The sequence below is a fragment of the Phoxinus phoxinus genome, assembly GCF_949152265.1.
Source record: "Phoxinus phoxinus genome assembly, chromosome: 20".
Classification (NCBI taxonomy): domain Eukaryota; kingdom Metazoa; phylum Chordata; class Actinopteri; order Cypriniformes; family Leuciscidae; genus Phoxinus; species Phoxinus phoxinus.
The window spans coordinates 12,166,924-12,311,102 of NC_136895.1; the positions used below are offsets into that span (position 1 = coordinate 12,166,924).

At 39.8% G+C, this 144,179-nt stretch overlaps 4 protein-coding genes, 1 long non-coding RNA gene and 1 pseudogene across 10 annotated transcripts in view; 4 read left to right on the forward strand and 2 right to left on the reverse strand.

Annotated features, from left to right (window-relative positions):
* Positions 1-880: 880 nt before the first annotated feature.
* On the forward strand, positions 881-6,915 carry b3galt10.1 (beta-1,3-galactosyltransferase 10, tandem duplicate 1). The gene is made up of 2 exons (XM_079593587.1): positions 881-933; positions 5,619-6,915. Exons 1-2 carry the CDS (start codon positions 896-898, stop codon positions 6,748-6,750), a joined length of 1,170 nt encoding a protein of 389 aa, XP_079449713.1. The 5' UTR covers positions 881-895; the 3' UTR covers positions 6,751-6,915.
* Positions 6,916-15,262: 8,347 nt separating this feature from the next.
* Positions 15,263-17,025, forward strand: LOC306988532 (beta-1,3-galactosyltransferase 2-like). The gene is made up of 2 exons (XM_079593588.1): positions 15,263-15,458; positions 16,004-17,025. The coding sequence occupies exon 2, from the start codon at positions 16,014-16,016 to the stop codon at positions 16,962-16,964; it is 951 nt and encodes a 316-aa protein (XP_079449714.1). The 5' UTR covers positions 15,263-15,458; positions 16,004-16,013; the 3' UTR covers positions 16,965-17,025.
* A 1,502-nt stretch (positions 17,026-18,527) lies between these two features.
* LOC306988210 lies at positions 18,528-41,206 on the forward strand (annotated as a pseudogene). The gene is made up of 4 exons (XR_013800722.1): positions 18,528-18,874; positions 22,114-22,226; positions 29,554-30,684; positions 40,242-41,206. The product of XR_013800722.1 is annotated as an uncharacterized misc_RNA (transcript).
* A 4,765-nt stretch (positions 41,207-45,971) lies between these two features.
* LOC306987777 (beta-1,3-galactosyltransferase 2-like) lies at positions 45,972-55,295 on the forward strand. 4 transcript variants are annotated; one of them, XM_079592320.1, is made up of 3 exons: positions 45,972-46,176; positions 50,364-50,476; positions 52,287-55,294. In XM_079592320.1, the coding sequence occupies exons 2-3, from the start codon at positions 50,469-50,471 to the stop codon at positions 53,275-53,277; spliced, it is 999 nt and encodes a 332-aa protein (XP_079448446.1). In that variant the 5' UTR covers positions 45,972-46,176; positions 50,364-50,468; the 3' UTR covers positions 53,278-55,294. The 4 variants fall into 4 exon arrangements, with proteins under 4 accessions (XP_079448446.1, XP_079448445.1, XP_079448448.1 ...); XM_079592319.1 differs by lacking the exon at positions 45,972-46,176 and adding an exon at positions 49,081-49,534; XM_079592321.1 differs by lacking the exon at positions 45,972-46,176 and adding an exon at positions 49,187-49,479.
* An 8,506-nt stretch (positions 55,296-63,801) lies between these two features.
* Positions 63,802-65,890, reverse strand: LOC306988048. 2 transcript variants are annotated; one of them, XR_013795311.1, is made up of 4 exons: positions 65,810-65,890; positions 64,996-65,155; positions 64,133-64,798; positions 63,802-63,923 (listed from the first exon to the last, which is right to left on the reverse strand). It is a non-coding gene; the product is annotated as an uncharacterized lncRNA (long non-coding RNA). The 2 variants fall into 2 exon arrangements; XR_013795312.1 differs by having other exon boundaries at positions 64,133-65,155.
* Positions 65,891-87,115: 21,225 nt separating this feature from the next.
* Positions 87,116-144,179, reverse strand: part of capn2l (calpain 2, (m/II) large subunit, like) — a 62,703-nt gene continuing 5,639 nt past the window's right edge. The window contains exons 2-21 of the mRNA XM_079592374.1: positions 130,556-130,625; positions 129,542-129,660; positions 129,056-129,189; positions 127,976-128,144; positions 127,759-127,842; positions 127,592-127,677; positions 126,534-126,608; positions 126,253-126,413; positions 125,255-125,424; positions 125,088-125,099; positions 124,746-124,957; positions 124,619-124,655; positions 124,471-124,536; positions 124,323-124,380; positions 123,981-124,045; positions 123,775-123,843; positions 123,552-123,630; positions 123,355-123,471; positions 123,214-123,272; positions 87,116-87,644 (exon numbers count right to left, since the gene is read on the reverse strand). Of these exons, the coding sequence (XP_079448500.1) occupies positions 87,621-87,644; positions 123,214-123,272; positions 123,355-123,471; positions 123,552-123,630; positions 123,775-123,843; positions 123,981-124,045; positions 124,323-124,380; positions 124,471-124,536; positions 124,619-124,655; positions 124,746-124,957; positions 125,088-125,099; positions 125,255-125,424; positions 126,253-126,413; positions 126,534-126,608; positions 127,592-127,677; positions 127,759-127,842; positions 127,976-128,144; positions 129,056-129,189; positions 129,542-129,660; positions 130,556-130,625 (1,866 nt within the window). The 3' untranslated portion in view covers positions 87,116-87,620. The remainder of the gene's footprint in view (positions 87,645-123,213; positions 123,273-123,354; positions 123,472-123,551; positions 123,631-123,774; positions 123,844-123,980; positions 124,046-124,322; positions 124,381-124,470; positions 124,537-124,618; positions 124,656-124,745; positions 124,958-125,087; positions 125,100-125,254; positions 125,425-126,252; positions 126,414-126,533; positions 126,609-127,591; positions 127,678-127,758; positions 127,843-127,975; positions 128,145-129,055; positions 129,190-129,541; positions 129,661-130,555; positions 130,626-144,179) is intronic.

A 144,179-nucleotide genomic window follows, 5' to 3' on the forward strand; every position in this document is an offset into this window, starting at 1 on the left:
CGTTTTGTACGTTTTCGAAGACGAGACATTGACTGTGTCAAAACTGTGTCATGTGATGACATGAGTCCACTTGGACTCCACAATTTTTTATCCATTATTAAGTTCTGTGGCTAGCAGATTGCTAAACCTTTATGCATGGCTGACCTTTCTCACTGGTTTTGCACCAGGAATCCCATATGTAATGATGATGTATCGCTCTGATTTGATATCTGCCATGCACAATGGATAAATGCTAAGACTATGGCCTGTCACGGCCAGCGCGAGTATTGTAATGAAATGTATTTGCACAGGATATTTTATTGAACATATTTTTACCAGTACCAAGTGCCTTCTATTGTAAGGTCGTTATTGACGAAATACAATGTATTAAATACATTTGGATGTATATTGTGAGTGTATTTTACCAGATTTAGGACTTCTATCGTAAATGTTTTCTTGACGTTGAGGCTAATGTCTCATGAAGTCTTATACCACAGGACGTCTGTCAATGTGACCGGAATGAGATATTTTAAATCGAGGACTATGACGCATAAGTCTAATAAAGAGTGCAATGATCAAAGTACAGTGTTGTTTTATCTATAGTGATTAAAGGCTTTTACATTTATTGTCTAAAGGGTAAATGTTTGGTTAGTTTAAAGTGAGGTTTATACATATAATCAGCGGAAGCATATTTTGTTTTATTTGTATTACAACTGAAAAGGAAGTGCGTATGGTAAATGTGTGGTCTACTAACCATAAAACACTGGCCCACTAGCCCAACCCTCTTCCTCAGTGAACACCTGTATGATGTGTGGGGGGGTGGAGCCACCTGTAATTCGTAGGCAGCTTTAACTCTCAGGTTTTCAGCTAAATGGGCCATTTATTTCCTTGAATCCAGAAGCACACACACCAAGACATGGAGGTGAAACTCTTCAAAGGATATGGCTGGAAGAGGTGAGCTCTTGAATTTGTCTTTTGTTTAAAGCATGAGCTTGTGTCTATAAATTAATATTGTGGGCACCGTTTATGGTCACATGGTATTTTAAGAATGCACTGGTTTGGTAATTTTGCATGGATATGGCAAATATGCTGGATTGAAGAAAACTTCTAACTACACTCATTCAGGGACAACTTTTCAGGATCCGTAAAAAACACAAGTACATCTCGGAGATGTCTATTTGATGTCTGCAGTTTTTTAGAGTGTTTGCTCATCTGCAATATGTCTCCAGGACGTTTCCTGTTTGATGTCATATAGACATTAAGAAGATGTCTTTAAGATGTTTAACAATGTATGTAAAATTGCTTTTTCTTATTTATTTACAGAGCTTTCCAGATTAACAGATCTTTAGCAGACATCTTACAGACGTATCTGTGCTATCTACTTCGTTTAGAAAATTAATTTAGAAATTTAGAAACATTTGAATCTTGATGCACAATGTAAAAGACTACATTAAAATGGAATAATTCCAGTTAATAAAAGTTCTTGTAGCTCCTGGAGATGATGCTACCATTGATTTAATGTTTAGCCTACCTTAAATTGAAGTTACTTGGACAAAATTGGGTAAACGTGTAAATGTAATTACGCTAAATCACAATGGATGGGCTATGGTAACAGTGTTGGAAAGTGACTGACTAAACATTAAAAATAAAGGTTCCAATAGGTTACATAGTAGAACCATTGTTTGTTCCTCGAAGAACATTTCAGTGAACAGTTTTTAAAATAACCATTTTTCACCTTAAGTGTGAAGAACACAATTATATAAAGAACCTTTTTTACTCTAAAGAACCATTTGTGCAATGGAAAGGATTCATAAATGTTAAATGTTCTTCACGAAACCATTTATGCCATCAAAGAACCCTTTTTAAGAGTGTCGACACTACATGACAGAGATAACATTACCAAAATGTAATTAAAATTGCAAGGCAAAAAGGTGGATTGTTTATTGTGAATATGATGTAAGAAGAACAGCTAACACAGAAGTCACTTTAAAACCCAAGTTGCCCAACTTGCTTGTCAACTCTACAAATTATGTTTCCCTCACGAGAAATTCCCAATTGCATGATTCCCTTTAAAATGACTAGATTCCGAACGTGAAAATTCCGTGAACATCGAACAACGGTAAATGTGTCCGCACCAGCGCACCTAAACAAACAAAAGGTCCCTTACTGCTATGTAATTATTTAAATTTCTTCTATGTAAAGCACTTTGAATTACCACTGTGTATGAAATGTGCTATATAAATAAACTTGCCTTGCCTTGCCTAGAGGGAACGAGAGGAGGGCGAGGAGGATTCAGTCTCCTCGCTCCTCTCAGGAACCTGATGACCAGGTCGTGCTTTCCCACGGACTTACCTTCGACTGCGTCGTGATGTGCGGCGATAGCGGCAACATACACTTTCAGGGTGGGGGGAGACAGCCTTCGCTTCAACCTTTCTTGCAGAAAGGAAAGCACGACACTGATCGGGCATGCATAGACATGTCTCGTGGACGATGCTCTAGCGGAAGTGATGGTAGGGTACTCAAACCTGCCTCGTCCCGTCCAGGAGCCACACGTGGAGGTTTCAAAGATCGGGACGAGGGTGCCATAGGGTGCCCGGTCTCTGAGAAAGGATGTCCTTCCTTAGAGGAATTGGTGCTGTCGCAAGTAGTACAAATTCGGCGCAACCAATATGATCTGCTCCTTGTCCTCCCTGATCTTGCACAGGGTCTGTGCAAGAAGGCTCACTGGGGGAAACGCATACTTGCGGAGGCCCCGCGGCCAGCTGTGCGCCAGTGCGTCCGTGCGGAGCGTGCCCTCGGACAGGGAGTAAATCAGGTCACAATGGGAAGAATCGTGGGTGGCAAACAGGTCTACCTGCGCGTCCCCGAACTGATCCCAGATCAGCTGAACCCACTGGTGACGGAGTCTCCATTCTCCAGGAAGAGGCTAAAGCCGTGAGAGCTCGTCGGCTGCACAGTTCAGGTCTCCCGGGATATAAATGGCTCAAAGCGACCTCAGATGCTTATGACTCCATAGGAGGGGCGAGTTGCGACATACGGCAGGAGCGTAGACCATCTTGTTGGTTGATGTACACTACTGTCGCGGTATTGTCTGATCAGACTAGTACGTGCTGGTTCTTGAGCAACGCATGGAAGCGGTGCAGAGAAAGACGTACTGCCAGCAACTTGAGGCAATTGACATGCCAAAGGCGCTGGGGTCCTGTCCAGGAGCCCGTGGCAGCATGTCCATTGCACATGGCGCCCCAGCCCGTGGTAGAGCCATTTGTTCGTCCACGGGGTGAAGGTCTGATGGCAGGTCGGAGTAACTGGTACTTGGAGCGTGCCTTGTTGCCATGCCCACCTCGGGACTCGATCGCAAAGCCAGAGCTGAAGCGGTCTCATATGAAGCAATCAGAGCGGCGTTGCTGCAGCTGCGGATGCCATATGCCCCAGAAGCCTCTGAAATAGTTTCAATGGAACTGCACTCTTGCCCTCGAACTGTCTCAGCCAAATCAGCAGTGATGGCGCACGCTTGCTCGTAAGCTGCGAGCACATGGCGACCGAGTCGATTTCCATACTGAGAAGAGAGATCCTCTGCACGGAGCAAAGTTTGCTCTTCTCCCAGTGCACCGAGCTAGGTGCCGGAGCACTAGGTCCCTGTATTCGCAGACCTGGTCTCGAGTGTGAGCTAGGATCAGCCAGTCGTCGAGATAGTTCAGGATGCATGTCCCTGAGCATCTGGGCCTGGTAGACCTGCAGAGTGGCCATGGCATGCAAAGAGGCGGCTGCTTGCCCCGCGGCTCTATAGGATTAGGTAGACGAGGGTAGACGAAAACCTACAGGCTTTAGAGGGGTGCTTAGGGTCGCCACGGGAGGAAGCGTTCTGTGGACACAGCTGCATCGCAACAGAACATTCCACCTGAGGAACCCCAGTGTACCCTTTAACAGCGGCCTGCAAGGGGGGAGGAAAGACGGAGAAGGTCGCCGAACGATCACGGGAAGACAAGGGTGCCTTCCAGGACCTCGTGACCTCCTCATGCACATCCGGGAAGAAAGGTACTGGGCTCGGGATCGGGATCTGACTCGGGCAATGCTGGCACACCCGAAGGTGGCAGCACAGCCGAATCATCATCTCCAGAGGACTCCTGCCCGCCTTGTGAGGGAGCAATCGACATAGTAGATTGGGGTGTGGATGAGGGGACTCTCCCTCTTTCGAGGTCATTGAGTCTCGACCGAATTGTTGCGATGGTCATGTTCCCGCAGTGAGAACATGGGTCATCCATAAACGCTGCCTCAGCGCGATCTACGCCCATACACACAAGACAGCGATTGTGCCCATCAAACTCTGAAACCTGACGACCGCAACCAGAAGTGCACGGGCGAGACATCTTAAAAAATGTGCCACGTGCAAGCTCTTTTGTGAAAGGAAAGGTCTCTGCAGAGAGTTGAAGCGACCAGGGAGAGAACACACACACACTGGCAGATCACTGCTCAGATCAGCAGGGAATGTGCACTCGCTGGAACTCGCCGTCACACCAACACCTGGAGAGAAGCTCATCTCGAAGAGAGTAGAGATGAATCGTCGATCCCAGGATGGCTTGTGGAGTGAAGTGGCTCCGAAGCAAAAACATATCTGCTTGTTGCCAGTGTACCTTATATACCCATGAGGTCGAGCGGAGTTACGGCATGCAAATTCCGCAGACCCATGGCATTTATTTGCCATTGGCTCGGTTTATTTCGCCAGGATGAGAGGCTTACTAAGCGAAACCCCATTCGTCGTCAAGACGTAACTCGTAGTGACTACGAAAGAGAACGCAGATTACATCGTCATTTTTATTCAAGTTGCTTCATCCTGACGTAAACGGTCCTCTGTTTTATTTGTTGCGTTGAAAAGACTAATTGTGATTCTGTTCGTTCGGACGATTTATGTAAATAACAGTTTAAAAACGATTCACCAATTCGAATTCCTGTTATGTTCTTGACTCGGTTCATTTGGGTGTGTTTTTTAATACGTTGTAGGCTATAAATACAGTAGCTGTCAAATGTTGGGATGGGAACATTTTTTTTTTGTGTTTTTGAAAGAAGTCTCTTATGCTAAGTGTAATGCTAAGTGCTAAGTGATACGTGTAATTTATTCCAGTGAGAATTTTCCGCATAATTACTACAGTACTACACATAATGTTTCATAAATTATAATGTTTCATTATGTACAGTCTTCAGAAATGTTTCTTGAGTAGCAAATCAGCATATTATAATGATTTCTGAAGGATCATGTGACACTGAAGACTGGAGTAATGATGCTGAAAATTTGCCTTGGCAATCAGAGGAATAAAGAAGTTCTTTAAATAGGCTAGTTATTTTAATTTTCTAATTATATTTTGCTATATTACTGTTTTTACTGTATTTTTATGAAATAAATGCAGTTTCTGCAAGCATAAGAGATCTTATTTCACAAATTGATCAAAAATGGTCATGTTTCCAAACGTTCGACAGGTACTGAATGTGTTCAAGTTTGATACTGACTCTTTAATTGTCTGTTCATTCATTCAAATTTCCTCACGCTTGTTGTGCCAATATGCTTCTAATAAAATTATAAGCCTAAATTATATCAATGGAATGGTCTTCATTTAATACCTTTACTGTTGTTTTGTCTCTCTTAGATGCATTTCGGCTCAGGATAGAGCTCCACGCAGGTGCCACATTAAAAAAGGATTCATTCTGCTGCTCACATTGACATTCTTATTGTCTGCTATCATTTACTTCTCTGATTTCTCTCTCAAGACCACTGTACCTCCTGGCACCTTGTATAAAAATGTGGTAAATCAGATACGCTCCTATTACATGGTTATTAAGTTCCCTTCTGGCCGTGATAATCAAACAATATTTTTGGCACATGCACCCAAAGCTGATCAACAAGTCCAAGAAAGAACTACACACATTTCTACACAAACCACAGACATTTCAGTGCATTATCATGTAGCTCATCCAAGCAACTATCATTACATTCTGGATGAACCTGATAAATGTCAGCAGAATCCGTTCCTGGTCTTGATGGTCCCTGTGGCGCCCCATCAGTTAGAAGCTCGTAACGCCATCAGGAGCACGTGGGGGAATGAGAGCACAGTCCAGGGAAAAGCAGTGATGACTCTGTTCTTGGTGGGTTTGACTGGAGGATCCGACTCTGAAAAAGCTCAACAGCAGCTGGAGGAAGAGAGCCGACAACACAGAGACTTAGTGCAGAGCAACTTTGTGGACTCGTACTTCAACCTGACCATAAAGACGATGGTGATCATGGACTGGTTGGCCACTCGTTGCCCTCAAGCCAATTTCAGTATGAAGGTCGATTCTGACATGTACTTAAACATGGACAACTTGATGACGCTCCTACTGGCACCCAACACACCCAGACAGAACTACATCACTGGAGTGGTGATGCGGGACCGATCCGTTATCAGAAACAAAAACTCAAAATGGTACGTGTCGGAGGAGCTGTACCCCGAACCGAAATACCCCACTTACCTGCTGGGAATGGCATATGTTTTCTCCAATGACCTGCCAGAAAAAATTGTTGAGGCTTCCAAGGAAGTAAAGGCCTTCAACATAGAAGACGCATATGTGGGCGCTTGTCTGAAACATTTGGGCATTGCCCCCTCATCCCCCCCAGTCCCTTCACAGTTTAGAGTCTACATGGGACAATATAATCGAGAGGGTTTTCTAAGGGTCATTACAACAATCCTGGGATCCCCACAGCAGCTAATAGACATCTGGAAGGACGTAAAGAGTTCCACATAAAAGGGACCAAATTCGAGTGTTTAGTGGTTGCCTGAATTTGATTTACATAAGATGCAAGAATGTGATGATGCGCAATTTTTTGAAGAAAAAAAAATGCATAATTTTTTTGAGGATATTTTTTGTAACATTGGTTTTTGTGGCAGGCACAGTCAGTTAACAATTTTTTTTTTTTAAAGACTACTTGTATGTACAGGTCATTAAGTAAATTGTTATTTATAAATGTATATTTTAACTTTTTCTTTTTAGATTGTCTTAATTTATTTTGTCTTTTAGATTATTTATTTCTAGATTATATATAATAAATATTATATATAATATTTATAAAGTGTGTGTGTGTGTGTGTGTGTGCGCGTGCGTGCGTGCGTGCGTGCGTTCGTGCCATAGACAGTATGGTTCGTGCATCTCTTGAAAGAGTAATAATTGGAAAAAAAAGTTACATTCTAGAATCTTTTATATTTTGCAGACATATATCAAATAATGCTCAACTTTGTCATGGCATTCAGGTACAAAATTGTGTTTAAAGTAATGTTAATACAACTTAACAGAGGCTGTCATTCCAATTGTAAATTTAGATTTATTAGAAGACAGATACAAACACTAAATTTTAGTGGAGAAATTCACAGATACCTCAAAAAATGTAAAGGGATACTTCAGGATTTAGCATTAAGCTTTGTATCAGTAGAAAACCTGTAGTATTTTCAAATTACCGGGCTTCCCTCCCTCATATCCCCCTGGGACGAGAGATGTATGTATTTTTTTTCTGTAAAAAATCCTTAGATGACGCAAAAATCGTCATTTTGCGTCATCTGAGGATTTTTTGGCCAGAGGCTAAAAACTACAGCCAGTAGAAGGCGCTAGATCCACATGTTTAAACCCTTAGGATTAAACGATTTTCGACCAATAGCACTCACATCTCTAGTGATGAAATCTTTTGAGCGTTTAGTAAAAAAGCACATTGTATCTAAAACAGAGCATCTTATAGATCCCCTGCAATTTGCATATCAAGCCTCTAGGGGAGTAGAGGATGCGATTGTAACTACATCTGTTGTATTCACATTTAGAAAAACCAAAAACTCATGCTAAAATTGTGGATTTCTCATCAGCTTTGAACTGTATCTCTCCAAAAACATTAGGAGACACACTGGCAAAATAATTCTCATTAGATAATAGGATGCTTACATGGGTGATTGATTTTCTTAGTTGTAGAAGCCAGCAGGTTAAGTTAGGAGGGTCTATCTCGGATAAAATTATTACTTCGGTTGGATCACCTCAGGGATGTGTCGTATCTCCATTATTATTTATTTTATACACTAACTCTTGTGCTAGTGCTTTTAAAAATAGATTCATTATCAAGTATGCAGATGATACTGCCATAGTGAGCCTTTTACATGATGGAGAGGAAGAGCATGGTCCCGTGTTGAATTTCTTCTTGAACTGGGCCTGTTTCAGAAAGGAGGTTAAGTGAAAACTGAGTATGTTAACCTTGAAATAAGGGAAACTCTGGGTTTTCCGTTTCAGAATGGGAGGTATATCAAACCTGAGATAGCAAAGTAAGTCAAGCCCGTTTCTGAAAGAGAGGTCACTTATACTCAGAGTCAGTTACCATGATAGGGGGGAGATACGAATGTCTGTTTAAACTTAGAAATAAACTTAGATTCCACAGGCTACTCCACATAAAAATGTGAATGTGTAGATTGTCTGATGTGTAGACACATACTATTATTAACTTTACCTCTGTAGGCCTCTCTGTGGCAGCAGAAACTGTTTCTTCATCCCCATCATCCGGTGAAGATGAGCATTTGGTCGAGTACACTTTATAATAGGCCTGCTATTTGTCATCATTTCTGGTGTATTGAGTAGTGCTACTTACAACTGCCTGGGGTTCTGTTGGGACAGGAGGCTCCAAAAGACAGATATTACCATCAGAATCTGTTGGGACCAATGAAAAACCCAACCCAAAGTAAAATAAATGGAAATATCAAAAATACCCTATATAAAAAATAACACATATATAGACCTCTTACATTTTATGAAGGCCATTGGATCTTCAGGAGATACTGGCTCTGATGAAGGAATTCCCTCAGCCAAAACTGCTGCACTAGACACTGGATGCTATTTAGTTATTTAATATGTCAAATATTTGTAAAGTCAGGTTGCCTACACCCATGATATGCTCAAGCCTTATCTGATTGAATTATGTTTTTATATTTCATTTTCAGCTGCTGCCACATTCTTTTAATGCCTGCAGGATTGCACCTAGCCTACATGAAAATTAAAATTAGGTTGGATAACATATACTGTTCTTCCAGTTTCACCTGTAATTAGATTAATGTAATAATTACTATCTTTAGAAAGTATTGGTCTTATTACTAATGACTAAATCCCATTGCAACCTCAACCGCTTGAACAATACAAGCGGAGACAAGAAACTGCACTTTAAATGCTTTCAAATTAACAATATACAATTGCATGAATTATTCATAAATACCAAAGTGTGTAGAGGGAGAAGGTTACATTAAAAATAAACCTTTTAAAAATGTATGTTAATTCCACTATTGTTTTGTACAGAATTGTTCTATGGTCTATGTAGCCTATTTAATGTAATTATAATACATCAGATTTTATTTTAAAAGAAGAATAAAAAATAATCCCTTTAATTAAATTACAATATTTAGATTACTTGGTAATTAATTACACCCAACACTGTATAACAGTAATTACTCTTTTTGTCTGGCGCTGTTGCCATGGTGACTCGTAGTATCTGCGCTCCATTGATAATGGCTTTTTATAGTTGTGGTGCACGCGCTCAACTCAGAGTCAGTCAACTTAGAGTTGATTGAACTATCTCCTTTCAGCTGATCTGTAACCGAAAACTCAGAGTTTCCCATCTCAGGGTAAGTCAATTCAGAGTTCAAGTTTTAGGAGTTGGTTGAACCTCCTTATTGAAACAGGACCCTGGTGTGAGAAATCAGGCCCAAAAAGGGAAGAGACTAAATGTTTAGATCAGCTGCGAAACTTCCAGCAAGAGGTCAGTCCTGTTTTCTGTATTTGTTAGATTACTGAAAACTGGCTCTTGGAGCTCCGGTTTCCTGAATCCTGCCAGTCCTGTTCTCGCGTCTCAGCGTTTGAATAGTTATGATGATTGGATCTAGGGGAGGTTCCAAAACCTGTAATACTGCATTTCTCATCACAATGTAAATCCCTGCCTCTAAATGTATATAACTTGCAAATGTATAGCCTACTGTTACAGTTCAGACCGTTATTGGATGACAACAGCAACGCACAAGCGAAGTCCTCAATAAAGAATAACTTCTGCTTGAAAGATATCCCAACGCCTCCTGAGGGTTGTTCCATAAAATAAGATTAGAATACAAGCCAGGCTTATTTTGGTTAGTCAGACTTATTGTCGGTTGATTCTGTTTCATAAAGCAAACTTAAAATAGTTCAAACTCAGTTACTCTGGCAACTTATGCTGGGAAACAAGCCTGGTCCAGGGCAGGCTAACTGTCAGGCTAAGCCTCAGTTGTTGCACAGATCCTCTAACAATGACAAATAAGAACACAATGACTGATACTCTTTCATACAATTATTGGACTTTATTAACCACTATCAGTCCAAAAATAAATATACAAGAAAATCAACTTAAATAAGGCTACAATGATAAATGAGACACTATAGGCCTACAAATGTGTTAAATTGTATACGAAATGTTTATGTTAACGTTGTTGTTATATATATATCCTACAGGTTTTCTTTTCTTACTGGTTGAATGTTTTGTGCCCAAGATTTAATTAGATAGGGCTCCAGACTAACTTTTTTCCCTAGGAGCACAGTGGCCCCTAACTGAAAATTTTAGGAGCACAACCAGGAAATTTAGGAGCACACACTGTAAATCAACATACTAACCAAATATTCACATTTCTAGTCATTTCCAGTGTATTACTAATAAATACTTTGATAATAGATGCAGAAATTACAATGCCTTTGCGCTCTGATTTAACGTTACAGCCTCTTGTCTTCTAAAAGCAACCGGCAGTTGATTTATTAACACCGCATACTCTATGCTTGAGGATAAGATTGTTATTAAATAGAGTATTGTGTTTAAACTGTGAAGTGCCTGCAATGTCGGCAAACTTCGTGTTCCCCGCAGTTGGGGTAGCGACTGCAACATTCGCAGTTCATGGAATTCGTCTCCTTACAGTACTACCTCAACCAGCTGAGTTCTCGCAGCCCGAAAATGGTGGGTTCGGCCTTTTTCACCACTAAAACCTCTCACTCTGAATCATCATCCGACTGTGACACTGTAGGCTACTAGGGCTGCAACATTTCAAATAGCTCACAGTTCAGTTTGTATCACGGTTTTAGGTTCACGGTTTCGGTATGATTCGGTATGTGTTATGTTCAGGGGGAAAAAAGACTAGGCCTACTGTCAAAAAAATTCAGAAGTAATCTAACCACAAGCAAAAGCACAAATAAATACAATAGAGCAAAGATAGCCTACTAATAAAATAAACTATGCTTTTCAGGTAGGTCTAACATTAGTTTTCAGGTACAGAAATTGAATAAAATAATCAAATGTAAAATAACATTGCATATTTGACTGTATAAATTAAAGATGAATCCTTATTAAAGTTACAAAAGCTATTTAATTCAGAGCTGATTCAGTAGGCCTACTACACCGATACTGTGAGTGTCTTTCTTCATACATGTTCACTTAAGGCATAACAGATAGGCTACTCTGTCTGCTAGGATACGAGCTCATCAAGACGGACATGTTGACATACTTTTTGTGTGAATTTGTCCATTCAAGAGCAAGACTTGAAAGATAACCTTAAAGATAATATTTGCGCGCTGTCCGAGATGAGTAGGCTAACCTACGCATACACAGACACGCGCGCGCGCGCGCACACACACACACACGCGCGCACAAATCTAGACGCGAGTTCTCTTTCGCGTCTTGCTCTTGAATGTTTGCATTGGCAAAATAAATGAGTTTAGTTTAAACACCGATGGTAACATCTGCAGTTCATGAAGGTCTCGCCTGCGCTCGTGCGCTATCAACTCCCGGGTGATGACGGCGTGACATGTTCGAGCAGGCACTCACATTGTACAATGCACAAAGAGTAATCGTTTTCTTCACGTTTTTTTATTATTATCGCTGTTGTAATGTTTTATTTGAGAAGCCAGCAAGTGAATTTAACTGGCATACTAGCCGCAGATCGGAAGAACGAGTCAATAGTTCGCTTGCTCGTTGTTCAGACGCACATAGCAGGTTGTGATATTTGTCTCCGTCTCCTTCCCACAGACGTTTAAACGCGCGCTCGATTATCTCTAGGACCCTCCCCCTCCACACATTAGCCACTTACAGTGGCCATTCCCTATTCTTCTCGCACTGCCACACATTCCGGATTCATTGATAAGCCCCTTCCACGTTTAACGTGTAAAAAAAAAAAAAAAAAAAAAAAAACGGACAAATTTACTGGTCGCACATGTGCGACTGGATGTAAAATTCAGTCGCACACTCTCAAATTTTGGTCGCAAAATGCGACCATTTGGTCGCAGTCTGGAGCCCTTAAAGATTTATGAATACATTTCTCTCTGGTTTTATTTGGCAGCTGTAGTAAATTTTTATGGTTATTAGAAGAACATTAGAACATTACAATCTAAAATAGAATAAAAAAGCTTATTAAAGCAGAAGTTAAAATCACAAAATTTTAAATAAATAATTACAAAAGCACAGATAACATTTTAACTGGTAATATGAATCTGAACTTAGTAATTGGATATATCAGACTTGATTTACCCCATTACAATAGTCCCTTTACAGTTATTTCTATCTAAAAAATACACTTATTTGTAGGTTTAAAATTCTAAATAAGGCACATCTAACGTCCAACAACAAATGTTTTAGCATATATATATATATATATATATATATATATATATATATATATATATATATATATATATATATATATATATATATATATATAAATAAATAATATGTACTTTATTATGTCTTTCAATTCAAACACATTTAGTTATTTTAAAGGCATAGGCTAATATTTTCCCCCAATAAATCTTTTCCTTCTACTTTTTTTCTATTGTGATAATACCCACCAACACATAAAAAAACACATAATTGGAACAATAACCAATAAGTAGTTAGACACTTTTACATATGAAAAAAAGGGGAAAAATTCAACATTCACATATTTATATCAAACTCTTATAATGACACATAATTCCTAATAAGTTATTCAAGTAATATTATTTAAATATCAAATATTCAATATTAAATAAGTAAAAAAATAAATTAACAAATAACTAGAATTAAAAGGCAGGGAAGGTTATTTAATTATAAGCTAATATGTATTCCTTTATTTTATGGAATATTCTTTGATTTTTGAGTTGCACATATCTTTTCAAAATGTATACTTTTGCTCTTAATTTCATGTTATCCTCTCCATAATGTACTGTATAAACTAAATCTAACCAAACATTCTTGCTTTCTCCAAAAAAACAAAACAATAATTGTTTTAAAACCTGTAATTCTCAGCATTCGAAATAAGTGTGTCATTTTTTTTAAGTAGCTTGGGTCCTAAACCCAAAACTATATTTTGTATCTTTATTATATTTGGTTTCTTAAATTCTTCCCTGAATTACTTCTGTTGAATTAAAATATATATAAGTGTAATAAGCTATAAGTTCACTGCAACTTATCCAACATCCTTGTTAAAAGTATTGCACCCTTATACATTGTATTACGGTATTGACTACCTGTGTAGTTTTATTTGGATGTGGTTTTGTACGTGATGACTTTACGTTTTACGTCATCTCCAAGCCCCTGTCGGTGATTGGTTAGAACACTGTTTATTTTGGTTTTGAGTGGTTGGTTAAACCATTTGTTTTTGTGTGCAGATCTCAGAGCCTAGGATGCCTACAGAGCCTGCTTATGGGCGGGCAGCTAGTGGATTGTTAGGAAAGATTAGATGAATGGGATAATTTATTTTTGGGCCTGAAATCGCTGATACAACCTTTAAGTTCCGGGTCAATTAGACAGCACTCCTGGTTGGATTGGTCTCCGTTAAGAGGGTAGGGGACCTGCAGGCATTTTACGTTAACAAAGCGTGCCTGGAATTCGGGCCGGCCTATTCTCTCATGATCCTGAGACCCCGGCCTGGATATGTGCTCTCATGTACTCCTAACCCTCCTCCAAAAAACGATATGTGCGATATTCTCCCTGAGAAGCCCTGACTTCCTCCAGCACTGTTGACGTCAACACCAGAGTTATGCCACCGGCAGCTTTCGCGATTGGCTAGGTGCCGTCATGTACATGGTTCCCCCTCTGGGCGACCCCCACATGTGTATTTCCACTGTAAGCCTCTCTGAGCATGTGTCTTTCCCTCGGCAAGGCCCATGCCAAGCCTGAGGTTGAAACATTCCACCCTGCGGGCGGGACACCCCAGTGTTTTTCCATATGCACCCCCCCTCCGGATGTTTATTCTGTAAGATAATAATCTGCGATTTACGGCTCTGGCTCAAATGGCACAAAATGATCTTTCAGCCCCTTGCAGTAGCGGGGAAAGTGAAAGGTCATTTAGCTCTGTGTCTCACATTCTGAATGAAAGCAGAAGCAAGCTTGCTAAACATGCAGAGATGCTTTTGTTCCTTAAAAAAAACTTACTTTTGAAAAATAATCCTAATTAACTGACTGCCTTCTTCCAAAACAAAGTGTACAAATGCTGTGAGGAACATCCTTAGCTTATATTTCTTAATTCTTCTAACAGTCTTCCTGCAGTTATAGTGTTGCTCACCAAGATTTAACAGTACACTGTAATATTTCGGCTGTGATTACATTGTTACACAGTGTTATTTTGTTATAAACATTTGTTCTGTGATATTTGTTTGGCACTTTATGACAACTTTGTGACAGTCAGGTAGAAATTACATTTATTATGCACTTTGGAGGTTATTGGACACTGTGAAATTTGTGTTTTGAAAATTTGTGATAAGCACATAAGAATGATTTATTTTTTCATATGTTTGAGTTGAAGTCGTTCATAATAAAGATGCTTTCCTATATTCATTAGTCTCATTGTGTTGTTCTTGGAAAATTGCCACATCACAAAAAAAAAGCACAACAGGCATTGTTATCGGCGAGTACCAGAAAAAAAAAAAAAACAGTATTTGTACTCAATCCTTAAAAAGTGGTATCGGTGCAACCCTACTTTGATCATTGTTGCTTTCAGTACTTTACAACTCGAAAGTTGACAAGGTCACCTTTGAACCTTCATCTTGTATTTTGCATGTCATGCAAATACATTGGTAAGGTGAGGCGGCAGCTTCCAGACTATCATAATGCCTTAGATCATCAAAACATTCAGACATTCAAAGACACTGTATTTAGAACCATCTGAAATATTAGGAGCTATCTAAGGATGCCTATTTGTATTTTTCAGTACCAGTTGGCATCAGAAACACAATGGAAAACCCTTTTCGACAGAGGAAAATGGTTGAGAGACATGTAACATGATACATTTGAGAAGCAAAACTTGGCAAACTCACTGTTACACCCTTGACAGTCTCACCAGGTGGTTTTAAAGGATCCAACAGGTCCGAAAAAAGAACGAGAGGAGGAGCAAACCGGATACAGCGAGTCTGAGGACACATGTCCTGTATCGCTGTTACTCTCAAGACTAGATAAGGTACGTGCGAACACTTTACAGATTTGATTTTGTATTTTGTAATGGCTTTAAGCATTTTAGAGTAAATTGCATCTCAGGTTTTTAGAGACGAGAAAGTACTGAATTTGCATCAGGAAAATGTAATATGATTTTGTTTAAGAGCCTTCAAGCTTCTAAGCGCATCAATGATCCACTTAAAAAAATCTTTACATTGTGTTGTCACATTCTCACCCTCATGTATTTCGAAACTTGTATGACTTTGTCTGAACTATTCCTTTAAAGTTTAAATTCAAATTTATGGAGCCCTTAAAGCGACATGGTGATAAAAAATGATGAGGTGGGAGGAAAAAAGATATGCTTTTGTGTTCGCTCGCAAAACTTTTGTGTTCCCTTTCAAAACCTTTGTGTTCCCCTGAGAAACTTTGCAGAACATTTGCGAGAAAGGCATTGACAAATAATTTTTCCTCCAATTGTTTTCCTTCACCATGTCCATTTAGAGGGACAAAATGGAAATTCAGGCTATAAATAAAACACATTTTTAAACAAAAACTTTATTTTATTTTCAGCCTCGTTCAGATGTTCTGTAAGAGTTGGCTACTGGTCAGTCTCCTCATCCTATTCAATGTTTTATTGCTGTATTTCACTGCTATTACCCTCGAAAGAAGAAACGGGTGGAAGGTGGCGAAGAAAATAGGGAACTACCATGTTGCTTACCCTCAAAATTACAGATTTATCCTCGACCAGCCAGAGAAATGTGAACAACAAAAGCCCTTTGTGGTGGTTATCGTTCCCGTGGCTCCTGAGAACTTTGAGGCACGTAATGCCATCAGGATAACGTGGGGCAGCGAGAAGCTCGTCCGGGACAGAGTGGTGCTGGTTCTGTTTCTTCTGGGCTCGCGAATTGGTAACGAAACACTGCAGGAGCAACTCCAGAATGAGAGCCAGCAGTACCAAGACCTTCTGCAGAGCAACTTCCAGGATTCCTACAGGAATCTGACCATTAAAACCATGCTGATGATGGAATGGCTCAGCGGAAAGTGTCAACAGGCGTCCTACGCGGCAAAAGTGGACTCCGACGTGCTCCTCAACATGAACAACCTAATAAAAATGCTTGTGAGTCTGAAAAAACTACAACACAACTACATTACCGGCCTAGTATTGTCTGGCAACAGTGTCTTGAGAGATCCAACCAACAAGTTTTATGTTCCTCACAATGTGTATCCTAAATCCAGATATCCTCCATATCCTCTGGGTATGTGTTATATCTTTTCTATGGATTTGCCGGAGAAGATCCTACAAGTTTCGAGGCATATCAGACCTATTTTTATCGAGGACGCATATCTGGGCATGTGCTTGAAGCATTTAGGAATTACTCCTAAGAAACCACCAAATATCAGGCAGTTTGTGGTCAACCCGCCGCCATTCAATCGCTGTTACTATTCTGGACTGATAGCAATACTTACAGACAGCCGGACTCAGCTGATTTCCTATTGGATGGATATCCACTCATTCAGAAAACCTTGCTAAGATGGAAAAAAATCTGTAGCTAAAGGTTCAGTTTAATTCATTTTACAAAAGCAAACTATTTGTCTTACCTGATAGCTCTCTCTCTCTCTCTCTCTCTCTCTCTCTCTCTCTCTCTCTCTCTCTCTCTCTCTCTCTCTCTCTCTCTCTCTCTCTCTCTCTCTCTCTCTCTCTCTCTCTCTCTCTCTCTCTCTCTCTCTCTCTATATATATATATATATATATATGTGTGTGTGTGTGTGTGTAAAATGTTATTTTATTTATATCAACATTCTGTTTACACAACTTATTTAAATTTAATTCAGGACTTACACTCTAAAAAATGCTGGGTTGTTTCAACCCAATTTTGGGTAAAATATGGACAAACCCAGCCGTTGGGTTAAATTTTTACATTACATTTTTAACCAAATGTTTGGGTTTGTCCATATTTTACCCAAAATTGGGTTGAAACAACCCATCATTTTTTAGAGTGTAATTTTTTTAAGTGCATAAATATATAAATGTTCGAAATGTAAATATGCCAATTCCTTCAAAGCTGATAAAATATTTCTTCAAAAAACAAAAAAACAAAAAACTGATGTATGTACATAGCATGATGCCTTTCTTGGGGTTGAAAGTGGTAGTTGCTTAGGCTGTCAATGGAGGGACAGAAAGCTAAGAAAAAATCTTAATTTGTGTTCCGATGATGAACAAAGTCTTACGTGTTTGGAATAACATGAGGCTGAGTAATAAAAAACATTTCTGAATTGCTAAAACACATTTCTTGAAACCATCACTCACTTTCTCAAAACCTGAAACCTAAAACCAAAATTGTCAAACCACATTCAGAGAACCTCTGACTCTTCTGGCGAAATCAATCATTTGCTTCAAAAACCATTTTATCTGTGCTCAAAATCAAACAATGCTTTCAGATCATACACACGGCGAGTCAATGATAAACACTACAGATCATTCGTTTGACAATTCATCAAAAAAGTAAACAAATTTTGCTAAAAAAGTATACCAATGACAACTTACAGTAAGATGAATTTTTGCAACTGCTTACACACACTTTCAAAACTTTGTCTCTTTTTTTCAAAACTTTAAACACAAATCCCAAGAATTGCACACACAAAATGCAAATTGCCTCACATCTCTTGCTAAATGAAGCACTGCATTCAAGATTGAAAGTAATTGGCAGAGAGATGTTGAAAAAATCACGGTAAACATGAAAGCAAGAATGAAACCAAACTATTTTTATTTTTTTTACTGAAGGGCATTTGTGGTTGTGAATACAGTATTACACAGTACGAAAAACCTATAACTTGACCTTTGGACTGATAGAGTGGTATTTTCATGGGTTATGTTTTGAAAAGGAAACCCAGATAGTTCCTGTTATATTTTTATGTGTGTTAGACTCGTGGTTTGCATAAATTGTTTTTATGAAATAAAAAGGCCAAGCATTAGTGTATGGTTTAGCAGATATGGTGTGTGGTTCTGGTGTTTGAGGTTCAGGGTTTAGAAATTGTGTGAGAAGTAAGGATTTTGTGTGTAATCATTTAAAAAAAAAAAAAAAAAAAAAAAAAAACGTAAGAGACAGCAAGTGTTTGCACATGTCGATTTTTCCACTGTGTAGGAGTCAATCACATGATATACCATATATGGATATATTTGTAGCGTCACATCCTCATCTATCTCAAATTTGTGGTTTAGCCTACACCGTTTCTTGCACACTATAACCTGAAGGCTCTCAACGAAGACTTGACTTAGAAGCCTTCTGTGATTGCGTCGTTCTTGCTCCCTGATATCAGTGTCACTATGTCTTTAATTTGATAAGGAAGATCCATAATTATGATCTAACAGGTTGGGGGCTCTGTCCGGGATAGTCCAATCGGAACCAGGACCAATTTTGTATATTCAGGAGGCTGATCTTTTGTAAGTGTGTTTTCTTCTCCAAATATTGAAATAACACTTGCCTGACTGTATATATCTTTGTTGAAGTACTCTCACTGTAGTCTGTTCAGCATAAACCCCAAAAGAGAGAAGAATTTATGATATTTTATCATTATAATTTGATGTAGTCTATGACAGACTTGAAGCTGAAAATAATCCATTATTTATCGGCTTTAATATATCTGACAAATTTGAAAATGAATATATATTGTCCGATACCGATATAGTGGCTGATGAATCGTGAATCCCTAGTTTTATCTGTTGATTATCATTTGATTTGTGTGTTTAAATTAATTGCTGGAGTGAGGCAATGCGGTCAGATATTTCGAGACCACTCCCTGGGGAAAGACCAGTGGATTTTATGTAAAGAAATAGTAAAGGTTTCTAGACAGAACATTTTGGTTGGTTGCTGGTTTACCCACGAGATGGATCGTTTGGAGAAACGGCCATGGACTCAGTGGTGCTTGATGGTTGGGGTTGGGAATTAATCTCATGAGGTGTGGAACAAAGATGAAGAAAGTGTGGGACCAGGGACCTGAGTAAAAGCACAAACAAAGAAAAACACATTTCTGTCAAGCCTGCAGCTCTCTGTTGAACCATTGCTAAATTTATGTAATGCCGTTGATGTGTAGCAACAACAGGAAACAGGCATCACGGAAGCGCTACCACAGAAGGGGCCCTAGGTTGAGCAAGTCAACTCAATTCTTTGGTTTAATTTAAAGATGTATGTCAAACAGTACCCATTGTCACCTGTGTATCCAGCCACTGTTGGACAATTTTGTAGCACAGGGTGTAGTCGTGCCAACACACTTACACTTAATCCAGTGGTTAAAGCAGATTGCACTAGCTGGCGACTCACACAAGACCTGCGCGCCATTAACCAATTAATCGTCCCACTTGCCTACTATTATGAATCTATTATGAATTCCATACCATGTACACATGGGGTTCAAAACATCAAAGATTTGAAAGTTTTCTGGGACTCATAAATTAGGTCATGGATACCCGACTGTGCATCGCACGACAAACAGTTGAGACTGTTGATTGACCACACGGCGCCTCCATTTGACAGAAACCACGCAGCACTTTAAGGCTTTAAAGAAAGCAAAAATTATAGCTTCCCGCCAAACAGCCATATGCAGTCTACTTAAAGCGCAACTTACGCAACTTGTGATGTCGGAAAAGCGTTGTGCGTCATGGCGTAGCATAAATATCAGCAGTACGTCGCATTACTCGCATAAGTTGCGCTTTACACTTAAGTCGGATCCGTATGTAGATGGGTCTTGCTTAAAACCTTCTGATGGTGTTTTCCTCTGTGGGTATTCAATCGTAAAACTCGGTGGGACTATCATAGAAGCATACGCTCTATGTCACAATTCGACACAAGCTAATTTAGCTCACATAAGCATGCATACTCACAAAAGATAAAGCAGTAACAATTTACACAGATTCTAAGTATGCTCATGGTGTAGTACACCACTTTACCAAAACATGGGCGCAAAGAAATTTTAAAACTGCAGATGGGAAACCAATATCCCACTCAGAGTTAATAGCAGGCCTTATTGAAGCAGTACAACTAACAGCCGTAGTGAAAGTCAAAGGTCACATGACTGGGGATGGTGAAGACTGCTTTAGGATCTTATAGGCATATTCAGGTGTTTAGGTGACCGAGGGTCTAACAAAGTGAATGATCACTTTCAGGGAAGCAATAGCAGTGTCTGTTGTTCTTCTAGCCCGGCCTTGATCATGAAGGATAAGCTTGCATTAATAGAGGGGTCTGTCCCCCACAAAAACAGCCTTGCAAACTCTGGTAAATCATAAATTATTTAAAGTGGCCAATGTGAAAAGAAAGGTGTTTGACTTTGCTCATATTTTACTCTGTTTCGGAGCAACATACTGTACCTTTAAGAGCCAGAACAGGACCTTGACTTTGGATTTTCTGTCAGCTACTGCTTTAAAGTCACTAGAAGGCAGCAAAGCTCTGCTAAAAAAACAGGACGCTATATAATCTATTTAAGTGGTTGTGGATAATAAAAAATAAATATGACAAAAATATATACATATACAGGTGAAACTAAAAATTTGAATATCGTGCAAAAGTTCATTTATTTCAGTAATTCAACTTAAAAGGTGAACCTAATATTATATAGACTCATTACATGCAAAGTGAGATGTTTCAAGCCTTTATCTGTTATCATTTTGATGATTATGGCTTACAGCTTATGAAAACCCCAAATTCAAAATTAGAATATTGTGAAAAGTTTTCATAGCTGTAAGCCATAATCATCAAAATGTTTCTCGCTGTTCTGAAACTCTGAGGATTCTGTTAATGTAGAGATTGTGTTAATAATTAACGATAATTATCACAATTTGATGCTCAAACATAAATATAATTTCAAATACCATTCAGGTTTAAGTTTTTTTTTTTTTTAACAAATTGAGATGTAGCTAGCCTACCAGCTGTCAAGAAAAAAAAGGAGTTAAATTAAATGTAGGCTAAAAGTTTAATTAGGCCTAATACTTTTTTTAATGTCATCGAAGTGATCGAAGGATATCCCATATTAACTTAATCAGATTCGCTTTTACAATTAAAGGATGTATTTAAAAGATCAAGTCAGGTCAAGTGTCCTAATTTGACATGGAGCTTCTTTCTTTCTCTCTTTCTTTCTTTCATTCTTTCTTTCTTTCATTCTTTCTTTCTTTCTTTCTTTCTTTCTTTCTTTCTTTCTTTCTTTCTTTCTTTCTTTCTTTCTTTCTTTCCGCTGGAATTGTAGCTCAGAATTTTGGTACAAAAGTCTTAGTTCTAGGTAAGTCTACATGGTTAAGTCCATGTGCAATGTGCTCTTAAAATTAGCTTGTACTGCGTGCCTACTGACTGATACTGTAGGAAATTGAAATTGTGTTTTGAGGCTCATATGAACACGTTTTTATATATAAAAAAGAGAGGAACCTGTATGTTGTTGTCAATATATTTTTCTACTTCGAATGCTGTGAGGGATAGACTTACCGTGTTTTCAATGGCATCCGCTGTAAAAAGCTGTATAAAGCAAGCTCCTATCACTTATCATTTTCCACAGCTCATAATATTGTCTGGAGTTTTTTGTCATCTGAAATTTCTTGGAAATATATTTGTGCAGTGTTTCGTCAGAAGAACAATCCAAAAACACATTAAATAACAGTACAACCCACTGAACAGATGTATGTCTGTCTATCCCTCATAGATTCGCCTTCATTCCTGTTAAAAACCAAAGATGGCTCTGCTGTGAAGAAGGTCTATATGTCGTCAAACTCGATATTTCGGAATTGGATTTAAGCCATCATCTCAAATGCAGAAGTAAGTTTACTGTTTTGACTGCAAACACCTTGCAGTCTCATGTCTATTTTCAGATAAAGGTTTGGCAACGTGACAAGGGTGCAGAGGTGGACAAAGTACACAACTTCCTTACTTGAGTGAAAGTACAGATACAAGTTACAAGTAAAAGTTGTAAAGACCGATTTGTACTTAAGTAAACGTACATAATTACTCCTTTTTAAAAGTAGGCCTACTTGAGTATCAAAAGTAAAAAGTACATATCAATGCATTGTTTTATTATTGCTGTATATGATATGTACATGTATATGTACGCTACTTACAGTACCTTATGCCTCTGAATCTATGCCTGCCTTTCCTCATATCAATATCAAATTTATTTTTAGAACACAGTTCCAGTCGTGGGATTGAATGTGAGATTGAATAAGTGCACTCAATACCGTCCACAATGGTTTCGGACACCCAAATGTCTGTTCCCTCAAATAGTGCCCTATTTTAAGTTTTTTGGCTTTTAGTATGAATATGTTAGCCTTACTGTTATCTAGAAGCTAGTGTGCTCCAAAACAATGACAAAATATGCATTTAGAAGACCAAACCCAACGTTGAAAAGGGAAATTAGGTTGATGTCAGAATCCAATGTCAGATTGATGTTAATCTCCAACGTTGGACAGACGTTGTATTGTGGTTGAAAATGAAAATCGTGTTGACGTCCGAAACCAACATGAGTCGGGTTCTGACATCAACCCGACTTTCATTTCCAACCAAAATCCAATGTCTATTCGACGTCGGGTTCTGACGTCAACCCGACTTGCATCTCCAACCAAAATGCAACCCCTGCAACCAAAATCATCCCCTGACTGACGTTACTACTTTCTACTCAAGGACCTTGACATAATTGTTGTAGTGGAGTAAAAAGTATGATATTTGTCTTTCAAATGTAGTGAACTAAAAAGTTTCCAGAAAAAAATAATACTCAAGAAAATGTACTTTGTTACTGTCCACTTCTGCGGTGTGACAAAAAGGTCAGTTAGTTTCTTAAAATAATCAGAAGATAACATCATGTGGTACTTCCCCAAAACGTAAAGGGATTCAAGAATAAAAAGAAAAGAAAAAAATATTTGCAACAAATACTTTTTAGTTTTCAAGGTGCAACATACAAATAATGTCTTAATCTTCAGTTAACACAGCTCATTAATTCCATTCACTCCCACCTAAAAACGGGTGCGTGACTGCGCGCACGTGGGCAGAGCCAGTAATAGCGCCGGTAGTCATGGCGACGGAGAGTGACAGTCGCGCAAGCCAATCACTTGTTTCGTCCTGGTAGGAATTAATGAGCTGTGTTTTTTGAAGATTAAAGGATAATTCCGGTATTTAACACCTTGGGCCCTATCTTGCACCCAGCGCAATTGACTTTTTACACCGACGCAAGTATCATTCCTATTTTGCACCCGCGCACAGCGGACTTTTCCCTCCACAGACGCACGTTGGTAAATTAGGGAATGAACTTGCGCTCGCGGGGGGCGGTTCAGCGCAAAGAGGAGGCGTGTTCCGGCGCAAAACTTCCCTGGTGCTATTTTCCACTATTTTCAAGCAATTGCGCCACTGACCAGGAAAAAAACAGTCTAAAGACAGTGGCGCGTTGCGCGTTAGTGATATGGTATTTTAAGGGCGCGTGCTTGGCCATAATTTAGCGTGTTAACGCGCATTCACTTTGATTCTCTAATAATTATAAACAGACGCAGCAGTTTTCATTTTTGCAAATCATACATTATTACAAGGAAAAATATTAACACACGAGGGAAATCATTGTTGTGTCCGTGAAGATGTGAAAAAGATCTATCTAGATTTAAAAAAAAAAAAATCTAGATTAGGCTACACATTTATCCAAATTATACGCCTGTTTAACCGAAGCTAATTTGGGCCAGTAAATTAATTAAGACCAATGTCACTTCTCTGTGTTTTACGGCCCTGACGAGAACGTCGGTCTCCTCAGCTGTGAACTGCCCCTGGCGTGCGCCTGGCAAACCCGCCGTTATAATAGCGATCCGCCATGGAACAAGCGCGGAAAGGGAATGTGAGAGGACGCTCTGATTGGTTTATTTCACGTTACGCCCAAACCACATCTATGAATAATGAAGCTACTTCAGACCAACCCATTTTAGATTTGCGCCAGGCGCAAGAGTCGTTTATCCCACCGGGAAAATAGCAACAGCGCCGGGATCCGCCCACAAAGTTACTTGCGCTTTGCGCTTTGACACTTGCGTTTCAGATCGTTAAAATAGGGCCCCTTGAGTCTATATTGTAGTTTGTTTTGGATGAACAAGAGTGGTGGACAACATTTTTTTGACAATGGTTCCTCTCTCGAGTTTTTGACTATAAAAGAATTGGCCATGGACCCATTTAACATTGGAGTCAATGGGCATGTCCGAAAATGTAATTAAAACAACCTTTAACATTAGTTTTCAAAACTGTGCAACTCACAGAGTGATTAGTGATGTTAGTTGATGTTCCAGAAACAAAAAGTGTTGCGAAATACAGTTTCTGTCGTGTTTTATTCGTCATTTTGTAAAATCCCATTGACTTCTGTTGAAGGACTGAGTGCTCGTTAATATAAATGCGCTACCGGAAACGGAAAGGGGGCTGTTTACATTTGGTCGATGTAGTCTTTTTGCTCACTTCCGTTTCTCATAAGGCTAGCGAGCAGAGCAACTGTGCTCCGGGAGAGTAAGCGAAATAAACAAACAAAACCTTGAAAATATTGAAAGACGTGACCACTGACCAGTGCAATATGAAGTTGAACTCGACTGTGACCGTGAGTGTCCCGTGAGACATAAACATCGGTTATCGCCATCAAGTGGTCGGTAGTGTGCTAACGCTTCAGATTCAAATATTGAGCGGAACTTACACGGTTGTGAAGTGTCTGAAAAAATAGTTCCACTATAGCAAAATAAACGGATTGGAATCATATATTGCGACGATATATTGTTTATAATCATCAACGAACACCACTTACTACTCGGTGAGTTTAACAGTTTTGTAAACGAACATTATTGGCTGTTTTAATGACATTTTCGGACATGCCCATTGACTCCAATGTTAAATGGGTCCATGGCCAATTCTATTATAGTCAAAAACTCGAGAGAGGAACCATTGTCAAAAAAATGTTGTCCACCACTCTTGTTCATCCAAAACAAACTACAATATAGACTCAAGGTGTTAAATACCGGAATTATCCTTTAAATACACTATAGTCACTCAATTTGTATACTCTCTTTTTCAAAGTACTTACATTTTAATTATGTATTGGTATATAAAGACAGTTTAAGCCAATTTGAAAAAAAGTTCTTTAGACAATTCTTACCTACCCAACCTTTAAGTGTAATGCTAAGTGCTAAGTGATAAGTGTTATTTATTCCAGTGAGAATTTTCAGCATAATTACTACAGTACTACACTGTCACAGTGTCTGGTGGTTCCCTGGGTTTAACACTAGAGGTCTCAGTTTTCACGGTGTCTAGGCATTTTCACTACATTTCCCATAATCCTGTCTGTCACTGATTGTTCATTTCCTTCAGCTGTTTCTCGTCACCTTGTTTGCACTTGTGTATATATACCCTGTCTGTTTCAGTGTTTGTCACGGAGTCCTTGTTTAATGTCCCCACACTTCCGTTCCTGTTAATGTCTTGTGTCTTTGGATTGATTACATGGTATTTGACCCCTGCCTGGACTGATCGTGAATACGGATTCCCCTAATAAATATTGCATTTGGATCTCTCTCTCCTGTGTGTGTTCCATGACAGAAGGACTCCGTCACCTAAGAGATCCAGCATGATGGGGTACCGTATCCTCCCTCCTACCACGGAGAAAGAGAGGATGGGGCGTGTCCAAAATTTGATGAGCTTTCGTCAGCAGGGCCTGCCGGTGGGTTGCATAGCTCAATCATTTTGGACGCTCTCGAGGGGAATGGGATATAATGAGGCAGCATTAAAATGAATTTTTAATACCTGTCTTGATGACCCATTGCCGGGGTGGGAAATGAAGGGTCTGGAAGTCTTGGACTTTTGGGGTTTTACCAGATACCTTGAGCATCGGAGTCAGTGGGATACAGCAGTCACGTCTGGGTCTCCTGAGAAGATGACCAACACACCTGAGCCGGTGAGTGGAACTTCCCCTAGGCGGTGGGCTCGATGCTACCGTCTTGCCATCGTAGGCGGAGAAGGAGGAAGCACGTCACGTCTGCCCAGCCAGAGATGGTTCAAGCCACGTCTGCCCAGTCGGAGACAGATCGGGAGATGCCCATTCTCATGGCCGGGGGGGGGGCACTGATCGGCTATTTAGAGCGTTTAGCTCGGATCCGGGAGACGCCATTCAGACCTTCAGTGTCTGCTGTTCTAGAGCCGGAGCCAGTGTCTACTGTTCCAGAGCCGGAGCCAGTGTCTGTTGTTCCAGAGCCGGAGCCAGTGTCTGTTGTTCCAGAGCCGGAGCCAGTGTCTGTTGTTCCAGAGCCGGAGCCAGTGTCTGTTGTTCCAGAGCCGGAGCCAGTGTCTGCTGTTCCAGAGCCGGAGCCAGGGTCTGCTGTTCCAGAACCGGAGCCAGTGTCTGTTGTTCCAGAGCCGGAGCCAGTGTCTGCTGTTCCAGAGCCGGAGCCAGGCTCTGCTGTTCCAGAACCGGAGCCAGTGTCTGTTGTTCCAGAGCCGGAGCCGGTGTCTGCTGTTCCAGAGCCGGAGCCAGTGTCTGTTCCTGAGTCGGGTCTGGTGGTTCCGATTCCGGTGGTCCGGAGACGGAAGAGGAGAAGGAGAAGGACCTCTTCAACGGACCGTCCGGTGGTTCCTAACCCAGAGACCATCCCAGAGGTGGGCCCTCTGCCGGCCCGGCCCAAGCTGCTCGCCCTGCCGGCCCCGCCCGAGCTGCTCGCCCTGCCGGCCCCGCCCGAGCTGCTCGCCCTGCCGGCCCCGCCCGAGCTGCTCGCCCTGCTCGCCCTGCCGGCCCCGATCCACGTCACGCCCGCCGAGCCTGAGCTTCACATCACGCCTGCCGAGCCTGTTCCTGAGCCGGTGCCCGTGTCTGTTCCTGAGCCGGTGCCCGTGTCTGTTCCTGAGCCGGTGCCCATGTCTGTTCCTGAGCCGGTGCCCGTGTCTGTTCCTGAGCCGGTGCCCGTGTCTGTTCCTGAGCCGGTGCCCGTGTCTGTTCCTGAGCCGGTGCCCGTGTCTGTTCCTGAGCCGGTGCCCGTGTCTGTTCCTGAGCCGGTGCCCGTGTCTGTTCCTGAGCCGGTGCCCGTGTCTGTTCCTGAGCCGGTGCCTGTGTCTGTTCCTGAGCCGGTGCCCGTGGTGTCTGTTGCAGTTCCTGAGCCGGTGCCCGTGGTGTCTGTTGCAGTTCCTGAGCCGGTGCCCGTGGTGTCTGTTGCAGTTCCTGAGCCGGTGCCCGTGGTGTCTGTTGCAGTTCCTGAGCCGGTGCCCGTGGTGTCTGTTGCAGTTCCTGAGCCGGTGCCCGTGGTGTCTGTTGCAGTTCCTGAGCCGGTGCCCGTGGTGTCTGTTGCAGTTCCTGAGCCGGTGCCCGTGGTGTCTGTTGCAGTTCCTGAGCCGGTGCCCGTGGTGTCTGTTGCAGTTCCTGAGCCGGTGCCCGTGGTGTCTGTTGCAGTTCCTGAGCCGGTGCCCGTGGTGTCTGTTGCAGTTCCTGAGCCGGTGCCCGTGGTGTCTGTTGCAGTTCCTGAGCCGGTGCCCGTGGTGTCTGTTGCAGTTCCTGAGCCGGTGCCCGTGGTGTCTGTTGCAGTTCCTGAGCCGGTGCCCGTGGTGTCTGTTGCAGTTCCTGAGCCGGTGCCCGTGGTGTCTGTTGCAGTTCCTGAGCCGGTGGTGTCTGTTGCAGTTCCTGAGCCGGTGGTGTCTGTTCCAGTTCCTGAGCCGGTGGTGTCTGTTCCAGTTCCTGAGCCGGTGGTGTCTGTTCCAGTTCCTGAGCCGGTGGTGTCTGTTCCAGTTCCTGAGCCGGTGGTGTCTGTTCCTGTTCCTGAGCTGGTGGTGTCTGTTCCAGTTCCTGAGCCGGTGGTGTCTGTGACTGTTCCTGAGCCAGGGTCTGTCTCTCTTCCGCCTTGGTCTTCACCGCCATGGCCGCCCGAGTGGTCGGCTTCACCCTGGTCGTCTCCGCCACGGCCTCCCGAGTGGTCGTCTTTACCCTGGTCGTCTCCGCCATGGCCGCCCGAGTGGTCGTCTTCACCCTGGTCGTCTCCGCCGTGGCCGCCCGAGGGGTCTTCACCGCCGTGGCCGCCCGAGGGGTCTTCACCGCCGTGGCCGCCCGAGGGGTCTTCACCGCCGTGGCCGCCCGAGGGGTCTTCACCGCCCTGGCCACCCGATGGACTGTCTGCTTCGCCCTGGCCGCCCGATGGACTGTCTGTTTCGCCCTGGCCGTCGCTTGAGCCGTTCCCCCTTGTTCCTGTTCCCCTCCATGGACCTGGCCCCCCATCCCACCCCCTGATCCTCCACCTTTCCTCCTCCCGCCTGGACTCTTGTTTTGTTTGTTTCTTGTGGTCTTGGAGCGTCTGGTAGCCGCTCCGTAGAGGGGAGGTTATGTCACAGTGTCTGGTGGTTCCCTGGGTTTAACACTAGAGGTCTCAGTTTTCATGGTGTCTAGGCATTTTCACTACATTTCCCATAATCCTGTCTGTCACCTTGTTTGCACTTGTGTATATATACCCTGTCTGTTTCAGTGTTTGTCACGGAGTCCTTGTTTAATGTCCCCACACTTCCGTTCCTGTTAATGTCTTGTGTCTTTGGATTGATTACATGGTATTTGACCCCTGCCTGGACTGATCGTGAGTACGGATTCCCCTAATAAATATTGCATTTGGATCTCTCTCCCCTGTGTGTGTTCCGTGACATACACATAATGTTTCATAAATTATAATGTTTCATTATGTACAGTCTTCAGAAATGTTTCTTGAGTAGCAAATCAGCATATTATAATGATTCCTGAAGGATCATGTGACACTGAAGACAGGAGTAATGATGCTGAAAATTTGCCTTGGCAATCAGAGGAATAAAGAAGTTATTTAAATAGTTATTTTAATTTTCTAATTATATTTTGCTATACTACTGTTTTTACTGTATTTTTATGAAATAAATGCAGTTTCTGCAAGCATAAGAGATCTTATTTCACAAATTGATCAAAAATTGTCATGTTTCCAAACGTTCGACAGGTACTGAATGTGTTCAAGTTTGATACTGACTCTTTAATTGTCTGTTCATTCATTCAAATTTTCTCACGCTTGTTGTGCCAATATGCTTCTAATAAAATTATAAGCCTAAATTATATCAATGAAATGGTCTTCATTTAATACCTTTACTGTTGTTTTGTCTCTCTTAGATGCATTTCGGCTCAGGATAGAGCTCCACGCAGGTGCCACATTAAAAAAGGATTCATTCTGCTGCTCACATTGACATTCTTATTGTCTGCTATCATTTACTTCTCTGATTTGTCTCTCAAGACCACTGTGCCTCCTGGCACCTTCTATAAAAATGTGGTAAATCAGATACGCTCCTATTACATGGTTATTAAGTTCCCTTCTGGCCGTGATAATCAAACAATATTTTTGGCACATGCACCCAAAGCTGATCAACAAGTCCAACAAAAAGCTACACACATTTCTACACAAACCACAGACATTTCAGTGCATCATCATATAGCTCATCCAAGCAACTATCATTACATTCTGGATGAACCTGATAAATGTCAGCAGAATCCGTTCCTGGTCTTGATGGTCCCTGTGGCGCCCCATCAGTTAGAAGCTCGTAACGCCATCCGGAGCACGTGGGGGAATGAGAGCACAGTCCAGGGAAAAGCAGTGATGACTCTGTTCTTGGTTGGTTTGACTGGAGGATCCGACTCTGAAAAAGCTCAACAGCAGCTGGAGGAAGAGAGCCGACAACACAGAGACTTAGTGCAGAGCAACTTTGTGGACTCGTACTTCAACCTGACCATAAAGACGATGGTGATCATGGACTGGTTGGCCACTCGTTGCCCTCAAGCCAATTTCAGTATGAAGGTCGATTCTGACATGTACTTAAACATGGACAACTTGATGACTCTCCTATTGGCACCCAACACACCCAGACAGAACTACATCACTGGAATGGTGATGCGGGACCAATCCGTTATCAGAAACAAAAACTCAAAATGGTACGTGTCGGAGGAGCTGTACCCCGAACCGAAATACCCCACTTACCTGCTGGGAATGGGATATGTTTTCTCCAATGACCTGCCAGAAAAAATAGTTGAGGCTTCCAAGGAAGTAAAGGCCTTCAACATAGAAGACGCATATGTGGGCGCTTGTCTGAAACATTTGGGCATTGCCCCCTCATCCCCCCCAGTCCCTTCACAGTTTAGAATCTACATGGGACAATATAATCGAGAGGGTTTTCTAAGGGTCATTACAACAATCCTGGGATCCCCACAGCAGCTAATAGACATCTGGAAGGACGTAAAGAGGTCCACATAAAAGGGACCAAATTTGAGTGTTTAGTGGTTGCCTGAATTTGATTTGCATAAGATGCAAGAATGTGATGATGCGCAATTTTTTGAAGAAAAAAAAATGCATAATTTTTTTCTGGATATTTTTTGTAACATTGGTTTTTGTGGCAGGCACAGTCAGTTAACAATATATATATTTTTTTAAGACTACTTGTATGTACAGGTCATTAAATAAATTGTTATTTATAGCTACTTTTATATTTTAACTTTTTCTTTTTAGATTATGTCTTAATTTATTTAGTCTTTTAGATGATTTATTTCTAGATTATGTCTAATATTATATATAATATTTATAAAGTGCGTGCGGGCGTGCCGTGCGTGCGTGCGTGCGTATGTGCATCTCTTGAAAGAGTAATAATTGAAAAGAAGTTAAATTCTAGAATCTTTTATATATTGCAGACATATATCAAATAATACTCAAATTTGTCATGGCATTCAGGTACAAAATTGTGTTTAAAGTAATGTTAATACAACAGAGGCTGTCATTCCAATAGTAAATTTAGATTTATTAGAAGACAGATACAAACACTACATTTTTTGAGGTATCTGTGAATTTCTCCACTAAAATTTAAAGGGATACTTCAGGATTTAGCATTAGGCTTTGTATCAGTAGAAAACCTGTATAGTATTTTCAAATTACCGGGCTTCCCTCCCTCATATCCCCCTGAGACGAGAGATTTATGTATTTTTTGTCTGTAAAAAATCCTTAGATGACGCGAAAATCGTCATTTTGCGTCATCGGAGGATTTTTTGGCCAGAGGCTAAAAACTACAGCCAGTAGAAGGCGCTAGATCCGCATGTTTAAACCCTTAGGATTACACGATTTTCGACCAATAGCACTCACATCTCTAGTGATGAAATCTTTTGAGCGTTTAGTAAAAAAGCACATTGTATCTGAAAGAGAGCATCTTATCGATCCCCTGCAATTTGCAGATCAAGCCTCTAGGGGAGTAGAGGATGCAATTGTAACTACATCTGTTGTATTCACATTTAGAAAAACCAAAAACTCATGCTAAAATTGTGGATTTCTCATCAGCTTTGAACTGTATCTCTCCAAAAACATTAGGAGACACACTGGCAAAATAATTCTCATTAGATAATAGGATGCTTACATGGGTGCTTGATTTTCTTAGTTGTAGAAGCCAGCAGGTTAAGTTAGGAGGGTCTATCTCGGATAAAATTATTACTTCGGTTGGATCACCACAGGGATGTGTCTTATCTCCATTATCATTTATTTTATACACTAACTCTTGTGCTAGTGCTTTTAAAAATAGAATCATTATCAAGTATGCAGATGATACTGCCAAAGTGAGCCTTTTACATGATGGAGAGGAAGAGCATGGTCCCGTGTTGAATTTCTTCTTGAACTGGGGCCTGTTTCAGAAAGGAGGTTAAGTGAAAACTGAGTATGTTAACCTTGAAATGAGGGAAACTCTGGGTTTTCCGTTTCAGAATGGGAGGTATATCAAACCCGAGATAGCAAAGTAAGTCAAGCCCGTTTCTGACAGAGAGGTCACTTATACTCAGAGTCAGTTACCATGATAGGGGGGAGATACGAATGTCTGTTTAAACTTGGATTCTATAGGCTACTCCACATAAAAATGTGAATGTGTAGATTGTCTGATGTGTAGACACATACTATTATTAACATTACCCCTGTAGACATCTCTGTGGCAGCAGAAACTGTTTCTTCATCCCCATCATCCGGTGAAGATGAGCATTTGGTCGAGTACACTTTATAATAGGCCTGCTATTTGTCATAACTTCTGGTGTATTGAGTAGGCTACATACAACTGCCTGGGGTTCTGTTGGGACAGGAGGCTCCAAAAGACAGATATTACCATCAGAATCTGTTGGGACCAACGAAAAACTCAACCCAAAGTAAAATAAATGGAAATATCAAAAATACCCTATAGAAAATTTTTAAAAAAATTGTAAAGTCAGGTTGCCTACACCTGTGATATGCTCAAGCCTTATCTGATTGAATTATGTTTTTATATTTCATTTTCAGCTGATGCCACATTCTTTTAATGCCTGCAGGATTGCACCTAGCCACATGAAAATTAAAATTAGGTTGAATAACACACTGTTCTTCCAGTTTCACCTGTAATTAGATTAATGTAATAATTACTATCTTTAGAAAGTATTGGTCTTATAACTAATGACTAAATCCCATTGCAACCTCAACCGCTTGAACAATACAAGCGGAGACAAGAAACTGCACTTTAAATGCTTTCAAATTAACAATATACAATTGCATGAATTATTCATAAATACCAAAGTGTGTAGAGGGAGAAGGTTACATTAAAAATAAACCTTTTAAAAATACGTATGTTAATTCCACTATTGTTTTGTACAGAATTGTTCTATAGTCTATGTATTTAATGTAATTATAATACATCAGATTTTATTTTAAAATACAGAAGAATTAAGAGTAATCCCTTTAATTAAATTACAATATTTAGATTACTTGGTAATTAATTACACCCAACACTGTATAACAGTAATTCCTCTTTTTGTCTGGCGCTGTTGCCATGGTTACTCATAATATCTGCGCTCCATTGATAATGGCTTTCTATAGTTGTGGTGCACGCGCTCAACTCAGAGTCAGTCAACTTAGAGTTGATTGAACTAACTAATTTCAGCTGATCTGTAACCGAAAACTCAGAGTTTCCCATCTCAGGGTAAGTCAACTCAGAGTTCAAGTTTTAGGAGTTGGTTGAACCTTATTGAAACAGGACCCTGGTGTGAGAAATCAGGCCCAAAAAGGGAAGAGACTAAATGTTTAGATCAGCTGCGAAACTTCCAGCAAGAGGTCAGTCCTGTTTTCTGTATTTGTTAGATTACTGAAAACTGGCTCTTGGAGCTCCTGTTTCCTGAATCCTGCCAATCCTGTTCTCGCGTATCAGCGTTTGAATAGTTATGATGATTGGATCTAGGGTAGGTTCCAAAACCTGTAATACTGCATTTCTCATCACAATGTAAATCCCTGCCTCTAAATGTATATAACTTGCAAATGTATAGCCTACTGTTACAGTTCAGACCGTTATTGGATGACAACAGCAACGCACAAGCGAAGTCCTCAATAAAGAATAACTTCTGCTTGAAAGATATCCCAAAGCCTCCTGAGGGTTGTTCCATAAAATAAGATTAGAATACAAGCCAGACTTATTTTGGTTAGTCAGACTTATTGTCGGTTGATTCTGTTTCATAAAGCAAACTTAAAATAGTTCAAACTCAGTTACTCTGGCAACTTATGTTGGGAAACAAGCCTGGTCCAGGGCAGGCTAACTGTCAGGCTAAGCCTCAGTTGTTGCACAGATCCTCTAACAATGACAAATAAGAACACAATGACTGATACTCTCTCATACCATTATAGGACTTTATTAACCACTATCAGTCTAAAACTAAATATACAAGAAAATCAACTTAAATAAGGCTACAATGATAAAATATATATATATATATATATATATATATATATATATATATATATATATATAAATAAATATAGCTGCAAGCAGCGATTACGGGCCCAAGCCGGTGGCACCGCCACCCTGGTGCCTTTAGTTACACTAAAGGCACCGGGCTGGCGCTGCCACCGGCTTGGGCCCTCCATCGCTGCTTGCAGCTATATTTATTTATATATATATATATATATATATATATATATATATATATATAAAGCCGCCACCCCGTTGCCTTTCGGGTTCCTGTGCACGACGGGCAATAACGTAACCCCGCTTTGACTGTCGAGAAGAAGTCTGCTTTAGAGCTTGTATCAGTGTGAGTCTTTCTGCTCCCCTCCAATCAAACACAGAAAAGGGGGGGGGGGGGGGGGGCTGTCTGTGTGTGTGCCCCCCCCCCCCCACACACACACACACACACACACACACACACAGAGAGAATGGCAGGGGGAACTCTGTCAGAGAGAGACAAAACCACATTCAAACCAAAATATCTGACTTCCTGTTGGTCGGAGCTTCTGACTGTAAAAGAGAAAGTTGTCCGGATCGATAAGCATAATATACAGACCGAGTTTTGTGACTGTAGGTAAAAATAACCCCCCCACTTTAGTCAAAAGTATCTTGAAAGTAACACACTTCCTGCTGCCAGTTGGTGGCGCTATAACTTTGACTCACAATAGTCACATCCATGTGATCGCCCCCTTACAACAAACACACTGCTGAAGTTTCATCAAGATCAATAAATGTATGAAGACGTTATAACACATTGTGTTTTTCTTTTCTCGCCATAACTTCGTTTCCTCGCCACGGCCAAACCATTCGAGATATCAAAAATCCGTCCGCAATTTAGCGTCCTCAATGTCTTGACTTCATGCTGACCGAGTTTGGTGAAGATCAAATTAAATTTCTTGGAGGAGTATATAAAATTCCAGGGGCGTGCGTTTTCATACAACCCATAATAGCCGACTTCCTGTTGGGCTGGCGTAAAACTTAGAGCACGAAAGTTGTTCGGCCCGATGAGATCTATATGTGTACCGAGTTTCATACTAATTCATGCAATATTCAGTTTGATATATGGACCAAGTTTTCGGACCCCGTTAAAGGGGGCGCTGTCGAGCCCCCCTGCCACGCCCGGGTACCAGCTTCAGCCCGGCCCTGATGGCCACAGGTTCTGACCTGTGTGCAAAGTTTCAAGAGAGTTTTAAAGATTTATGAATACATTTCTCTCTGGTTTTATTTGGCAGCTGTAGTACATTTTTATGGTTATTAGAAGAACATCAGAACATTACAATCTAAAATAGAATAAAAAAGCTTATTAACCCCTTCCTCAGCACCCCCAATTTTGGCATACATGCATACATGACATACCCAGAATAAAAAGGTTGCAGCTTCTGAAGTCATTCTGAATAGACACATAACCAACATATATTTAGAAAGCCAACCCTTGAGAGTTTACAGTTCAAGACTCAAAATTAACCAGACTGTTATTAATATTGAGATATATAAGCTCAAACATAAAACAAAAACAACAAATATTAAGAATATATTTATTAAATGTATAAAAATATTATGTGAATTTAAGATAGCAACTTATTACCACAACTAAAGTGTAGCCACAACTGTGGTCATGCTTCATTTCAAATCTGAGAATGATATATCTAAAATTATGCATTTTGTGAAGCCTATTGTGAGACCATATCAGGGGAGACTTTGGAGAAGGCTAAAAGATTCTCATCAAATATGTATTGCCTGTAATAAACACTCATTTACAGTCTCTAACTAATGTCTGGCGAGGAGAACTGGCCCCATTCATGTTCTTTTCATTTAAATCGACCAACCTTTCACACCTCTGCCGGTATGAGACTTAATCTTCATTATTCTTTTGTCCTTATTCTTTTGTTTGAATCCAGCCAGATTATAGCCGTTCTTCTGGCATAATGCTTGGCCATTGACACCTAATGTGCACGAATAATCCACCCATTAACTTTACTCTTGTTAGGAAACAAACAACACCAAAAATATATTATTACTTTAAATGCGAATTCTTTAAAAAATATATACATATAAGGAATAGAAAGCTCGTGTAGCAGGTGCAACACAACAAGTAGCTAACGTTAGCCTCCTGCTACATGACACAATTTAATTTATTAATATTACACTTTTATTTAAAGCTCACTTTAAAACACCATCGAGTATTTGTATCATATTCCGGTCGCGGTTTAAAATGGTTTCAAGTCAAAAAAAGATTTTGAAATATGTCATTTTTAGCATTTTATATGAAGCTATGAGCTATGCTTAGCCTCACCTTTATTTTTTATTCATATAAAAATACCCCGAAACGCACGAAAACAACACACAAAACACATATACTTCAATCGTGCATTTAATAGCTTCTTGTTTCGGTGAAGAAATCTCACTTTCGCTTTGTTTATCATGGATATCCAGAATGAGGAAGTATAGACAGGACGCGTCCAGGACGCGTCATGCAGAAGAGGTCAGGTTGAACACGTGGAGATGATTGACAGCTGTTCAGCAAATCATAGCGCTCCGAGGTCAAATCTCACGCGATCCAGGAAGAGGAGACACATATCTAGCTCCGTTCGCTGTTTGGCACTTTAGATCGCTTAAATCACTGGAAACTGAATAGAAATTTGTATTCTGTATGAATAAATAGATTACTAGATTGTGATAATTATTCATTATTTCTCCAAATATGCGCACCATTCTAATAATTGCCCTGGCGGATTCTTTAGATTTTATGTATTTGAACACAAATAAACCGGAGAAAACGAGAATGAATGTTTTATGAGTAATGATTTCTATTCAAAATAACGAACGTTACAGATTAATTATTTTGCACTAGCTGGCATAAATTAAGAAATAATGTCACTGCAAACCAGTTTAATCATAAACAGTGGTCAAATATCGAAACTGGAGTTTTAAACCTTCCTAAAAAAGCTAATATTGTCCAGATTAAGTAAGAGTGTGATGTTTTAACTAGTAATGAAATTAACAAAACACGAATGCAGGATCACCGGTGGTCCCATGCATAAAGCAGAAGTTAAAATCACAAAATTTTAAATAAATAATTACAAAAGCACAGATTACATTTTAACTGGTAATATGAATCTGAATTTAGTAATTGGATATATCAGACTTGATTTACCCCATTACAATAGTCCCTTTACAGTTATTTCTATCTAAAAAATACACTTATTTGTAGGTTTTAAAATTCTAAATAAGGCACATCTAACGTCCAACAACAAATGTTTTAGCGTATATATATATATATGCATCAGCATTCTAAATAAGTGTGTCATTTTTTTTAAGTAGCTTGGGTCCTAAACCCAAAACTATATTTTGTATCTTTATTATATTTGGTTTCTTAAATTCTTCCCTGAATTACTTCTGTTGAATTTTTTTATTATTTTAAGTATAAAATATATATAAGTGTAATGAGCTATAAGTTCACTGCAACTTATCCAACATCCTTGTTAAAAGTATTGCACCCTTACATTGTATTACGGTATTGACTACCTGTGTAGTTTTATTTGGATGTGGTTTTGTACGTGATGACTTTACGTTTTACGTCATCTCCAAGCCCCTGTCGGTGATTGGTTAGAACCCTGTTTATTTTGGTTTTGAGTGGCTGGTTAAACCATTTGTTTTTGTGTGCAGATCTCAGAGCCTAGGATGCCTACAGAGCCTGCTTATGGGCGGGCAGCTAGTGGATTGTTAGGAAAGATTAGATGAATGGGATAATTTATTTTTGGGCCTGAAATCGCTGATACAACTTTTAAGTTCCGGGTCAATTAGACAGCACTCCTGGTTGCATTGGTCTCCGTTAAGAGGGTAGGGGACCTGCAGGCATTTTACGTTAACAAAGCGTGCCTGGAATTCGGGCCGGCCTATTCTCTCATGATCCTGAGACCCCGGCCTGGATATGTGCTCTCATGTACTCCTAACCCTCCTCCAAAAAACGATATGTGCGACATTCTCCCTGAGAAGCCCTGACTTCCTCCAGCACTGTTGACGTCAACACCAGAGTTATGCCACCGGCAACTTTCGCGATTGGCTAGGTGCCGTCATGTACATGGTTCCCCCTCTGGGCGACCCCCACATGTGTATTTCCACTGTAAGCCTCTCTGAGCATGTGTTTTTCCCTCGGCAAGGCCCATGCCAAGCCTGAGGTTGAAACATTCCACCCTGCGGGCGGGACACCCCAGTGTTTTTCCATATGCACCCCCCCTCCGGATGTTTATTCTGTAAGATAATAATCTGCGATTTACGGCTCTGGCTCAAATGGCACAAAATGATCTTTCAGCCCCTTGCAGTAGCGGGGAAAGTGAAAGGTCATTTAGCTCTGTGTCTCACATTCTGAATGAAAGCAGAAGCAAGCTTGCTAAACATGCAGAGATGCTTTTGTTCCTTAAAAAAAAACTTACTTTTGAAAAATAATCCTAATTAACTGACTGCCTTCTTCCAAAACAAAGTGTACAAATGCTGTGAGGAACATCCTTAGCTTATATTTCTTAATTCTTCTAACAGTCTTCCTGCAGTTATAGTGTTGCTCACCAAGATTTAACAGTACACTGTAATATTTCGGCTGTGATTACATTGTTACACAGTGTTATTTTGTTATAAACATTTGTTCTGTGATATTTGTTTGGCACTTTATGACAACTTTGTGACAGGCAGGTAGAAATTACATTTATTATGCACTTTGGAGGTTATTGGACACTGTGAAATTTGTGTTTTGAAAATTTGTGATAAGCACATAAGAATGATTTATTTTTTCATATGTTTGAGTTGAAGTTGTTCATAATAAAGATGCTTTCCTATATTCATTAGTCTCATTGTGTTGTTCTTGGAAAATTGGCACAAAAAAACCAAGAACAAAAATAACAGCACAACAGGCATTCTTATCGGCGAGTACCAGAAAAAAAAAAATCAGTACTTGTACTCAATCCTTAAAAAGTGGTATCGGTGCAACCCTACTTTGATCATTGTTGCTTTCAGTACTTTACAACTCGAAAGTTGACAAGGTCACCTTTGAACCTTCATCTTGTATTTTGCATGTCATGCAAATACATTGGTAAGGTGAGGCGGCAGCTTCCAGACTATCATAATGCCTTAGATCATCAAAACATTTAGACATTCAAAGACACTGTATTTAGAACCATCTGAAATATTAGGAGCTATCTAAGGATTTGTATTTTTCTGTACAAGTTGGCATCAGAAACACAATGGAAAACCCTTTTCGACAGAGGAAAATGGTTGAGAGACATGTAACATGATACATTTGAGAAGCAAAACTTGGCAAACTCACTGTTACACCCTTGACAGTCTCACCAGGTGGTTTTAAAGGATCCAACAGGTCCGAAAAAAGAACGAGAGGAGGAGCAAACCGGATACAGCGAGTCTGAGGACACATTTCCAGTATCGCTGTTACTCTCAAGACTAGATAAGGTATGTGCGAACACTTTACAGATTTGATTTTGTATTTTGTAATGGCTTTAAGCATTTTAGAGTAAATTGCATCTCAGGTTTTTAGAGAGGAGAAAGTACTGAATTTGCATAAGGAAAATGTAATATGATTTTGTTTAAGAGCCTTCAAGCTTCTAAGCGCATCAATGATCCACTTAAAAAAATCTTTACATTGTGTTGTCACATTCTCACCCTCATGTATTTCGAAACTTGTATGACTTTGTCTGAACTATTCCTTTAAAGTTTAAATTCAAATTTATGGAGCCCTTAAAGCGACATGGTGATAAAAAATGATGAGCTGGGAGGAAAAAAGATATGCTTTTGTGTTCGCTCGCAAAACTTTTGTGTTCCCTTTCAAAACCTTTGTGTTCCCCTGAGAAACTTTACGTTTCCTCACAAAACTTTTGCATTCCCTTGAGAAACTTTGCGAAACATTTGCGAGAAAGGCATTGACAAATAATTTTTCCTGCCAAATTGTTTTTCCTTCACCATGTCCATTTAGAGGGACAAAATGGAAATTCAGGCTATAAATAAAACACCATTTTAAACAAAACTCTATTTTTATTTCAGCCTCGTTCAGATGTTCTGTAAGAGTTGGCTACTGGTCAGTCTCCTCATCCTATTCAATGTTTTATTGCTGTATTTCACTGCTACTACCCTCGAAAGAAGAAACGGGTTGAAGGTGGCGAAGAAAATAGGGAACTACCATGTTGCTTACCCTCAAATTACAGATTTATCCTCGACCAGCCAGAGAAATGTGAACAACAAAAGCCCTTTGTGGTGGTTATCGTTCCCGTGGGCTCCTGAGAACTTTGAGGCACGTAATGCCATCAGGATAACGTGGGGCAGCGAGAAGCTCGTCCGGGACAGAGTGGTGCTGGTTCTGTTTCTTCTGGGCTCGCGAATTGAGTAACGAAACACTGCAGGAGCAACTCCAGAATGAGAGCCAGCAGTACCAAGACCTTCTGCAGAGCAACTTCCAGGATTCCTACAGGAATCTGACCATTAAAAACCATTGCTGATGATGGAATGGCTCAGCGGAGAAGTGTCAACAGGCGTCCTACGCGGCAAAAGTGGACTCCGACGTGCTCCTCAACATGAACAACCTAATAAAAATGCTTGTGAGTCTGAAAAAACTACAACACAACTACATTACCGGCCTAGTATTGTCTGGCAACAGTGTCTTGAGAGATCCAACCAACAAGTTTTATGTTCCTCACAATGTGTATCCTAAATCCAGATATCCTCCATATCCTCTGGGTATGTGTTATATCTTTTCTATGGACTTGCGGAGAAGATCCTACAAGTTTCGAGGCATATCAGACCTATTTTTTATCGAGGACGCATATCTGGGCATGTGCTTGAAGCATTTAGGAATTACTCCTAAGAAACCACCAAATATCAGGCAGTTTGTGGTCAACCCGCCGCCATTCAATCGCTGTTACTATTCTGGACTGATAGCAATACTTACAGACAGCCGGACTCAGCTGATTTCCTATTGGATGGATATCCACTCATTCAGAAAACCTTGCTAAGATGGAAAAATTCTGTAGCTAAAGGTTCAGTTTAATTCATTTTACAAAAGCAAACTAGTTGTCTTACCTGATAGCTCGCTCTCTCTCTCTCTCTCTCTCTCTCTCTCTCTCTCTCTCTCTCTCTCTCTCTCTCTCTCTCTCTCTCTCTCTCTCTCTCTCTCTCTCTCTCTCTCTCTCTCTCTCTCTCTCTCTCTCTCTCTCTCTCTCTCTCTCTCTCTCTCTCCTCTCTCTCTCTCTCTCTCTCTCTCTCTCTCTCTCTCTCTCTCTCTCTCTCTCTCTCTCTCTCTCTCTCTCTCTCTCTCTCTCCTCTCTCTCTCTCTCTCTCTCTCTCTCTCTCTCTCTCTCTCTCTCTCTCTCTCTCTCTCTCTCTCTCTCTCTCTCTCTCTCTCTCTCTCTCTCTCTCTCTCTCTCTCTCTCTCTCTCTCTCTCTCTCTCTCTCTCTCTCTATATATATATATATATAATGTGTGTGTGTGTAAAATTTTATTTTATTAATATCAACATTTTGTTCACACGAATTCAATTTAATTCAGGACTTAATTGTTACGTTAGAATTAAGGAAACTGGGTGAGGACTCAAATGCAGAAAGAATAAAGATTTATTGTAAAAAAGGAAACAAAGTAAAGCAAAAACCCACAAGGGGGAAAACCATAATATAAAACATAACCACAACTTCAAAACCAAACATACCAGAGGGTCACGGGAAAAGCAGGAGACGTATACAAGACAACGATCCGACACAGACTGCAAACACAAGGAACTTATAAAAGGGACAAATCAGGCAGGTGATGAGGGAACAACAGGTGGGGCAAATTAAACCAATCATGAGATAACAAGGAGGGTTGGGATCGAGACAGAGACAGGAACACAAAAACCCACAAGTGCTACACGAGACAGGACAGGCATGTGACATTACCCCCTCCCTACGGAGCGGCTACCAGACGCTCCATAAGACCAGGGCGGGACGGGAGGGACAGACCAGGGCGGGACGGGAGGGACAGACCAGGGCGGGACGGGAGGGACAGACCAGGGCGGGACGGGAGGGACAGACCAGGGCGGGACGGAAGGGACAGGCGAAGCGGACAGTTCATCGGGCGGCCAAGGCGAAGCGGACAGTTCATCGGGCGGCCAGGGCGGTGAAGACCCCTCGGGCGGCCAGGGCGGTGAAGACCCCTCGGGCGGCCAGGGCGGTGAAGACCCCTCGGGCGGCCAGGGCGGTGAAGACCCCTCGGGCGGCCAGGGCGGTGAAGACCCCTCGGGCGGCCAGGGCGGTGAAGACCCCTCGGGCGGCCAGGGCGGTGAAGACCCCTCGGGCGGCCAGGGCGGTGAAGACCCCTCGGGCGGCCAGGGCGGTGAAGACCCCTCGGGCGGCCAGGGCGAAGACGACAGTCCATCTGGCGGCCAGGGCGGAGACGAACAGGGTGAAGACGACCACTCGGGCAGCCATGGCGGTGAAGACCCAAGCGGAACAGGAATAGACCCTTGCTCAGGAACAGTCACAGACACCACCGGCTCAGGAACTGCAACAGCAACAGACACCACCGGCTCAGGAACAACAACAGCAACCGGCTCAGGAACAGCAAAAGACACCGGCTCAGGAACTGCAACAGACACCACCGGCTCAGGAACTGGAACAGACACCACCGGCTCAGGAACTGGAACAGACACCACCGGCTCAGGAACAACAACAGCAACCGGCTCAGGAACAGCAAAAGACACCGGCTCAGGAACAGCAACAGGCACCACCGGCTCAGGAACTGCAACAGGCACCACCGGCTCAGGAACTGCAACAGGCACCACCGGCTCAGGAACTGCAACAGGCACCACCGGCTCAGGAACTGCAACAGGCACCACCGGCTCAGGAACTGCAACAGGCACCACCGGCTCAGGAACTGCAACAGGCACCACCTGCTCAGGAACTGCAACAGGCACCACCGGCTCAGGAACTGCAACAGGCACCACCGGCTCAGGAACTGCAACAGGCACCACCGGCTCAGGAACTGCAACAGGCACCACCGGCTCAGGAACTGCAACAGACAGCGGCTCAGACACCGGCTCAGGAACCAGGGCGAGCAACTGGGACGGTCCCGGCAGGGCGAGCAGCCCGGGCGGGGCCGGCAGGGCGAGCAGCTCGGGCGGGGCCGGCAGGGCGAGCAGCTCGGGCGGGGCCGGCAGGGCGAGCAGCTCGGGCGGGGCCGGCAGGGCGAGCAGCTCGGGCGGGGCCGGCAGGGCGAGCAGCTCGGGCGGGGCCGGCAGGGCGAGCAGCTCGGGCGGGGCCGGCAGGGCGAGCAGCTCGGGCGGCACGGCAGGGATGGCAGTTACCTCCGGGCTGGTCTCTGGGTTAGAACCCACCAGACGACCCGATGAAGAGGTTCCTCTCCTTCTCCTCCTCCGTCTCCGGACCACCGAAATCGGAACAGCAGACACTGGCTCCGACTCAGGAACAGCAGACACTGGCTCCGACTCAGGAACAGCAGACACTGGCTCCGACTCAGGAACAGCAGACACTGGCTCCGACTCAGGAACAGCAGACACTGGCTCCGACTCAGGAACAGCAGACACTGGCTCCGACTCAGGAACAGCAGACACTGGCTCCGACTCAGGAACAGCAGACACTGGCTCCGACTCAGGAACAGCAGACACTGGCTCCGACTCAGGAACAGCAGACACTGGCTCCGACTCAGGAACAGCAGACACTGGCTCCGACTCAGGAACAGCAGACACTGGCTCCGACTCAGGAACAGCAGACACTGGCTCCGACTCAGGAACAGCAGACACTGGCTCCGACTCAGGGACCACCTGAACTGGGACCACCGGAACAGGGACCACCGGAAGAAAAACCATCTTCCTGGCCTCTCGCTCCTGCAAGCGAGCGAGACCCTCCACCATCGCCTCAAAGGTACTCCTATCATACACCCTCCTGAGCAACCAGTCCATGGGCTCGTCGAGTGCATAAAAGAAAAGGTCCTTAAGAGACTCTTCATTCAGTCTTAATCCCTCCGCCGCTCTAAGGAATTCGACTGCAAACTTCCTCAAATCAGCCCCTTGTTGGCGGAGGGAACTTAGCGACTGAAAACGAAGAATCCGTTCGTATTGGGGACACGAGACAGAGGGGGCTGGTGGGTGATGTGACATCTTTCGCTGAGTCCTCGACATGGTCGGATCGTTATGTTACGTTAGAATTAAGGAAACTGGGTGAGGACTCAAATGCAGAAAGAATAAAGATTTATTGTAAAAAAGGAAACAAAGTAAAGCAAAAACCCACAAGGGGGAAAACCATAATATAAAACATAACCACAACTTCAAAACCAAACATACCAGAGGGTCACGGGAAAAGCAGGAGACGTATACAAGACAACGATCCGACACAGACTGCAAACACAAGGAACTTATAAAAGGGACAAATCAGGCAGGTGATGAGGGAACAACAGGTGGGGCAAATTAAACCAATCATGAGATAACAAGGAGGGTTGGGATCGAGACAGAGACAGGAACACAAAAACCCACAAGTGCTACACGAGACAGGACAGGCATGTGACATTAATTTTTTTAAGTGCATAAATATATAAATGTTCGAAATGTAAATATGCCAATTCCTTCAAAGCTGATAAAATATTTCTTCAAAAAACAAAAAAACAAAAAACTGATGTATGTACATAGCATGATGCCTTTCTTGGGGTTGAAAGTGGTAGTTGCTTAGGCTGTCAATGGAGGGACAGAAAGCTAAGAAAAAATCTTAATTTGTGTTCCGATGATGAACAAAGTCTTACGTGTTTGGAATAACATGAGGCTGAGTAATAAAAAACATTTCTGAATTGCTAAAACACATTTCTTGAAACCATCACTCACTTTCTCAAAACCTGAAACCTAAAACCAAAATTGTCAAACCACATTCAGAGAACCTCTGACTCTTCTGGCGAAATCAATCATTTGCTTCAAAAACCATTTTATCTGTGCTCAAAATCAAACAATGCTTTCAGATCATACACACGGCGAGTCAATGATAAACACTACAGATCATTCGTTTGACAATTCATCAAAAAAGTAAACAAATTTTGCTAAAAAAGTATACCAATGACAACTTACAGTAAGATGAATTTTTGCAACTGCTTACACACACTTTCAAAACTTTGTCTCTTTTTTTCAAAACTTTAAACACAAATCCCAAGAATTGCACACACAAAATGCAAATTGCCTCACATCTCTTGCTAAATGAAGCACTGCATTCAAGATTGAAAGTAATTGGCAGAGAGATGTTGAAAAAATCACGGTAAACATGAAAGCAAGAATGAAACCAAACTATTTTTATTTTTTTTACTGAAGGGCATTTGTGGTTGTGAATACAGTATTACACAGTACGAAAAACCTATAACTTGACCTTTGGACTGATAGAGTGGTATTTGCATGGGTTATGTTTTGAAAAGGAAACCCAGATAGTTCCTGTTATATTTTTATGTGTGTTAGACTCGTGGTTTGCATAAATTGTTTTTATGAAATAAAAAGCCCAAGCATTAGTGTATGGTTTAGCAGATATGGTGTGTGGTTCTGGTGTTTGAGGTTCAGGGTTTAGAAATTGTGTGAGAAGTAAGGATTTTGTGTGTAATCATTTAAAAAAAAAAAAAACGTAAGAGACAGCAAGTGTTTGCACATGTCGATTTTTCCACTGTGTAGGAGTCAATCACATGATATACCATATATGGATATTTTTGTAGCGTCACATCCTCATCTATCTCAAATTTGTGGTTTAGCCTACACCATTTCTTGCACACTATAACCTGAAGGCTCTCAACGAAGACTTGACTTAGAAGCCTTCTGTGATTGCGTCGTTCTTGCTCCCTGATATCAGTGTCACTATGTCTTTAATTTGATAAGGAAGATCCATAATTATGATCTAACAAGTTGGGGGCTCTGTCCGGGATAGTCCAATCGGAACCAGGACCAATTTTGTATATTCAGGAGGCTGATCTTTTGTAAGTGTGTTTTCTTCTCCAAATATTGAAATAACACTTGCCTGACTGTATACATCTTTGTTGAAGTACTCTCACTGTAGTCTGTTCAGCATAAACCCCAAAAGAGAGAAGAATTTATGATATTTTATCATTATAATTTGATGTAGTCTATATGACAGACTTGCGCCGCACGTTGCACTTAATTGTATTTTCCTTTTTTGAAGTGATTCCAATCAAATTTCTAGACATTTAAAACCATCACGCATTGAACAGTGCGTCTGAAGTGTCTTAGCTGAAGTTGAAGCTGAAAATAATCCATTATTTATCGGCTTTAATATATCTGACAAATTTGAAAATGAATGTATATTGTCCGATACCGATATAGTGGCTGATGAATCGTGAATCCCTAGTTTTATCTGTTGATTATCATTTGATTTGTGTGTTTAAATTAATTGCTGGAGTGAGGCACTGGGGTCAGATATTTCGAGACCACTCCCTGGGGAAAGACCAGTGGATTTTATGTATAGAAATAGTAAAGGTTTCTAGACAGAACATTTTGGTTGGTTGCTGGTTTACCCACGAGATGGATCGTTTGGAGAAACGGCCATGGACTCAATGGTGCTTGATGGTTGGGGTTGGGAATTAATCTCATGAGGTGTGGAATAAAGATGAAGAAAGTGTGGGACCAGGGACCTGAGAAAAAGCACAAACAAAGAAAAACACGTTTCTGTCAAGCCTGCAGCTCTCTGTTGAACCATTGCTAAATTTATGTAATGCCGTTGATGTGTAGCAACAACAGGAAACAGGCATCACGGAAGCGCTACCACAGAAGGGGCCCTAGGTTGAGCAAGTCAACTCAATTCTTTGGTTTAATTTAAAGATGTATGTCAAACAGTACCCATTGTCACCTGTGTATCCAGCCACTGTTGGACAATTTTGTAGCACAGGGTATAGTCGTGCCAACACACTTACACTTAATCCAGTGGTTAAAGCAGATGGCACTATAGCTGGCGACTCACACAAGACCTGCGCGCCATTAACCAATTAATCGTCCCACTTGCCTACTATTATGAATTCCATACCATGTACACACGGGGTTCAAAACATCAAAGATTTCAAAGTTTTCTGGGACTCATAAATTAGGTCATGGATACCCGACTGTGCATCGCACGGCAAACAGTTGAGACTGTTGATTGACCACACGGCGCCTCCATTTGACAGAATAACGTGGACGGAAGAAACCACGCAGCACTTTAAGGCTTCAAAGAAAGCAAAAATTCTAGCTTCCCGCCAAACAGCCATACGCAGTCTACTTAAAGCGCAACTTGTGATGTCGGAAAAGCGTTGTGCGTCATGGCGTAGCATAAATATCAGCAGTACGTCGCATTACTCGCATAAGTTGCGCTTTACACTTAAGTCGGATCCGTATGTTCGTTTGGCCGGAAGCTAGCTATTTGACTCTATAAAGCTTTAAATATTCATATTTTTCTTTTACACAAACTCATCGCTTCAGAAGGCCTTTTTTATTGGATGAGGGGAGAGTATGTATGTAGATGGGTCTTGCTCAAAACCTTCTGATGGTGTTTTCCTCTGTGGGTTTTCAATCGTAAAACTCGGTGGGACTATCAAGCATACACTCTATGTCACAATTCGACACAAGCTAATTTTGCTCACATAAGCTTTAACTTGATCCATTAATACTAACACTTCCTTCTCTATTCTAACTTCTACCTTTATTCTAAAAAAAAAATAAAAAAATTATTGTGTTGGATTGTACTGTGAAGGGTCATAGCACTTACTGTACATACTGTTGTCCTACTGCTAGTTTAATTGCTTCTATTGTTTCTCATTTGTAAGTCGCTTTGGATAAAAGCGTCTGTTAAATGAATAAATGTAAATGTAAAATGTAAACATAAGCATGCATACTCACAAAAGATAAAGCAGTAACAATTTACACAGATTCTAAGTATGCTCATGGTGTAGTACACCACTTTACCAAAACATGGGCGCAAAGAAATTTTAAAACTGCAGATGGGAAACCAATATCCCACTCAGAGTTAATAGCAGGCCTTATTGAAGCAGTACAACTAACAGCCGTAGTGAAAGTCAAAGGTCACATGACTGGGGATGGTGAAGACTGCTTTAGGATCTTATAGGCATATTCAGTAGGTGTTTAGGTGACCGAGGGTCTAACAAAGTGAATGATCACTTTCAGGGAAGCAATAGCAGTGTCTGTTGTTCTTCTAGCCCGGCCTTGATCATGAAGGATAAGCTTACATTAATAAAGGGGTCTGTCCCCCACAAAAACAGCCTTGCAAACTCTGGTAAATCATAAATTATTTAAAGTGGCCAATGTGAAAAGAAAGGTGTTTGACTTTGCTCATATTTTACTCTGTTTCGGAGCAACATACTGTACCTTTAAGAGCCAGAACAGGACCTTGACTTTGGATTTTCTGTCAGCTACTGCTCTAAAGTCACTAGAAGGCAGCAACGCTCTGCTAAAAAAAACAGGACGCTATATAATCTATTTAAGTGGTTGTGGATAATAAAAAATAAATATGACAAAAATATATACATATACAGGTGAAACTAAAAATTTGAATATCGTGCAAAAGTTCATTTATTTCAGTAATTCAACTTAAAGGTGAACCTAATATTATATAGACTCATTACATGCAAAGTGAGATGTTTCAAGCCTTTATCTGTTATCATTTTGATGATTATGGCTTACAGCTTATGAAAACCCCAAATTCAAAATTAGAATATTGTGAAAAGTTTTCATAGCTGTAAGCCATAATCATCATAATGTTTCTTGCTGTTCTGAAACTCTGAGGATTCTGTTAATGAAGAGATTGTGTTAATAATTAACGATAATTATCACAATTTGATGCTCAAACATAAATATAATTTCAAATAGCCTACCATACAGGTTTAAGTTTTTTTTTTTTTTTTAACAAATTGAGATGTAGCTAGCCTACCAGCAGTCAAGAAAAAAAAGAGTTAAATTAAATGTATTAAAGGCCTAATTTTTTTAAAGTCATCGAAGTGATCGAAGGATATCCCATATTAACTTAATCAGATTCGCTTTTACAATTAAATGATGTATTTAAAAGATCAAGTCAGGTCAAGTGTCCTAATTTGACATGGAGCAAAATAGCCTGAAGTGGGCGTGTGTGGCTAGGGGTGAGGGCTCAACTTTTGCTGTGTTTTAAACAGACAGAGGATCATGTTGCTGTCCTCAGAATCGACTGGGATACGTTTTTGAATGTTTGTGTTATTGTTCCGTTTGCTGTCGAAACGGCCGAAGTGAAACGCAGCCATCAGGTAACCCGTTTCAGAGCTAGTCGCCAGGTGTTGCTGCCGTAAACCGCGGACTGATGTAAGCAGATTTATTTACTCATTTCGAGAGTTTTATTTACAATTTTTTGCCGTACTTTACAGTGCGCATTAGTAAGGAAGAAACTGGTCTGGTTTGAGTAGCGAGGTTGTCAAGATTACAGCGTTTTGAACTAATATCGCGAGAAATGTGAGAAAAGGCGTTTTCTTTCTTTCTTTCTTTCTTTCTTTCTTTCTTTCTTTCTTTCTTTCTTTCTTTCTTTCTTTTTTTTTCTTTCTTTCTTTCTCGCTGGAATTGTAGCTCAGAATTTTGGTACAAAAGTCTTAGTTCTAGGTAAGTCTACATGGTTAAGTCCATGTGCAATGTGCTCTTAAAATTATTGTACTGCGTGCCTACTGACTGATACTGTAGGAAATTGAAATTGTGTTTTGAGGCTGATATGAACACGTTTTTATATATAAAAAAAAGAGAGGAACCTGTATTTTGTTGTCAATATATTTTTCTACTTCGAATGGTTTAGTGTGAGGAAGTCATTTGGAACATATTTTAACTAAACCAAAGACAAATTACTGTGTGAGAAAGTGTCAATATTTACCTGTATTCACACTATAGACATTATTCAGAGCAGCACCATGATCGGTATGAAAGCAAGGCTGTGAGGGATAGACCGTGTTTTCAATGGCATCCGCTGTAAAAAGCTGTATAAAGCTCCTATCACTTATCATTTTCTTATCATTATCATTTTCATTTTTGTCATCTGAAATTTCTTGGAAATATATTTGTGCAGTGTTTCGTCAGAAGAACAATCCAAAAACACATTAAATAACAGTACAACCCACTGAACAGATGTATGTCTGTCTATCCCTCATAGATTCGCCTTCATTCCTGTTAAAAACCAAAGATGGCTCTGCTGTGAAGAAGGTCTATATGTCGTCAAACTCGATATTTCGGAATTGGATTTAAGCCATCATCTCAAATGCAGAAGTAAGTTTACTGTTTTGACTGCAAACACTTTGCAGTCTCATGTCTATTTTCAGATAAAGGTTTGGCAACGTGACAAGGGTGCAGAGGTGGACAAAGTACACAACTTCCTTACTTGAGTGAAAGTACAGATACAAGTTACAAGTAAAAGTTGTAAAAGGCCTACTTGAGTATCAAAAGTAAAAAGTACATATCAATGCATTGTTTTATTATTGCTGTATATGATATGTACATGTATATGTACGCTACTTACAGTACCTTATGCCTCTGAATCTATGCCTGCCTTTCCTCATATCAATATCAAATTTATTTTTAGAACAGAGTTCCAGTCGTGGGATTGAATGTGAGATTGAATAAGTGCACTCAATACCGTCCACAATGGTTTCGGACACCCAAATGTCTGTTCCCTCAAATAGTGCCCTATTTAAAGTTTTTTGGCTTTTAGTATGAATATGTTAGCCTTACTGTTATCTAGAAGCTAGTGTGCTCCAAAACAATGACAAAATATGCATTTAGAAGACCAAACCCAACGTTGAAAAGGGAAATTAGGTTGATGTCAGAATCCAATGTCAGATTGATGTTAATCTCCAACGTTGGACAGACGTTGTATTGTGGTTGAAAATGAAAATCATGTTGACGTCCGAAACCAACATGAGTCGGGTTCTGACATCAACCCGACTTTCATTTCCAACCAAAATCCAATGTCTATCCGACGTCGGGTTCTGACGTCAACCCGACTCACATCTCCAACCAAAATGCAACCCCTGCAACCAAAATCATCCCCTGACTGACGTTACTACTTTCTACTCAAGGACCTTGACATAATTGTTGTAGTGGAGTAAAAAGTATGATATTTGTCTTTCAAATGTAGTGAAGTTAAAGTAAAAAGTTTCCAGAAAAAATAATACTGTACTTTGTTACTGTCCACCTTTGCGGTGTGACAAAAAGGTCAGTTAGTTTGTTAAAATTATCAGAAGACTTCCCCAAAACGTAATGGGATTCAAGAATAAAAATCAGCCGTCGCACATACCTGTATTTAGTTCCTGTTTTCGGTCGAAGTCCAAAGTAGTCGATTGTCGAGTTCACGCGCATAGGTTTAGTTACCTATGATCACGAGCGTGAACTCGACAATCGACTTCTTTGGACTTCGACAGAAAACAGGAAGTAAATACAGGTATGTGCGCTGGCTGATATAACATCATTTTTATTCATATCTTTCACATCTACTGCAGTCAGATTCACTCGTGTTCACTCTGAAGGAATCACTCAACATGGCTGGGCACTTGTATGACACATCAAGGATGATAAGAGAAATAAAAGCAGGTTTAAAATTAGACCCCATTCAAGTCAATAGGGTGCAAATTTTAAAAAAAGAGGATAACACAGTGTAGGCAACACTGATTTTTGTCGTTGTTCTCTGTATTGACAGCACTCCAAATTTACTAAAAATTGAGCTCAATGTTAAAATTGACCGGAGTTCTCCTTTAACTGTAATGAAGAAAACAAAGAAAGCTAATCGCGGGCTGAAAGCAAAATGCCCAGAGGACTCGGATCTGTTATTGTGTTACATTAACATACCAGACACCTGTTCAGCCTGTTTTTCTGCGTGCTATTTTGTAGTTGAATAACTTGCCTTTCCAGATTAAATGTCTGTTCTTGATGTTGGATTTTGTGAAATACATTTTTAAGTTAATGCGACTCTTCGTGACACATTTTTTGACTGATGCGACTACTACTCCGGAAAATACGGTAACTTTTCTTTCATTAAATGTAAAAGTTGTCATTGACCTAGTATCTTTTTGTGCTCTTTCAGTTGTGCCTCTTTCACAAAGATGTCCTTAAAGAAGGGGTTACTGCTTTGTCTCCTGGTTTCAGTAACATCTTTACTGCTCTATCTCACTTTGACAAAAAAGTGGCTGCAAAGGACAGAAGAACCAACCAAGGAATATTTTCAGGAAGAAACAGGGATTTATCATGTTGCTTACCCCAGAAAATACAAATTTATCATTGACCAGCCAGATGTATGTGAACAACAAAAGCCCTACCTGGTGGCAATTGTCCCCGTGACCCCTGGGGACGCTGATGCACGCAATGGCATCAGGAAGACTTGGGGTAAACAAAAGGTTTTTGGGGACAAAGTGGTGCTGGTTCTGTTTCTTATAGGCTTACACAGTGGAAACGATGAAGAGATGTTGCAGGAGAAACTCCGGAACGAGAGCCAACAATACAAAGACCTTCTGCAGAGCAACTTCCAGGATTCCTACAGGAATCTGACCATTAAAACCATGGTGATGATGGAATGGCTTTCTGAAAAGTGTCAACAGGCGTCCTACGTGGCAAAAGTGGACGCCGACGTGCTCCTCAACATGAACAACCTAATAAATATGCTTGTTAGTCTGAACACAGTGCAACACAACTATATGACCGGGTTAGTGTGGTATGACAGCCCTGTAATACGAGACCCGTCCAACAGGTTTTTCCTCCCCTACGACGTGTACTCCAGGGACACATTTCCTCCATATCCTCTGGGCATGTGTTACATAATTTCTATGGATCTCCCACAAAAGATACTACTGGAAGCAAAGGAAATTAAGCCCATATATATCGAGGATGCATATCTTGGAATGTGTTTGGAGCGTTTAGGTATCATCCCCACCAAACCGCCAAACATCGAACTGTTTGTGGTGAGACTACTGCAGTACAATCGCTGTTACTATTCTAGACTAATAGCAATACTTACAGAAAACACAAATCAGATGACTTCTTATTGGACAGATATTTATTCATCCAACCAACCATGCTGAGGTGGACATCCCAACTATTAGAATATATGTTACTTTGGTGTACTGGTTCACTTTACTGCAGTTTGCAAAATTAAACTGTGCGTGCGTGCGTGTGTGCAAACATTTTATTTGTTTCTTTTTTTAAGTGAAACCATTTGCATCATGGACACATTCTCAGGACCAATTAAACAAATGTTACATGTAAAAACATATATTTTTTTAATTGTTTTTTTACTTTATGATTTACTGTTTTGTTTGAGAACTGGCGTGAAAAAAATATGCAAATATTACTTTTAATACATCCATTTAATATATATATATATATATATATATATATATATATTGTTATTCCCATAATTCTTTCTGAGTGATAATGTGATTCAATTTGTATTGCTGTAATACAATCATTTTTACTTAAAAAAAAAAAAACTGCACAGTTGTGATAGTCTTTTCTTCCCAATTGTGACGTACATCTGAAACAGCATGTCGAAACAAGAGGCTTGTTTGAGATGCGGCTTGCCTCGCCTGAAATGTAGTCGAGAGTAGGCGGCTGAAGTGAGGGGAGGAGTGAAAAAAGTGCAGGCAAGCCGGACAGTTCTCTCTTCTCCCAGTGGATCAGACACCAACGAGATCAAAGATAGATATCACGGGATTCACGCTCGTGCACAGTGTTGCTAATAAACTGGATGTAATTTAAGTTCTGTTGCTTTTATATGAAAATAAATATAATGAACAAGACACCCAAAGCACTTGTTATTTAATCCCATTCCAAATACGTTTATCAGTCATTTTTTTCTTTAATACAGACGTGTTTTTATATCTATTTCTTTTTTTTTTTTTGATAAATAATTACAAGCATATAATCCATAGAGATCGCACTGTCAGAGAGTTTGGCAATACTCACACATAATTTATACACATAAAAACACGAAATCAGAGTTTTAAATTAAAACATTTTAAAAGGGAACAATACGGTTGTTTAAACCACTGAGCATTAAGCTGTGTTGTCAAGTCGTTTCCCATCGTGCTTTTGATCAGCGCAGTCGGTGGAGAGCAAATGCGCGCAACTGCAGAATCCGACAGGTGTGCCTTGTGATCGCAAGCGTTTTTGGACGCATACGTCAGCATGACATCAGAGCCACTCGGACACTTTTCTAACCGGCATGCATCTCGCGCTGATCACCGGTGATCGGTTCTGCGCAGATTTTGCTCATCTCAAACAAGCCTATTAACAAATGTAGGGCGGGGCTTGATTTTGTCCAAGAATTGATTGGATTGGGTCGGTTTGCTATATGGTCGATCTCATGCGTGACAGGGTTGTCCCACCCTTCTGCCAGTAAACACATCATCAGAGAAGAGATGACTTCAGGGACAGGGACATATATTCATGCACTCTGGCACTGTACTCCTATAAAACAACTCTGGGAAAAGGTTACAGGGATTTTATCTGCTTTCTTTGGCTGTTCCATCCCGTCGTCCCCATCTCTTTGTCTACTTGGAGACATCTCCACAATCAACCTGAATATCATGAATAGTAAAACTACGCTGGTCGCGTTAGCTGTCGCCAAGAAAACTATCTTCATAAATTGGAAAACAAAAAACAAAATTCATATCTCTATTTGGAAAAACCTACTTTTGGATCACATCTCAGTAGAAATATCAAATCACTCCTCTGGAAAAAAATGATTCACCATCCATTTGGCTAGCACTTTCTAAATTCTTAGCTCCGTTGGCCCCCTCTGCCCGAGACTCAGTTTTCGCGATTTCATTTATCACTCATCAATATTAGTAAACTTGCTCTATTGTCGTTTGCCATACCCCTTTACCACTTAGATAACTAATTTCTCACAACATAACATATCTACAGCATTAGGGACAAATCAGCAGGATGGGGATAATTCTTTCACTCTCCACTACAAACCTTAAAACGCCTCCCTATCTTATTTCCAGAATGGCTCACCGCCAACCTGTAATTTCCCTCTGTACGACTTTAGCCTCCAGGGGCATGAGACTGGCTCCCTGGTGGGGGGTTGGGTGGATGGGCTGGGCTGGGCTGGGGGGGTTACCTTGAGGGAGAACATGCCTCACCTCTTACCGCGCCACCACGAACCTCCTCCTCCACTGTAACTGCTGGGGCCGGCTCTACTCTGCACACCTCACTTTTTAATGCTCCTCATTTTAGATGACCAACATTCCCATTCATATTTAAGAACTGGGATGTGCTGTGTGGAGGGCCTGAAGAAGCTCTGCATTGTTGCCCTCCACCTCTTTTTAATGCATCTCATATCACACATTTAATCACACAATCAATCAATAGGTAGGGAAAAGGGTGGTGCTTGGGATGGATCTGAATAAGTTCTACCCCCTGCGCTGCACCTCTTTTAATGCACTTAGACCTCATTTAGACTTAGAAGGCACATAATACAGGGATAGTGGGGTGTGTAAATGAGCTGGCCCGTCAGTGGGACAACAACTGATGATGGGAGCAGGGGAGGGCAGAGGTGGGGAGGGTTTCTGGGTTTCCCCTTTTACACTTTGTTTGGGTTTTGTAGGCTACGTGTGAAGTTTTGCCAATCTAAAAAAAAAGAGAAGAGATGACTTTGCAAGAGGGAGGAGAAGTTATTTTAAATATCAAGAATACGAGGGCACATTAGGCGCGTTTCCATTACAGACGTGTGCAAAACTTTTGCGATTTTTTTTTCTAAATGTCGACAAAACTATTGCGATAAAAATGACCGACGTTAGCTTCAGTAAAGTTAGCTTCATTCATTGAGAGAAAAGGTATGACGTCACATGTGCGCCTTTTGGGTTTGTAGTCTTTGTAATTACGTATTTTCACAGTCTTATACCTCAACAGTTTTACATCAAACTGCGACTTTCTTTACTTTAACATGTATCTTTTAAATTGACAAACATCATGTGTGTAATTCAGGGCACAATTCAAACGAGATCAAAATTGTAAGTCTCTCGCAATTGACCATACAATATTTTTCCGAAATAAGGTCCCATGGTGGTCCACCGGAAGGGGAAGGACTTACTCTCTATTCTGTCCAAACATACCGCGTCATCTACGTCAGGTGACCTGTAAATGCGCAAAAACTGTTTCCATTGCAGTTTTGCGAAATATTCCTTTTTCAAATTGGCTGAAAACCCGAGTGTAAAAACTTTTTTGCGATAAATGGGAGTTTTTGCGAAATTGACATGTTTCCATTGAGCTTATTTTAAATTAGCAATTTCAGTTTGCGCAATTTGAAGGGTAATGGAAACCAAAATTGCACCGATAAATCTTATAAACTGCAATATTTCATAAAAAACGTATACATTTTTGTCATGGTGACTTTAAATATGAAGTGCTAACTAACTAGCATGATAACCTAATCTTTCTGAATAGCCTGCTAATTTGAATATCCTTCAAGTCATTGGTCATATAAACCTACACTCAAAAAAATGAACTAGGAAGGTTGTACACTTTAAATAATATATTTATATTTAGTTTACTTATAATAATTGTGTTTGTTGACTTGACATTTTTTTTTCTATTAAGGTCCACGTAATTATGTCTCATCTTAACCGTACAAAATCCTAACGTGTTGTCTAAACACAAACCATTTATGTTAAGTAAAAAATTCTTACATCCAGAGGGTGGCGGTATAGTGCGACGCCAACTGCCATTTTGCCCTAACTTAATTTGATTGTGTTCAATCTGCTTAAATATAAAATTTAAGTTTACTTAATCCGTTTGTGTTGGATTACATGAATGATTTGTGTTGCATTAACTGAAACTGGGCGGTGCTTGTTAGTTCCCAGCATGCTTTGCATATGGTTAAATTAAGAGAGAATAAATGTTCAAATTAAGTGTTATTTTATGTTTTTTTGAGAAAATTAGAAAAGGGGAAGACTTGATAGTGTGTAATTGTGTTTAATGTTCAATTACATTGGAATTATTAGAACCTTTAAATTACAGTGGGTTACCATTGTGGAGAAGAGTGGAGCATTTTGTTTGGCTGTGACTGATTCGGTTACGTTAAACTGCTTTGGTTGAAGGAGTATGTAAATCTTAGCATTTACTAACATGTGCTACTGCTAGCAAATAGGTAGCTATAGTCTATCGATTTAATTATGTGTCACTAAAATAAATGAAATATTAATGGATGATTGAAAATCAAAAATACTTGAATCATGTAGAATCATGTCAGAAAACCTTAAAATTAGTTGGGCTGACACTATTAAATTAAGCTGTGCCAAACCATAGTAAATAAGTTGAATCAACCTTAATAAATTAAGTTGACCCAACGTAAGTACATTAAATTGGAATAACAGAATTGCATAATGCTGAAATAAAGCAAGTTAATCATGTGGAAATCCTTTCCATGATTTTTTTATGTTCATTCAAAGAGTAATTTTTTTGAGTGTACATGGACACTCCCACGGCATCCCATAACCATATTCATCCACCTAGAACTGTAGCTGACTCTGAAGGATAACTTTGCAGTGCATACTAAACATGTTCACAAAATAATTAAACAATAATTAAACTATTTAAATTACTTTATGGTCGTCATTTAACTGATGAAAAAGGTAAATATTTGCTTACATGAATTAAACTATCTGGACTATTTGATTCTGGTTTGCATGCTAGTTTATAGTTAGTTCAATTATTAATTTGAGTTTGGCCTGACAGTGGAAAAGCAGTTAAAACGTTTAAACATCAACAAGAATGACCTCTTCGTGAGATCAGCCACAAAGCAGCATATGTTTCTATTGCAAATGTAATCAAACTCCTGATTCACACATTAATTATTACTAAGTTTTAGTGAGTTATTTAACCATGGATGTCTTTGGAAGGCTTTTGTCTTTAAAACACATTAAATGTACAAATTCATATCATTTCATTTACATGCAATAGGGATTCCCCAACTTTTTTGTCAGCTTAAATTTATTTGACCTAATGTATTCACTTGAAGTACCCCCTGAGATATTTTTTTTTAATTAGGTTAATAATAAAATTAAGTCAATAAAAATAAAAATAAATAATACAATTAAGTTCACGGCTCTCTGATGTCGGTTAGTGGTCCCATGACAAGCAGCCAGCCAAACCAATAAAATATTTGTAATAGTGTTTTATTTGTATCGTAAAAAAATAATAATGTAATGCACTTCATGTTGTTGATAACAAAGAATGGAATATATTTTCTTTCTCTTTGTATTTTTACATCAATATGGTCCGATATTATTCTATTCAAATCAATGTGATAAATGAGTTAGGTCAAAAGTCATCCAAAAGTAGTCAGATTACCTAAAACGTGTAATAGATTACGGTACTAACTACAATTTTTGTCATGTAATTTGTAATCAGTAACCGATTACAATTTGTAAGTAATTTACACAGCACTGTGTAGGGAGAGCGGGACACACACTTTTGTTTTAAATACTTCCACACATAGCATGACGAAACTGAATTTACTAGTTGCCATATCAACACTATATAGAGAAGAAATTCCGCCAAAATTCAGAAATCTTTGGAAGATATCACTGAACATTTATTTAAACATAGCAAAAGTAAATGTCTTTCTTATGTTCATTTTTTCATCTCTATTTGTAGTGTTTATTTTAAATGAGACAAAGCTGATATTATTTGAATCTCCAATATGTTAACAGTTTATATAGTCCTTTAATGCTTTGCTAACTAAGACACTAGCGGGGTTTAAATCCCAGTTGCACAGTACGTTTTAACACTGCGTTACAATGAGTCCCTATTAGAACAATGTTATTCTATACTTTTATGAATTGTATTGAGACAACATGAGAAAAAGGTGAATAAAGACTGAGAGTGAATGTTAATATTATGTTTTGAACTATGCTACTAGCTGTGTTTTCCGGTGTGTATGTTGTCAAACTGAAAAAATATTTTATTTTTATTATTATAAAATATTTTATAGGAAAAAGTTAATAATTGTATTTTAGTTTGTCTTGTATATATCTTTTTTTATTAGACCAGATACTATTTTAAGCTGTCATGGTCATGTTATAATGTGCCCCTCACATGTTACAATGTACCCCACTTATGGGGCATGTCACATTTCACTTCCATTCTTTTGGGGAATGTCAAGAAAAAAAGTATACACTGTATCAATAAAACAAACCCACATACTTGTACTAGACGTGTGAAATTAATGTGGGGAAAAATAAATACTCTGAACCCTAAGTAGATTTACACAAACTGAGAAAGTCAAGTCTGGTTTCAGCTATAGATTCACCACAGAGCCTTTAATGTTCACATATTTTTCTTGGGTCAAAATTCAAAAGTGTCATGCGACTTGCGCTTCGATACAGCGCAGAGAACTTCAAAAGAGTTAGCCTATCTATTTTTGTCAGCGCTGGGCTGGAGATTCCGGTTTAAATTGACCGCGCCCAATCAACAGTTAGCTTTTGGTGTTTGTTTCCCCACGCCTTCCAGTAAACAGCAGTTTACTGTCAGGGTTCTGCCCAGGAAACCGTCTTGTCTTTGTTTAATGTTTCTATGTTTGTCTTGTGATCTAGGACAGATTGGTGAGTGACATCAAAGTATCGCGAGAGCAGTCGTCTCCGTGCTTTCGAATTGACCTTACAATAGGCTGTCACACACCGATCTGTTCTAAAGCACAAGACAAACATAGAAACATTAAACAAAAGACAAGACAGACACACTTGTCCAGTCCTCGTTTGCCCCGCCTGCGCTTTGTGTGCTTTCCTCACAATTTATTGTTCTCTGCATTTGCTTTTAGTTTTGTTCATTTCTCTTTTGTTCTTGTGTTTTTGTTACCGGAGTCAGTTTGTGCATTCTCTTGCTGCCTATTCTTATTGTGTGGTCCTTGTGGAGGCTTTTCTTTGCAGGGAACGACATATTTTATTATATAAGGGCCCGGCATCTATTAACGGGTATGAACTTGTTTATCTCAAGGGAAAAACCACAGGATTATGTATGACCTTAACTTATGTTGATACACCCATCGTATAGCATAACTAACTGCAATAGCAAATCATCACTCATCTACAAGTCTTGTCTTGTTAAGTCCTGTTCTCTTGTGTTCTCCTGAAATTTATCCTGAGACTTTCCACTGGTTTCTTTTACCTGGCAGCTTTGGTGTCTGACTGTGATCAAGCCTATTTCAGTTATCCGGTTCATTGTGTTCTTGTCTTGGCTTCTGCACAACTATTTGTCTTGTGTTGCCACATCCACTCCAGTTCGTAAGTTCTTTGCAACTGGCCCTAGTTCTCAGTTGTTGCCGTTTGTTTTACGCCACACCTACTTGTATCCTGTCTGCTTATTAATCTACACACGCACGTCCTGCATTTGGTTCCTGTCTCACTCAGATACTGATAGTTTAATATGTTGCATGGTGGTGTTTTGGCGATTGGCCCATCACGGGGGAAAAGATCAGGTTCTCCCAATTGCTTATTTTTCCGTTCATCTAGCCAATTTCGGGTCCACTCCTAGCTTCTGTTGACCCGCCCTGTGTCTGTCAGGAAATACGAGAATTTACTCATTGTGAGAGTCTTGAAAGAAAGACCTGTTACAACAAGTGTGGACACCTGGACACCACAACCATAAGTGCTTGTTTATATTTCATTTCAAACCCACTAGTCAAACCTGTGGTGTGTTTACTGGAGCTCTGAATCTTTTAAACATTACCCACTCATATTTTAGATGACATTGGATGCTGCACTACAGTCTAATTTTAAGTATAGCTAAAAAAAAAAAAAAAAAAAAGTATTCTATTTGTATCAGATCTCCTCTGCTGCCCTCTGCAGGTCATTCGTGACAAAAGAGAAAATATCTGAGTTTGTGTGCATTAAAGGGTTTGAATGAATATTATCCCATCATTTACTCACCCTCAAGCCATCCTAGGTGTATAAGACTTTCTTCTTTACATTGTCCGGGAAGCAGACCCAGATAGCAAACTGACATCGAATCAACATGGAAACGACGTTTCTCGTGACATCGAAACAACGTTGATCTCCGACGTTGATCCGGCATCACTTTGCTCATCGAATTAACGTTGAATCAACGTCAAACATGCCATTCAATCAAAACTAACGGAAAATCAACGCAATTGGTTTGCTTTCCTAACGTTGAAACGATGTTGTTTTCAAGTTGTTGAAATGACGTTATAGAATCAACATAAAATCGATCTAATTGGTTTGCTTACCTAACGTTAAAAGAATGTTGATTTCAATAGTGTAAATTACGTTATAGCTATAGCTACCATTAACACATTTTCTACTTGTTAAAAAAAAAATCTATCACTTATTTAATAAATTAGTCTGTAGGCCTATAGGTAATAATTTATTAAACACACATCACATTCTGTTAACATTGCTTTATTATTTATACAAAAGATACATTTACAAAATAATTTTTTTTTAATCTTCTGTATACAAACCCTATAAGAGTAATAGAAAAAAAAACATTTACACTCAAAATACACGGACATTCCACATTCTTCAGGCAGCCTCAACCAAATGCAATTCAACAATATACGTTATATGACAAATAAACTTAACTCAAAGCAAATTTCACTTAAATGTTAATAGTTTGCATCCCTTAATATTCAGTTGTCTATCTCCCTTTGATATAATTACATACAGTATTAATTACATGAAGTATTATTATAGCAAAACCGTTGACAGTGGAATTTGTAGATAGCCTATATGTGTTAAATAACATTACGGTGTCCAGCAATCGATTTAAATATAGTAGCCTGCATTGGGTTTAATTTGTCGTTTAATGATCTAATAGCCTATGTGTTGTTAGTGCCGAGAAATTTCACGTGAATACTTAGATCCAACTATTGTAGCCTACGTGTGTGGCGTACTTCAATGGTCCAGTGGTATAACATTTGCCAGAGTTTACAAATCCACATTTGTATGTACAACTACTTATCACCATGCATGGACTTCTAAAAAAATATTTATAATATATATATTTTTTTAGAAAATGACCGATCGTTCTCGACTGGGATCGTGTAGAGACTTTTTAAGCATTGAGACTGACATTTGAACGTTCTTTGAACATTTGAATGGTTGTTAGCCTTAAGTCCATTATATGGTGAGAAATCCTGGAATGTTTTCCTCAAAAACCTTGAAAGAAAGACACGGATATCTTGGATGACATGGGGGTGAGTAAATTGTCAGGAATTTTGTATTTGAAAGTGTACTAAACCTTTAATATTAGGGTCTGTTTCGCAAAATCATCGTAAATCAGCGTAGATCTACGAGTGCTCTGGAGTAATCATAATTTTTTTTTTTTTACCTTTATTTAACCAGATAATCTTATTGAGATTTAAAACCTCTTTTGCAAGAGAGACCTGACCATGTAGTGCTTTATATACACTTGTCTTGATTGCTAATCCACATCTGATGACGATTATTAGGTTAACCGTTCACGTTCATGGATACGATTATATTTCAGCACTTCGCAAAATGGACAGCGACTTTAAGTAGCACGTAGCGTTAATGAAACTTTAAAAAAAAACTTTTAAAACGTAATTGACCTTTTCGACGTAATTGCGTATTACGTGACGTCACGAACACGCATCACAGAACAGAGCAAGGCGAGCATTTGTGCTTAAAACTTAAACTTTTTTATTTATTTTTTAAATGAGCTCACGTTTTGCTAGATAAGACCCATATTCATCGTCTGGTGTCGTTTAAAGCCCGTTGAAGCGGCGCTGACACTGTCATTCGGACCTTGAACCGTTTGGACCCCAGTGACATGGAGAAATGTTTTCATCAAAAAAACTTAATTTCTTTTCGACTGAAGAAAGAAAGACATGGACATCTTGGATGACATCGGGGTGAGTAAATTATCAGCAAAAGTTTTTTTTTTAAAGTGAACTAATCCTTTGTGCATTTTTGGGATTTCCGTAACCTTGCACGCCAGATCAGTCAGGCTCAGAAGATTTTGAGAAATGCGATTCAAGTAGGATTAAACCACAAACGGATTTGTAAAAATCGTATTTAATGTGATTTAAACATTAATAATTGTTTTGCAGTTCACACTTGCTAAACCTTTTCGCATTTCAATCGGACATGCAAAAAAAAAGTCGGATTTGGACTGACAGAAAAGCCTTAGTTCTCTATTCTTTATTCTTTGTTTGTATTCCAAGCAATCTATATATGCTACATTTGTCCAAAAAGGTGTAACTTGTGTTGTGGAAGACAAAAAGAGAAAAAAGTTTATAATTCCATAAAAAAACAGGTGCTCAGTTTTGCTATTATAATACCTTAACATGATAGTAATCAGCCATCTGCAAAAGCAGAGAGATTGGTGTGGTGTACAGTACAGTTAGGCTACATCTGTAGTTACAGGTCAGCATCTGATGTCTTGATGTGGAGATCACATTCAGCTGGAGAAAAAAAAAATAGATATAAGTGTCATTGGTTCATTCAGCCCGCGCTCATTTAAGAACGACCAATCAGCGTGTATTTTGTTTTGAATAGCCTACCTCAAGTTCGATTTCCTAGGCTTCCTATGATGCTTTCTACACTTATATACTGTCTATGTTTCTACACTCCTTCAGTTGTCTTTCCACCATCTCGTCTATTCCTACAACCTGCACGGCTGAAATCCAAATCCACTGTTCAAGTGAGTGATGATCTTTCGAGATCTAATCAACCTATAAATCCTGCAAAGTACAAAGACAGTTTTTCCTCACAAAGAAAAAACGGTCAGTTAAAAACGGTTGAAAAGTTTTTTTTCCACAAAGTAACAGTTAGCTAGCTATTGTTTTTGTCGTTATTTATATTTGCTGCAATGCATGTATAATAGGTAGTGGGTTAAAATGAGATTTCTGTAAAATTCAGCATTAATAAGTAAATAAGTATAGATACATACATGCATAAATACCTTTAAGTGGAACGAATAGTGGCTGTATGGTGTTAGTCTCATTGCTGGCAAATACCTCAAAATAGACCTAGAGAAATAAAATGAATAAAAAAATAATATATTGTTGACCACAATATCCTGTTAGCATAATAGTTCAAACAATTATTATAACTACAAGCAATGTAACATTATATGTGTAGCCTACCTCATTTAGTTGATTATTTACCCTTTAGACCTTTTCTCACTGAAACAGCCTGCGTTAAATTCAGTTTTTTTAAACCTTAAATATTTCAGTAAAAAGCCAAGAGTGTTATTACATATAATATTTTTAATATAATTTCAATAAACATATGTATTTACTTATAATTAATTTACCAACTCAAAGTATGCACAATTTATCAGTATTGTAATAATTGAGAAACATGTTGGCCTATACAGATTAGTTATTACAGATATTAGATACATAAATTATTATCTAAACTATAACAATACTACATACTATATAATAATAACTGTAATTAATTTAGATTGACAAGAAAATTTACAATTAAATAACAGATGATCGTCTGCCACTGCCACCATCTCTGTCTGGAGCGTAACGCAACCATTTTTTGACTGCCTCAGAAAAGTCTGCCTTGGATGCCTCTTTACCTTGTGCTGTACTTCTCAATGCACCTGAAACATTATGGAAAAAAAATTAAACTTGCATGCAGAGTAGGGCTTTGACTTTTGCCTTTTCTTTTTGGTGATCAAAGATGAGTTTTAAGAGATAAAATGATTGACTGCAGGGGACTTTCCTAAATGATTTGGCAAAACTGTTAAACAAAGATAGTGTGAAAAGCTCTTTTAGTATTAGTTAGTCTATTACTTACGGAACATTATCTTCGAGAGATTTGAGGTCTCGAAGCTCATCTTTTGTCCACGTCCTGCCCAGTTAAAGGATGAAGCCAGTTTGTTTGTCAAAATGTGGCTCAACATTTTCCTTACTGTGTCTTCCAGTTTATGACCACCCAGAAGTGACAGCTGGTAAATCTAATAAAAAAAGAGATCAGTGTTCACATTAATTCCCAACTAAATGCACACACAAAAAACAAAAACAAAATTCTATTAACCTATAATCTTAAATAGACTTTATCTGAGAGATACATGTTACCATGGACATTTTTTTACCATTCTCTGTGAATCTCTCATCAAAGTATTTCCATCCACAGACTGGACCCTTGTGTGTGTGTGTGTGTGTGTGTGTGTGTGTGTGTGTGTGTGTGTGTGTGTGTGTGTGTGTGTGTGTGTGTGTGTGTGTGTGTGTGTGTGTGTGTGTGTGTGTGTGTGTGTGTGTGTCTTTACAATTTACTCAGATTGGTGCCAACAAATTAAAACATCCAGTGAAGTTCTATAAGTGAGAGATCAACAGAGAATGATTCGTTCAAACTGACAAAGTCTACAGTAACCATATCAGTTTAAATGTTTCTACAGCATTATTTTCAGCATTATGTTTGGTGCATATGTTTGGTACATAGTACAGTCATCTCTAATGGTTTCTGTTTTTATGAAAACTAAATAGGGCAATCGTCTGGAAACAAATATTTTTCAATAATCTTTGTTTTCTTTTTTAAAGACCTGGACATTAAATCAAATTCCATATTTTCCCAAACAGCCTGTTAAGTGTAATTGCATTACAAGATATACCAATCTGTTTTTTTCTGTCTCTTCCAACCTCTCCAAAGCATCAAAATCTTCAAGAGACTGTAAAGGTAAACCCAAGCTGCATCCTATTTATGGTTGAGGAAGAGGGACTCCCTGTAATTTTTGGATCATTGCCCTCTGCTCTTTCAGCTCTGCCTTAATTTCCAGGAGAACTTTTAACACATTCCTCTTGAAAGGAGACAACTCTACAAATAAAGTAAATAAGTAAATACATTTACATTTAGTCATTTAGCAGACGCCTTTATCCAAAGCGACTTACAACTGAGGACTACAGCAAGCGAGTCATCGTGAAGAGGCAAAAAATAACGCAAGAAGTGCTCAAAATACAAAGTTCTGGCATTGCTCAGAGTAGCATAAGCCAAAACAAGGGAGGGTAAAGGAGAGGTTTTTTTTTATTTATTTTTTTATGTCAAGTGCTCACGGAAGAGATGAGTTTTCAGTTGTCTTTTGAATGTGGTCAGGGATTCTGCATTCTGGACGAGGGTAGGGAGATCATTCCACCAGCAAGGAATCGTGAATGAGAATGTTCTGGAGAGTGATTTTGTGGCTCTCTGTGATGGTACCACGAGCCGTCGCTCATTGACCGATCGCAGGCTTCTGGTAGGGATGTAGACTCGTAGGAGCGAAAAGTATAAATTAGTAGAATATCCAGTGTTATGAAAAAAGTAGGTCAACATAACTACAATGCGTTCTTTAATTCACGGTCTTATTCTGCCCTCTAGTGGCATATCGAAATGAATACAAACCTTAACATGTTTACAGACCAAACACAGTAAATAATCATACTAATAGTATAGGCCTATGTACAACAAAATCTGATGAGCTCAGAATATAAACTCAACGCGTTTAATTCCACGTTAAGCAAATTGCCGAATACACTCAAATGAGATCGACTCAGACGTCAATAAATGGACGCGCAAATTATAATCACTAATACAAAATAAAACAAAAATGTATTTTATACAAATTGCTGCCTTTATAAAGGTAAAAAAAGCAATTAGAATAATTTTAAGGTTATTGGTTCAGAATAAATTACGTTTACAACACAAATGTAACACTTTTTTAAAGGAACACTCCGACTTTTTGGGACTTTAGCCTATTCACCTTATCCCCCAGAGTTAGATAAGTCCATACATACCTTTTTCATCTCCGTGCGTGCTATAAGTCTGTTTGACACACCCACCGCTAGCCTAGCTTAGCACAAAGACTGGATGTAAATGGTTGCAGCTAGCATACTAATCCAAATAAGTGACAAAATAACGCAAACATTTTCCTATTTACATGTTGTGATTTGTATAGTCACAGAGTGTACAAAAAACAAAGTCACATGAGACACAGACATATTTTAACCGTATAAATACTGGGAACTATATTCTCTGAAGGCGAAGCACTGCTACTTGGGCGGAGTGATAACCGCAGCACCTGAGACGCGCCGTGGTGAGGAGCAGAGAGTTCGTTCAGAGTTTGGGTAACGGAGTCAGCAATTTATAAATAGTAAAAGCGTAGTTTACAATCATGGATTTTCGCTGTATTGTATAGAACTGTGACAATAAACAGGGGAGACCAGGTAATACCATGATGTTTCATAGAATTCCAACTAAAAACGCTGACCGGATGAAGAAATGGCTACTTGCTCTGGATATTGATCAAAACACACCTAATGAGATTATCAAGGGACATTATGTTTGCTCGGTACATTTCACTGAGGACGACTATTTTCCAAAAATTGAATTTGCCACAAGGACCATGAAACGTGTGCTGAAGGATACAGCCATCCCATCGATCACATACAGGACAAAGTGGAGCGGCTGCGGTAAGTGTTCCGTTATATTTTTTAAATGTTTAGCCTAACGTTACTGTAACAGTGCCATTAGCTAACTTAGATCTAATGTAACGTTAGTGACACTATTATATGAATAGGGTGGTAACTACTATTGCAGTTGTTTACGGGCTCCATGTATCCCCTGTAATGTTACAGTATTGTTGCCTCGAACGCGCTCTGTCGTCCCCCAGTAACACTTGAGCGGAGCTAGAGTCACTCACGTGGTTTTGTTGACAGAAGAAACAACGGGGCGCGTCTCAGGTGCTGCGGTTATCACTCCGCCCAAGTAGCAGTGCTTCGCCTTCAGAGAATATAGTTCCCAGTATTTATACGGTTAAAATATGTCTGTGTCTCATGTGACTTTGATTTTTGTACACTCTGTGACTATACAAATCACAACATGTAAATAGGAAAATGTTTGCGTTATTTTGTCACTTATTTGGATTAGTATGCTAGCTGCAACCATTCACATCCAGTCTTTGTGCTAAGCTAGGCTAGCGGTGGGTGCGTCAAACAGACTTATAGCACGCACGGAGGTGAAAAGGGTATGTATGGACTTATCTAACTCTGGGGGATAAGGTGAATAGGCTAAAGTCCCAAAAAGTCGGAGTGTTCCTTTAAAGTATTTAGTTATTGCACCACCACAGTATATGAAAAGGGTATGATTTTATTATAATATTAGGCCAACATGACTCGCTCTGAGGAAAGTGAGTCGCTGCGTGAGGAAAGTGAGTCGCCCTCTGCGTGAGGAAAGTGAGTCGCTCGGTGTGAGGAAAGTGAGTCGCTCGCTGTGTGAGGAAAGTGAGTCGCTCGGTGTGAGGAAAGTGAGTCGCTCGCTGTGTGAGGAAAGTGAGTCGCCCTCTGCGTGAGGAAAGTGAGTCGCTCGCTGCGTGAGGAAAGTGAGTCGCTCGCTGCGTGAGGAAAGTGAGTCGCTCGCTGTGTGAGGAAAGTGAGTCGCCCTCTGCGTGAGGAAAGTGAGTCGCCCTCTGCGTGAGGAAAGTGAGTCGCCCTCTGCGTGAGGAAAGTGAGTCGCCCTCTGCGTGAGGAAAGTGAGTCGCCCTCTGCGTGAGGAAAGTGAGTCGCCCTCTGCGTGAGGAAAGTGAGTCGCCCTCTGCGTGAGGAAAGTGAGTCGCCCTCTGCGTGAGGAAAGTGAGTCGCTCGCTGCGTGAGGAAAGTGAGTCGCCCTCTGCGTGAGGAAAGTGAGTCGCCCTCTGCGTGAGGAAAGTGAGTCGCTCGCTGCGTGACGAAAGTGAGTCGCTCGCTGCGTGAAGAAAGTGAGTCGCCCTCTGCGTGAGGAAAGTGAGTCGCTCGCTGCGTGAGGAAAGTGAGTCGCCCTCTGCGTGAGGAAAGTGAGTCGCCCTCTGCGTGAGGAAAGTGAGTCGCTCGCTGCGTGAGGAAAGTGAGTCGCTCGCTGCGTGAGGAAAGTGAGTCGCCCTCTGCGTGAGGAAAGTGAGTCGCTCGCTGCGTGAGGAAAGTGAGTCGCTCGCTGCGTGACGAAAGTGAGTCGCTCGCTGTGTATACAGATCCACCGCTGGCCTATCATTGGGAAAGTCGGTAGCTAGTGGCTATAGTAAAGTGACTTCCCACGACAAATCATTAGTCCTATTTTTTACCTTCCGGCCCGCCATAGTACGCTAATATTAGTCTCGTTGTTTATCCCGAGGTTTACCGCAGTCCGCCGGATCCAGGCCGACGACACGACGACAACGCAGTTCTGAAGTGTCAACTAGTCTCTCCCCTGTGAAGGCCTCCTTCCCTTTATTTCTGATTGATAAACCGTTGTCAAAATAATTCCAGTTCACATGGCTACTCGGCTCATTATAAATAGCTAATTCTGTATTATACAATTTTAAGGCCAGACAGTAATTTGTTGAGGTCAATTTGTGAAGAAAGACTACACGCCTGCCCAGTGCCCACATATTCAAACACGCATACCTAGACTAAACACGTAATACGCATGTGCACACTGTCAGCGTTTTCACAGCATTTGCGTTTTTGAAGTTTGCGCAGAGATATTTTATTTTATACATTTTTCAAGGCTTGCACCTTGGAATCTTTTTCAAGGTTTGCATTCTCGAGTCACCAGATACTGTTGTTGTGCGGATGAGCGGGCCGGAGCACGTTAAGGGTTTTCTGTTAGAACGGTGTCGTGTAAGCGGCCCATAAATTAATAACTAATGATCTTTGCAACGGAAGTGAATCATTAAATCAATCAATCAAAAACTAACTTTAGCAGGACAATAACTTTATTCTAGAGCTGCTGTAAAGCCAAAACAATCTCTTAAAATAGCAAGTTAGCCTAATTTCCTATTATCACTGTAAAGCTTTGAAACAGTAGATATTGTTAAAAGCGCTATATAAGGCCCCGTTTACACGATGGGAAAACGCAGATATTTCTCTGCGTTTTGGCCTGTCATTTACACGAAAACGCCGTTTTTATCCCAGAAAACAATTATTTCTAAAAACTCCGGCCAAAGTGGAGATTTCTGAAAACGCCGGTTATATGTTGTCGTGTCAACTGGGAGAAACGGGGTTTTAGGTTCTCTCTTGTCGATTCTGAGGATTCTGATTGGCTTGCATGGCTTTATCCTTCTTCCTACACTGCCGCCCATAGGTTTAGCATAGTTATAAAGGCGCTCGACGGCGTATTTTTTATGCGGGTTGTGTGCACGATGTTATTATTGAAAACGGAGGGGGAGAAATATTCGTTTCTCTAAATACCCGGCTATGTGTAAATGTGGCCTAAATGAAGGTGCCTTGACTTGACTTTCAGCCAAACACAATCGGAGTTATGAGAAAAAAATCTCTGATAGCCGAGGCACTCCTTAATTAAAATGTCTTTATTGTACAAATGACATGTCCTAAATGGACAAATTTAAAATGCCCACGCGTAGCGGCATGGGGCCTTCTTCAGGGCATAGTGAAGCAGATAAAAAACTGATCTTATAATGACAAAGACATACAAATAGAAGCAAACACACAGGTGCTGACAATCAGTATTGAAGGTCTGTAGGTAATTGTTAGGACACGCCTCTCAGTACTAAAGCTATTGGTCACAACAGTAAACAGAAACATGGGCAACAGATAGCATGCATATATATTCATGTACATTGCTAGGGCACGTCTCTCACATGGTTCTCAACACTTAAAATGTTGGTCACAATAATAAACAAAAAAGCAATAGATAGCATACATTCATGCATATATTACTAGGGCACACCTCTCACATGATTCTCAGCAATAAAGCTGTTGGTCACAATGTAAGCAAAAAACAAGCAACATGCATACACATTCATGCATACATATGCATACACATATACATATACAATATGAAAAGTGAGTAGTCACAGGAAAGAACAGTGTTACAAAATCACAGAAAAGGTTTATAATCTATCTCCTCATTTAATCCTGGATAGTCCATTGCTTTGAAACTCCATATCCAGAAGGTTTCACGTTGCAATAACTGTTTTAAAATATCACCTCCACGTATTAATTTTTTAATAATTTCAATGCCCTGAATTCTCAAAGATGAAGGGTCACTATGGTGTATTTCTTTATAGTGTTTGGCCATAGGGTAATCTTCGTTGTTGACTCTAATTGCGTATTTGTGTTCATAAAACCGCTCTTTTAGTTTTCTTTTAGTTCTGCCTACATAGAAACACCCACATGGGCATTGTAGGCGATAGACCACATATTCAGAGTTACAGTTAATGAAACCATTAGTCTTAAATTCTCTCTGCGTTCTCAGATCACAAAAAATCTTACTTTGAATGACACCCTCACAATGGCTGCAAGATCCACACGTATACTTTCCCCACAACCCTTTTTCTAGCCATGTTTTTTGTCTAGGACCTGGAAGGTAACTTCTTACAAGTTTGTCCCTTATGGATGGTGCCTTCATGAACACAGTCATAGGAAAAACGTCTTTCAGAATAGAATCACTTTGAATTAACCCCCAATTGGACTTAATTATTTGTTTCATTTCAGAGGCACTACTACTATATTGGGTAACAAAGACAGGTCTAGAATTGTTTTTAGCCATGTCTTTCCTCCGCTTTTTTCTTCTTCTTTAGTAGATCAGAGCGTGTTGTGGAGCGTGTTTTTATTATTGCTTTTTCTATTGTCAATGGTGAGTAGCCCCTAGCCCTGAACCTTAATGTCATATCTTGAGCCTGCATTTCAAAATCAGAGTCACTGTTGCAGATGCGTCTAAGACGCTGAAATTGTCCAAACGGAATGTTATCTTTCAGGCTCCTTAGACGGAAGCTGCCCTCAATAAAGTGTTTCTGTCTGTGCTTTTCCTATATATTGTTGTTTGCAAAAGACTATTGTCATCTATGGAGATAGTCAAGTCCAAAAAATGTATAGATGTTTTTGAATGTTCAATTGATAGTTTTATATTCGGGTTGCATTGATGTACTCATGAAACTGCAAAAGTTCTTGCTCATTCCCAGACCAAACAAAGAGGATATCATCAATAAAGCGTCCCCAAAATACTATCTTGTCACAGAATTTGTTATTAGATCGATTATATATGTATTGCTCTTCCCAGTGACCTAAAAATAAATTGGCATAATTAGGAGCAAAACATGCACCCATCGCTATGACACTTCCTGCTCAGCTACTGTTCGGACGCTCTTGCTTACTGCTCCGCGCTTTGCTCTATCGCTTTTATATTTTTTATATTTTATCTTCTTTTATCAACTAATTTTAACCTCAGCAAATCAGCACAGTGCTCAAACGCTTGGATTACTACAAAAAAGCTGAATTATTTTATTCGACCAGCCTCCCACTGAAAGCTTACATTCCGGGGAAGAGAAAACACAACTGCATAAGGATAAGAGAAAATGCCTCTTCTGGAATCTACTTGCTGCACTAACTGCCACAGACTTTTGCAAAGGATTGCAGTTCTTGAAACAAAGTTATTTGCGGGACTACCAAACCAGACGGAACACACAACAGAGCTCCGTCATGGACGCCCTCAGCATACAGCAGGTGAGCCCCATGAATCTACTGCTCCTCAACAGGCCATACTGAGTGTAGAGAAACAAACCGATCGACTTACAAATCGATGGCACACACAGGGAGCGAGACCCAAAGGCACTCGAGACATCAGATTGTCACGAGTATCACATATTGCCGCAATAGCATCCTCTACCCCAGATACGGCTCTGACAAGGATTGCAAACACTGGTCTCCTACCACCGCCTATACATCTTGAGAACAGATTTGAAGTATTAATGAATGTAAATGAGGAATCTCCAAACGTGATGAATGTGATCGAACACAGACTGGATAAGCCAGTAGCTAACACTGATGCTAACTTGCGCTCAAGGTCGAGCAGACAGCGGCACAGAGCTCAGAGCCTAGCCGAGCACACGACTCTGATAGTGGGTGATTCAATTATCCGACACACTAGTAGCAGGGATACAACTACGTGCTGCCTTCCGCAAGCAACAACTTCTGATGTAAACAGGGAACTTGAGAACATTCTGATGAAACATAAGACTGCAAATCGACTCATCATTCATGTGGGGAAAAATGATATTCATAAAGAGCAGTCAGAACTCCTTAAGAAGGATTTCAATGAACTTCTTGAAACACTTAAAAGACTGAAAGTACAAACATTCATCAGTGGACCACTCCCAGCAAGAGGAACAAACAGGTTTTCACGGTTGCTTGGGCTTAATACATGGCTCCAAAAAACCTGCAATATAAAAGGAGTGAACTTCATTGACAACTTCAATCTTTTCTGGAGTCAGAGGCAACTGTTCCAACAGGACGGACACCACCCAAACAAACTTGGTTCAAGAGTGCTAAAGGACAATATCTACTTCTCCCTCAATCATCCTTCTGCAGTGTGTGCCAATCCACTCAACCTGAATGGCACACACACACCTGGACACAGTATGAATGACCACAGGACTTCACTCCAGCACCTGAATGGACATGCGGTTGACACGTCACACAAGGACAATGATAACACCACTCAGCCACAACAACTTCTGCTCACGGACACAATCTCAGCTGAGCCCTGCCCACAGACAGACTGTGACATACTAGAACTGCTCCAAGATTCAACACCCAAGGACGACTTCCTGGAAAACAGCCAGGGAAACCAGGACAGCATATTACAGCCTCCGATCACACCAGAACAACAACAGCCCCTCTCACCAGACACGCTATCTCTATCTCCAGCATCTCCACTTCTGTGCTTCTCAGAGAGAATGGAAAAACTGGTCTTTGCTGGAACCAAACTATCCCATTCTTTTGCTAGCCCCCAGATATCAACCAAAAAACGGCAGGCCCCAAAACCACCAAAGCCAGCGGGCCCCGCTCGCCCTCCCCCTCCTCCTGCAAGAGTTCTTCGGGCTCTGCCACAACGACAGGGCTCACACCCTCCTCCTTCTGCTCGAGGTGAACTAAAAACAACTGATACCAGCTCTCATTGATATGTGTCGGGTCCCCGCTATGATAACAGTAACTTTCTCAAATGTTTACAGAACAAGCGGGAACCCTGTGTGCCTGTATCTTTCTCTATTGCTGTTCGATTACATGATAGAAAGTCTAAGGCCTTCAAAAGCCGTACAGCAAACCCATCTAATCTGGTGCCTATTACACGCCAAACTAAGACTGCTGTGCGGACAAAAAGTAAGACTGTTAAGTTAGCACTCTTAAACATCTGCTCACTTAAAAATAAATCACTTCTAGTCAATGACTTAATAACCACATACAACCTGGATTTTATGTTTCTAAATGAAACTTGGCTAGAAGACAACTGCAGTGCAACTGTCCTCAATGAAACATCACCTCCTAACTTCACTTTTATGAGTGTCTGCAGAGCGGATAGGAGAGGTGGGGGAGTAGCTGCTCTTTTTAAAGATGTCTATCCATGTAAGCAAATATCATTTGGTAATTACCCGTCTTTTGAATATCTGGGTATTGTGTTAAAAGGTGCTCCACGCATTTTACTAATCATTGTTTACAGGCCTCCAAAATACTCTTCAGCCTTTGCTGAGGATTTTACAGAACTGTTATCAACCATTTCCTCAGAGTTTGACTGTTTTGCTATTGCCGGAGATTTCAACATCCACATAGACAATGCAGAAAACAATATGGCAAAAGAAATCAAAACTGTTTTAAAAACTTTTGATCTGACTCAGCATGTACATGGACCGACACACAATCGTGGACACACTCTAGATTTACTTATCAGTAAGGGTCTAAACATTTCATCGATTGTTATTAAGGATGTAGCACTGTCTGATCATTTCTGTATTTTCTTTGATATATTGATCTCTCCTGCCATTGAAGCTCGATCTGTGCCTGTCAAAAAGAGATGCTTAAATGAGAACACTAGTGTACTATTTATGAAGGCTATATCTTTAACACCAAGCATATCTGCTGACTCTGTTGATTTTCTCCTTGATTCTTTTAACTCAAAAGTTAAAAGTGTAATTGATGATATTGCTCCTGTGAAGGTCAGGAAGAGTGGTAGACAAAAGGCACCCTGGAGAAACTCAACAGCAGTGCAAAATATGAAAAGACAATGCAGAAAAGCAGAGCGCATGTGGCGGAAGACAAAACTTGTAGTCCATTATAACATCTACAAAGACACCATCCATGCTTTCAATATGGAACTAGGCAAAGCTAGACAGACTTTCTTCTCAAATATTATTAACAGCAACTTAAACAACACACGCACTCTTTTTGCTACTGTAGAAAGATTAACGAACCCCCCGAGCCAGATTCCCAGTGAAATGCTCTCAGACAGCAAGTGCAGTGAGTTTGCTTCTTTCTTCTCTGAGAAAATCAATAATATCAGAAAGGTGATCAGCACATCCTTGAGTTGCACTGGGGTCAGACAGATCAGACCACAACCTGAGAAAGTTACTATGTCTGATTTCAAAGAAATTGATGGCAAAATTTTGGAAGAAACCGTACAGCACCTTAAAACATCAACCTGCGCCCTTGACGCTCTTCCCACATCTTTCTTCAAAAGTGTGTTAAACAGCTTAGAAGCAGATCTCCTAGAAGTGGTAAATGCCTCACTTCTCTCTGGAAGTTTTCCAAACTCCCTGAAAACTGCAGTTGTCAAACCCCTCCTAAAAAAGAGTAATCTTGATAAGACTATATTAAGCAATTATAGACCGATCTCAAATCTTCCTTTCATTGGCAAGATCATTGAAAAAGTTGTTTTCAATCAGCTGAACAAATTCTTAAGCTCGAATGGATACTTTGACAATTTTCAATCTGGTTTCCGATCGCATCACAGCACAGAGACAGCGCTCATAAAGATAATTAACGATATTCGCTTAAATACTGATACAGGCAAATTATCAGTGCTGGTACTACTCGACCTCAGTGCTGCATTTGACACTGTTGATCACAACATACTTCTTGACAGGCTGGAAAACTGGGTGGGTCTTTCTGGGATAGTCCTAAAATGGTTCAGGTCATACTTAGAAGCGAGAGGTTATTATGTGAGTATAGGAGACCATAAGTCTGAGTGGACATCCATGACATGCGGAGTTCCTCAAGGCTCAATTCTTGCGCCACTCCTATTCAACCTGTACATGCTTCCAATGAGCCAAATAATGAGAAAGAACCAAATCTCTTACCACAGCTATGCAGACGACACACAGATCTACTTAGCCCTATCGCCTAACGATTACAGCCCCATTGACTCCCTGTTCCAATGCATTGATGAAGTCAACAGCTGGATGTGCCAAAACTTTCTTCAGTTAAACAAAGACAAAACTGAAGTCATTGCGTTTGGAAACAAAGATGAAGTTCTCAAGGTGAATGCATACCTTCACTCTAGAGGTCAAACAACTAAAAATCAAGTCAGGAATCTTGGTGTGTCTCTAGAGTCAGACCTTAGCTTCAGTAGTCATGTCAAAGCAATAACTAAATCAGCATACTATCATCTGAAAAATATTGCAAGAATTAGATGCTTTGTTTCCAGTCAAGACTTAGAGAAAATTGTGCATGCTTTCATCACCAGCAGGGTGGATTATTGTAATGGACTCCTCACTGGCCTTCCCAAAAAGACCATAAGACAGTTGCAGCTCGTACAGAACGCTGCCGCCAGGATCCTGAGCAGAACCAGAAAATATGAACATATCACACCAGTCCTCAGGTCTTTACACTGGCTCCCAGTCACATTTAGGATTGATTTTAAAGTATTATTACTGGTATATAAATCATTTAATGGCCTAGGACCTCAATACATTGCAGATATGCTCACTGAATATAAACCCAACAGATCACTGAGATCATTAGGATCACATCAACTAGAAATACCAAGGGTTCACTCAAAGCAAGGAGAGTCCGCTTTTAGCTATTATGCCAGCCGTAGCTGGAACCAGCTTCCAGAAGAGATCAGGTGTGCTCCTACAGTAGCCACATTCAAATCCAGACTCAAAACACTTCTGTTTAACATTGCATTTACTGAATGAGCACTGTGCCACTGTTCGTCCGACTGTTTGCACTGTATTTTATTTTATTTTTATTTTTTACTCTAAACTGTTTTAATTATTCTTATTTCTTTTGATTATTTTAATTTCTTCTATGTAAAGCACTTTGAATTACCATTGTGTATGAAATGTGCTATATAAATAAACTTGCCTTGCCTTGCCTTGCCTTGTGCCCTTGAGCTGTCTAAAGAAATCGTCTTGGAAGAGGAACACATTATTGTGTAAAATCCATTCTGTGAGAGAAAGTAAAAAATGGTTGGGTGGTGATGTCTCCGACCTATGTGACAGATAATGTTGTAAGGCTGATAGGCCTTCCTGGTGGTCAATATTGGTATATAGGGAGGCTACATCTAGTCACCAAATAACAATTTTTGACATTTGTAATATTCATAAGTTTACATAGCACATCAGTGGTATCTTCAATGAAAGAAGGGAGATCCCGCACTAGAGGTTTTATAAAAAAGTCCACAAATTGGGAGCAGGGCTCAGTCAAAGATCCATTGCCTGAGATAATGGGTCTACCCTCAGGTTGTTCTATGGATCTTAGGCAACATGTAGAAACATGGCATTTGGGGATTCTCATTCATTAGAAAAGCAAATTCATTGTCTAAGATCCATTTTTGGTCTCTACCAAAGGATAAAATGTCCCTCAGTTCGTTTTTAATTTTTACAATAGGATTTCTCTGCAAGTGTTCATAATAAATATTATTTCCTTCGTTATACAATCATTACAATCGGAGTTACATTAAGAAATATCCTGGCTCTTCTAAGTTTTATAATGGGAGTGAATGGTAACTTAAAGGGGTGGTTAAATGCCCTTTTCACAAGATGTAAAGTGTGTGTGTGTCTGTGTGTGTGTGTGTGTGTGTGTGTGTGTGTGTGTGTGTGTGTGTGTGTGTGTGTTTCAGTGAGACGTGTGTTTTCAGTCAGGGAAGTTTTAGCACAAAATACCCCACAGATATTTTTATATAGCATGTTAAAGTTGTCATTTTTTTTGAGGGTTTACCAAAACGTACCGTTTTGCTTGGCCCTTTAAATGCAAATGAGCTGCTGCAGAGGGCGGGGTTTCAAGAGCTCGCGTGTTACCTCACGATTACCTCACGCAGACACACTAAAATGACAGAAACTGTTCTGCCTTCAAACAGAGTCAGACAAAGATGGAGAGACTCAAGAAGAAGTGAAACATGTAGAATGCAACAGGACGTCTCTGAATGGTTAGTTGATGAATTTATGTTGCTGATGTGGAGTTAACTATCTTCAATTAGGATATTCTGTCATGATAATCTATAAATCGCTCGTATAGGAACTGTTGTGAGATGCACACAGAGTGACTTTCTATTGCATTTGAAAATATGGATGCTAAAGTTTGACTCTGACTCACAAATGTACTATACAACAACTTTTCCTCTTCTCAACATGGACTGCGTGTTCCCGGGGGCGGGGCTTATGTACATTTTAGGGTTGCTGATGTCACTAACCAGGGAGGAATGTCGTGCAGTCCCGCAGTTTGTTGTTGTCCTTTTCTTTAAAAGCAAATATCTTCCTTTGATTTGAACTTTGAGCGTTGTCACTTTGCAAATGTTGTTTATGCTCTAACAGCAACATTTCACACTAACTACAGTTAGAAAAGTGAAATCATACTCAACCACCAGCTCTCCAGCATATTTAGATTTTTTTTGAGAATTAGGCATATCTGAATTTAATACTCTGAGTGCTTTATTCCTTTCTTTCACTACTTTCCCACACTCATCTGTCCACCAAGGAACTGCTTTTCTCTTCATTTTCCCTTTACTTTTACAAAATTGATTCTTTGGCAACTTGTATTGTTGTTTTAAACCTTTTTATCAATCTCCTCTATTTCCTCATTTAGATCTATTTTATCCCTTTCTATCTCACATATATATATAAATCTCTCCCATTTTGCACTACTAAATACCCACTTCCCCACTAATTCCCCTTGCTTCTTATTTTTTCCCAATAAAACTGAACTGGAAAATGATCACTGTCTACCGATGTTTCTTCTGATCTATCCCACTCACATATTCCCGCTAAATTCCTAGAAACTAAAGTTAAATCTAATACAGTCGTGTTCCCTGTATGCACATCTATTCTAGTCCCTCTTCCATCCTTTAAGCAGACCATGTTCCTCTCTTCTAGCAGTTCTTCTATTACCTCACCATTTGCATCTGTTCTTACTCCTCTCCATAACATGCTACGTGCATTAAAATCCCCACATACCACCAACTACCATCCAGCCCTGCCATTTGTGTTAGCCTCCCCACTCCAATTTCCTACAACTATTATAATAGTTTATAATTACAAACTCTCCCTCATTTGTCCATATCTCTACACTAACATAGTCTTGCTCTTTCCCCCGTACACTCACTTCTCTGAAGGAAATATCATTCCCAATAAATGTAGCACATCCTCCCCCTACTCCATCCCCCCTATCACACCTAACAGAGTTGGGTCTCAACCATGTTTCCTGTACACAAATAATATCTGGTTTATTGGGAAGATCATCAATGTACTTTTTAAATTCCTGTCCGTTGGCCAACACACTTCTAGAATTCCATTGTAGCAAGAGAACCATTATTAATACTATCCAACCCATGCTTGCTCCTGGCTTGCTTGACTGCTAAGCTCATTCCTCACCTCCTCCCATGTCAACCCGCTGATATCTAGGAGATGAGATGCTGCCTTTACGATTATTTGTATTTTCTCTGTTTTGGATTTAACCTCCATTGTAGCATTTATCACCATATGAAAGTGACTATCTTCTTTAAATCAACCATTAATATCCCTCCTTTGCCTGGCCTGGTTCTTTTGTGGGTTGTCTTTCAACTCTGTTTCTTTCATCACTCCCCTCCCTCTTACTGGCCATTTTCACAGCCTCTGCATATGTGATCTTATTCTGAATTTTTACTCGCTGTACTTCCATTTCCCTTCTCATCACCTTACATCCCCCATAAGCCACACTGACTTCTCCCACAGTTACAACATTTTGGTTGCTCATGTTTACATTGACCATACTCATGATCTTCTCCACATCTTGCACACCTTCTTCTACCTTGTAATTGCTGTATGTCCAAACCTTTGACAGTTGTAACACCTCATTGGCTTTGGTACATACTCTCTTACACAATAACTCAAAAACCCTAGTGTTATGTTCTTTGGGAGGATTTCCTCCTCAAACTCCAGAACCACATGCCCACTATCCTTCCTCACTCCTTCCCGAGTTACCTGCAACCTTCGAGCGCCTTTTAGATTTCCTCCTTTTAGATTTGATTTGATTTCCTCCATTGTAACTCCGATTGGCACCCCCCAAATCACTCCCTTACTTTCAATTTGACTTGTACTTACTTTGAACCTCCCAATTTCTTTAATCCTGCCAGCCCGCTCCCTCTGTTCTTCGTTTTTACAGTCGATCATTAGATTACCATCTCTCAACACCTTGGCTACTACAATGTCCCCGATCTGGTTTCTCAAGACAGTTGTCAATTTCACCGGACTCATTGACGAAATTCCCCTCTCCTCACCAAATCTCAATATGATTTTAAACTCCAGTCCTTCCTGACCTTTATGCTCTATTCCTTTCCCATAATCTTCATTACTCCTGATCTTCTTTGTACGAGTCCCAGCAAAAGTATTTCCTCTTTTGTCCCTCATTCTTTCACCATCTTGACTTATCTCCATGCTTCCATCACTATCAACTATATCAGGATCTCCCCACTCTGGCCCATTCTCAACAGTTTTCTTCAGCTTCTCCATTCTTTTTAGTTCTCCTCTTTTTGAGCCTCCAACTGCCAAAGTTTCTTTCTCCCAGGATCATCTGTCAGATTTTAACCATTCGCCGTCAACCGATCGCCATTGCGACTCTTTCTCAAGATACTCAGAAAAAGAAATGAAAAACACTGAAAAAGCGAGACAACAACTGAATTCAGTGAATAAACAAATGAGAAAGTTCCTGTTCCTCGGTTTTCTATGCTAGTGTTTGTTAGAGGATCGAAATAAAAAACCAAGCAGCAAGACGCAACCCTTTTCAAATCATAGCAGCTCAACTCCTACTCATCTGCGATGATCTCTGCATATCCCGAAGAAGACCCGCCTCCTCGACTTTGCAAAAGGAGATCTCGGGCTCTGAATGGCCTAGAAGCATGATCGACGTCTCTCTGGGTAGCTGAGAGTCTCAGCTTTTATGACGGTCAGTGGCGTGTGCACGAACTGTGATTGAGTCAGATCTCACACCCCCCTGCGCTGACTGGACCAGAAGAACCAGGAGCGGTGGATTTTTGCAAAACAAATAACAGGCTAGGTGGAGGTAGAATAATGTTACCGGGTCAATATCATTATAAAGACAAGTGCCTTTGGTGTCCTCATCAGAATCGCCCAGTCATCATGAACATAATGCAAAATAATGATATTCTGAGGTTTTATTATAAATGGCCAAACAATTACACACATACAAGTACAATGATACATCTCTTGAAATGTGTTTTTCTGATTTTATACTATTTTCTTTGATTGGATGGTATGTGATTTTGGCTTATCTCCATAATAAGCCAATTATAATAATTAACGTGTATATATAATACTGTAATGCTTCTCCGTGCCAACGGCTCCGCCCACAACGCAGAGGCGAATTGGTAATGAGCTACTGCCGCTCTGCTGAAGCAAAGTCCCAGAAAACGGCACAGGTTTTGAGATTTTGGCTAAAAATGGCATAATCATAATTTAAAGACCACTGGGAATGTTTAAAAATAGCTAAAAATAATGATCGGAGAGGGACTTTAAACAGTGCACAGTCAGCTTCAACAGTGAATCACTTTGCTAATTGCTGTACACCATGTGCTCATTAAATGCTAACTTTAGCCAAAAAATGTGGACATGGTTTATGACAGGGAGGACATTTGTAACTCCTGAAAAACAGCCTGAGCCAGGCCCCTCCTTCTTTATATTTGTTAAGGGTTTCTTGAAGTTCCTGTTGTTTTTCTAATGTTCCCCTAGTTCACCCATTAAAGCATTTGTCCACCCTGTCATGATCAACTTGTCATGATAACAAGTTAACAAGTTTAAAGTTTGACTAAATATCTTTGTTGTTAGATTTTATTTAGAATAGAATGTGGAACTATCGCATATTTTATTGGACAATACGTATTTAGGCAGTAACTTCATTATTATCAAAATAGTTTTACCATTAACTAAAATGTTTTGTTGGCAAAGGGACACATTATCTTTCTGCAGATCTACATTTTATAATCTTTATGCAATGAAAATTTATTTATTCCTATATGAATTTGTCCATGACAGGGTGGACATATTTTATGGTTTGCTCGTGTATTGCAGCCAGCAGCATATCACCCTGTAGCCCAAGACCGGTTTCCCACTGAAGCTAAGCGGGGCTGAGCCTGGGGTGCGTTTCCCGAAAGCATCGTTAGCCAACTATGGTCGCAAGTTCCGTCGTTATCAGCATAGTTCAACGATTTGGTGTTTCCCGAAACCATCGTTGGTTTCAACTTGTGTGGTTGGAACGAGAGCTCTCGAGCTCTGGTTAGAAGCATAGTTTCTAGTTTACATGAGATGTAGACTGAATAAATCCTTATCTTTAGCAAAATAAGCAAGCAGACATTCAGTACAACCCGTGTTTTTTATTTAGAATACATACGGGAAACGCACCCCTGGTTAGTAGTAGTACCTGGATGGGAGACTCCTGGGAAATCCAGGTTGCTGCTGGTAGAGGTGTTAGTGAGGCCAGCAGGGGGCGCTCACCCTGTGGTCTGTGTGGGACCTAACACCCCAGTATAGGGACGTCCCGCGTGACGTCACGCCATTTGGAGCAGCCATTTTGACGGAATAGAAAATGCTAAACCGCTGGTGATACTACAGCTCGTCGCGAAATATTCCTATCATGCCCGAGCGATGCTGTACAGTTGGATCCGATCAGATACGTGATCATACAAAAGGAATATCTTTGTAATGTATCCCAAAAGAAATAAAACGGAGAAACAAGTGGTTGGTGGCAATAAACAGATGATTTTGTTTTGTGTTTTCCCCTGTAAACTCAGTTTAAAGATTATTACAGGTAACGTCACTATAATTTGGTTATAAAAATACATAGACCAACTTTTGCGGTGATGATTGAATAATCCTTCCCCGCTGGCGTCCAAATCAAAGAGTTGCTGACCCATCCGGACTCGTGATACCGATAGCCTGCTAACGTTAAGCTTCTGTATGCTTTTAATGAAGCTCCGGTGTAGCGTTAGCGTGATGGGAAGTGAATAATGTAGCTGTAAATGTCACCGAACTCAATGTCAGGAAGTTGTTCTACACATTTAATGCCTGTAAAAAGAACTTGTGGTGCTTCATATGGATCTATGATTCCTATAATTCTCCTTTTGCAGGAGAGATGCAAGTGGGAAATCCTTATTTACCTTTTGAATGTTGAGCGCCTTATGAACTTTATATAAAAGCTGACGCGGGACAAAATGCCCGGTTTCCCAACACGTTGAACTGACCAAAGCCACTGTGCAATTTTAATAGGTACTTTTAAACGCATATAGCTCAGTAATGTCAGTTTTATGTATTTTCTGAGAGGGGGCGGGCGGGATTTTTGTTGGGAAAGTCCGGGGAGAGACGCACACTTAGACTGGATAAACACATGCAGCATCTTAATTGTTAAGAAAATGAAACGAAATGAATGAATAAATAAATCAAGCCTTTATAACATAACACTAGGCTATATCATAACTTACAACATTCAGAAAAATGCTGCACGCGCACCCCTAGTTCCTACGTCTATGGTCCAATGACGCTACTATGAGCATTTACTAGCTAAATAAATGCGGGTCGGGTACAGAATGTTCTTAACTTATTTTTTGCGGGCGGGTTAGTTGAAAACGTCGGTCGGGTGTAGGGCTGTCAATCTTCCTCTATAATACTATTCGAATTCCATTCCTTATTAATGGTGCTTGCCTATAGGCAAAGCAACATTAGTGTTATCTTGCATACTTATTATTTTTATTCTTCCACACAAAGTTTGGCGCGTAACTCGCCCCGCACCGTTTGTCACAGACCCCTGGGTGAGGTGTCAAATCGACCGGCTCATTGAGGAGAGGTGTGCTATATCTTTTCTAAGCGATCGGGTGTACGATGTTCGCACAGCGGACGAAAAAGCGGCCAAAAAAGTCCCATTGACTTAACATTGCGGAATTTTCAGAAATTCAAATCCCAACTGTCATTTTTCACACACACAGACACAAAGGGCCTGACACCCCTGCATGTCTCCCCCTCTCTCTCCCTCAGAGGATTTATATTATCCAGCAGCCAATAAGTAATGGCCTAAAATCTTCATAGCCACACCATAGCAACCAGTTACAGCACCCTAGCAACCATAGGCTATAGGCACGAGGCCGCAGGCCTCGTGCACTCATTATAATGCACTCGTTTAATAACACAACCACTCAAAATACCTTAGAACTCCCTAGCAACACCCTAGGACTCATTATAATGCACTTGTTTAATAGAGATTTTAAATACTCCGGCCTCGTGCCTAACCTTAGCCCTAATCCCATAGTAACCATCTGTGACAACTACCAACCACCTAGTAACACCATAGCAACCACCAAAAATACCTTAGCAACCGCCCTGAACACCCTAGCAACCGCATAGAAATGTCCTAGCAATCACCCAAATACCCTAACAACCACCCAGAAAACCTTAGCAATTGCCTGAAACCACCCGGAACACCCTAGCAACCACCCAAAATACCATATAACTCCCTAGCAACACCCTAGCAACCACCCAAAATACCTTAGAACTCCCTAGCAACACCATAGCAACCACCCAAAACACCTTAGAACACCCTAGCAACCACCCAAAATACCTCAGAACTCCCTAGCAACCACCCAGAACACCCTAGCAACTGCCTAGAAACCACCCAGAACACTCTAGCAACTGCACAGCAACCACCCAAAATACCTAAGAACTCCCTAGCAACACCATAGCAACCACCCATAACACCCTAGCAACCACCCAAATACCCTAGCAACCACCCAGAAAACCATAGCAACCACCCAGAACACCCTAGCAACCGCCTAGCAACCACCCAGAACACCCTAGCAACCACCTGAACAACATGAATAAGCCATATCTCAGCAGCAGAACATCGTACAGACATGGTTGTTGGCTCGTATGCAATCATGTACCACACTCTAGCAACCGAGTGGTGAGTTTTGCCACTGCAAGCACCATTCACATTTTCTTCTGGAAATGTACGTTCTAGTTTTATTTAATATTCGAATAATATTCGAATATTAAATGCACAAATTCATCCTATTATTAATATTTACGACATTACACAGGGGTAGCATTTGGTTGTTGTTACACGGTCTGTCCACTAGAGGGACAGCTAACATTACAATAAACATTTAGAAACGGGTGATCGCGTTTTTTTATTAACAATAAAACAGCGGAACAAAATGAATGACTTTAATTTGGCAACTTTAATGGACATTTTTCCACTGATCAGTTGTCTGATGTTGTGTCAGAGTTTCACAGCTCTGTCAGTGATTGTTGCGCGGCTAGGAACCGACCATTGGCTCAGGCTCGTGAATAAAATCTTTAGATCCAGATGTTGTGGATGTCATGTGTGATGTTGATCGGTCTCATATCTTTACAGATAAACCGTGTCAGTTTGTCTGTAATCGCCTTTTGGCAGACAGCTGGTAAGCCCCGTGATGAAGAAAGAGGCAGAAAATAAGTAATTCTTGCCTGTTTTAGCGGCGGTTCCTTGGACAGATCGCCTAGCTTGTCAGGGTGTAGCGTTGTCAGATGTGCGTTCACACCGGACGCGAATAGCGCGTCAGGCGCGAGTGATTTCAATGTTAATTCAATGCAAAGACGCGTTCTTGACGCGCGAATGGACACAAAGTGGTCAAGCGTATAACTAGACGCGGCAGGCGCGAATTTGACGCGCTATTTGCGTCCGGTGTGAACGCACAAGGTTGCAAGATGAGGAGTGATATTTCATTCAGATTTAGCATATTCTGCAAATTGCCACTTCTTTATTTGTGATTTTCCCATTTATGGTTTGAAATCCAAACACCTTCCACACATCGCTTCTCAAATTGTCAGGAGTGGTGATCTCCGTTTCCGTGGAGACAATGCTCGCCGCCATTATTGACAGTATTGTTATGATGATGCAGCGTGGATAACGCGCACAATTGTGTTACGATTCAAAAACTGTATTTTTTATCAGACGAAACAAAAGCATTTCATTTTCACATGCGTGTGTAAAGCCAAATTGGCGAGAAAGGCAAGATAGCATATAATAAAATAATAATAAAAACATAAAAAAGCAATATTCGAATAGTAACTTCAGCATTCGAATAGTATTGATTTTTTAAATATTCGAATTATATTCGAATTTCGGAATTCGTTCCAACAGCCCTAGTCGGGTGCGGGTTGTTTGTACATTGACCCGCACATCACTGCACTGAGTAGCTGACGGATGTATTCCGTCAAAATGGCTGACACGCGGCTAGGGGTCACGTGACTGGGAGATCCCTATAGTGACGGGGACATTATACTGTCAAAGAGCACCGTCCTTCGGATGAGACGTTAAACCGGACCTGTTGCTCGCCATGTTACAAGTTCGCTCGCTCCTCTTCTCTCAGACACTGCGCGGCAGCAGCGGGAAAACGTAGTTGGCGTGGTCAACCTGTCACTTCGATCCAGGGTGACCAATAGAAAAGGGCCTTCCATCCTGGTTGGTAGAGACCGCCCACTGAGACACAGCTTTATTCGCAAGCAAAACTTTTCAATTTGCATGCAAAACTTTTCAACTCGCAAGCAAAAGATTTAGACCTGCAAAAAAGACCACAGAAAGGAGAGCAAAATTTGTGCATTTGTTATGAAAAGTGTTCGAAATGAACAAAGAAAAATAAGGTTTTCAAAGATTTACATGCACTGAAAATACTTGACTTTTTTGCAATCCTTTAATTTTTTTAAATTACAAAATAATTCGTTTTACTCTCAAACTCAGTATGTTTGATTGAATAATAAAGACACAAAGGAAACTCCATAGGCGAACTGCCTCTTTTCTCTCAGACATGACACTTGGAATCACACTATAATCTTGTTTCTCACAGTTTTATTTTTTTTATTTTTTCATGATTACATTTTTAGAAACAGAAACATAAAACGGTCGTTTGTATCTAACATATTTTTGTTCATGTATCATCATAGTATTCTTTATAGTATTATTTATCCTTCTGAACTATCCAACAAAACAAGCAATAACTAGCAAGCTGAACCACCATAATATGATTTCCAATAACTGCACAGGAATGACATTGTGTTTCACATTATGACCTAAATAGCGACATCAGTTTTTCTTTTTCCGTTCTGTCTCTTAGTAGATGTCAATGTTAAGTACGATGCATAAGAAACTAGTCAGATCTCCTCCCAGCGGTCCAGAATCTGCACATTTTCCTCAAAGCATGGCAAAACTCAGCCACTAGAGGGAGACAAAATACATTTCAGAGTCAATCGACTGCCAACGATATATTTGGAAAAGCACACCATAAGTTTCTAACTGTTGCTGCAGTATATAGACTGCTGCCTTACATTTTTAAGTGCAACCAACTTGTATGTTTAAGTCATTTCAACATACTGCATCCCACAATGCAATGCGCTCAACTTGACCTTCCATTTCTACACTGGTAAGTCCAATTCACACCAAAAACGATAACTATAACAATAAGTATATTAGCGCCCACACCAGCGGATGATATTGTTCTGTTTATTATAAGTGTGCGCTGCAGATTTGTCGTCTTTCGCTTTAAATGCTCGAGCCCTTAAAGCAGGATGAATTCTGATTGGCTGTCAATGTTATCTGTGCCGTAATCATTATAATAGTGGTGTGAACTCTGCTATTCTTTTATATTTAGAATGATTTGAAGAACTACACCTTTATTGTTATAGTTATCTTCCATAGTGTGAACAGGCTTTTGGAAGAAGGTTCTATATAGAACCTTAAAGAGTTCTGTCAGGCGCTTCATAGAATATTTTAAGGTCCCCATCATGGGATCATTTCATGGATTTAGTTTGAATTATTTAATTTTGTTTTAGTTCATGTTTTATTTCAATGAAATGTAATGAATTAAACCGCTCGTAAACATAGGCTACATTTAAAACTAGAAAGAAATGAAATAACCCATTAAACACAAGACATTTCCCCTTATTTAGGGACCGTTCGGTATTTATGGAATGGGCCACCGGAGGAAAATAGGGGAGGGTCATGCCTTTTTATTCTTTGTTGAGGGGAGGGTCATCCAACTTTTTTTAGTCTAGGGGGAGGGTCACCCAACTTTTGTATTCATGAAAACAACAAACTTTCAAAGTGGCTTGTTTTGTGCATATTTTTCCATGTATCTCTCTCAGTCTCGGTCCCCCCATAGCTAGCAGATGGGTCTGACCCAACAAAAATCAGACGCGAAAGATCAAGTCTAGTTTGGCGCTGTTTGAGACAGTGCGCGCGCGCTCAGAAAAAGTGCATCATGTCAGAACAGAACGCCAATGAAATGTTTACCACGAGCAAATAATAAACTTTTGTGATTGCGAATCACAAGCAGTGTCCTGTGAGTGTGTCCTACGTCGATGTAGCCTACGTCGAGTTTGGGACTGAGGCGCCAGAACTGCAGCTGATAGAATGTGCGCTGTAGTTTGTGTGATAGCGATACTACCACATTTCTTCAAAAGCAGATCGTGGAGATATTAAATCATCCACGATCAAAAATTGTGATATATCGCATAAGGACAAGTATAAAACAACTGTTAGGCTATCATGTCTGAAAACAAACACAAATTAAAGCTGCAAGCAGCATTTGTCGGTGTTCAAGCTTTTAAGGCCTTTAAGGCCTTTAAGCACATTAACGTTAAAAGACATTAAGATTTATTTAGCAAGCATTTAACCACTGACATCATAGATGGAAAAACACCATTTACAGCCAATACAGGCAATTTACCATAGGAAATATATGGTTTAAAAGCTTTTTAACAGTTATAGCGCCACCTATGGTCCGATCTACATAAAATTTTGCATGTTTGTTAATAATGTTATTGCACATATGCTCACCAATTTTTGAGAAGTTTTGAGTTTTTATTTAGGATTTATAGGCTTTTGAGTGTATTTTGACACGCCCCTTTTCTAAATTAGCCTATTTTACCATGCGCAAAATGCAAAAGTTCAACTTTTTTTTAATAATTATTGATCTAGAGAGTCCAGAGAATTGTCCTAGACTGGTCTGGTTCCGATCGGGCAAAAAACCAGGGACTAGTTCGCAAAAGTAGGTTTTTAACGTAATTGCGAATATTTTATGAACAAATCGATTGACAGCATTAGTTCTAGAGGCAAAGTTGTTCAGCATGAGGAGATCTATCAAATGATATGCATATTGTGGGGATTTGTGCAACACCACGTGATTACAGAGCCGTAAAACTCGTTAGCGCCAACTAGTGGCCGATTTCTTTCAAAACTCTTACAGACCTCTTTGGCCACCAGTTGAACATGCCCGACGAGTTTCGTTCCGATTGGCCTCCGTTAACCTTGTCTAATAGGTGCTTAAACTTCATTGGCCAATGGCGGCCATTTTTTTTTTAGATACGCCAATATCCTTCTAGACATACATGGGGCCTTGGGCCAAGACACTGCATACCAAATTTCAAGTCAATCGGACAAACGGTCAGATGTTCATATGTTTTTTTTATGTTATAGCGCCACCATGTGGCCAATCGACTCGTTTTTTTTAACGTGACCTCAAATTGACGCCTTACACATGTGTACCAAGTTTGGTGAAGAAATCACATTTACTTCTCGAATTATAGGCATTTTAGTAAAATAGGCTCCTCCCACAATGTTCATTTAGCGCCCCCTAGCGACCCCGATTTGAAAATTCAACTTTTTTTCGATGATTCTTGATCATCAGACTCCAGAGAACATTTCTGAACTAGTTTGGTTCCGATCGGGCAAAAAACCAGGGACTAGTACGCAAAAGTAGGTTTTTGACAAAATTCAAAATGGCGGAAAATCTATCATGACGGAAAAAAAATCGGAGATATACGTTTTGTTCTCCAGGTGACCAGCTTTCCAATGATATAAGACACTTGAGTCTGCGACATACGGTCTAGGAGTTATGACCACTTTCGCGCAATTGGTTGCTATAGCGCCACCTATGGGCCAATCTGGCTCATAATTTGATAACCTCTCCTCGATTTTTGTACTACCATTTGGCAAAGTTTCAAGTCTCTAGCTCTTACGGTTTGGCCTGCACGATGCGTTTTACAGGAGAATAATAATAATAATTAAAGCTGCAAGCAGCATTTGTCGGTGTTCAAGCTTTTAAGGCCTTTAAGGCCTTTAAGCACATTAACGTTAAAAGACATTAAGATTTATTTAGCAAGCATTTAACCACTGACATCATAGATGGAAAAACACCATTTACAGCCAATACAGACAATTTACCATAGGAAATATATGGTTTAAAAGCTTTTTAACAGTTATAGCGCCACCTATGGTCCGATCTCCATAAAATTTTGCATGCTTGTTAATGATGTTATTGCACATATGCTCACCAATTTTTGTGAAGTTTTGAGTTTTTATTTAGGATTTATAGGCTTTTGAGTGTATTTTGACACGCCCCTTTTCTTAAATTACCCTCTTATAGCCATCCAAATGCAAAAGTTCAACTTTTTTTAATAATTATTGATCTAGAGAGTCCAGAGAATTGTTCTAGACTGGTCTGGTTCCGATCGGGCGAAAAACCAGGGACTAGTTCGCAAAAGTAGGTTTTTAACGTAATTGCGTATAATTAATGAACAATTCGATTGACAGCATTAGTTCTAGAGGGAAAGTTGTTCAGCATGAGGAGATCTATCAAATGATATGCATATTGTGACGATATTTGTAACACCACGTGATTACAGAGCCGTAAAACTCGTTAGCGCCAACTAGTGGCCGATTTCTTTCAAAACTCTTACAGACCTTTAGGGCCATGAGTTGAACATGGCCATCGAGTTTCGTTACGATTGGTTTCCGTTAACCTTGTCTAATGGGTGCTTAAACTTCATTGGCCAATGGCGGCCATTTTTTTTTTAGATACGCCAATATCCTTCTAGACATAGATGGCCCCTTGGGCCAAGACACTGCATACCAAATTTTAAGTCAATCGGACAAACGGTCAGGTGTTTATACGTTTTTTCTTTGTTATAGCGCCACCATGTGGCCAATCGACGCGGTTTTTTAATCGTGACCTCAAATTGACCTCCTACACATGTGTACCAAGTTTGGTGAAGTTATCTCATTTAATACTTGAGTTATAGGCGTTTTAGTAATATAGGCTCCGCCTACAACGTTAATTTTACGCCCCCTAGCGACCGTTAATCGATAATAAAACTTTTTTTCAATAATTATTGATTATCAGACTCCAGAGAACATTTCTGCATTGGTTTGGTTCCGATCGAGCTAAAAACCAGGGACTAGTTTGCAAAAGTAGGTTTTTGACAAAATTCAAAATGGCGGAAAATCTATCATGGCGGAAATTAAATCGGAGATATACGTTTTTTACGTCAGGTGGTCAGCTTTCCAATGATATAAGACACTTGAGTCTACGACATACGGTCTAGGAGTTATGACCAGTTTCGCGCAATTGATCGCTATAGCGCCACCTATGGGCCAATCGGGGTCATAATTTGATAACCTCTCCTCGATTTTTGTACTACCATATGGCAAAGTTTCAAAGCTCCAGCACTTACGGTTTGGGCTGCACGATGCGTTTTACGGCGGAAGAATAATAATAATAATAATTAAAGCTGCAAGCAGCATTTGTCGGTGTTCAAGCTGTTAAGGCCTTTAAGGCCGTTAAGCACATTAACGTTAAAATACATTATGATTTATTTAGCAAGCATTTAACCACTGACATCATAGATGGAAAAACACCATTTACAGCCAATACAGACAATTTACCATAGGAAATATATGGTTTAAAAGCTTTTTAACAGTTATAGCGCCACCTATGGTCCGATCTCCATAAAATGTTGCATGCTTGTTAATGATGTTATTGCACATATGCTCAACAATTTTTGTGAAGTTTTGAGTTTTTATTTAGGATTTATAGGCTTTTAAGTGTATTTTGACACGCCCCTTTTCTTAAATTACCCTCTTATAGCCATCCAAATGCAAAAGTTCAACTTTTTTTAATAATTATTCATCTAGAGAGTCCAGAGAATTGTTCTAGACTGGTCTGGTTCCGATCGGGCGAAAAACCAGGGACTAGTTCGCAAAAGTAGGTTTTTAACGTAATTGCGTATAATTAATGAACAATTCGATTGACAGCATTAGTTCTAGAGGCAAAGTTGTTCAGCATGAGGAGATCTATCAAATGATATGCATATTCTGACGATATTTGTAACACCACGTGATTACAGAGCCGTAAAACTCGTTAGCGCCAACTAGTGGCCGATTTCTTTCAAAACTCTTACAGACCTCTTTGGCCACCAGTTGAACATGCCCGACGAGTTTCGTTCCGATTGGCCTCCGTTAACCTTGTCTAATAGGTGCTTAAACTTCATTGGCCAATGGCGGCCATTTTTTTTTTAGATACGCCAATATCCTTCTAGACATACATGGGGCCTTGGGCCAAGACACTGCATACCAAATTTCAAGTCAATCGGACAAACGGTCAGATGTTCATATGTTTTTTTTATGTTATAGCGCCACCATGTGGCCAATCGACTCGTTTTTTTTAACGTGACCTCAAATTGACGCCTTACACATGTGTACCAAGTTTGGTGAAGAAATCACATTAACTTCTCGAATTATAGGCATTTTAGTAAAATAGGCTCCTCCCACAATGTTCATTTAGCGCCCCCTAGCGACCCCGATTTGAAAATTCAACTTTTTTTCGATGATTCTTGATCATCAGACTCCAGAGAACATTTCTGAACTGGTTTGGTTCCGATCGGGCAAAAAACCAGGGACTAGTACGCAAAAGTAGGTTTTTGACAAAATTCAAAATGGCGGAAAATCTATCATGACGGAAAAAAAATCGGAGATATACGTTTTGTTCTCCAGGTGACCAGCTTTCCAATGATATAAGACACTTGAGTCTGCGACATACGGTCTAGGAGTTATGACCACTTTCGCGCAATTGGTTGCTATAGCGCCACCTATGGGCCAATCTGGCTCATAATTTGATAACCTCTCCTCGATTTTTGTACTACCATTTGGCAAAGTTTCAAGTCTCTAGCTCTTACGGTTTGGGCTGCACGATGCGTTTTACAGGAGAATAATAATAATAATTAAAGCTGCAAGCAGCATTTGTCGGTGTTCAAGCTTTTAAGGCCTTTAGGCACATTAACGTTAAAAGACATTAAGATTTATTTAGCAAGCATTTAACCACTGACATCAAAGATGGAAAAACACCATTTACAGCCAATACAGACAATTTACCATAGGAAATATATGGTTTAAAAGCTTTTTAACAGTTATAGCGCCACCTATGGTCCGATCTCCATAAAATTTTGCATGCTTGTTAATGATGTTATTGCACATATGCTCACCAATTTTTGTGAAGTTTTGAGTTTTTATTTAGGATTTATAGGCTTTTGAGTGTATTTTGACACGCCCCTTTTCTAAATTAGCCTATTTTACCATGCGCAAAATGCAAAAGTTCAACTTTTTTTTAATAATTATTGATCTAGAGAGTCCAGAGAATTGTCCTAGACTAGTCTGGTTCCGATCGGGCGAAAAACCAGGGACTAGTTCGCAAAAGTAGGTTTTTAACGTAATTGCGAATAATTAATGAACGAATCGATTGACAGCATTAGTTTTAGAGGCAAAGTTGTTCAGCATGAGGAGATCTATCAAATGATATGCATATTATGGGGATTTGTGCAACACCACGTGATTACAGAGCCGTAAAACTCGTTAGCGCCAACTAGTGGCCGATTTCTTTCAAAACTCTTACAGACCTCTTTGGCCACGAGTTGAACATGCCCGACGAGTTTCGTTCCGATTGGCCTCCGTTAACCTTGTCTAATAGGTGATTCAACTTCATTGGTCAATGGCGGCCATTTTTTTTTTAGATACGCCAATATCCTTCTAGACATAGATGGCCCCTTGGGCCAAGACACTGCATACCAAATTTTAAGTCAATCGGACAAACGGTCAGATGTTTATACGTTTTTTCTGTGTTATAGCGCCACCATGTGGCCAATCGACGCGGTTTTTTTATCGTGACCTCAAATTGACCGCCAACACATGTCTACCAAGTTTGGTGAAGTTATCTCATTTACTACTTGAGTTATAGGCGTTTTAGTAATATAGGCTCCGCCTACAACGTTAATTTTACGCCCCCTAGCGACCGTTAATCGATAATTGAACTTTTTTTCAATAATTATTCATTATCAGACTCCAGAGAACATTTCTGCATTGGTTTGGTTCCGATCGGGCGAAAAACCAGGGACTAGTTCGCAAAAGTATGTTTTTGATAAAATTCAAAATGGCGGAAAATCTATCATGGCGGAAATTAAATCGGAGATATACGTTTTTTACGTCAGGTGGTCAGCTTTCCAATGATATAAGACACTTGAGTCTGCGACATACGGTCTAGGAGTTATGACCAGTTTCGCGCAATTGGTTGCTATAGCGCCACCTATGGGCCAATCGGGGTCATAATTTGATAACCTCTCCTCGATTTTTGTACTACCATATGGCAAAGTTTCAAAGCTCCAGCACTTACGGTTTGGGCTGCACGATGCGTTTTACGGCAGAAGAAAAATAATAATAATAATAATAATTAAAGCTGCAAGCAGCATTTGTCGGTGTTCAAGCTTTTAACGCCTTTAGGGCCTTTAAACACATTAACGTTAAAAGACATTAAGATTTATTTAGCAAGCATTTAATCACTGACATCATAGATGGAAAAACACCATTTACAGCCAATACAGGCAATTTACCATAGGAAATGTATGGTTTTAAAGCTTTTTAACAGTTATAGCGCCACCTATGGTCCGATCTCCATAAAATTTGGCATGCTTGTTAATGATGTTATTGCACATATGCTCACCAATTTTTGAGAAGTTTTAAGTTTTTAATTAGGATTTATAGGCTTTTAAGTGTATTTTGACACGCCCCTTTTCTTAAATTACCCTCTTATAGCCATCCAAATGCAAAAGTTCAACTTTTTTTAATAATTATTGATCTAGAGAGTCCAGAGAATTGTTCTAGACTGGTCTGGTTCCGATCGGGCGAAAAACCAGGGACTAGTTCGCAAAAGTAGGTTTTTAACGTAATTGCGTATAATTAATGAACAATTCGATTGACAGCATTAATTCTAGAGGCAAAGTTGTTCAGCATGAGGAGATCTATCAAATGATATGCATATTCTGACGATATTTGTAACACCACGTGATTACAGAGCCGTAAAACTCGTTAGCGCCAACTAGTGGCCGATTTCTTTCAAAACTCTTACAGACCTTTAGGGCCATGAGTTGAACATGGCCATCGAGTTTCGTTACGATTGGCCATCGTTAACCTTGTCTTAAACTTAATTGGCCAATGGCGGCCATGTTTTTTTAGATACGCCAATATCCTTCTAGACATAGATGGCCCCTTGGGCCAAGACACTGCATACCAAATTTCAAGTCAATCGGACAAACGGTCAGGTGTTTATACGTTTTTTCTGTGTTATAGCGCCACCATGTGGCCAATCGACGCGTTTTTTTTATCGTGACCTCAAATTGACCTCCTACACATGTGTACCAAGTTTGGTGAAGTTATCTCATTTACTACTTGAGTTATAGGCGTTTTAGTAATATAGGCTCCGCCTACAACGTTAATTTTACGCCCCCTAGCAACCGTTAATCGATAATTGAACTTTTTTTCAATAATTATTGATTATCAGACTCCAGAGAACATTTCTGCATTGGTTTGATTCCGATCGGGCGAAAAACCAGGGACTAGTTCGCAAAAGTAGGTTTTTGACAAAATTCAAAATGGCGGAAAATCTATCATGGCGGAAATTAAATCGGAGATATACGTTTTTTACGTCAGGTGGTCAGCTTTCCAATGATATAAGACACTTGAGTCTAGGACATACGGTCTAGGAGTTATGACCAGTTTCGCGCAATTGATTGCTATAGCGCCACCTATGGGCCAATCTGGCTCATAATTTGATAACCTCTCCTCGATTTTTGTACTACCATATGGCAAAGTTTCAAAGCTCCAGCACTTACGGTTTGGGCTGCACGATGCGTTTTACGGCGGAAGAATAATAATAATAATAATAATAATTAAAGCTGCAAGCAGCATTTGTCGGTGTTCAAGCTTTTAAGGCCTTTAAGGCCTTTAAGCACATTAACGTTAAAAGACATTAAGATTTATTTAGCAAGCATTTAACCACTGACATCATAGATGGAAAAACACCATTTACAGCCAATACAGGCAATTTACCATAGGAAATGTATGGTTTTAAAGCTTTTTAACAGTTATAGCGCCACCTATGGTCCGATCTCCATAAAATTTGGCATGCTTGTTAATGATGTTATTGCACATATGCTCACCAATTTTTGAGAAGTTTTCAGTTTTTATTTAGGATTTATAGGCTTTTGAGTGTATTTTGACACGCCCCTTTTCTAAATTAGCCTATTTTACCATGCGCAAAATGCAAAAGTTCAACTTTTTTTTAATAATTATTGATCTAGAGAGTCCAGAGAATTGTCCTAGACTGGTCTGGTTCCGATCGGGCGAAAAACCAGGGACTAGTTCGCAAAAGTAGGTTTTTAACGTAATTGCGAATAATGAATGAACGAATCTATTTACAGCATTAGTTTTAGAGGCAAAGTTGTTCAGCATGAGGAGATCTATCAAATGATATGCATATTATGGGGATTTGTGCAACACCACGTGATTACAGAGCCGTAAAACTCGTTAGCGCCAACTAGTGGCCGATTTCTTTCAAAACTCTTACAGACCTCTTTGGCCACGAGTTGAACATGCCCAACGAGTTTCGTTCCGATTGGCCTCCGTTAACCTTGTCTAATAGGTGATTCAACTTCATTGGTCAATGACGGCCATTTTTTTTTAGATACGCCAATATCCTTCTAGACATACATGGTGCCTTGGGCCAAGACACTGCATACCAAATTTCAAGTCAATCGGACAAACGGTCAGGTGTGTATACGTTTTTTTTTGTTTATAGCGCCACCGTGTGGTCAATTGACGCTATTTTTTTATCGTGACCAAAGATTAACCTCCTACTCATGTGTACCAAGTTTGGTGAAGTTATCTCATTTACTTCTCGAGTTATAGTCATTTTAGTAAAATAGGCTCCTCCCACAACGTTCATTTTGCGCCCACTAGCGACCGTGAATCGATAATTCAACTTTATTTAGATGATTATTGATCTTCAGACTCCAGAGAACATTTCTGCACTGGTTTGGTTCCGATCGGGCGAAAAACCAGGGACTAGTTTGCAAAAGTCGTTTTTTGACAAAATTCAAAATGGCGGAAAATCTATCATGGCGGAAATAAAATCGGAGATATACGTTTTTTTCATCAGGAGTCCACCTTTCCACTGATATAAGACACTTGAGTCTACGACATACGGTCTAGGAGTTATGACCAATTTAGCGCAATTGGTTGCTATAGCGCCACCTATGGGCCAATCGGGCTCATATTTTGATAACCTCTCCTCGATTTTTGTACTACCTATTGGCAAAGTTTCAAGTCTCTAGCTCTTACGGTTTGGGCTGCACGATGCGTTTTACGGCAGAATAATAATAATAATTAAAGCTGCAAGCAGCATTTGTCGGTGTTCAAGCTTTTAAGGCCTTTAAGCATTTAAGACATTAAATTTTATTTAGCAAGCATTTAACCACTGACATCATAGATGGAAAAGACTACGTTTTAGCATGATTTACCATGATATACCACATTTTAGTGTGATTTTTCATGATTTACCATGTTCCAGTATGATTTACCATGAATCTAGCATGATTTACTATAGTTTACCATGATATACCAAGTTCTAGTATGATTTACCCTGTTTTAGCATGGTTTACAACAATTGAACACATTCTATTATGATTTAATGATTCTAGCATGATTTACCATAGTTTACCATGATTTATCTTAGTTTACCTTGATTTACCATGTTACAGGATGATTTACCATGATATACCACATTCTAGAATGATTTACCAGGATTCTAGCATGATTTACCCTATTTATTATGATTTACCATGTTTCTAGAGTTATTTACCACGATTTACCACGTTGCTAGCAATTATGTGAAGCATCAGAACAAATGAAATGATAAACTCTGACAAAATATGATTGTGTTATAATAGTAATTGTTATAGAAGGGATTTTTTAGTGTCTAAATATATGAATGCAAAAGCACATGTGAAAAGACTATTAATAATTAGTATGGCCAGCAGAGGGCAGTAGAAGACCACTTATTGGCTCACTTTCATTTTGAACTACTTGGTTTCACCAGTAATCTGCATGCTTACAAACACAAACACACACACACAGTTTTCATGCTTCTTTATCATGTTATTTCACATGTTCTGACCTGTTTTTAAGAAGATCTGAGCATTCATTGAAAAGATATAGGCTTTCGGGGACACTTGGTCAAGGCTACATATTGAAGTGACCCTATTATAGCCATCCAAATGCAGGAGTTCAACTTTTTCTGATAATTATTGATCTAGAGAGTCCAGATAATTATTCTGCACGGGTTTTGAACATTATGATATGAACATTATTTGATCATAGATGGAAAACACCATTTACAGCCAATACAGGCAATTTACCATAGGAAATATATGGTTTTTAACTGTTTCTAACTGTTATAGCGCCATCTATAGTCCGATCTCCATATAATTTTGCATGCTTGTTAATGATGTTATTTCACATATGCCCACCAATTTTCGTGAAGTTCTGAGTTTTTTTTTAGGATTTATAGGCTTTTGAGTGTAATTTGCCACGCCCATTTTTTAAAATGACCCTGTTACAGCCACCCAAATGCAAAAATTACACTTTTTTTTAATAATTATTGATCTAGAGAGTCCAGAGAATTGTTCTAGCCTGGTCTGGTTCCGATCGGGCGAAAAACCAGGGACTAGTTCGCAAAAGTAGGTTTTTAACGTAATTGCGAATAATTAATGAACAATTCGATTGACAGCATTAGTTCTAGAGGCAAAGTTGTTCAACATGAGGAGATCTATCTAATGATATGCATATTCTGACGATATTTGTTACACCACGTGATTACAGAGCCGTAAAACTCGTTAGCGCCAACTAGTGGCCGATTTCTTTCAAAACTCTTACAGACCTCTAGGGCCATGAGTTGAACATGTCCACTGAGTTTCGTTCTGATTGGCCATCGTTAACCTTGTCTTAAACTTAATTGGCCAATGGCGGCCATGTTTTTTTAGATACGCCAATATCCTTCTAGACATAGATGGTCCCTAGGGCCAAGACCCTGCATACCAAATTTCAAGTCAATCGGACAAACGGTCAGGTGTTTATAAGTTTTTTCTGTGTTATAGCGCCACCATGTGGCCAATTGACGCGGTTTTTTTATCGTGACTTTAGATTGACCTCCTACACATGTGTACCAAGTTTGGTAAAGTTATCTCATTTACTACTTGAGTTATAGGCATTTTAGTAAAACAGGCTCCGCCCATATTAACGTTTTGACGCCCCCTAGCAACCGTGAATCGAAATTTCAACTTTTTTTCAATAATTATTGATCTTCAGACTCCAGAGAACATTTCTGCACTGGTTTGGTTCCGATCGGGCAAAAAACCAGGGACTAGTTCGCAAAAGTAGGTTTTTGACAAAATTCAAAATGGCGGAAAATCTATCATGGCGGAAAAAAAAAACCTGCGCGATTTTTTGTTCGTCTTGAGCCAAGGATTCCAATGATATAAGACACTTGAGTCTAGGCCAAAGGGTTATTGAGATATAAGCAAAATAGTGATTTTTTTTTGTTTTTTGCGCTATAGCGCCACCTATGGGCCAATCGAGCTCATAATTTGATAACCTCTCCTCGATTTTTGTACTACCTACTGGCAAAGTTTCAAGTCTCTAGCTCTTACGGTTTGGGCTGCACGATGCGTTTTACGGCAGAAGAATAATAATAATAATAAAAATCAGTACAATTACAATAGGTTTTCAGCACTACGTGCTTGAACACCTAATAATAAAAATCAGTACAATTACAATAGGTTTTCAGCACTTCGTGCTTGAACACCTAATAATTAAAGCTGCAAGCAGCATTTGTCGGTGTTCAAGCTTTTAAGGCCTTTAAGGCCTTTAGGCACATTAGCATCAAAAGACATTAAGATTTATTTAGCAAGCATTTAACCACTGACATCATAGATGGAAAAACACCATTTACAGCCAATACAGGCAATTTACCATAGGAAATATATGGTTTAAAAGCTTTTTAACAGTTATAGCGCCACCTGTTGTCCGATCTCCATGAAATTTTGCATGCTTGTTAATGATGTTATTGCACATATGTTCACCAATTTTTGTGAAATTCCGAGTTTTTATTTAGGATTTATAGGCTTTTGAGTGTATTTTGACACACCCCTTTTCTAAACGAGCCAATTATAGCCATGCGCAAAATGCAAAAGTTCAACTTTTTTTTGATAATTATTGATCTAGAGAGTCCAGAGAATTGTCCCAGACTGGTCTGGTTCCGATCGGGCAAAAAACCAGGGACTAGTTCGCAAAAGTAGGTTTTTAACATATTCGTGAATATTTAATGAACGGTTTGATTGACAGCAGTGGTTCTTGAGGCAAAGTTGTTCAGCATGAGGAGATCTATCAAATGATATGCATTTTGTGATGATATCTGTAACACCACGTGATTACAGAGCCGTAAAACTCGTTAGCGCCAACTAGTGGCTGATTTCTTTCAAAACTCTTACAGACCTCTAGGGCCATGAGTTGAACATGCCCACTGAGTTTCGTTCTGATTGGCCTCCGTTAACCTTGTCTAATAGGTGCTTACACTTCATTGGCCAATGGCGGCCATGTTTTTTGAGATACGCCAATATCCTTTTACACATACATGGGGCCTTGGGCCAAGACACTGCATACCAAATTTCAAGTCAATTGGACAAACGGTCAGGTGTGTATACGTTTTTTTTTGTTTATAGCGCCACCATGTGGTCAATCGACGCGGTTTTTTTATCGTGACCTCAGATTGACCTCCTACACATGTGTACCAAGTTTGGTGAAGCTATCTCATTTGCTTCTCGAGTTATAGGCATTTTAGTAAAATAGGCTCCGCCCACATTAACGTTTTGACGCCCCCTAGCGACCGTGAAACGATAATTCAACTTTCTTTCAATAATTATTGATCTTCAGACTCCAGAGAACATTTCTGCACTGGTTTGGTTCCGATCGGGCGAAAAACCAGGGACTAGTTCACAAAAGTAGGTTTTTGACAAAATTCAAAATGGCGGAAAATCTATCATGGCGGAAATGAAATCGGAGATATACGTTTTTTACGACAGGTGGTCAGCTTTCCAATGATATAAGACACTTGCGTCTACGACATACGGTCTAGGAGTTATGACCAGTTTCGCGCAATTGATTGCTATAGCGCCACCTATGGGCCAATCTGGCTCATAATTTGATAACCTCTCCTCGATTTTTGTACTACCATATGGCAAAGTTTCAAAGCTCCAGCACTTACGGTTTGGGCTGCACGATGCGTTTTACGGCGGAAGAATAATAATAATAATAATAATAATAATAAAAATCAGTACAATTACAATAGGTTTTCAGCACTTCGTGCTTGAACACCTAATTAAAGCTGCAAGCAGCATTTATCGGTGTTCAAGCAGTTAAGGCTTTTAAGCACATTAACGTTAAAAGACATTAAGATTTATTTAGCAAGCATTTAACCACTGACATAATAGATGGAAAAACACCATTTACAGCCAATACAGGCAATTTACCATAGGAAATATATGGTTTAAAAGCTTTTTAACAGTTATAGCGCCACCTGTTGTCCGATCTCCATGAAATTTCGCATGCTTGTTAATTATGTTATTGCACATATGCTCACCAATTTTTGTGAAATTCCGAGTTTTTATTTAGGATTTATAGGCTTTTGAGTGTATTTTGACACACCCCTTTTCTAAACGAGCCAATTATAGCCATGCGCAAAATTCAAAAGTTCAACTTTTTTTTGATAATTATTGATCTAGAGAGTCCAGAGAATTGTCCTAGACTGGTCTGGTTCCGATCGGGCGAAAAACCAGGGACTAGTTCGCAAAAGTAGGTTTTTAACGTAATTGCGAATATTTAATGAACGATTCGATTGACAGCATTAGTTCTAGAGGCAAAGTTGTTCAGAATGAGGAGATCTATCAAATGATATGTATATTGTGGGGATGTGTGCAACACCACGTGATTACAGAGCCGTAAAACTCGTTAGCGCCAACTAGTGGCCGATTTCTTTCAAAACTCTTACAGACCTCTTTGGCCACGTGTTGAACATGCCCGACGAGTTTCGTTCCGATTGGCCTTCGTTAACCTTGTCTAATAGGTGCTTAAACTTCATTGGCCAATGGCGGCCATTTTTTTTTTAGATACGCCAATATCCTTCTAGACATACATGGGGCCTTGGGCCAAGACACTGCATACCAAATTTCAAGTCAATCGGACAAACGGTCAGGTGTTTATACGTTTTTTCTGTGTTTTAGCGCCACCATATGGCCAATCGACGCGTTTTTTTTATCGTGACCTCAGATTGACCTCGTACACATGTGTACCAAGTTTGGTGAAGTTATCTCATTTACTACTTGAGTTATAGGCGTTTTAGTAAAATAGGCTCCTCCCACAACGTTCATTTTGCGCCCCCTAGCGACCGTGAATCGATAATTCAACTTTTTTTCGATGATTATTAATCATCAGACTCCAAAGAACATTTCTGCACTGGTTTGGTTCCGATCGGGCAAAAAACCAGGGACTAGTTTGCAAAAGTAGGTTTTTGACAAAATTCAAAATGGCGGAAAATCTATCATGGCGGAAATGAAATCGGAGATATACGTTTTTTTCTTCAGGTGACCAGCTTTCCAATGATATAAGACACTTGAGTCTACGACATACGGTCTAGGAGTTATAAGCAGTTTCGCGCAATTGGTTGCTATAGCGCCACCTATGGGCCAATCGGGGTCATACTTTGATAACCTCTCCTCGATTTTTGTACTACCCACTGGCAAAGTTTCAAGTCTCTAGCACTTACGGTTTGGGCTGCACGATGCGTTTTACGGCGGAAGAATAAGAATAATAATTAAAGCTGCAAGCAGCATTTGTCGGTGTTCAAGCTTTTAAGGCCTTTAAGGCCTTTAAGCACATTAACGTTAAAAGACATTAAGATTTATTTAGCAAGCATTTAACCACTGACATCATAGATGGAAAAACACCATTTACAGCCAATACAGGCAATTTACCATAGGAAATATATGGTTTAAAAGCTTTTTAACAGTTATAGCGCCACCTATGGTCCGATCTCCATAAAATTTTGCATGCTTGTTAATGATGTTATTGCACATATGCTCACCAATTTTTGTGAAGTTTTGAGTTTTTATGTAGGATTTATAGGCTTTTGAGTGTATTTTGACACGCCCCTTTTCTTAAATTACCCTCTTATAGCCATCCAAATGCAAAAGTTCAACTTTTTTTAATAATTATTGATCTAGAGAGTCCAGAGAATTGTTCTAGACTGGTCTGGTTCCGATCGGGCGAAAAACCAGGGACTAGTTCGCAAAAGTAGGTTTTTAATGTAATTGCTTATAATTAATGAACAATTCAATTGACAGCATTAGTTCTAGAGGCAAAGTTGTTCAGCATGAGGAGATCTATCAAATGATATGCATATTCTGACGATATTTGTAACACCACGTGATTACAGAGCCATAAAACTCGTTAGCGCCAACTAGTGGCCGATTTCTTTCAAAACTCTTACAGACCTTTAGGGCCATGAGTTGAACATGCCCATCGAGTTTTGTTACGATTGGCCTCCGTTAACCATGTCTAATGGGTGCTTAAACTTCATTGGCCAATGGCGGCCATTTTTTTTTTAGATACGCCAATATCCTTCTAGACATAGATGGCCCCTTGGGCCAAGACACTGCATACCAAATTTTAAGTCAATCGGACAAACGGTCAGGTGTTTATACGTTTTTTCTGTGTTATAGCGCCACCATGTGGCCAATCGACGCGTTTTTTTTATCGTGACCTCAAATTGACCTCTTACACATGTCTACCAAGTTTGGTGAAGTTATCTCATTTACTATTTGAGTTATAGGCGTTTTAGTAATATAGGCTCCGCCTACAACGTTAATTTTACGCCCCCTAGCGACCGTTAATCGATAATCGAACTTTTTTTCAATAATTATTGATTATCAGACTCCAGAGAACATTTCTGCATTGGTTTGGTTCCGATCGGGCGACAAACCAGGGACTAGTTTGCAAAAGTAGGTTTTTGACAAAATTCAAAATGGCGGAAAATCTATCATGGCGGAAATGAAATCGGAGATATACGTTTTTTACGTCAGATGGTCAGCTTTCCAATGATATAAGACACTTGAGTCTACGACATACGGTCTAGGAGTTATGACCAGTTTCGCGCAATTGATCGCTATAGCGCCACCTATGGGCCAATCGGGGTCATAATTTGATAACCTCTCCTCGATTTTTGTACTACCATATGGCAAAGTTTCAAAGCTCTAGCTCTTACGGTTTGGGCTGCACGATGCGTTTTACGGCAGAATAATAATAATAATTAAAGCTGCAAGCAGCATTTGTCGGTGTTCAAGCTTTTAAGGCCTTTAAGGCCTTTAAGCACATTAACGTTAAAAGACATTAAGATTTATTTAGCAAGCATTTAACCACTGACATCATAGATGGAAAAACACCATTTACAGCCAATACAGGCAATTTACCATAGGAAATATATGGTTTAAAAGCTTTTTAACAGTTATAGCGCCACCTATGGTCCGATCTCCATAAAATTTTGCATGTTTGTTAATGATGTTATTGCACATATGCTCACCAATTTTTGTGAAGTTTTGAGTTTTTATTTAGGATTTATAGCCTTTTGAGTGTATTTTGACACGCCCCTTTTCATAATTTACCCTCTTATAGCCATCCAAATGCAAAAGTTCAACTTTTTTTTAATAATTATTGATCTAGAGAGTCCAGAGAATTGTTCTAGACTGGTCTGGTTCCGATCGGGCGAAAAACCAGGGACTAGTTCGCAAAAGTAGGTTTTTAACATAATTGCGTATAATTAATGAACAATTCGATTGACAGCATTAGTTCTAGAGGCAAAGTTGTTCAGCATGAGGAGATCTATCAAATGATATGCATATTCTGACGATATTTGTAACAACACGTGATTACAGAGCCGTAAAACTCGTTAGCGCCAACTAGTGGCCGATATCTTTCAAAACTCTTACAGACCTTTAGGGCCATGAGTTGAACATTGCCATCGAGTTTCGTTCCGATTAGCCTCCGTTAACCTTGTCTAATGGGTGCTTAAACTTCATTGGCCAATGGCGGCCATTTTTTTTGAGATACGCCAATATCCTTCTAGACATAGATGGCCCCTTGGGCCATGACACTGCATACCAAATTTCAAGTCAATCGGACAAACGGTCAGGTGTTTATACGTTTTTTCTGTGTTATAGCGCCACCATGTGGCCAATCGACGCGTTTTTTTTATCGTTACCTCAAATTGACCTCGTACACATGTGTACCAAGTTTGGTGAAGTTATCTCATTTACTACTTGAGTTATAGGCGTTTAAGTAATATAGGCTCCGCCTACAACGTTAATTTTACGCCCCCTAGCGACCGTTAATCGATAATTGAACTTTTTTTCAATAATTATTGATTATCAGACTCCAGAGAACATTTCTGCATTGGTTTGGTTCCGATCGGGCGAAAAACCAGGGACTAGTTCGCAAAAGTAGGTTTTTGACAAAATTCAAAATGGCGGAAAATCTATCATGGCGGAAATTAAATCGGAGATATACGTTTTTTACGTCAGGTGGTCAGCTTTCCAATGATATAAGACACTTGAGTCTACGACATACGGTCTAGGAGTTATGACCAGTTTCGCGCAATTGATCGCTATAGCGCCACCTATGGGCCAATCGGGGTCATAATTTGATAACCTCTCCTCGATTTTTGTACTACCTACTGGCAAAGTTTCAAAGCTCCAGCTCTTACGGTTTGGGCTGCACGATGCGTTTTACGGCAGAATAATAATAATAATAATAATAATTAAAGCTGCAAGCAGCATTTGTCGGTGTTCAAGCTTTTAAGGCCTTTAAGGCCTTAAAGCACATTAACGTTAAAAGACATTAAGATTTATTTAGCAAGCATTTAACCACTGACATCATAGATGGAAAAACACCATTTACAGCCAATACAGACAATTTACCATAGGAAATATATGGTTTAAAAGCTTTTAAACAGTTATAGCGCCACCTATGGTCCGATCTCCATAAAATTTTGCATGCTTGTTAATGATGTTATTGCACATATGCTCACCAATTTTTGTGAAGTTTTGAGTTTTTATTTAGGATTTATAGGCTTTTGAGTGTATTTTGACACGCCCCTTTTCTTAAATTACCCTCTTATAGCCATCCAAATGCAAAAGTTCAACTTTTTTTAATAATTATTGATCTAGAGAGTCCAGAGAATTGTTCTAGACTGGTCTGGTTCCGATCGGGCGAAAAACCAGGGACTAGTTCGCAAAAGTAGGTTTTTAACGTAATTGCGTATAATTAATGAACAATTCGATTGACAGCATTGGTTCTAGAGGCAAAGTTGTTCAGCATGAGGATATCTATCAAATGATATGCATATTCTGACGATATTTGTAACACCACGTGATTACAGAGCCGTAAAACTCGTTAGCGCCAACTAGTGGCCGATTTCTTTCAAAACTCTTACAGACCTTTAGGGCCATGAGTTGAACATGGCCATCGAGTTTCGTTACGATTGGCCTCCGTTAACCTTGTCTAATGGGTGCTTAAACTTCATTGGCCAATGGCGGCCATTTTTTTTTTAGATACGCCAATATCCTTCTAGACATAGATGGCCCCTTGGGCCAAGACACTGCATACCAAATTTTAAGTCAATCGGACAAACGGTCAGGTGTTTATACGTTTTTTCTGTGTTATAGCGCCACCATGTGGCCAATCGACGCGGTTTTTTTATCGTGACCTCAAATTGACCTCCTACATATGTGTACCAAGTTTGTTGAAGTTATCTCATTTACTACTCGAGTTATAGGCGTTTTAGTAATATAGGCTCCGCCTACAACGTTAATTTTACGCCCCCTAGCAACCGTTAATCGATAATTTTACTTTTTATCAATAATTATTGATTATCAGACTCCAGAGAACATTTCTGCATTGGTTTGGTTCCGATCGGGCGAAAAACCAGGGACTAGTTTGCAAAAGTAGATTTTCGACAAAATTCAAAATGGCGGAAAAATTTGCATACCGGAAATGAAATCGGAGATATACATTTTTTACGTCAGGTGGTCAGCTTTCCAATGATATAAGACACTTGAGTCTACGACATACGGTCTAGGAGTTATGACCAGTTTTGCGCAATTGGTCGCTATAGCGCCACCTATGGGCCAATCGGGGTCATAATTTGATAACCTCTCCTCGATTTTTGTACTACCTTGTGGCAAAGTTTCAAGTCTCTAGCTCTTACGGTTTGGGCTGCACGATGCGTTTTACGGCAGAATAATAATAATAATAATAATAAAAATCAGTACAATTACAATAGGTTTTCAGCACTTCGTGCTTGAACACCTAAAAATCAGTACAATTACAATAGGTTTTCAGCACTTCGTGCTTGAACACCTAATTAAAGCTGCAAGCAGCATTTGTCGGTGTTCAAGCTTTTAAGGCCTTTAAGGCCGTTAAGCACATTAGCATCAAAAGACAATAAGATTTATTTAGCAAGCATTTAACCACTGACATCATAGATGGAAAAACACCATTTACAGCCAATACAGGCAATTAAACCAAGACTCACCGTCTTGAGCCAAGGATTACAGGGATGTGGAAATTGTGAGCCTAGCCCAAAAGACCTGGGAGTTATGAGCAATTTAGTACTTTTGGTTGCTCTAGCGCCACCTATGGGCCAATCTGGCTCATACTTTGATAACCTCTCCTCGATTTTTGTACTACCATCTGGCAAAGTTTCAAAGCTCCAGCTCTTTTGGTTTGGGCTGCACGACGCGTTTTACGGCAGAATAATAATAATAAAAACCGGTACAATTACAATAGGTTTTCAACACTTCGTGCTTGAACACCTAATAATGACGATACCTTTTTGCCAGTTTTAGCGCCACCTAAGGTCCGATCTCCATGAAACTCGGCATGCTTGCTCACCATGTTATGACACATATGCTGATCAATTTTAGTGCAGTTCTGAGTTTTAGTTTAGGATTTGTAGGCTTTTGAGTGTATTTTGACACGCCCCTTTTCTTAAATGACCCACTTATAGCCACCCAAATGCAAAAATTACACTTTTTTTCGATAATTATTGATCAGCAGAGTCCAGAGAATTGTCCTAGACTGGTCTGGTTCAGATCAGCCAAAAAACCAGGGACTAGTTCGCACAAGTAGGTTTTGGACAAAATTCGCCATAACTTTTTTTTTTTTGGTCCAAATCGAATTTGGAGATGTACATATCGACCGTCTTGAGCCAAGGATTACAGGGATGTGGAAATTGTGAGCCTAGCCCAAAAGACCTGGGAGTTATGAGCAATTTAGTACTTTTGGTTGCTCTAGCGCCACCTATGGGCCAATCTGGCTCATACTTTGATAACCTCTCCTCGATTTTTGTACTACCATCTGGCAAAGTTTCAAAGCTCCAGCTCTTTTGGTTTGGGCTGCACGACGCGTTTTACGGCAGAATAATAATAATAAAAACCGGTACAATTACAATAGGTTTTCAACACTTCGTGCTTGAACACCTAATAATGACGATACCTTTTTGCCAGTTTTAGCGCCACCTAAGGTCCGATCTCCATGAAACTCGGCATGCTTGCTCACCATGTTATGACACATATGCTGATCAATTTTAGTGCAGTTCTGAGTTTTAGTTTAGGATTTGTAGGCTTTTGAGTGTATTTTGACACGCCCCTTTTCTTAAATGACCCACTTATAGCCACCCAAATGCAAAAATTACACTTTTTTTCGATAATTATTGATCAGCAGAGTCCAGAGAATTGTCCTAGACTGGTCTGGTTCAGATCAGCCAAAAAACCAGGGACTAGTTCGCACAAGTAGGTTTTGGACAAAATTCGCCATAACTTTTTTTTTTTTGGTCCAAATCGAATTTGGAGATGTACATATCGACCGTCTTGAGCCAAGGATTACAGGGATGTGGAAATTGTGAGCCTAGCCCAAAAGACCTGGGAGTTATGAGCAATTTAGTACTTTTGGTTGCTCTAGCGCCACCTATGGGCCAATCTGGCTCATACTTTGATAACCTCTCCTCGATTTTTGTACTACCATCTGGCAAAGTTTCAAAGCTCCAGCTCTTTTGGTTTGGGCTGCACGACGCGTTTTACGGCAGAATAATAATAATAAAAACCGGTACAATTACAATAGGTTTTCAACACTTCGTGCTTGAACACCTAATAATTAAAGCTGCAAGCAGCATTTGTCGGTGTTCAAGCTTTTAAGGCCTTTAAGGCCTTTAAACACATTAACGTTAAAAGACATTAAGATTTATTTAGCAAGCATTTAACCACTGACATCATAGATGGAAAAACACCATTTACAGCCAATACAGGCAATTTACCATAGGAAATATATGGTTTAAAAGCTTTTTAACAGTTATAGCGCCACCTATTGTCCGATCTCCATAAAAATTTGCATGCTTGTTAATGATGTTATTGCACATATGCTCACCAATTTTTGTGAAGTTTTGAGTTTTTATTTAGGATTTATAGGCTTTTGAGTGTATTTTGACACGCCCCTTTTCTAAATTATCCTATTTTACCATGCGCAAAATGCAAAAGTTCAACTTTTTTTTAATAATTATTGATCTAGAGAGTCCAGAGAATTGTCCTAGACTGGTCTGGTTCCGATCGGGCGAAAAACCAGGGACTAGTTCGCAAAAGTAGGTTTTTAACGTAATTGCGAATAATTAATGAACGAATCGATTGACAGCATTAGTTTTAGAGGCAAAGTTGTTCAGCATGAGGAGATCTATCAAATGATATGCATATTATGGGGATTTGTGCAACACCACGTGATTACAGAGCCGTAAAACTCGTTAGCGCCAACTAGTGGCCGATTTCTTTCAAAACTCTTACAGACCTCTTTGGCCACGAGTTGAACATGCCCGACGAGTTTCGTTCCGATTGGCCTCCGTTAACCTTGTCTAATAGGTGATTCAACTTCATTGGTCAATGGCGGCCATTTTTTTTTAGATACGCCAATATCCTTCTAGACATACATGGGGCCTTGGGCCAAGACACTGCATACCAAATTTCAAGTCAATCGGACAAACGGTCAGGTGTGTATACGTTTTTTTTTGTTTATAGCGCCACCGTGTGGTCAATTGACGCTATTTTTTTATCGTGACCAAAGATTGACCTCCTACTCATGTGTACCAAGTTTGGTGAAGTTATCTCATTTACTTCTCGAGTTATAGTCATTTTAGTAAAATAGGCTCCTCCCACAATGTTCATTTTGCGCCCCCTAGCGACCGTGAATCGATAATTCAACTTTATTTAGATGATTATTGATCTTCAGACTCCAGAGAACATTTCTGCACTGGTTTGGTTCCGATCGGGCGAAAAACCAGGGACTAGTTTGCAAAAGTCGGTTTTTGACAAAATTCAAAATGGCGGAAAATCTATCATGGCGGAAATAAAATCGGAGATATACGTTTTTTTCATCAGGAGTCCACCTTTCCACTGATATAAAACACTTGAGTCTACGACATACGGTCTAGGAGTTATAACCAATTTAGCGCAATTGGTTGCTATAGCGCCACCTATGGGCCAATCTGGCTCATAATTTGATAACCTCTCCTCGATTTTTGTACTACCATTTGGCAAAGTTTCAAGTCTCTAGCTCTTACGGTTTGGGCTGCAGAACGCGTTTTACGGCAGAATAATAATAATAATAAAAATCAGTACAATTACAATAGGTTTTCAGCACTTCGTGCTTGAACACCTAATAAAAATCAGTACAATTACAATAGGTTTTCAGCACTTCGTGCTTGAACACCTAATAAAAATCAGTACAATTACAATAGGTTTTCAGCACTTCGTGCTTGAACACCTAATAATTAAAGCTGCAAGCAGCATTTATCGGTGTTCAAGCTGTTAAGGCCTTTAAGCACATTAACGTTAAAAGACATTAAGATTTATTTAGCAAGCATTTAACCACTGACATCATAGATGGAAAAACACCATTTACAGCCAATACAGGCAATTTACCATAGGAAATATATGGTTTAAAAGCTTTTTAACAGTTATAGCGCCACCTGTTGTCCGATCTCCATGAAATTTTGCATGCTTGTTAATGATGTTATTGCACATATGCTCACCAATTTTTGTGAAATTCCGAGTTTTTATTTAGGATTTATAGGCTTTTGAGTGTATTTTGACACACCCCTTTTCTAAACGAGCCAATTATAGCCATGCGCAAAATGCAAAAGTTCAACTTTTTTTTGATAATTATTGATCTAGAGAGTCCAGAGAATTGTCCCAGACTGGTCTGGTTCCGATCGGGCGAAAAACCAGGGACTAGTTCGCAAAAGTAGGTTTTTAACGTAATTGCGAATATTTAATGAACGATTCGATTGACAGCATTAGTTCTAGAGGCAAAGTTGTTCAGAATGAGGAGATCTATCAAATGATATGCATATTGTGGGGATGTGTGCAACACCACGTGATTACAGAGCCATAAAACTCGTTAGCGCCAACTAGTGGCCGATTTCTTTCAAAACTCTTACAGACCTCTTTGGCCACGAGTTGAACATGCCCGACGAGTTTTGTTCCGATTGGCCTCCGTTAACCTTGTCTAATAGGTGCTTAAACTTCATTGGCCAATGGCGGCCATTTTTTTTTTAGATACGCCAATATCCTTCTAGACATTCATGGGGCCTTGGGCCAAGACACTGGATACCAAATTTCAAGTCAATCGGACAAACGGTCATGTGTGTATTTGTTTTTTCTTGATTACAGCGCCACCATGTGGCCAATCAACGCGGTTTTTGTATCGTGACCTCAGATTGACCTCCTACACACGTGTACCAAGTTTGGTTTAGAAATCTCCGTTACTTCTTGAGTTATAGACATTTTAGAAAAATAGGCTCCTCCCACAACGTTCATTTAGCGCCCCCTAGCGAACGTGAATCAATAATTCAACTTTTTTTCGATAATTAATGATCTTCAGACTCCAGAGAACATTTCTGCACTGGTTTGGTTCCGATCGGGCAAAAAAACAGGGACTAGTTTGCAAAAGTAGGTTTTTGACAAAATTCAAAATGGCGGAAAATCTATCATGGCGGAAATGAAATCGGAGATATACATTTTTTTCGTCAGGTGACCAGCTTTCCAATGATATAAGACACTTGAGTCTGCGACATACGGTCTTGGACTTATGACCAGTTTCGCGCTTTTGGTTGCTATAGCGCCACCTATGGGCCAATCGGGGTCATAATTTGATAACCTCTCCTCGATTTTTGTACTACCATCTGGCAAAGTTTCAAGTCTCTAGCACTTACGGTTTGGGCTGCACGACGCGTTTTATGGCAGAAGAAAAATAATAATAAAAATCAGTACAATTACAATAGGTTTTCAGCACTTCGTGCTTGAACACCTAATTAAAGCTGCAAGCAGCATTTATCGGTGTTCAAGCCTTTAAGGCCTTTGAGCAGATTAAAGCATTTAAAGGGGTCATGACATGAGAAACCAAATTTGCCTTGATCTTTTGGTATATAAGAGGTCTTTGTACCATTAAAACGTCCTGCAAGTTTCATAGCTTAAAACGTCCTCCCCATTATAAACGAATCATTTATTTAATCAAGCTCTAAATACAGCTCGTTCTGGATCCATGGTAAGAAGTGACGTCACGGTACGAAGTGACGTACCAGCGTTTGCATATGACCGCCTCCGTCGCAAGACAACTACGCTTTAAGCGCAAGACAACTACGCTCATTTCGTATCATTGTCGCGCCCGCGCGCCGCGCGCCTCACAAGTGTTCAGTCGACGGACAGCGAGTGGGTCTGTGTGTGTACAGGGAAGTTACGATGCCGGCCGCAGATGTGCGGTTCCTGGCTGTGGACAAACAACATCTGTGAATACGCTGCGAAGGATCCAGTCGTCAGGGAAAAATGGATGCACTTTATTTTTTGCGGACGTCTCAGTCACGGCAGTGTTAGTTTAAGCGTTTGTTCTGTACATTTGAAGGATGACTGTTTTGAGCTTTGCCAGAAAACTGTTGCTCAAAGATAAGTCCGTGCCGTCTATTCTGGGCTCAACATCGACGACGCAAACTGTAAGTAATGTATTTAAAACTTTAAACTACTTTTTAAATACGCTGAAAGATCCAGACGTCAGGGAAAAATGGATGCACTTTATTTTTTGCGGACGTCCCAGTCACGGCAGTGTTCTATACATTTAAGGATGACTGTTTTGAGGAAAAAAATCCCAATATGATGCTTGGCTTTGCCAGAAAACTGTTGCTCAAAGATAAGTCCGTGCCGACTATTCTGGGCTCAACAACGACGACGCAAATTTACTTTTTACCATGGCTAATATAAACACATTTGTATAAGAGAATCTTGAAAATATGTCGCCTTTCTAGTAGGCCTAACGTTACATGTGATTAGTTAAATAATGTTAAACTGTTAGCAAATTAAGCTATAGGATAATTATGCAACAATAATCCGTTTTCAAGTGTCTCGGGTTAATTTTTTTTTATTAATTCAAAATAGTTTCACTTTCCATGTGGACACGGGCTGATCCAGTCTTCGTTGTTGTGGTCATGGTTCATTTTCCTCTGATTCCTCCTCTGATTCCGGCTCAAACATAATAAGGTTTTATCATTGCAAGAGCCATCGCTTCGCATGCATCACCCGCTATTAAACAGTTGCGCCGAATCCGCAAATGTTCTGGCTGGGGCGTTAATAATTGTTGCATAGGCACTGACGTTAGCCTATCATAACAGTGGGCGATAACACTGAACTCTTAAAGGGGAAACACCCCCAAAACAGACTGTTTGAATCAGAGGATGAGAAACAGGGTGGGAAAAGGTCATAAATCACTACATTTTAAAAGTTTTTTGTAAAAAAAACTATAGTAATACTATAATTGCACCTAAGGGAACATAATAATAAAATAAAAAAACCATGTCATGACCCCTTTAAGACATTACGTTGTATTTAGCAAGCTTTTAACCACTGACATAATAGATAGAAAAGTCCATTTGCCATGATTTACAATTTACCATACATTTAGCATGATTTACCATAGTTTACCATGATTTATCAAAGTTTACCATGATTTACCATGTTCTAGGATGATTTATAATGATTTACTATGTTCTAGAATGATTCACCATGATTTACCATGACTTACCATGTTCCAGTATGATTTACCATAGTTTTCCATGATATACCAAGTTCTAGTATGATTCACCATGATTTACCTTGTTCTAGCATGATTTACAACAATTGAATACATTCTAGTTTGATTTAATATGATTCAAGCATGATTTACCATAGTTTACCATGATTTATCTTTGTTTACCTTGATTTACCATGTTACAGGAGGATTAACCATGATACACCACATTCTAGCATGATTTACCCTATTTACTGTGATTTACCATGTTTCTAGTGTTATTTACCATGATTTACCATGTTGCTAGCAATAATGTGAAGCATCAGAACAAATGAAGTGATAAACTCTGACAAAATATGATTGTGTTATAATAGTAATCGTTATGTAAGGGATTTTTTAGTGTCTAAATATATACATGTAAAATGAAAGTGAGCCAATAAGTGGTCTTCTACTGCCCTCTGCTGGACATTCTACTTATTAATAGTCTTTTAACATGTACTTTTACAAGTCTTGATTTTTACCAGTATTTTGCACTAAACCAAACCAGTTTTTCCATGTTAACTCCATTATGCATGCTTACACACATTACACGTCCATCAAAATAACAAAGATATAGCTTTAAGCATTTGTTTGTTAGTCAATGCTGAAAGCTGATAAAAAGATTACAAATATAATCCTGCTGCTCTCTCTAGCGGACAACAGTGTTATTGCAGCCTCCATCTTACAGTTGAAGTGAATGAATGAATGGAAATTTGGTTTTTCACTTTTATTTCGGGAACGAGAAGGCGAAAAAATCTGAAAATCGGAGCATAGATAGTGCTCGAGGGGCCCTGTGTAATGAGACCATCCTGGTGTTGGTGGGCGATTGGGGCCGGGAGTTATTCCCGTTCAAATGCAATCCTTTTTTGGCTTATATCTCGGGAATGCCCGGGCCAAATCGCACCAAAATCGAATCGAAGCTAGGCGGGGACGGGCCCTTTCCATCAAGCTATTCCACAAGGATCGGGGTGGTCTGGTTCGGGAGTTACAGCCGTTCAAATTCGGAGGTCTCGCGAATTCGACATTCGCGGGGGGGCGTTCCTGAGCTCCGCGACAATAGATTTCGATTAAGAGCCTGGAGAGGACCTTACCATCAAAATTTGAGCGCGCAACGACTTTCCGTTTTCGAGTTATGAGTGAATTTGTACTGCGGGGGGCGTGGCCTAAATGGCGGCCTCCGTTTCACTTTCACTTCCACAATTCCCATTTCTCAGTGTGATACAATTGTCAATAGTAATACTCCAATAGATGAATTTTGTCAAAATGTGATTGTAAATGTTAAAATAGTGATTTTATAAAGTCTAAATATGAATTATAGAACAATATTAGTGAGTAGTATGACCAAGTGACCAGAAGGGGGCAGTATTAAACCACTTATGTCAATAAGACTAGTTTGCAAAAGTAGGTTTTTAACATAATAGCAAATATTTAATGAACAATTTTATTGACAGTAGTGGTTCTTGAGGCAAAGTTGTTCAGTATGAGGAGATCTATCAAAATATATGCATATTATGTGGATGTTTTTAACACCACGTGATTACAGAGATGGAAAATACCATTTACAGCCAATACAGGCAAGTCACCATAGGGAATACATGGTTTTCAAAGCTTTTTAACAGTTATAGCGCCACATGTGGTCCGATCTCCATGAAACTCGGCGTGCTTCTTCAGCATGTTATGAAACATATGCCTACCAATTTCTGTGATGTTTTGAGTTTTTGTTTAGGATTTATAGGCTTTTGAGTGTAATTTGCCACGCCCATTTTTTAAAATGACCCTGTTACAGCCACCCAAATGCAAAAGTTCAACTTTTTTTCAATAATTATTGATCTAGAGAGTCCAGAGAATTGTCCTAGACTTGTTTGGTTCTGATTGGGCAAAAAACCAGGGACTAGTTCGCAAAAGTAGGTTTTTAACATATTCGTCAATATTTAATAAACGGTTTGATTGACAGCAGTGGTTCTTGAGGCAAATATGTTCACCATGAGGAGATCTATCAAATGATATGCATATTGTGACGATATTTGTAACATCACGTGATTACAGAGCCATAAAACTCGTTAGCGCCAACTAGTGTCCGATTTCTTTCAAAACTCTTACAGACCTCTGGGGCCATGAGTTGAACACGCCCACCGAGTTTCGTTCTGATTGGCCTCCGTTAACCTTGTCTAATAGGTGATTCAACTTAATTGGCCAATGGCGGCCATGTTTTTTGAGATACGCCAATATCCTTTTACACATACATGGGGCCTTGGGCCAAGACACTGCATACCAAATTTTAAGTCAATCGGACAAACGGTCAGGTGTTTATATGTTTTTTTCTGTGTTATAGCGCCACCATGTGGCCAATCGACGCGTTTTTTTTATCGTGACCTCAGATTGACCTCCTACACATGTGTACCAAGTTTGGTGAAGCTATATCATTTACTTCTCGAGTTATAGGCATTTTAGTCAAATAGGCTCTTCCCACAACGTTCATTTTGCGCCCCCTAGCGAGCCCGATTTAAAAATTCAACTATTTTTCGATCATTATTGATCTTCAGACTCCAGAGAACATTTCTGCACTGGTTTGGTTCCGATCGGGCAAAAAACCAGGGACTAGTTTGCAAAAGTAGATTTTTGACAAAATTCAAAATGGCGGAAAAATTTGCATACCGGAAATGAAATCGGAGATATACATTTTTTACGTCAGGTGGTCAGCTTTCCAATGATATAAGACACTTGAGTCTACGACATACGGTCTAGGAGTTATGAGCAGTTTCGCGCAATTGATTGCTATAGCGCCACCTATAGGCCAATCGGGCTCATAATTTGATAACCTCTCCTCGATTTTTGTACTACCTTGTGGCAAAGTTTCAAGTCTCTAGCACTTACGGTTTGGGCTGCACGATGCGTTTTACAGGAGAATAATAATAATAATAATAATAATTAAAGCTGCTAGCAGCATTTAGCGGTGTTCAAGCTTTTAAGGCAGTCAAGGCAGTTAAGCATCAAAAGACATTACGTTTTATGTAGCAAGCATTTAACCACTGACATCATAGATGGAATAGACCATGTTTTAGCATGATTTACCATGATATACCACATTTTAGTGTGATTTTTCATGATTTACCATGTTCCAGTATGATTTACCATAGTTTACCATGATTTATCTTAGTTTACCTTGATTTACCATGATATACCACATTCTAGAATGATTTACCAGGATTCTAGCATGATTTACCCTATTTACTATGATTTACCATGTTTCTAGCTTTAATAACTATGATTTACCACATTGCTAGCAATTATGTGAAGCATCAGAACAAATGAAGTGATCAACTGACAAAATATGATTGTGTTATAATAGTAATTGTTATATAAGGGATCTAATATATAAGGGATATATTAGTGTCTAAATATATGAATGCAAAAGCACATGTGAAAAGACTATTAATAAGTCGAATGTCCAGCAGAGGGCAGTAGAAGACCACTTATTGGCTCACTTTCATTTTACAAGTCTTGATGTTTACCAGTATTTTGCACTAAAGAAAACCAGTTTTTCCATGTTAACTCCATTATGCATGCTTACACACATTACACGTCCATCAAAATAACAAATATATAGCTTTAAGCATTTGTTTGTTAGCAAATGCTGAAAGCTGATATGAAGATTACAAATATAATCCTGCTGCTCTCTCTAGTGGACAACCGTGGTACAGCCTCCATCTTATAGTTGAAGTGAATGAATGAATGAATGGAAATTTGGTTTTTCACTTATATTTCGGGAACGAGAAGGCGAAAAAATCTGAAACTCGGAGCTTAGATAGTGCTCAATGTGCCCTGTGTAATGAGACCATCCTGGTGTTGGTGGGCGATTGGGGCCGGGAGTAATTCCCGTTCAAATGCAATCCTTTTTTGGCTTATATCTCGGGAATCCCCAGGCCAAATCGCACCAAAATTGAATCGGATCTAGATGAGGACGAGCCCTTTCCAACAAGCTATTGTACAAGAATCGGGGTGGTCTGGTTCGGGAGTTACAGTCGATCAAAGGTCGGAGGTCTCGCGAATTTGACATTCGCGGGGGGGCGTTCCCGAGCTCCGCGAAATAGATTTCGATTAAGAGCCTGAAGAGGACCTTACCATCAAAATTTGAGCGCGCAACGACTTTCCGTTTTCGAGATATGAGTGAATTTGTACTGGGGGGGCGTGGCCACCGTTATAGTTTCGCTTTCAGGCTTCCCATTTCTCAGTGTGACACAATTGTCAATAGTAATACAACAATAGATGAATTTTGATAAAATGTGATTGTAAATGTTAAAATACTGATTTTATAAAGTCTAAATATGAAATATATAACAATATTAGGGAGTAGTATGATGAAATGACAGCAGGGGGGCAGTAGAAGACCACTTATTGGTTTAATATGCTGTTGTTCATATCATTTTCATCTTTTTTAACTGTTATAGAGGCAAATTTCGTCCGATCTCCATGAAACTTTGCATGCTTCCTCACCATGTTAGGACACTTATGCTCGGCAATTTTTGTGAAGTTCTGAGTTTTCTTTTAGGATTTATAGGCTTTTGAGTGCTTTCTGACACACCCATTTTCTAAATGACCCACTTATAGCCAACCAAATGCAAAAATTCAACTTTTTTTCGATAATTATTGATCTAGAGAGTCCAGAGAATTGTCCTAGACTGGTTTGGTTCTGATTGGGCAAAAAACCAGGGACTAGTTCGCAAAAGTAGGTTTTTAACATATTTGTGAATATTTAATAAACGGTTTGATTGACAGCAGTGGTTCTTGAGGCAAATATGTTTAGCATGAGGAGATCTATCAAATGATATACATATTGTGACGATATTTGTGACACCACGTGATTACAGAGCCTTAAAACTCGTTAGCGCCAACTAGAGTCCGATTTCTTTCAAAACTCTTACAGACCTCTAGGGCCACGAGTTGAACATGCCCACTGAGTTTCATTCTGATTGGCCTCCGTTAACCTTGTCTAATAGGTGATTCAACTACATTGGTCAATGGTGGCCATGTTTTTTGAGATACACCAATATCCTTTTACACATACATGGGGCCTTGGGCCAAGACACTGCATACCAAATTTCAAGTCAATCGGACAAACGGTCAGGTGTTTATATGTTTTTTTCTGTATTATAGCGCCACCATGTGGCCAATCGACGCGATTTTTTTTATCGTGACCTCAAATTGACCTCCTACACATGTTTACCAAGTTTGGTGAAGCTATCTCATTTACTTCTCGAGTTATAGGCATTTTAGTAAAATAGGCTCCTCCCACAACGTTAATTTTGCGCCCCTTAGCGACCGTGAATCGAAATTTCAACTTTTTTTCGATCATTATAGATCTTAAGATTCCAGAGAACATTTCTGCACTGGTTTGGTTCCGATCGGGCAAAAAACCATGGACTAGTTAGCAAAAGTAGGTTTTTGACAAAATTCAAAATGGCGGAAAATCTATCATGGCGGAAATTAAATCGGAGATATACGTTTTGTTCTCCAGGTGTCCAGCTTTCCAATGATATAAGACACTTGAGTCTAGGCCATACGGTCTAGGAGTTATGACCAGTTTCGCGCAATTGGTCGCTATAGCGCCACCTATGGGTCAATCGGGTTCATAATTTGATAACCTCTCCTCGATTTTTGTACTACCATCTGGCAAAGTTTCAAGTCTCTAGCACTTACGGTTTGGGCTGCACGATGCGTTTTACAGGAGAATAATAATAATAATAATAATAAAAATCAGTACAATTACAATAGGTTTTCAGCACTTCGTGCTTGAACACCTAATAAAAATCGGTACAATTACAATAGGTTTTCAGCACTTCGTGCTTGAACACCTAATAACGCGTGCTACATTAGGGCTGTTTACACCTGGCCACTTCATGCGTTTTCTCAGATCGGATAGCTATCTGATTTATCAAAACGATTCCATTTACACCTGGTGTGGTCGCATAAATGCGTTTTTGCAAAACGGATTTCAATCCTATCTTCAATTCTTCAAATAGTTTGCACGTTGGCTCATCTGCAGTGATGCGTGTTGCAGTCGCGTCGTCATGTCTGGCTATAACATGACATAAAGCCTATAACACGCTCTCACGTTTATTTTTTATTTTATTGCATTTTTTGGGAGGAGTACAATTAACATATGTGGTTTCCACAACCAGATGCATTTACACATGTCCAGTTTTGTCGGGAATGTGGCCCAGACCTCCTGAAGTGGTTTGAGCGATCGGATTCAAATCCGTCTCGAATGCGTTTCGGAGGGCATTTATACCTGGTCTTTTCTAGGGCTGGGTACCGAGTCTCGATAGTTTTTAGGTATCGACCGAATTGCCTCGATACTATCGAGTAGGCTATCGAAAAATGGCATGTTGTTCGGTTCCAGATTTCGATACCGCGCACATACTCATATGAGACGCGCGCGCACGCACAAACTCGACGCGCATACTTGTATGAGACGCGAGGACACACACACAAACTCTCCGCGCACATATTCATATGAGACGCGAGCACACACACACAAACTCTCCGCGCACATATTAATATGAGACGCGAGGACACACACATAATAGGCTACCTTAAAGATGTGGAAAAGTCGATCAAAAGTGTGGGTACATTTCTCCAGACTCGATGCCAACAGCGCGCGATGCAGTATTTGCGGTAAAATAATTGCTGCAAAGACCGATAAATATGATGAAGACCTTGACAGTGCACGGAGTAAACATAAGAGCAGAAAGTTGCTCCGTCTTCGACTGGTAAATAAAGAGAAACCTTGTTGATCTGACAGTGTTTATATTGCAATAAATAATAACCTACTGAATGTACACTGCCGTTCAAAAATGTGTTGGTTTACTTGGCTAGTCAGATTTTTTTTTCAGTAAGGATGCATTAAAGTTATCAAAGGTGACATTAAAACATGTGTAATGTTGCAAAATATTTCGTTTTTAAATAAATGCTTTTCTTTTGAATTTTTATTCATCAAAAAATCATGAAAAAATTTAGGCCTATCATAGTTTCCAAAATACTTTTGATACTTACTAATTAAATAATGTCAAATATAGTAAATGTATTGTTGCCATATACTAAATATTTGACTAGTCGCACGTTAATTTCTGCTTAAATACTGCATGGGATATAGCCCATTCTGCGCTCAAGCGCATGTATAATCTTGCCGCAAAAACAGACTAATGATAATAAATATGTATTTAAAAAAAACGATGCATTTTAATTGTTTATTAATAAACTCTTTTTTTCTAAATCAGTGTCCGCTGCAAACATGTCTCCATACATCTCCGCTGTAAAGTGCGCCTTTAAGAGAAATGCATACGGATTACATCAGATGATATTTGCTTTCGATTTGATTTTTTTCGTTTTTAAAAGTGGACATATCAAGCTTTATATAGATATTTTTTTCATATATTTGAGGCTAGTATGCTATATAGCCTACGATATGTTTCTGTTTTTTTTTTTGTTTTTTTTTTGACGCGCTACAGTTCACGGAGACCATGAAAGACCCTGATTGTTTTATTTTATTTTACGAAAGCAAAACGTTTTCTTGTTATTGTGAGTTTACACAAATAAAAGTATTGCGACTGATGCATTATTCTTTTCTGTATGGCCATAAAGAGAGTATTTTAAGTTGTTTCCACTGTTGATCGCATCGGCGCCTCCATGTCATGCAGTGCGCGCTACACACTCCGCACACACACTTGGTTATGCGCCTAAGAACAGCGAACAAATATCTAGGTTAATGTTAGAGTGAGCGGCGATGCCAGACGGATAATCCTCATGTTTAACAAATCAAATCAGCGCTGCGCCAGTTTGAAAAAGGCGGGCGTGCAGGAGTCTTTTAATGAACGTTTGGTGTAGGTCTAGGCATAGAGCGCAAACCAGTACAGAAGTAATAATCAATTAATGATCGGGGAGGGTCATGCCTTTTTTCACAATCATTTTGGAGGGTCATAGAAAAATGTATTGCTGGCGAAGGGAGGGTCAAGTCTTTTTTTACTATTGATCTCAAAACTCCTCCGGTGGCCCCATAAATAAATAACGAACAGTCCCTTAGAACCCTTTTGACATAAAGTGTTCTTTACGTCAAAAACCCTAGAACCTTCCTTTCTAAGAGTGTAGAGATGTGAATTAGAATTACAGTCATAAAGTAATAAAACGATAGTCTTTTTTTGGCTCATCATTTGGTTAAAATTCACCAAGATGATAACTGATCAAAAATGTTTTTCTTCACAAACATGCCATGGTTCTAGATCATTCTAGAAGCTTCACTGCGTGTCACATGACTGACAAAGACACCAACCTCCATCATGTTCAGCTCTACTGTGCCATTCTTGTCCTTGTCCAGCATTTTAAATATCTCTGCAAACGAGAATTTAGATATATAAATGCAAAATTTACATATCAGTCTTTATTCAAATGACGCTCTTTATCAGACACTCACTGAACAAGCATTCGAGACGCATAATACAGCCCACGAAGTTGTCAAAGTCGATGGTGAGATTGGATTCGCTGTAGCGCGCCACCAGGATCTGGTGTAGAGGGTTGTTTAGAGAGAAGCCTGTACAAAAAACACACCATTAAATGATAACAGAATTGCCATTTTTGGCTAAACTGTACCTTTAAGACACAAGATCTGACCTGCTTTCTCTACGGCTTCTCTCATCTCCATAGAGCTCATTGTGCCTGACTTGTCTATGTCAATTTTACAGTAAATGTCCTAAAGAAGACAAACACAGGCGGATCGCAATGTTACGACATTTTATATCAATATATATATATTTTTTTTTTTATATATAACTATCTGCCGCTTTCGAAGTTGGATTGTACAACAAATTTAAATGATAGAAGCATGAAAACATACCAGGTACATCTCAATTTTAGTCCAGAGAATTTTAAATTCAACCAAGCCCAGTTTTCCACTGCCGTCTTTCTGAGATATCAATAAAGGAAAGAATAGACTAGAACAGAGTAGAAATACATCAACCAAACGGTCTTTGCGTCATTTCGAATTATTTTAGTAAAACTGATCCGGTCCATCAAATCTTGTGCATTTATTCGAAAGGATACATCCAGTAAGTTGACCATGTTGCGACAAGTGTCCAGACTAAACCCATCAGTTTTAATGTCTTTGCCTTAAAAAGATAAAAAATTGGTCAATAATGTATACACACATATATATATATATATATTCTAACACAGCGTCTAATATATATATACCATGTATATACATTATTGACATTATTAAAATTTGAAAACAAAAATGTATTTATTGTTGTAAACTGTTTATTTATTTGATCGTTTTAAATAAATCACAAATTATCTTAATTCATTATATTACTATATAAATAAATGATTTACTATATATTTAAAAAATGTAATCTCGCCCAAAAACAGTGTCAAAAAGCTTACGTCTAGATATCACTTTGTTCAGGATATTTTGCAGCTCAAATGGTGAGATTTCAGCGTCCTTGTGGAAGGGAAAAATGATTGGATATGGTTTAGAAAAATGAATATGAACCAAAATAGCATAATTAAATCCTTGTCCTGTAATACTCACGGCCCCTGCAAGCTGTCCAAACAGATTCTTGAACCGGCTGTCAATATCACCGTCTTTCACATCAATCTGCACGATTAAAATGGAAATAATGCATGTTTGTGTCATAATGCTCTATTATATTAATTCTGAACATGGTGCAAAAATGTACCTCTGGAACCTTGCACTCGACAGGGTCATCAAGCTCTCTAAAAAACAAACACATTTCAGTGAGGAGACAGAAACTTTCATTTGGACTAATCATCTTATTATGGGCCAGAATGAATCCAGGAACTCACTGGAACTCTGCTTGTTTTTCGGAGAAGACGCGCACGCAGAAGTCTCCATCTTTGTTGGGCTCAAAGGTGGACGGGAGGATGAGATACTCGCCGGGGGGCAGACAGAAGCGAGAGCACACCTCCCGCAAGTTGACGAAGGTCTCAGAACGGGCCGCCGAGGCATGACGCACGAAGAAGTTACGATCCAGGTGGGCGTTCCTCTGCCCGACAAACTACAACACAATGTTTCAAGAAATTGGATTATTGGTGTTCATTTTTGGGTGAACTGTCTCTTTAAGAGGAACTGATGAAGACACTAGTGGAATTTGTACTGTATTTCCGGTTATTTTGTGCAGTCCATACCTCTTGAGGAACCTGTGGACAACAATAAGAGAGATATAGTTATTTATTTTATTTATTTATGTTTGTGAAATAATCAATTCTGACAGTTCTCGGCCAGAATAAGATGGAAAGTGGATCAGACTTGTGTGAGTAAACGTCCAGTGTGTAGACAGTGTTAGGCTGCTCACCTCGTAGATAGCGAAGCCAATGGTGTGCATGTCCTCTCCGGCCTTTCTCATTTTGCGACGGTTCTTCTGGATCAGTCCCACAACGAAGCTGCATCCCACTTCATTATCAGCCGGGTCGTCGTCCTCCTCCTCCAGCTTGATCAAGAACTGAGGGTTCATCCAGAACGAGTCTGCCAGGAACAAAACCAAGGTCAACCACATGGCTTTTGTTGTAATAAATGGTACTTTAAAGTATCAAAAAAAAAAAAAAAAAACTTTTTGCTAAGTATTATTTTGTTTTACATTTTATTGTTTATTTTAAACAATAAAGTTTGTTTATTTACTTTTTTGCTGTTTTTATTGAGTATCCTTTTTTTGTTTATTACATTTTTATTTAGTTGCTGAGTATCTTTTAGTTTTTTCCCCTGTTGATTTTGTTTAGTATTCTTTTTTATGTTTGCTGTTGTTTTTGTTGAATATCCTTAGTTTTGTTTCTCTCTTTTTTTTTTTGCTGTTGTTTTTGTTTAGTATACTTTTGTTTTTGTTATTGTTTTGAGCTGTTTTTATTTTTAGTAATTTTTTTGGGGGCTGTTGTTTTTGTTTGTAATTCTTTTGTTGTTTTTGTTTAGTAGTCTATTTAGCTTAGTTTATGCTGTTGTTTTAGTTGAACATCCTTTTGTTGCTGTTTGTTTAATATTCTTTTCTTTAATTTTCTTTTTGTTTCATTTTTTTGTTTCATTTTGTTTTGGTTTGTTCTTGTTTTCTTTTTAGTTGTTTTTGTTTTGTTTTTTATTTAGTTTGTTGCTGTTGTTTTAGTTGAGTATTTAGTTGAGTTTTTGTTGTTTTTTTGCTGTTGTTTTTTATATTCTTTTGTTTTCTTTTTAGTTGATTTTAAGTATTATTTTGTTTTGCTTTTTGTTGTTTTTAGTATTCTTTTTTAGTATTCTCGGAAAAAGGTTGACTTTAATATAATATAAAATGATATAATGTAATACATCAGGCAGTATTCAGTTCATTACTTGGGAAGTTCCTGCAGCCTCCAGCAGTAGATCCTTTCCTCCAGTTGCTATCAAACTTAGACAGCGCCCACTTATTGACGCTGTCATCTGACAGAGCATCAGGGGTCAGATTACAGATCTCCACTCGCGAGTAAAGACGCAGGAAATCAGAGTACGACATCCTGGAATGCAGAGATATATCTTGTCAATGATCTAAGACAGCAGAACACCTTGACTAAAGTGTAGGAAAAATGCTAAATAAAAATGTAGAAAAATAAATAAATAAAACATTTGCAGATTACCAGAACTCTCCATCTTCTGCTTTGGAGCTCAGTTTCTCACGGTCACTGTCACTGACCTGACGCCATTCTGTCGACCTATAGACCAATCACATGACCTTCAGTGAATTTGCAGGTCATTTTATAGCTAAACTGTTAAAACCAGCTTGAAAAAAAATAAATACTATTTTCTATTTATAGACAATTTCTATATACAATTGTATATATATATGTACTATAATACAATTTCTGTATACACACAGTACTGATCAAAAGATTTTTATATGTTTTTAAAAGAAGTCTCTTATTCTCACCAAGACTGCATTTATTTAATACAAAATACAGTAAAAACAGTAATATTGTGAAATATGATTACAATTTAAAATGACTGTCTTCTATTGTAATATTTTTTAAGATGTCATTTATTCTTGTGATCAAAGCTGAATTTTCAGCATCAAAATTAACAGCAAATTTTCATTTGTCAGTGAACTATCCCTTTAATATTTGAGGGGAAACTATGAAACGTGTTTTTCAGGATGATTTGATGAATAGAAAGATCAAAAAAGCAGCATTTATTTTAATCTTACTGTCAATTGTGATAAATTGAATGCATCTTTGCTTATTAAAATATTAATTTCATTTTATTTTTTTGTATTATACAATATACTGTATAATACAATATATATATATATATATATATATATTATACAAAAATCATTTTAAATTTTGAACGAGTCAAGTGTAAATAGGTTAAGTATGTTATGGTCTGTTGATTTAGTTGTTTAGCTTTATTGAGTGGTTAGGTGTACACTGCGTGACAAGGAGGATGGGCTGCCCTGAACCTGTTCTTCCAACACCTGAGGGCACAAGGGCTTTAAACAGAGTTCCCATAGCAACTCAGGTCTCTCCCATAGTAAACATGTCCAAAAGGAACCACAGGTAGGTGTGGTTACTTTCCGCAACACCAACCTGCATAACCTCTTTTCCTCAGACGGATTCCAGAGTTATAGATTTGTGTGCTAGCTAATCAATTTGCAGACATGTCACATTGTGTGTTTTGAAGCCAACACCGGTTTACACACCCATCACTCCAGGGTCCGGTCCACTCCACCTGCCCCCAGGGGTTCCTGATCCGGACCAGTTTGGTTAACTCGCCACTGTACTCCACCTGTGCAGACACCGGGCAACATTTAATGGTCTATGCAAACCAATGACATAGAAATGCTTAAAAATACTCCTCAACACCGACCTCTTCGGCTCCTGTAAGCGAGTAGGCGTGTCCTTTGACCAGCTTCTGACTAGTAATCGCCTCTGAATCTGCAGAGTCTGTAATCTAAAGTAAACGGAAACAAAACAGAACCGGTTACGCATGATTTTTAGTTACAGTGCACTGACAGTTACATAACAGATCCGGTTACAAACTGCTAATAATTACAAAGGTTACACATAAATATGAAGTTTCTCACATCAATTGAGCAGCCCAGCAGTGAGCCCCAGCTCAAAGCCTTCTGGATGGTTTTGAAGAGATTGGGACTTGCTTTCGCCAGTTCGTGGACCTCAGCGATGCCTCCGGTGAAATCCTCAAATCCCTCTGTGGTGGTGCCACCAGAGAGAGCTTCATAGCTGCCGTTCAGCCTGGGGACAAGGAAGTCATTTTTCGCTATTATTTCTGGGGGAAGTCTACTCCATTTAGTCATGCTACACTCTTAAAAATACCATTACCATTTTTGGTTTCCAAAATAACCTTTCAGTGACAAGTTCTTAAAAAACATTTTTCTAAGGCCCTGTTTGCACTTGGTATTAAGATGCATTTCGGTCGATCGGATCACAAGTAGACGAGGGAGACGCATTCCCGTGAAGTGGTCTCTTTTGTCCACTTCTGTCCTGATTTCTTCGAAGAGAGGGTCTATGGCCGGGTAAATGTATGGGCTTTTTCAGATCTTTCAATCTAATGGACGAAATAAGCTTGCGCAATTCACACATGAACGCAAAAGGAGAAGACGGAAAACATACGGAGCTTTCATTTCGGCTCTGACAGCCGCAAGCCCACGCCGAACGCTGAGTGTGTGTTGTTAGATATCAGGAATGGTGAGAGAACATTGTGCTTGGAACGTTTTTCATCTTCAAACCAAACTTGGGTCTCCAGACGACAAGTTTAAATCCCGTCTGGCTAGCGCGCTTCCCATAATGTTAACGCATTAGGTCAGTAGGAGGTCTTTTGTGGCGTTTTCACTTCCTCTGGAATTGGTTGAAAGTGGACAGAACGTTTTAGACTCCGCTTACACCTGTATTTAGTGTCGTCCATTTGTGATCCGATCGACCAAAATGCATCTTAATACCAGGTGTAAACATGGCCTAAGTACAAAAAATGATTTGAATAGTCTAAAGAACATATTTTCCACTATAAAGAACCTTTTGTGGAATGGAATGGAAAGGTTCCATGGATATTAAAGGTTCTTCATGAAATGAAGAACCTTTATTTTCAAGAGTGTAAATGAGTTTGAGGCTTTGACTTTTAATCTACAGAGCGGTTACAAAACACTCACTTTGCATAGGCCTTTTCCAGCAGAGCGCTCCAAAACTCAGAGCCCTCGGCGGAGTGGACGAACAGCAGCTCTCCTTGTCTTGCAGGCAGACGGTCGTCAATGACCACGTCCACCCATTCACCGTACTGCCAGAACTGAAGAGACAATGGACACACTTGACAAACGTCTTCATGGAATATGTCAGTTAGATATAATGTATGGTAACAAATAACCTCTCTTTTTAAGAGAGAAATGTGTAGCTTAATAAGGAGAGAGCGCAAAATAATGATTAAAAAATACCTTTACTTTAAGATCAGAAGACAATTTCTCATAAATAACAACAATATTAATACTGCAAAGTGAAAATAAATGAATCAATTGGAAAATAAATCATGTACATTATATATTAGGTCAAAAAGGAAACGATAATTAAAAATTGGTTCAGGATGTCAGCTAGACGTAATATTTTTTGGTTTGTTTGCTTTTATGTGACGAGAGGCTATTAACCTGAAAATGAAATATTCCAGCGTAGTCTCCGTCAAAACTCTGGCCAGATGGGACGACGCGGCCGAACACGTCCTGGTTCAGGGTAAGAGAAGCGATGGCAGCTAGAAGCCAACAGTCACCTGGAAAACCAAATGTGATATCATTTTGCGTTCAAAACTAAATGAGTTGAACTAAATGAACTATAGCATGTTATCTGCAATTCACTATTGTAAGCAAAACTTATTTCGACATGCTTCGATATCATTGGTTAACCGTACATTCCTATCGACCGAAGCATTTTGTTGTTCTCCCATGCATCGGGACAACACCCATCCTATTATTCCTGCTCCTCCTACACACTTTGCAAACTCATTTGCATCACAGACGTTTTCTTTATAGCAAGTACGTGGCATAAATTCAGCAAATGCTGCATGATTGCAATTCTTATCAGCGCCAAATATACTGCCAAATCAGTATTTCAGATACAGTGGAAAACTGTAGGGTCATGTTTGTATGTGAGAAAACCGTGGCGTTTGATCCAAGATAGGAAAAAAAAAGCACAAAAGTGTTTGGGTTGTATGGAATGAAGCAGGTTTGACTGGGTGTGTTTATGTGTTTGTTTGGGATTTAGAGTTGCAACCTAGTCAAAAAGGTTTTGCTTTTTCCATATTCTACAATAATAATTATTTTCCCTTCCACATATTCTAATTAGCCTGGTAGTCATTTTCATTTCAGAATAGCTCTTTAGGAAGATATGCGATTAATACAATTCCCAGATATGAGGAAATGGACAATGTAATAATACAAAATACTGTAAAAAAAAAAGGGATCATATTGAATTAGTGTGTTAAAAAAACGGGGTGTTTCCCTGTGCAAATCTGATGATTTTTAAACTCCCCCAACCAGAAATAAAAGCTTTTGTGTCTTCTGATGGCCATTCTAAATGGGCAGTTCTATACATGCTCTTTTGTTATCAACATTTCTAAAGTTTCAGCAGCTCAACAATGGGATAATATTACAGGTAAAGGGACTCACCCAAAGCACCCTGGCAGATGTCAGTTCTGGTCGCTCCTCCACTAATGAACGTTGGGTTGGACGTCAGTTGCTGGATGACAAAACATGCATTCCAAAAACATGAATCACAGGTTTACCTTAACAAGAGATGAGTTAAGTGCTGAATCAACATGATCAAACACATGGCGCTTTCCATACAATAGGATGCAAAATAGGGCCAAGTAATGGGGTTGAAAATGTAGCTTAAATAACATAGAACTCAGAAGGAGCTAGATATTTTGTGGTCATTTTAATATTTGCTTGTAGTGACAGGGTTCAGTCAACTCTGAAATGCATGGAATTGATTTGATCTTCCCGCCCTTGGAAGGGTTCAAAAGATATTTCTTCTTGGGGGTTACAAAGTTTCATTTTCTGTAACAGGGGAAATGCAGGACAGGGTTGAACAATGAGCTTAAATAACACATAACTCAGTAGGAGCTAGAGATTTTGTGGTCATTTTATTGATTTGTAGTTACTGATTAATCTATATTTAACATAAGAAACATGTTTCTGAGTAACAGGGTTGAATGGTTGAGCAGTCAGTCAACACTGAAATTTGTGTAAAATTTGATGATGAAAAATTATTTTATCTTTCCATCATTGGAAGGGTCCAAATGATGTCTTCTTGGGCATTTAAATGTTAAGTTAGATGTTTTATAATGGGAGTAATGCAGTAACAGGGTTGCAAAATGAGCTTATAATTCAGTAGGAGCTAGAGATGGTTATTTTGTTGGTGTGTAGTTATTGATTAACATATATTTACCTTGAAGAAAAATATTTGATTGATATTTTTTTATTACAATAACATGAGTAACAGGGTCAAATTGTTAAGCAGTCAACTCTGAAATTTGTGTAAAAATTGACAATGAAAATTAGATTATTTTGTCCCTTCTGCCAAATGATGTTTCTTATTTTATGATTTCAATAAATGTTACATGTTCTATAATAGGGGGCAAGTCATAACAGGGTTGAAAATGTTGGCTTCAAAAAATTAAATTAGCTTATTATATAAGTTGTTTTCATTTTAATTATCACACATTTGTTACGATTTTTCTTATAACACTGAATATCAGTCCAAAAGTTTCAAAATTATTATATTTTTGTAGGTATGATTTGAATTGTTAGATACCATCAAGGTCAAAGACCTCTGATGGACAAGCTAATTTTCACGCTGGGTTTTATATAAATAATAAATAGTAATACTATTAAATGTAATAGTTTTAACAACACAAATATGGGAGTTTTCTTAAAGGAACACTTCACCCATTTGCATTAGACTTTGTATCTTTAGAAGCCCAGTCACATTTTCGAATGGTCATGGTTTATTCCCTTATTTTCCCCTGAGATGGGAGAAATAAGGATTTAAGTGTTCCACTTCCTGCTTTTTATGACGCAAAAATCGTCATTTTGCGTCATAAAAAGCAGGAAGTCAAATTTCTTTGAATAAGGGTAAGACTACAAACACTAGCTCATCATTTATCCAGTAGAAGGCGCTGTTCCGCATGTTTTCAACCCGCCCATTGAGGGATCTCACTCACAGAATGTACATATAGTGTCAGCCATTCTTTATTTGGAAGCTATAAGCTAACAGATTCTTGTTCTGTGGAGAAAGCTGAGTAGTAGCGGTGACCATCCTCTTTTTTCCGGACATGTCCGGCCGTCGAGATCGTCCAAAATGTCCGGGATTCGGCTTTTGCTTTCTGCAGTCGCATTCATAGTTTACATGCACACCTTTTGTTTCAATCTAACTGAATTCATTCCGATCGGTGAATCTGAATGTAGTGTTTACATGAACGCTAAACAAGTGATCGTTTGATGTGCGTTTTAACATTGCTAGGAAAATTCCCGCTCCTTCATGAGAGATACGAGACCGGTGCATCTCACAGGCGCCGGCGCCGCTCATCAGTAATCACGCCACCGGGCTCGCATCGTTCTCCGCGGCCGTCAGTCTCGTTCCTGCTCGTCACAGTAAACATGAGGAATGGCGACTGAAGAACGCAAAAGCCGAATCCTGGACATTTTGGGCGACATCAAAATACTGGGCAGACTCACGGAGACTCACTAGTAGCATAGCCTTGTTGTTTACTGCGATCTCTTACCGGTAGGCGTGGCCTCCTAGGGCAGCGAAGCAAGTGCATTCTGGGAGTTGTTGTCTTTCATCCCCATAAGCCAAAAATACATTTTCTGGCTTTTCTCAGTCTAGAAGGCTCCAAATTCAAAAATAATTTCACATTTCTTCTACATAAATGACCCATTTTAAATACACATTCATCTCTCCAGAGGTGAAGTGTTCCTTTAAGTAGCCTATATAGACACAAAAGTGTATTTGTGGAAAGTGACAAGTGCATCTTGTTTTCTTTAATAGCCAGAGTGCTCAAGAAATCTCAAAGGTTTTCTAATTTCTCACTCATACCCTACAACAGTATAAGTAATAATAAGTAAATATAGCTGCAAGCAGCAATCACCGGGGCCAAGCGCAAGCAAGACGACAAGACATGCCAAAGTGGCTGGGAGTGTGAGACCCACTGCAGCAAGGAGCAATTGAAGACATTTAAAGATGAATTTTGGCACAATGATTGATACATTAATTATCACTTTCGACCAATAGGTGGCGCAGTTACGAAACTGATGTGATGTGGTCAGAGTGAAGTGACAATGACACATACAAAGTTTGGTGTCAATATGTCAAGGCATTGCAGATATAAAGCCTGAATAGTCATTTTGGCATCATGCCTCAACTTTGCCGCTGCGGTATACGAAAACGGTTTTGTCTATCGACACGCAATCCATAACTTTTACTCGGCACGGTCTGGAGATGACACGATCCGATTTTGGTGAAAATCGGACGTTCGGTCTAGGAGGAGGTTGAAAAAGTAGGTTTTAAAAGAAAATAAAGATGGCGGACAGGAAGTTTGACCGACTATGGCAAAATTGGTATCTATGTTTTCAGCATAACCCAAGGAATCTATTGAGATCAGTGTCATTACTATAGGCAAATTTATTCAAAAGTTATTAGCATTTTTGGAAATTTCATTATAACTTTTGACCAAAAGGTGGCGCTGTCTCATAATCTTTTGAGTACCTTTAGGGCCTTGTACTGATGACCCATACTGAGTTTCGTAACGATACGTTCATGCGTTCATAAAATACAGCATTTTAGCACATAATTCAAAATGGCCGACAGCCAAAATGGCCGATATGGGAAAATTGGATATCACTCAACTCAGCATGACGCCCTGAATCTAACGAGACCACTTTTGTGATTTTTGGACAAACCGTTCAGAAGTTATAAGCAAAAACATCAATTCTTCATATCTCCGGACCAGTAGGTGGCGCTGCGCCGAAACGCAGCTTGTAGCCTCAAGTCATGCTTGTGATGATATGTACCAAATTTGGTCTGAATCCGATAAAGCGTTGTGGAGATACAGCCTTACGTCTGTTTTTGCAAGCGCTACGTAAAATTTATTTGCGCGGTATTCGAGAACGGTTATTCGAATCAACTTGATTTCCATAACTTTTTGTCGACATCGTCTGGAGATGATCTGGTTCAATTTTCGTGAAATTCGGAGCAACGGCCTAGGAGGAGTTTGAAAAAGTAGGTTTTTCGGAAAATTCAAAATGGCGGGAAAACTATTATGACGGAAAATGACGTCATAGGGTGCAGTCGAATCGTCGTGAGCTCAGGAATCAGAGGAAAAAAGAATTTTGTTTCTAGCCCTTGTGGTTCAAAAGTTATTAGCATAAACATGAGTGAAACTTTGGACAGCTGGTGGCGCTAGAGGGAATGAGTTGGAGACTCCAAATTTGCTATGGTGATAGTTCAGGCTGTCCTCTATCACTGTGCCAATTATCATAAGTTTCCCGCGAACGGTTCTATAGGCTGCCATAGACGCCCAGTCGGAAAAAGAAAAAAAAGAAGAAGAACAAGCAGCCATTACGGGGCCAAGCGCAAGCAAGACGACAAGACATGCCAAAGTGGCTGGGAGTGTGAGACCAACTGCAGCAAGGAGCAATTGAAGACATTTAAAGATTAATTTTGGCAAAATGGTTGAAAAATCACATACAATAACTAAAAATATGATTATCACTTTCGACCAATAGGTGGCGCAATTACGAAACTGATGTGATGTGGTCAGAGTGAAGTGACAATGACACATACAAAGTTTGGTGTCAATATGTCAAGGCATTGCAGATATAAAGCCTGAATAGTCATTTTGGCATCATGCCTCAACTTTGCATCTTCGGTATACAAAAACGGTTTTGTCTATCGACACAAAATCCATAACTTTTACTCGGCACGGTCTGGAGATGACACGAACCGATTTTGGTGAAAATCGGACCTGCGGTCTAGGAGGAGTTCGAAAAAGTAGGTTTTAAAAGAAAATAAAGATGGCGGACAGGAAGTTTGACTGACTATGGCAAAATTGGTATCTATGTTTTCAGCATAACCCAAGGAATCTATTGAGGTCAGTGTCATTACTATAGGCAAATTTATTCAAAAGTTATTAGCATTTTTGGAAATTTCATTATAACTTTTGACCAAAAGGTGGCGCTGTCTCATAAATTTTTGAGTACCTTTAGGGCGTTGTACTGATGACCCATACTGAGTTTCGTAACGATACGTTCATGCGTTCATAAAATACAGCATTTTAGCACATAATTCAAAATGGCCGACAGCCAAAATGACCGATATGGGAAAATTGGATATCAGTCAACTCAGCACGATGCCCTGAATCTAACGAGACCACTTTTGTGATTTTTGGACAAACCGTTCAGAAGTTATAAGCAAAAACATAAATTATTCATATCTCCGGACCAGTAGGTGGCGCTGCGCCGAAACGCAGCATGTAGCCTCAGGTCATGCTTGTGATGACATGTACCAAATTTGGCCTGAATCCGATAAAGCGTTGTGGAGATACGGCCTTACGTCTGTTTTCGCAAGCGCTACGTAAAATTTATTTGCGCGGTATACGAGAACGGTAATTCGAATCAACTTGAATTCCATAACTTTTGGTCGTCAAGGTCTGGAGATGATCTGGTTCAATTTTCGTGAAATTCGGAGCAACGGCCTAGGAGGAGTTCGAAAAAGTAGGTTTTTCAGAAAATTCAAAATGGCGGAAAAACTATTATGACGGAAAATGACGTCATAGGGTGCAGTCGAATCGTCATGAGCTCAGGAATCAGAGGAAAAAAGAATTTTGTTTCTAGCCCTTGTGGTTCAAAAGTTATTAGCATAAACATGAGTGAAAATTTGGACAGCTGGTGGCGCTAGAGGGAATGAGTTGGAGACTCCAAATTTGCTATGGTGATAGTTCAGGCTGTCCTCTATCACTGTGCCAATTTTCATAAGTTTCCCGCAAACGGTTCTATAGGCTGCCATAGACGCCCAGTCGGAAAAAGAAAAAGAAAAAGAAATATAGCTGCAAGCAGCCATTACGGGGCCAAGCGCAAAAGCAGACGACGAGATATGCCTACATGGCTGAAAGTGTGAGACAAACTGCAGCTAGGAGCAATTAAAGACATTTGAAGATGAATTTTGGCAAAATGGTTGAAAAATCACATACATTAACTAAAAATATGATTATCACTTTCGACCAGTAGGTGGCGCAGTTACGAAACTGATGTGATGTGGTCAGAGTGAAGTGACAATGACACATACAAAGTTTGGTGTCAATCTGTCAAGGCATTGCAGATATAAAGCCTGAATAGTCATTTTGGCATTCATGCCTCAACTTTGCCACTGCGGTATACAAAAACGGTTTTGTCTATCAACACGAAATCCATAACTTTTTGTCGGTACAGTGTGGAGATGATACGATTCGATTTTGGTGAAAATCGGACAAACGGTCTAGGAGGAGTTCGACAAAGTAGGTTTTGACTGAAAATCAAGATGGCGGACAGGAAGTTCGGCCAAATATGGCAAACTTGGTATCTATGTTCTCAGCGTGACCCAGCGAATCTATTGAGACCAGTGGCATTTCAATAGGCAGATGTATTCAAAGGTTATTAGCCTTTTTGGAAATGTTGTTATAACTTTTGACCACAAGGTGGCGCTGTTTCAAAACTTCTCACACTCCTTCAGGGCATCGTGCTGATGACCCATACCATGTTTCGTAACAATCCATTCATGCGTTCTTAAAATACAGCATTTTAGCACAAAATTCAAAATGGCCGACAGCCAAAATGGCCGACATGGTAAAATTGGATATCAGTCGACTCAGCATGTTGGCCTGAATCTAACGAGACCAATTTGATGATTTTTGGGCAAACTGTTCAGAAGTTATATGGGCTGCCATAGACTCCCAGAGCGGAAGAAGAAGAAGAATTATTTTTGGTACGGGAACAGATACAATAGGTGCCCGCACCTTCAGTGCTTGGCCCCTAATAATAAGGGAACCTTTTTGCCATTTATAGTGCCACCTATGGTCCGATCTGCATGAAACTCGGCACGCTTGTTCACCATGTCATGACACATATGCTCAGCGATTTTCGTGATGTTCTGAGTTTTTGTTTAGGATTTATAGGCTTTTGACTGTATTTTGCCCCGCCCATTTTCCAAATGACCCTGTTATAGCCAACCAAATGCAAAAATTCTACTTTTTTTCAAAAACTATTGATCGAGAGAGTCCAGAGAAATGTCCTAGACTGGTTTGGCTCCGGTCGGGCGAAAAACCAGGGACTAGTTCGCAAAAGTAGGTTTTGGATAAAATTCGACTTAGCAGAAATTTTTTCTGGCCTAAATCGAAATCGGAGATGGCCATTTTGTCCGCCTTGAGCCAAGGATTCCAACGATTTGGGGCACTTGATCCTGGGACAAACGGTCTAAGAGCTATGATCAATTTTGAACTTTTGGTTGCTGTAGCGCCACCTATGGGCCATTCGGGGTCATACTCTGATAGGTTGTCCCCAAATTGAGGCCTACCATCTGGCCAGGTTTCACGTCTCTAGGCCTTACGGTTTGGCCTGCACGATGCGTTTTACGAATCCTTAATTACAATAGGGTTTCAGCATTTCATGCTTGAACCCCTAATAAGATTGAAGGCTTTTTGCCAGTTACAGCGCCACCTATGGTCCGATCTCCATGAAACTCTGCATGCTTCCTCACCATGTTCTGACACATATGCTCATCAATTTTGGTGAAGTTCTGAATTTTCATATGGGATTTATAGGCTTTTTAGTGTATTTTGCCACGCCCCTTTTCTAAATGACCCTGTTACAGCCACCCAAATGCAAAAGTTCAACTTTTTTTTCGATATTTATTGATCTAGAGAGTCCAGAGAAATGTCCTAGACTGGTTTGGTTCCGATCTGGTGAAAAACCTAGGGCTAGTTTGCAAAAGTAGGTTTCGGACAAAATTCGACATAGCAGAAAATTTTTCTGGCCTAAATCGAAATTGGAGATAGCCATTTTGTCCGCCTTGAGCCAGGGATCACAGTGGTGTGAGACACTTGAGTCTAGGACAAACGGACTCTAGGAGTTATGGGCGATGTAGTACTTTTGCACTAAATCTGTAGCTGTAGCACAACGTAAAATTTGTTTGCGCGGTATTTGAGAACGGTTTGACGAATCAACACGAATTCCATAACTTTTTGTCGGTACAGTGTGGAGATGATACGATTCGATTTTGGTGAAAATCGGACAAACGGTCTAGGAGGAGTTCGACAAAGTAGGTTTTGACTGAAAATCAAGATGGCGGACAGGAAGTTCGGCCAAATATGGCAAACTTGGTATCTATGTTCTCAGCGTGACCCAGCGAATCTATTGAGACCAGTGGCATTTCAATAGGCAGATGTATTCAAAGGTTATTAGCCTTTTTGGAAATGTTGTTATAACTTTTGACCACAAGGTGGCGCTGTTTCGAAACTTCTCACGCTCCTTCAGGGCATCGTGCTGATGACCCATACCATGTTTCGTAACAATCCATTCATGCGTTCTTAAAATACAGCATTTTAGCACAAAATTCAAAATGGCCGACAGCCAAAATGGCCGACATGGTAAAATTGGATATCAGTCGACTCAGCATGTTGGCCTGAATCTAACGAGACCAACTTGATGATTTTTGGGCAAACTGTTCAGAAGTTATAAGCAAAAATAGCCATTTTTCATATCTCCGGACCAGTAGGTGGCGCTGCGCCGAAACGCAGCATGTAGCCTCAAGTCATGCTTGTGATGACATGTGGCAAATTTGGTCTGAATCCAACAAAGCGTTGCGGAGATACAGCCTTACGTCTGTTTTCGCAAGCGCTACGTAAAATTTGTTTGTGGGTTTTTTCGAAAATTGCTAAGCGAATCAACTTGAATTCCATAACTTTTTGTCGGCATGGTCTGTAGATGATCTGATTCAATTTTCATGGAAATTGGAGCAACGGCCTAGGAGGAGTTCGAAAAAGTAGTTTTTTCGGAAAATTCAAAATGGCGGAAAACTTTTCATGGCGCAAAATGACGTCATTGGGTGCAATCGAATCGTCACGAGGTCAGGAATCAGAGGAAAAAAGAATTTTGTTTCTAGCCCTTGTGGTTCAAAAGTTATTAGAATAAACATGAGTGAAACTTTGGACAGTTGGTGGCGCTAGAGGGAATGACTTAGACACACCAAAATTGGTGTATTTAATGTTGGGACTGTCCTCTATCCGAATGTCAAACCATTACAACTTTCCCGCGATCGGTTCTATGGGCTGCCATAGACTCCCAGAGCGGAAGAAGAAGAAGAATTATTTTTGGTACGGGAACAGATACAATAGGTGCCCGCACCTTCAGTGCTTGGCCCCTAAATATAGCTGCAAGCAGCAATCACCGGGGCCAAGCGCAAGCAAGACGACAAGACATGCCAAAGTGGCTGGGAGTGTGAGACCCACTGCAGCAAGGAGCAATTGAAGACATTTAAAGATGAATTTTGGCACAATGGTTGATACATTAACTAAAAATATGATTATCACTTTCGACCAATAGGTGGCGCAGTTACGAAACTGATGTGATAATGTCAGAGTGAAGTGACAATGACACATACAAAGTTTGGTGTCAATCTGTCAAGGCATTGCAGATATAAAGCCTGAATAGTCATTTTGGCATCATGCCTCAACTTTGCCACTGCGGTATACAAAAACGGTTTTGTCTATCGACACGAAATCCATAACTTTTACTCGGCACGGTCTGGAGATGACACGATCCGATTTTGGTGAAAATCGGACGTTCGGTCTAGGAGGAGTTCGAAAAAGTAGGTTTTAAAAGAAAATAAAGATGGCGGACAGGAAGTTTGGCTGACTATGGCAAAATTGGTATCTATGATTTCAGCATAACCCAAGGAATCTATTGAGATCAGTGTCATTACTATAGGCAAATTTATTCAAAAGTTATTAGCATTTTTGGAAATTTCATTATAACTTTTGACCAAAAGGTGGCGCTGTCTCATAATCTTTTGAGTACCTTTAGGGCTTTGTACTGATGACCCATACTGAGTTTCGTAACGATACGTTCATGCGTTCATAAAATACAGCATTTTAGCACATAATTCAAAATGGCCGACAGCCAAAATGGCCGATATGGAAAAATTGGATATCAGTCAACTCAACATGACGCCCTGAATCTAACGAGACCACTTTTGTGATTTTTGGACAAACCGTTCAGAAGTTATAAGCAAAAATAGCCTTTTTTCATATCTCCAGACCAGTAGGTGGCGCTGCGCCGAAACGCAGCATGTAGCCTCAAGTCATGCTTGTGATGACATGTAGGAAGTTTGGTTTGAATACGATTAAGCGATGCGGAGATACAGCCTTATGTCTGTTTTCGCAAGCGCTACGTAAAATTTGTTTGCGCGTTTATCGAAAACGGTTTGACGAATCAACTTGAATTCCATAACTTTTTGTCCCCACAGCCTGAAGATGATCTGGTGCAATTTTGGTGCAAATCGGACAAACCGTCTAGGACGAGTTTGCAAAAGAAGGTTTTTTGGACAATTCAAAATGGCGGCCATATTTTTATGACGGAAAATGACGTCATAGGGTCCAGTCGAATCGTCGTGAGCTCAGGAATCAGAGGAAAAAAGAATTTTGTTGATAGGCCTTACGGTTTAAAAGTTATTAGCATAATATAAGTGAAACTTTGGACAGGTGGTGGCGCTAGAGGGAATGAGTTAGAGACACCAAAATTGGTGCAATTACTGTTGGGAATGTCCTCTATCAGAATGTCAAACCGGAACAACTTTCCCGCATACGCTTCTATGGGCTGCCATAGACGCCCAGTCGGAAGAAGCAGAATAATAAATATAGCTGCAAGCAGCAATCACCGGGGCCAAGCGCAAGCAAGACGACAAGACATGCCAAAGTGGCTGGAAGTGTGAGACCAACTGCAGCAAGGAGCAATTGAAGACATTTAAAGATGAATTTTGGCAAAATGGTTGAAAAATCACATACAATAACTAAAAATATGATTATCACTTTCGACCAATAGGTGGCGCAGTTACGAAACTGATGTGATGTGGTCAGAGTGAAGTGACAATGACACTTACAAAGTTTGGTGTCAATATGTCAAGGCATTGCAGATATAAAGCCTGAATAGTGATTTTGGCATCATGCCTCAACTTTGCCACTGCGGTATACAAAAACGGTTTCGTCTATCGACACGAAATCCATAACTTTTACTCGGCACGGTCTGGAGATGACACGATCCGATTTTGGTGAAAATCGGACATTCGGTCTAGGAGGAGTTCGAAAAAGTAGGTTTTAAAAGAAAATAAAGATGGCGGACAGGAAGTTTGGCTGACTATGGCAAAATTGGTATCTATGTTTTCAGCATAACCCAAGGAATCTATTGAGATCAGTGTCATTACTATAGGCAAATTTATTCAAAAGTTATTAGCATTTTTGGAAATTTCATTATAACTTTTGACCAAAAGGTGGCGCTGTCTCATAAATTTTTGAGTACCTTTAGGGCGTTGTACTGATGACCCATACTGAGTTTCGTAACGATACGTTCATGCGTTCATAAAATACAGCATTTTAGCACATAATTCAAAATGGCCGAACGCCAAAATGGCCGATATGGGAAAATTGGATATCAGTCAACTCAGTATGACGCCCTGAATCTAACGAGACCACTTTTGTGATTTTTGGACAAACCGTTCAGAAGTTATAAGCAAAAACATAAATTCTTCATATCTCCGGACCAGTAGGTGGCGCTGCGCCGAAACGCAGCATGTAGCCTCAGGTCATGCTTGTGATGACATGTACCAAATTTGGTCTGAATCCGATAAAGCGTTGTGGAGATACGGCCTTACGTCTGTTTTCGCAAGCGCTACGTAAAATTTATTTGCGCGGTATTCGAGAACGGTAATTCGAATCAACTTGAATTCCATAACTTTTGGTCGTTAAGGTCTGGAGATGATCTGGTTCATTTTTCGTGAAATTCGGAGCAACGGCCTTGGAGGAGTTCGAAAAAGTAGGTTTTTCGGAAAATTCAAAATGGCGGGAAAACTATTATGACGGAAAATGACGTCATAGGGTGCAGTCGAATCGTCATGAGCTCAGGAATCAGAGGAAAAAATAATTTTGTTTCTAGCCCTTGTGGTTCAAAAGTTATTAGCATAAACATGAGTGAAACTTTGGACAGCTGGTGGCGCTAGAGGGAATGAGTTGGAGACTCCAAATTTGCTATGGTGATAGTTCAGGCTGTCCTCTATCACTGTGCCAATTTTCATAAGTTTCCCGCAAACGGTTCTATAGGCTGCCATAGACGCCCAGTCGGAAAAAGAAAAAAAAGGAAGAAGAATAAGAACCGGAACAGATACAATAGGTGCCCGCACCTTCAGTGCTTGGCCCCTAAATATAGCTGCAAGCAGCAATCACCGGGGCCAAGCGCAAGCAAGACGACAAGACATGCCAAAGTGGCTGGGAGTGTGAGACCCACTGCAGCAAGGAGCAATTAAAGACATTTGAAGATGAATTTGGGCAAAATGGTTGAAAAATCACATACAATAACTAAAAATATGATTATCACTTTCGACCAATAGGTGGCGCAGTTACGAAACTGATGTGATGTGGTCAGAGTGAAGTGACAATGACACATACAAAGTTTGGTGTCAATATGTCAAGGCATTGCAGATATAAAGCCTGAATAGTCATTTTGGCATCATGCCTCAACTTTGCCACTGCGGTATACGAAAACGGTTTCGTCTATCGACACGAAATCCATAACTTTTACTCGGCACGGTCTGGAGATGACACGATCCGATTTTGGTGAAAATCGGACGTTCGGTCTAGGAGGAGTTCGAAAAAGTAGGTTTTAAAAGAAAATAAAGATGGCGGACAGGAAGTTTGGCTGACTATGGCAAAATTGGTATCTATGTTTTCAGCATAACCCAAGGAATCTATTGAGATCAGTGTCATTACTATAGGCAAATTTATTCAAAAGTTATTAGCATTTTTGGAAATTTCATTATAACTTTTGACCAAAAGGTGGCGCTGTCTCATAATCTTTTGAGTACCTTTAGGGCTTTGTACTGATGACCCATACTGAGTTTCGTAACGATACGTTCATGCGTTCATAAAATACAGCATTTTAGCACATAATTCAAAATGGCCGACAGCCAAAATGGCCGATATGGAAAAATTGGATATCAGTCAACTCAACATGACGCCCTGAATCTATCGAGACCACTTTTGTGATTTTTGGACAAACCGTTCAGAAGTTATAAGCAAAAATAGCCTTTTTTCATATCTCCAGACCAGTAGGTGGCGCTGCGCCGAAACGCAGCATGTAGCCTCAGGTCATGCTTGTGATGACATGTAGGAAGTTTGGTTTGAATACGATTAAGCGATGCGGAGATACAGCCTTATGTCTGTTTTCGCAAGCGCTACGTAAAATTTGTTTGCGCGTTTATCGAAAACGGTTTGACGAATCAACTTGAATTCCATAACTTTTTGTCCCCACAGCCTGAAGATGATCTGGTGCAATTTTGGTGCAAATCGGACAAACCGTCTAGGACGAGTTCGCAAAAGAAGGTTTTTTGGACAATTCAAAATGGCGGCCATATTTTTATGACGGAAAATGACGTCATAGGGTCCAGTCGAATCGTCGTGAGCTCAGGAATCAGAGGAAAAAAGAATTTTGTTGATAGGCCTTACGGTTTAAAAGTTATTAGCATAATATAAGTGAAACTTTGGACAGGTGGTGGCGCTAGAGGGAATGAGTTAGAGACACCAAAATTGGTGCAATTACTGTTGGGAATGTCCTCTATCAGAATGTCAAACCGGAACAACTTTCCCGCATACGCTTCTATGGGCTGCCATAGACGCCCAGTCGGAAGAAGCAGAATAATAATAATAATAATAAATATAGCTGCAAGCAGCAATCACCGGGGCCAAGCGCAAGCAAGACGACAAGACATGCCAAAGTGGCTGGGAGTGTGAGACCCACTGCAGCAAGGAGCAATTAAAGACATTTGAAGATGAATTTTGGCAAAATGGTTGAAAAATCACATACAATAACTAAAAATATGATTATCACTTTCGACCAATAGGTGGCGCAGTTACGAAACTGATGTGATGTGGTCAGAGTGAAGTGACAATGACACATACAAAGTTTGGTGTCAATATGTCAAGGCATTGCAGAT

Excerpts from the sequence above, each read along its gene's own strand:
- b3galt10.1 (XM_079593587.1), top strand. The coding sequence starts at position 896 with ATGGAGGTGAAACTCTTCAAAGGATATGGCTGGAAGAG. Across the intron at positions 934-5,618 it reads AAAGGATATGGCTGGAAGAG|ATGCATTTCGGCTCAGGATA; the intron begins GTGAGCTCTTGA and ends TGTCTCTCTTAG.
- LOC306988532 (XM_079593588.1), top strand. The coding sequence starts at position 16,014 with ATGTTCTGTAAGAGTTGGCTACTGGTCAGTCTCCTCATCCTATTCAAT.